Raw genomic sequence first — 144,179 nt, forward strand, 5'->3', positions numbered from 1 at the left:
CAGCTACAGATGCTTTCACCAGTTTCAGCATCTGAAGAAGAAAAGGTGTTTGAAGATAAGTGGGAATAGTTGAAAAAACCAGATGAGTAATAATACAGTCTATCAGACACAATCTAGTGCTGTGCAGGGAACAGCTGTAAAGTAGGACAGCTTTTCCCAAGAAGCATCTCAAAGACTGTGCTCCCTGCTTCTTCAGGTCTGCTTTTAATGGTCCTCTCCTGTTTCTACAGCCTCAGTGAGTGCCTAGAGCCTCCCGCCTCAAGCAGGCTACTTCAGAAGGAGAGTGAGGACATTTCCGACCTCTCACACCCATCCTGTGATTCTGCCTGCAGATACTTTGAATCGTCACAAGTATCAAAAGAAGGGTGAAACCTTGGCTGTACTGAAGCTAAAGGAAGTTCTTCATTCCTTCAGAATGACAAGAAATACATTAGGCAGTCAAGGATTATTTTTGCTAACTCTAGAATTTAATAAATAGTTCACCATCTGCTTTTAACCAAGAAAATAGGCCAGAGGCTGGGAAGTGAATATAGTCTGAATTATAATTGTCATGGATATCATGTATAATGTATCAATAGATGTAAATAGGCAGAAAGTGATGATCCTTATTTTTGAATCTTCCTTTGAATAATGTTACATATTTGGATAGAAGCGCTTGATTTGCTAAATCACCATCTATAATTTATAGTGTGCCCTAGATTAATAGGTTTTTGTGTATATTTGCACAATAGATCTACTTGCAAATTTGGAAACAAAGAAAATTGTCTGTGCGTATAGAGCGAATAGGAACAACTGGGAGACTGTGCCTTTGTACTCCCGCATCTGGCCAAAAACCAGCGCAGCATTTCATTGACAGAAATCACTCAAAGACAAAAAGCTGCTCCGGACAAGCTGAACGCAAGTTTTAACTGAAGTTTTAAGCAGAGCCTTTCAAGCTAGAACTTCTAATGCATTTAGAGAGAAGGCTGAGTTCAAGGAGGATCCACTAGACCAGAGCACCCCCAGACCCCGCCACGCTGTCCGAGCTCGGTGGCGGCCCCGCTCCCTCCCCTGTGCGCACCCATCTCCTGAGAGGCCTTCGGGGGCAGGACTGGGTGAACCTTGCAGGCGACCCCCGGGGTCAGGGCTGCTCTAGTGACTTCTCTCCCTGGGACGGGGGCTGCGGCAAGGACCTGCGCCTGCAGCTCTCCCCCATCCCCGCCGCTGCCTGCTCCCCCCGCCCCTGCACCCCTCAGGGCAGCGCGGGTGCCGCCTCCTCCCCCCCTCTCCGCTCCCTGCTCTCCACCACACACTTGGGCTGCGCCTGCCCACCGCCAGTCCCCAAACTGGGGCGCAGCGCCCCTTCCCATGTAAAACCAGCAGCCCTCCTCCCCCGCCCCGCTCCCCGAGCCCCGCCCCTCCCTGGCTCCGCCCCCACAGCGGGCTCTCCCCGCCCACCTTCCTTTTAACCACACCCCCGGGAACGCTGGTTCGCGCTGGGTCTCTTCGCTTAAAGTTAAACCCCGCCCCTTTCCCCTCCCACTCCCCCCCGGGGCGGCTTGACCACGCCTACGGCCTGTTAGCTCAGCCTCCCCCCCCAGGCGGTTGGGGGGCGGGGCCGTGGTGTGCGCGGGGACGCTGCGCGGTGACGCAGCAGGAGGAGTTGAGGCGGTGCTGCACGCGCTTCCTCCTCCTCCTCCTCCTCCTCCTCCTCCTCCTCCTCCTCCTCCTCCTCCGCGCCCCGCCGGACGGTGACAGAGCGGCGGAACCAGCCGCCAGCGCCGCCGCCGGGCCCGGGACAGCAGCCGGCGCTGCCGCTGGCCATGGTGGCCCGCCTGCCGCCGGGGGGGCAGGAGCAGGCGCGGCGGCGGCGGCCGCCATTGCGCGGGGGGGCCGCGGGACTATGAAGGATGGAAGCGGACGAGGTGACGATCCGCGAGCAGAACTTCCACAGCCAAGTGCGGGAGTACACGGTAGGCGACGCCGCCCTCGCAGCCCCGTGGCCCGGCGGCCCCCCCGGCTGCGCCGTCCCCCCTCCCGCCTTCCTCCCGGACCTGTCATCGCGGTGCCCCGGGACCCCCCAGCCCCCGTCGCAGGGCAGCCGTGGGGTTGTCCCACTCTTCCCTCTTCCCTTACCTGCCCTTCGCTGCTTTGCCCCTCACCCCGGCTCCCGTGTCCGGGCTGACTCGGGTGGCCTGTCCCGCGTGGGCACAGCTGTGGGTGCATCTCCCTCCGGGCCGGGTGTGAGGGGCGTGAGGGCCGGCTAGGCAGGCTCCCACCTCTTACCCCGCTCGGCCTTTTCCTCTCCCTGTGCCTTCAGCGAAAAGGGGAAGCGCTGTGTGTACGTGCAGGACATAGGCGTGCTTCCGAATGTACTTCTGCGCACTGTGCTTTGTGTTCAACACCTCAACCTTCGAGTGCTGCCTTGTTACTGTAAGATATGCATGGGGTTTTGGCGTGATACTGAGTTCCTCCCGTGTTTTCCTGCACTGTTGCAACGGATGTGCGTAACTGATGTGTTTTCCCTAACCCCTCATGCTGTTCTCAGCACTGCAGCGTGCCCCATGCTCCAAGCAGAGCAATACAGGGCACATAAAGAAGTTCCTGTGCTGTCCCATCTTCCTCAACCTTCTATAGTCAAGTGCAACACAACACCTTATGAGCAGATGAAGAACGGTGTTGCAGTTTCCTCTCTGACTGCCTTATAATTGTTTTTAGGACTATTCAAAGCTGGTAGAGGTGTTTTGATGGGGCTTGTCTCTCTTCTGCTTCGGTTTAAGGAAGGAAACGTATGCTGCACATAGGAGACATGCACTGTCGTCCTCTGTGCATGTGCTGTCCTGACTTAGCTGGGTAATTGCATTTTCTTTGCAACTACTGCTGCCTAAGAAGAAATGGATTTCTTGAATTAAAATATGATTTCATTATTTAGCTTCAAATATTTTTCAGCTGTACAGGAAGACAGTATTAAATACCACTGTTAACTGATTTATGTAGGCCTATGGCTAGGTTATTTGATAACAGAGACTTGCCTGGATCTGTAGTATGTTAATTTCTATTCTATATTTTATGAATCCATATGTTAAGACCTTCTTTCTTCTGGTGAAGAAAATTTCTGGGATATTTTTTCCTGAATATTGCAAAACAAGTCTGTAGGAAGAGAACTGTTACTTTAGGAGATTTTCTGGACCATCTCTTTTCCATGAGTGGATGCAGTATATGTCATGAGAGGCCTCACCAGTGGAGGGGCATAAAAAGAAAAGTACTCTTCTGTAAAGAGGTCTTTAAGCATTATCTTAATCTCCTTTGTGTTATAAAAACACAGGTGTATACACAAATCATCCATCTCTTCTGGATGCTGGCACCCATCTTTTCCCTAGTGTCCGTTTTTCCATTTGTATTTCTTTGTGTGCTGATTATCTCCTACTTACATCCACCAGAGCCTTGTTCTGATACATCGTATGCTACATACCCTGCTTTTGTACGTAGTAGGATGCACAAATTTTGAGTCTGAAGGAATGATTGTGTGCAGCCTCTCCAGGTATTGTTACAAGTAGTGGAGATCTATTAAATTATTAAATAACTAGCTCATCTATACTGCAGCTACTTCTCTAAAGCTTTTTCAGCCTCTCTAGAGCAATCGGTAGCTCTTCCTATTGGTGTAGTCATGTAAGAAGTCACATAAAACATCAATAACTCATATTTTAGAGGCACAGTGTTGTTTTATTTGGACAGTGGAGGCAGAATATTCTTGCTCTTGAAACTATACTTTGATCTTAGATAGCTTGTCATCAATATTATGTTATTATTTGATCAGTGGGGATAATAATAACAATTTTGCCTTTTAAATCATGCATTGGTACAGCTGTGATCTTGTCTTTAATTTATGACCACAGGGTTTTATGAGTGCATAAACTGCTGCCATCCACAGCTGAGTATACAACTTTCTTGTGGCTCTCTCAGAGCTGCAGAAGCATATTGCAAGTATGATTACACTTGTGGTTAGTTTAAGCATAACAAAGTACACAGAGTACATTGCTTACATGTACCATTATGTTAACATCCCCTCCTAATCACTCCTGCCCTTGCTGGTCATGAAGTTACATGGTGAATATAATTTCTTAAAATATGCAAACAGACAGTTGTGTGGGTAGTAGGTATAATCATCAGCCCCTCAGCTGGAGGAGGGAACGTATTCTACTTTCTGACACATGCACAAGACTCTAATTCCAGCTGTAGGTGGGCTGGGGGCAGTGGGGCAGTTAATAGAAGTATTTCGTGTTTGTTGTGTAATATTACAGTGGAGGAAACTTCTATATGCCTGTTAGAACTAAGTCAAATTTGTGGAATCTGGTAGTATTGTCTTTGGAGACATAGTTGTGTAGTACCTTCTTTACTGGAAGGTAAAATGATATGCTCATGAGAAAAGAGAAATCGAAGTAAGTTGATGTACCTGAAAAGAAAACCCTTTTCACCTTTATTTTACAAATTTTCTTTGTTTTCTTTGAATAGATATAGAATTTCTTGATTGTGCTTCCTGATGAAGTCCTAAGGGCATGCTAAGCTTAACCTCACTGTAATGCTTCATTTCTGTTTCATCTGTTCTCTGAACTGGCAAGCTACAAAGTTTTCCATAAAGTTGTGTTATGTAATAAAAATTAAAAGCTTGTTATCCCTCTGCTGGTGGTGCCTGTCTCTTTCTGTAGGTGCCAACTTCTACTAATTCCACCTTGAAAAGACAAATGTTTCTGACACATGTTTATAGGTTGAGCAACGGTAGTATAATATTTTTTTTTTTAAAATAAATCCTTCATCAGCTTTTGAAGTGACTGTCTCTCTGGTTTAATGCTTAATTTAGCTATTGGCCTTGTTTGGAGTGTATGTGTGGTACCTGTTTTTTTCAAGAGGATGCCTGTTTACAGGAAAATAATCTGCCTTGTATTTTGTTGCTTCATGAGGATGATCTTTTACTAACAGGAGGTTCACTCCCTAGTCTAGTTTCAGTATGGCTCTTCAAATGTGAATCTGCTATGTTGAGGATCTGCTGTTTGGAACAGTTTTGAAAACACCCAGACTCTTTGACTTGTGCAAACTTTAAAATTCAGATTCAGTAATCACAGAGGTTGAGAACTGATGACCCAGTATAAGAGACATGGCACAGCCACGAGCTTGCTTGAGGTCAAGGAGAGTCTTGATTTCAATAAAGCCAGTTGCACTCAGTTCTAACTAAAAGGGACATGTTTCTGAAAAGCAGCTTTAGCTGGTTACAAAATATAGAAAAGTGTCTATGGTTTGTACTTGATCAGAATTCATAAGAAAAAGTTGTAAAGGCCAGGAAATGTTCTGTGCTGGTTTGCTACTATCTGTTATTTTTGTACACAATTAGTTTGCCTTTCTTGATCCTTTAGATTAATTTATAGTTTGCTGTGATCTTGCACATCCATGGAAGATATTTAAGCTTTTAGGGAGCTGCTTTTCCCTTGTGTCCTGTTGTTATGTCTGTCTATACAACATAAGTATAGTGTTCCATTTTCCACAAGTCTTGTGAACAGTTTATTTCAAATGCAAATCAAACACAATGGTTTCAGTGTGGTTTTGTGTTCCACTGGGTTTACTTTGTAGAATACTCTTACGCTCCTTCTTTTCCCAGTTTGAGTCTTTTATTCTGCAACATTAGTTTGTATTTTTAAAATTTAGATCTACATTTTGATGTTATTTTTCCATTTACAAAATATAGGATTTTGAGTTTGTAAAAACATACACATACATTTGGTTATCAGGTTTTCTTGGCAAAATATATACACTGTGCTTGAATTTGTAGTGTGGGGAAAACTGTGGAACAGAACAATTCGGTGATCATAGAATTGTTAGTTAGAAAGCTTAAGAAGAAACATAGTATATTTGGAAATTGCTTAATTATATTGCATATGTAATGAAAAAAAAAGTCCTGGTAGAATAAGTTCAAATCCAAAAGTACTATTATAACTCTAATTGCAAGTCCAGGCAGACATTGAAACTGGTGTAATATGTAGCTTTATGATTAATATCAGATGCTTCCATTTGAAGGAGTAAATGTTTTCAGGGGTGTAGGCTTCAGGTGCTAGATATTAAGAGAAACATAGTTTCTCTGCTAGTTAATGGAATTCCCTCTAGAAGAAGGCTTTTAAATTTTTTTAACCATATCACTTTTAAATATTAAAGGTGTGTGTGTTTGGGTTTTTTTTTTTGTTTTGGGTAATATGATGGTTATTTAGTGTGTATAAATCTGAATCTAAAAATAACTTACAGCGGTTTAGAAAAGCCTTTTTAGGTAGTTGCAACTATGTAACATTGTGTTTGTTTTTTGTTTTTTGTTTTTTTTTTTTTTTTTTTTTATTTTTTCCTTACAACTTCACAGTAATACCACTGGCTTTGTTTTCCTCTCTGGTTTCTTTTTGTACCTTTTGTCCTCTTGTCCTATTTTGGGTTAGAGAGGTGTTCAGGATTCTTCTGTATGAGGTAGTGCAGTGTGGTTACTGCTGGCATTTGTCCTTTGAAGGGCTGTAAAGTGAGAAAGCTGATTTGAGCACTATACTCCTGTAGGTAGTGAGCTCTTGTTCCTGACTAGTTCTGCTTCCTTGAATTTGTGCCCCAGTCAAAAATCGGAATCTTCACAGACCCTTTTTTTATGTCAGAAGTGATGATATTCTGATAGTGGGCCAGGAAGAAAATGCTGATCAGAAGCATGGGTGGCTTTTAAAACAAACTTATTGCAAATACTGAAATGTTTTTGTTTGACTGTTTATGCAAGTTTATCTTTTATTCAGTAAAATTGATGCCTTTCAATTTTTTATACATATGCTGGAAACCTGAGTAATTTAGATCTTAAATGTCTTCTTGTATCTCAGAAATAACTTTGCCTAGGTTTCTCAGTATTGCCTCTTCTTTTTTTTTTTTTTCTTTTTAAATGTTGTGGAAAAGAATTGTAACTGAATAAAGGAGTATTTGTGGTAGTGGGATGAGATACAAGGCTGAAAGATTGATGCACATTTAACATAATTACATATATAAAATGTTGGCACCATTCGATCATCTTAAAAATATACCTTTACTTTGTAAACATGGGTACTGAACTTTAAGAATTGGTGAGTCATCTTCTGGCTGCTGGTCCTGAGGTTCAGCACTGGTGGATCCATCTGGAAACAATAGGCATCTCCAAATACTTGGTGTAGACAAGTGGATAGAGACATCCTTATTCCTAAAACAGGAACAACTTTGGGAGAGTTCTAATTTTTCTGTTTACATAAAATAAACATGAAAGCTTAAGTGTAAAAAGTTGCTGTTAGTTACTGATGTGTTTCTTTGTGCTAGCAGTTGACCCAAGAAGTCAACATGCTTCATGGAAGGTACAGTCAACTGTTCAAGAGAATTTAGATTACACTGTAAACTAGATCTGAGAAATCTGTTGAACAGTGAAAGAACTGACAGAAAACAAAACCAGCTATTTATTACAAGACCACAGACAAGCATATCCATTTTGGGTTTTGTTTGGATAGCTGGCCAGGTAATAGAGGGACTGAATAAGATGGCAGGATATAATGAGGAGATCGTGGGGTTATAATGAACGTCTCAATATTTGCTGTAGTGTAGGGATACTGAGTGTGATTGAATTTATAAGCACTAGACCCTCTGGAAGGAAGTGTTTTCAGAGATGTTGAGGAGTGGGGGAAGCAGAGAGCAGAGGAGATGGTGGTAATACCAGAGTGGAGAGAGGATCTGAAGCATGTTGCAAGTGAAGTTATGATAAGAAACTGAGAGTTCAGTTCTGGTGACATAAATGAAAATTTGGGTTAGGAAAGACTATCTAAAGAAAACGTTTAATTCAATGTAAGCTTGCTGCTTTTATTTGAAGTTTATGTAAGTGATTCTATTTTTTTTTTTTTTTTTAACTGCAGTGCTTTCTCCTTTCCTGTCTTTCACCCTCTCCTATTTAATTTGGTTTTTATCCTCATATAGGAGGGCAGTGATAACTCTTGTTGAGAAAGTCTTAACTTCTGCAATACTTTCTATTCCATGCCCTCCCCTTTATCTTGAAAACCACTGAAGCTTTCCTGTAAACATGTACTGTCAAATGAGTAGGGACACTGACTTGGTAACATTAATGTGCAAGAATTTGCATAATTTATAACACAGGAGAGACTTTGAAAGTCATGATTGAAGTTTATGTTTTTATGCATATAATAATTAACAGCCTTGGTTGTTGCATCACTGAGAGGTAAGTATACAACTAGGTGGAGGTGACCTGAAATGAGTTACTACTGTAACTACCTTATTAGTAGTTCATGTGACAAGTGAAATTGCTTCACACTTTCAGCAGTTTTGATCTGTTGCTCTGTAGGGCCCTATTTACTCTCATGAAGATGGTGACAAAACTGATGTTGGTGGTTCATCAGCTCGGTATTGAATATGTATTTTAGCGTTGCTAAGCTGCTTCCCACACAGAGGTTTCTAGTTTCTTGATTACCTGAATGTATTAAAAATTGTTTCTAACTATCATCAACGTGGTTTCAAGGAAGAGCCTGGTATATTGTACTATTTTAATATATGAGCACTTTGATAATAATTTGGCTTTGAAAATTTTAACTGGAAAATATTATTCTACAGAACTTTGTTTCAGTTGCTCTATTTCCAGAGATCATGTGTGCTCTCCACAACAAGTAGCATGTGTATAGATGGCATTGAGGTCTGTGCATGGCTGAGTTTAATATACAGAGGATAGAAGCAACATACGTGCATGATTATTTCCATTCCCTGCCCTGCCCCCCTTAACTTCTTGGCTTATAGTGGTGTGGTTTCCAGTGTTAGGATCCATGATTGTCATCGAAACGTGATGCTGCAGAGTTTTACTGTTGATTTTAAGTGCCTGTTTATGCCTTGAGTATCCAGTTTTTTCCATTACCTAACTGTACTTTCTATTTTTAACATATTTAGCTGATGGGAAGAATTGATGCTGATGTGTGTGTTGAATTTGACAATAGCAACAAGTCTAAAATATTTGCCGAGTTTAAGACTGTGATAACTTCTGTCCAGTAAAAAGTCTGCAGAGTTGATGAGAATTATGAAAACATACAAGTATTGTAGTTTAAATATATTCATGTTTTGGGAGAGGGGGTAAAAAAAAAAAATGTGCTACTTAAAAATTCTACAGTATATATATGTGAGAAGACAAGGAAGAGGATTTTCATGAGTTAGCTCTGTCTTCTAAGATAGTTATAGATTTTGCCCTGGAAATTAATATTAGAAGATGTCTTAACACAAATTGTTTACCAAGTTTGTATTAATGAGACTTTTGAGGTTATTTTTTCAGAAAGGAGTTTTTAATGGAATGACTCTGAAATTTTAATATAACCAGTTATTCTAGCCTGGCTGTAAAATGTTAAATACCTTCATTCAGTGGCAGAATGTTGGCGTGATCTAGGTTGGTGCTATTGGTGTTAATTCTAGAGGGTGTTTTTAAATCTTGCACTAATTCTGAAAAATACTCTTAAATCAAATTTTAATGGCATTGCTGTAGCCCATACAGGTCAAAGAAAAATGATTTGCAGTAACTTTTTTTGAGGAGTTTTGAGTGTATTACTGGGTATAGAATACAGTACCCTGAATAAAGATATCTTGGGCCTATTACTAAGGGTCGTGGAGGTGTCATAACATTTCTCCCCTCTCATCCCACCCTTTACCCAGCAATGTAAATACATTCCATTAAGTATATAAAAGGGGAGGTAAAAGCTAACAAATGAGTAAATTGATTTGAATTCCTTCATTAGTTTGAAGTGGGGCTCTGCTGGTGAAGTTGATGTGAAGGTAGTTTTAAGTGAATGACATAATGGAAGCTACCTCCTGAAGGGCTATAGAGGCTGTTTATCTTCAGCTAAGCCGTATTTCTAGTGCATGTCATATACTTTTGGATGCTTCATACTTTCTGTGAGATTCTGGAAGTTTTTCCTGGATGAGCATGTCTAGGCACCCAGCCTCTGAACCACTTATAATTTCTTCATGATTTAGGAACCAGTAAAAAAAAGTGGGTCAACCTCTTGCACATGTCTTAAGCCAGGGAGGAGTCCTGAGAGGAGACCATACATGTGGCGGGAAAACATGGGTGTGGAGGACTGTGTTAATGAGTAAAATTAATCTCTAGTCATAAGACATATTTGACGTTTTCTTGTAAGCTTGAATTTAGTGTGTCATGCTAAGTATCTAAGGCTGGCTGGATTAGAGTGAATTCAATCTAACCACAGAGCTTTTAAGAATTAAGTAGTTAATATCTCATTCTGAGTAAAATGAGATGTCCGAAGCAGATGATATAATGAATGCCAAGGTCAAACTGAGAGCATAGCTAAAAATTGTAGTTTTCTTTAGTGTGCATAGTTTGTTATAGGTAACTTAATCTTTGTTGATGCATCTGAAACAGGTGGAACACCTCGTTTACTTTTTAGATATCAGTGGGATAATGGAGTTATTAGAAATAGACTGAGCAGAACTGCTTGTTTCCACCTGGATTTTCTTGCTGTTTATTCCTGCCCTCCTCTTCACTAGTAAACAAAAGTAGTTGCCAAGTGGGACAGTAGGAGGAAGCTTTTTAGTTGCCGTGTGCCATTATAATGTGCATTAAAATACTTCAGCAGCATGAGAGCAATAGGAGATGGGTGTGCAAAACTATGTTTAGTTGTTTTGTATTATAGAATTTAAAACCCAGAAGTGCAATGCTCCTGGTTATCTGTAGGTAGTAATCACAGTCAAGCAAAACACTGACAGTTCCATTTTCAACTCTTAACCATGTTCATAGCAGTATTCTACAGGGTGGTATTACCCAGGGTGACCTCTGTCTTCACTTTTCTCTGTGCCGTTTTTTCTATTTAGGGAAAAGGATGTGTTCTGTAAAGTAATAGCAAGAAGTGGAGATATTCTTCATTGTCTGTAGCTGCTTTTTTTTGTGTGTATCCTTTGCGTAGAAATGCTGGTGGATATAATAGCAGTAACTTTTTAAAAACTGACACACTCGCTTTAAAATGAAGTTATTTCCTTCCCTTAGTTTTTTAGAGCTTCTTGATCTTTCACTTAATACATAGCATAGTAGAATGCTGTTCACTTCTTGTCTGTTGTGGTTTTCCTCCAGATTTACTCTCCCTATTCTAAATGCTAATATACAGTCAAGTGGGAGGAAATGATTACTTGTCAGCTTTGCTTTTCAAGTGGAAATACTGAACCTGTGTTTCATGCTTGGAAATGTGTTAAAGAACATTACTGAAGTCTGTGACTCCTTTTTGTAAAGGAGTTCTGTGGTGGTTCCTTACTGCTAAAAGTTGTTCTGTAACTTGTCCAGGTTTTTCATAGTGGGAGGATCTCCCTGACAGTCCTACAAGAGCCTGTTCTTACACTAATACTTCTAAACACATTCATAAATGACCTGGAGAAAGGTATAAATTATGAGGTGACAAAGCTTCTAAGGGTGCTAATTGTTTTCAGGATAGGAGAAAAGAAGGCTAACTGGATGCCAGTCTCCTGCTCAGAGGAGGGTCAGTCGTGACATCAGGGTATGTTACTATGGGCTTGAAAACCTCCAGGGATGGAGACAGTACAACCTTGCAGGGCAACTGAGTCCACTGCTTGTCTCCCCTCATGGAGGGGATTTCTCCTTGCTTCCCACTGTGCACCACTGCCAAGAGCCCAGCTCTGCCTTCTTAATGACCTCCTCATAGGAGCAAGCTGCTCTCTGGTCTTCCTGAAGCCTTGTTGTCCTCAGGCTCAACAAGCAGAGGTCCTTCAGCCTGTCTGCACCAGGCAAGTGTTCTAGCCTCCTGACCATCTTGGTCATCTTCCTTGCTGCAGTTACCATTGACTTTCCTATGTTGGAGGCTCAGAACTGGATGAAGCAACTATACGTGACCTGATGAATGCTGACTGGAGAGAGATAATTACTTCGCATGATTATTGTCTTTGCTTCTGGTAATATAGCCCAGGGTGCTCCTTGGAGTGTTTGCTACCAGGGCACACTGATTGTGAGGTATTGAACAATTATTGGACAATGCAGCTGTATGCTTTTTCCCTAGTATAAATTACAGCTGTGTTTCCTGCACAACAATTGGGAAGAATATTGTGCTATGTAGATAGAAGCTGTTGATCTTTCTGTACACAAAAATGCAGCTTTTAATGCACATACACATGAATCACAGTTGTGAAAGATGGCTTTATTTTGTGCATAAGGGAGGAGAAAAAGAGGATTTTGTGCATTTTGAGCGTATTCTTTCTACGCACGAAAGTGTAGCTCTAGCACTTGCAACAGAAGATGATGCTTTACCAAGCTGAGGCATGAATTTTAGTGCCAGAGTTTTAAAGATAATCCACACAGACAAATTAGTGTCAGCTGATCTTTAGTAACTGTCAGTGGGATAAGTACAACGTAATTTGAGTTATTTCAGACCTTTATTGCTCATGTTTAATGCTAGACTCTTCAGTGCCAGCCCCTTAGATGTGTAGTTACAAACTGAAATGCAAGCAGTTTATCTCCAGCTCCATTCTCACAGGAGCCGAGAGCTGTCTGGTACAGATCCAGAAGTATGACTTGGATCATATTTGGGTGACTTTAGATGACAGATCCAAAAGTATGACTCTGTGGAGGAGTTGGATACAAGATCCCTAAGAATCTTGCGCAGTGCATCTCCAGAAGTAGTGTCTCTTGGCATGTCCAGTCTGTAATCTAAGCAGGAGTGTGAAGCACTTCCTTTCCCAAGTGAAGATTAAGAACTCCAAGCAAAGACAGGTTTCTTTTGCTTGTCCTACCAGAGGTTGTATTTAGTCTGTGCAAAGAGATGTGAATGAAGTATATGCTGAAGGTTTGAAGACTCCTTAATGTGCCACCTGTTTAGAAGGGGTCCCTACATGTAGCATAGAATTCATGCATGTTGTTTTCAGTAACTGAATGGTGTGGAGAAGGAAGCACAAAAAAGGGACATTTAAAATTATTAAGAATTGCTTTGCTTGACTGCTTGGCTATAACCATTTAAAATTCTCAGGCTCTTATTAATTTCCTTTATATTTTGATGCACCAGGTCAAACATGAACTGATTGTATTTCCACTACAATGTGAGAACATACAATAGTTGGGTTTAAAGTAGCGTCCCAGGAGCAATCTTAACTATGGCAACATATACACAACTACTTTGCCCCTCCATAAGGTTGGAATTAATTTAAGGAAATAAATTTTAAGATTGGAAGATTTGTTGAGTGGTGTTTTTTGTTTTGTTTTTTTTTTTTTTTTTTTAAAGTTAACTCTATCAGAGAATGTCAAGTCCTTATTCATTACAGTTGTGTACATTCTCTGCAGTGCCTTCACTGTCTCCTCAAGTCAAACCTGGAAGAGCTTCATTTAAGCTCCAGTGAAAAAAATCCTTGCAGAGAACTTAGGGTACAAGGAATATAGCTTGTCGTAGATTTGCTGCATTTGCAGCATCCTTAACTTTTGTCAGCTCTTATTGTAGAGATGGATGATGGCATAAAACAGTGCTTTTTGGTTGAAAACATAGCCTGCAATATGATTTGGATTTAACATTGTATTCCAACATTGGCTCCAATACTGTCACATACAGTAGTTTTCTGAAGATAAGATGTAATTTAAAGAATATAGTCTCTTCTTTCACTGAAGATATCAGTGTAGCTTTATGTATGGTGTTCTTTTTTTGATTAGTGCCCTATTTCAGTTTGGCTACCTGTGCTTTTTAGTAAGTGATTAGAAATGAAAGTTGACAGGTGATTTAAGGTACTATGAACATGCACATGTGAATTTGCCCTCTTTTAAGGGTTTTTTAGGAAAGTAAAATTAGAAGTTGTTAAGAACTGTATTTTCTGAGGCCACGTGTTTATTGGTAGTGTTTCTTTTACCTATGCCAAGAGCTATATCCACAAAATGCATTGAAAGGTATTTCTTAAACTATGGTGAGTGTGCCTTAGTAGAGGAGCTGTGAAGTGAGTAAGAAACTGGCTGTAGTGTACATGACAATAGGTGTTGTGTTTGGGGGGGAAAAAAGCTACTATTCAGTTTCCTCAGGTATCAGTATTAAGAGCAATCTTGCTCAATTTAGATGAAAATGAAGTAAACCATTCTGTTAGCACAAAACCAGTTCTTTGGGAGATACAGTAAATACAAAGGAGGATTAGAACATGGTGCAGAAGGGACTCAATTACCACAAAATAATACGTCTAGTAGGAAGTTAAGGTGTGGTTTTTAAAAGGTAAAAAAAAAAAAGACATGGTGAATGAACTTGAACCCTAAAAAGTTTCTACTGTAACTTGAGAGCTGCTCTGCTGGAAGCAGTTGGAGAGGACAGTGTGGATGGATTCAGCGATTAGAGAGTAATGCTAAGTTACTGGCATGATTATCAGGTGAATGTGTTGAAGTATTTTCAGTACAGAAGGAAAGGCTTAGTGCTGTTTATCTATAGCTGTTAAGACCTTACCTGGAGTATTACATACAAGCCTTGTCATTTATAATTGAGAAACATGATTTGAGGCTAGAACAAGTACAAACAGGGGCTATTTTTTTTTTTTTTTTTGCAGTACAAAAATATCCTGAAACAAAGAGCAGTGTGAGGAGTAAGAACTCAGGATTGCAGCGTGACAGGACAGTGGAGTCTATTCTTCGGGTATCATGGGCAGCACATTCCTTTTCCCCAACTTGACTGAGCTCCACTCTAAAAATAGTTAGGATACTGGCTTTTGCTACTCCCTTTGGAAAGCTATTCAGAATGCATGGTTATAAACACTTCAGAATCATAGGTTTCACTAAGTATAATTGGAGACTGAAGTAATATTTCTGAATTTGCTTATTGACTTGTTTTCGTTAATATGAAAGACTTTTAATTTATGAATTCACTTTTGTTAAGATCCTAAAGCTTTTGCTGATCAGAATTGATTTATTTTCTTGCTGATAACTTTAAAATAATGTGTATTTTCAGTAATAAACAACTTTATAAAATATTTACAGTGTTATCAATTCTGACAGAAGTAGAGGGATAATTTCACCAAGATACATACTTAGACCTTATTGCTGAGTTGCAAAGTAGCTGTCATTTAAAATAGAAATGCAACATTTGCCGGTTCGTGTTACTGGACATCTTTTATCTGCTGTGCCCTCAAAATACTTCATTTATCTCAGTGGTACCTTATAAGTAAAGACCCACATTTTCATTGAAATCTTGCCATCACAGATAGGATAAAGGTCATCTATTTTATTTGAAGATACAAACAAGACTGCAGTATTTTTTATTCTTGTCTTAAATAAAATTAAACTGAAAATGAGCTTAGCTATATCTTTGTTTTACACTGGAGCAGTGTTTGGGTCTGACAGATTTTTAAAGAATTTTACTGACCCCGTATATGTGATACCTGATTTTCAAAAGTGGATGCCTAAAATTAGATGTCTCTTTCTGTAGCCTTGGTCTAGTTTTCAGAGGAACTGGAAACTTGGGAAGGACTCTTTCAGCACTGACATTGAATTTTCTGATACTGACAGAACAAGCTGTGTCAGAGTACTCTAAAAACCCAAGGCTATTCTCAGTTTCTTTTGTTCTCCGTGATTCAAAAATATACTAGAATATTTTTTTTATTAAATCTTAGTAAAGTTCTTTATTAATAGAATAAATTATTTGAAGAATGAAATTATTTATCAAAACCTTTTCCTCTTTGAAGTATCCTCTAGAAAGTTGGAGTGGTAAATTCTATTCAGATTAAATATTTAAATTCAGAGATCTAGTTATGAAATCTGATTTTCAGCATCCGTATTTCAGGTATCACTGCTGTGTGTTGCCTGCTCAGGGAATGAGCTCAGTTGCTGCTTTCAGGCCTATGGCACCATAATACTTCTGGGAGACATGCGTAGGGCAGTTGCAGGCATCCAAATGCCAGGCTCAAACACTTGGCTATACTTTTTTTTTTTTTTTTATTTAAAATGTCTGACTACACAAAAGAAATAAGTCCAAGTTTATTTTTATTAGTACTTAAACAGTCTGTCATTCCCGACTGAGTGATCTGTTATTTTCCCCTCCGATTCTGCTGATGTGGATGTAATATGCTGTTTTCTGATGTAAATTTTTAAGGTCTATCACTACCTTAACTCTTGTTTTTTCCTTTCACTTAAGGTAGCTTTTTTGCTCCTGATTTTAAGACAGTGAGTTCTTAAAGGCAACAAATCTTTAATGATTGATTAAAGAAATAGATCAGCTGTTGCCTAGTGAAGTAATTTTACAATTGCAGATCACAGAGGAGGTTAAAGCTCAGACTGAAGTAGAACACATTTAGGGTGCTAACATTATGAATTCCAGATCCAGGCAGGGCAAATAAATAAATAAAAAAACCCCCCAAAACCACCAACAACAAAAACGCCAAACAAACAAAAAAACCCCAAGCACCTTGTACAGGTAATAGGGCAAACTCACTTTACTATTAAAAACTGCTACAAGAATTTTGCCTGATTCAGTTGGTTGTTAAGACTTACTAGGTGGCTACTAGTATTGTGCACAAGCAAAAGAATTTTAACAGTTTGGGCTACTTCATGTAGCTTCTCTGCCTGTGCTGTGCAGGTCATCTATTTCCTGCAAGCTAACAGAAAGCAAATACAGCATTGGTACATAGCATGGGTGTTCTGGGTTTGAGTAAGTGGTGGGTTTTTTTGGTAGCAGGGGATGGGGCTACAGCAGTAGTCCCCTGTGAGAAGCTTCCTGAAGCTCCCCAGGCTCGAAGTTGGCCCCACATCTGCACCAAGGCTGAGCCAATTAGCTCTGCGATAACATATTTAAGAAGGGACCTGGGAGGAGGAGTGGGACTTGTGAGAAGGAGTTGTGACAGCTGTGTGAATACCAAGGTCAGTGGAGGAACAGAGGAAGAAAGGAGGGGGGAGGTGTGCCGGAGCAGAGATCCCCCTGTATCCTGTGGTAAGATGGTAAGGAGGCCTGCCCCTGCCACCCATGGAGGTCTACAGTGGAGCAGACACTGATTTATGGCCTGTGAGGGGCCTCACATGGTCAATTAAGGTAGCTGCGCCTGAAGGCAACAGGGAATCTGGGAAGAAGCAGCCCCTGCTGTTGTAGTTCAGTACTGGGAGGATTTCAGCGTGCTGGGTGTCCCACACTGGAGCAGCTTGGGAAGGGCTGCAGCCTGGGGGAGGGATTCAAATTGGAGAAAGTTGCTGTCCCACACTGGAGCAGTGTAGGGAAATGCTGAGGCCTGTGGGAGGAACTCATGTTGGAGAAAAGTTGTGGAGGACTGTCTCCTGTGAGAGGGGCACCATGCTGGAGCAGGGGGAAAAAGTTCTAGAAGTTCCCCTGCCCTGAGAAGGAAGAAGCGGCAGCACTGACTGTACCCTCATTCCCTGCCCCTGCGCCGCTGGGGGAAGGAGGTAGAGATATTGGGAGCAGAACTGAGCCCAGGAAGAAGGGAGGGGTGGGGGAAGGTGTTCTCAAGATGTGGCAATGCTTCTCACTGTCCTACTCTGTTAAGTATTGTTGTTAGTGTCTGTAATAAATTTATGTTCTTTTTTTTCTTCCCCTAATGAATCTGTTGTTTGCCTGTGACCATAATGGGTGATTTATCCCTGCCTGTCCTATCTCGAATCCCAAGCTGTTGCTTATTTTCTCCTTCTCAGCTCTGGGGGGCAAGGGGGCAGTGAGCGGCTGCATGGTGACTCGTTGCCCTCTGAGCTCAAACCACGATGGCTGGTCAGTGAGTGCTCAGGTACTGCTCAGGGCCACAGCATCACAGGATGGCATGCTTCATTCTTGTTGCATTTCTGACTGACTCATGTTTTTAATAGGTATCAACAAAGAAGTATTGATCCACCAATGCCTCACTCAGGAACAAGTACATTTTTTTTTTTTTCTTTTTGTTTCCCAGAAAGGCTTGGAGGGTTAAAACTATCTTGCTGTTCAATTCATTTACTCCAAGATTTCCAACATATTTGTAGGTGTTTTGGTCTTACCATTTTGAAATTCTAGTGCTAAATCTTAAACAACTTGATGCAAGTCATGCTGGGCTCAAGGTACATCTGACTTAAATATGCTACTTAATGAGGAGGGAAATTGTGCCCTTGGCTTCTGACTGTAAAGGAAACATCATGTTTGACTAGCTCACGCTTGGACATCCACTGTAGGCACATGAGTCTCTTGAGTGCATTGTTGCCTGAAATTTGTTTGATTCAAGACATGATGGAAATAGTAAACGTAACTGCTTTCTTCATTCCCCATATGTTGATAGGTTACTCCAAAATAGATCTTGACAAGCCCATTGTATAAGATATGATTACCCTTAGGTTGCATGTGAAGGGGATACAGAGCATGATAACTCTTACAACTCAAGTGGATTTAAACTTCAAAAAACAACCCAACCCACTCTACCCACCTCTTCCCCAAACAAAAAATCTCGCTATAAATAAGGCTTTTTCTCTTAATTTTGGAGTAAAACCTGCTGGTGATATAATTAATCCAATAGCTGCTGCTCTAATTAAACTATTCTTATTGGTTTAACTTTCTATCAATAGGATATAAAACATAACAGTGTTGATATTTACATAGAATATGCTTTTGTTGACCCGAATTAAATTTTAAATTGTTGATAGTGAATTTTCTGTTTATTCTTACCCTAATCCAGGAATTTCTTTACAACCCAGTAAATGCAATATTTTTTTCCAGATCTGTTTTCTCCTGTTTGCTGTTCTCTACATCGTTTCTTACTTCATAATCACAAGATACAAAAGGAAAGCAGGTAAGCATAGACTCTAATATATTAACATATCTAATATATTAAAAAATATTTTTGTTTTTCAAGTGAATGGGGGATTCTTTTTCTCCCTGCCTCCACAGGAAACCAGAAGAGCTAGATCTCTGAGCAAAAGTTTCTTGGGCTGCTGGTCCATGGCAGCCCAGACTGATCTGATTGTATATGCTGTTGTCTTTGCTCTCTGCTTCGTTTGCCCCTGAGCCATGAGTTTCCATTGCCTCCCTTGTGCCTGCTCTGTCATTTCTCAGACCCTTCAATGTGCCTTCTAATGCCACTGTCCAAGGAAGGGAGTGCCCTGAGCATCTCAGAAAAGGATCAGTGAGTGCTGTAGCTGGCACTCTGCGACTGGGTGAGAGTGGGTGGCTGTTACGGAGGTGGTGTGGATGGCCACAGTCAGTTCTTGTGCTGTGGCTCTGACAGTCTAATTTTTAACTGTTTTGAGGGGGAAGAAAGGGAGAATGTTAAGTAGGCACTTCTGCCTCCATTGCCTTTAGGTCCTGTTGTTCTTGTTTCACATCAGCTTTTCCAGAATAAGTATCTTCAGGCTGTGTTCTAGCATCAAAATCAAGTTCAGAGCTTTAGCTGGTAAAGTGAAAAGGTTGCCAGTAATACAGAAGGGAAGTAGTGGATTTCTTCCAAAAATCCTGCTTTGCTCAGGTACAGGTATTTCAGCGTTCTTAACTTGTTCTGTATGACCTCACCACTGAAGTCTTATTCCTTGGGATAATCCTGTTGTTTTTTTTCCTTTAAAAACATTGTCTGTCTGAAACTAGTCTGTAGGAACCCCTGTCACTTTGTTCTGTTTCTTCTAAAGACAAATAGCATAAAAGTCTGTATAAAATGCCAGATTTTTTTGACTCTTGACAGTTTATCTGGGACCTTGGTGCTAAGTAATAGTCATGCCGGAGAATCATTCTTACGCACGATGATCTTGCCACTTTGAACTTTAATGGAAACTGTTTATTGAGCAGTAGTGACCTGTGTTATGATAGAACTGCTTTCACAGATTCATGTTTAAATTTCTTGAAGAGTTTATTTTTAATACCTTCAAAAAAATAAAAGTGCACCGATTTAAACATATGAAATAGTTAAACAAGTAAGATGGATATCCTGATACATATTTTGGATTCTACAAAGCTGCTACCATTTGGAGATAGGGGAGAACAGGGAGGCGGAACTGCTTTGGCTAACATTATTGGATGTAAAGAAACTTTTATTATCTTTTTGGCAGTTGATCTCATCAGCTAGTGAGAGGAACTGCTCTGCCGCTGTCCTGACTTTATTAAAGCTTTGTGAGCATTTAGTTAGAAAAACTTTGTAGCCTGCTAGGATCTTCCTGATGAGACACGTTTGAAGAGTTAACTTGTCTGGAATTCTTTCAGGACAAGTTGTTTGCTGTTTCTACAACACGTTCTTTAGCCAAAATGATTCATAAGAGACCTTGACTTAGTCTCTCAAAACACCATGAGGTTCCTATCAAAAAAGCAGAAACAATAACCCGATGTACTTTCACAGAAGAATTTCAGAATAACATGATGTTAGTGACTACATGTTTATTTCAAGTGTGCACATGACTCTTAAGAACTTGAAACACCTGGCTTTATTTTTAGATTTTAAAATAAATTTGAGTTAACTCTCATGGAAAACCTGGGAGATTTAAAAGAAGAAAGCTGTCTCTGAAACTGTTTGAAATGTAGAAATGTATACATTTGTGTACAGATGTGTGTAGAAAAGGATATAAAGAATAAATGAAGGGTATATTAGTGATTGACCTCTGAGTTAAATGTTGCTAATATTTCAAAAAGTTGGAGCATTAATTGAGGAATGAGTAAACAGAAGTGGTATAAAATGTGAAATACGAGAAAGGAAGCCATGGTATCTTAAATCCAAAACAAACAAGAACAACAACTCCTCACTCCTCTCCTTCCCCTCCTCCCCCAAATCCCCAGGAGCTGGGATTAGTAAGGGGAATCAGCTGAGTAGTCATCATTATTGTTACGGGTATGCTTTCCTGTTTTAAGAATACGTTAACACTGAAAATGAAACATCTGTTTAGGGATTTATAGTAGTAGTTAGTATGGACTCTAAGACTTTCCTGTAGCTTGCCTGCTTTCTGTGGCTTCAGAGATGCCCAAAGGCACAGTTCCTAGCAGCAGCCATGGTAGTAGCAGTCCGAAAGCTTTTTTGCGATAGAGTCCTCTGGAAGATGTTTTCAGGAAGTTTTGGTCTGCATATTTAAATAAAATGAAATAACTTTGTGGTTACATTGATTGAAAACGGTTTAAGGCTAGCAAAAAAAAAAAAAGGTATTTATTTTTGGTAGGAATGTTCTTAAAATATTGATGCTAATAAATTGTTTTAGTAATCCTAAATTTTAATTGTAAATTAAAATTATTCTTATGTGTATTCATTTTCGCCTGAGGAAAGACAACTAAGTATTGAATATAACCTGGTGTACTTCAATTTTCAGATGAGCAGGAGGATGAAGATGCCATCGTTAACAGAATATCGTATGTATAGCCTTTTTCTGCAGAACTTTTTTCCTGACTATATTGTTATAATAGGAATCTTGTATACTTCTAAATATATAACAGTCCATTTTAAATCTGACAGCAAATAGATTGCTAGAGGGCAGAGGAAAAATAGTTGATCAAGTGGCACCTTGTATTTTGAAAGGCATGACAAGAGGCAAGGCAGTTTGGTCTGGGGTTCTTTTCACCTGTGGTTTTCCTGATAGGCATGAAATTGCCCAGAATATTGCTTGAGGACTTGATTCAAGAGATGGAATTCAGTGCAAGACCTTTTCCTAAGTTTAGATCTCTAAAATGTAGCTGTTTATATGTGAGGTAGGTGTTTAAGTTCCCACTGAAGTCGATGGAAGTCCTGTCAAGGGAGGCAGTGGATCCTGGAAAGAAAGTTAGCTGACCCTGAAGTGAGTGTCTGTATTTGGTCATCTTAAAGCTTGAAAAAGAATAACAAAGGGAAGACAAGCACTTGCCAGAACTGTTGGTGTGCCGGCAGCTCTCCTCTTCCTGTTACTTTGTAAAGCTAGGTATTAATCTCTCCTATTTAAATATGTCAGATTTACAAAACATCTGTGAGCTGTTGCTGCCCTCTGATTTGCTAAACTGTGTGGACTTGCTACTTGCTTACTACAATGTTCTTAGCTCTTCTGTGGTGGTACTGTCATCCTCTTGGAAGGAGAGATCATTGAGTATTTTATTGATTTGTCTTGTACCCTGGGAAAGTGCCGAGTACATTGCAATCTGTTCACTTTTAGCTCTGCATGTGTGGCAAACTTGAAAGGTGTATGAAGATGATATAAATCTTAGGTGTGCTTCTCCCAGTAGTGTCTGATACCAATATTCTTTCTGAATTTGAAGTAGACTTTGTGGCAAATAAGTATTTCAGATCTAGAGAAAAATACATAGTTTTAAATGCTATGAAGCTCTTCCCTCTCAAATAGAGGAGCATCTCTCCTGTGCTTTTACGACTGCAGTGAAGGCTCTTCTGGACTGAGTGATTTTCATAGCAGCTGTGGTCTTAGCCTGATTCTGAATTTCTGTATCAGAGAGTAGAATTTGTCTTGTTAACTGTTATCCCCCCTGGATCTATTTTCTAGTTTAACTTCAAAATATACCAAATACCAATTGTAAATAATGTGTTCTTCATGTGAAAACAACGTAAGACAAGATTAGCACTTCCATCAGAGTAATTGCCTTTCATCAAGTGTTGTAAATATAAAATGCTTCTTGTTCTTTCAGCCTAAGCTTTCTTGTTCCTTAAGTGTGCATGTTATTTTCCAAAAAGCAATAACTGTCAAACATTTGCAGATTGATATTTCTTTGCATAGCATAATAGTCAGGACTGAAGAGGTAGTGGGGGGGGTGGTGTGGAGAGAAAACAAAGCCAAACTGCTGTATCCCCTTGAAAGGCTGTAGTGTGTTAGGTTTCACAATTCTGGCTTAGAATACTTAAATGTCCGTAAATAAAAGAAAAAAATACCTCAGAAACTACCAACGAAAAGATATAAAAATATATATTTTTTTAAATAAAATTAGTCAGCCAGACTTTCTTCTGTAAGCTAAGTATTGCGTGAATAAAAAATGGATTCTTAGACTCTTAAGGAAAGGTAAGATCCCTGTAAGCATCTTATTGACATTCCTGTTGTATGAATGATCTATTAAAGTTTATCTTTTTTTGTCATGCAGTTTTGAGAATTATTTCTAATTTTATTCTAGCATTGGATTAGTCTGTAAGAATGTTTTTGTTGGTCTTTTTTTTTTTTTAAGAACACAGTTCTCTTTAATGCCACAAGATGGCATTTGATATGTATTGTATTTAAGATCTGAAAAGAATAAGCTTAAATATTTCAAAAAACACTGACAATTTCTCTGTATTGACTTCACAGCTATAAGAAAACCCCAAGCTATGAGATGATACTTGAATAACTTTGTGAAAGAAAAGCAATATTTTTTCACTTTGGTGTTAAAATATTTGTTTCTGTATAATTGTACTCACTTTTTAGACATTAATTAGCTATTGTGCTTTTAAAAATTATAGTAAGAATATAGAAATAGATGTTTTTTTTTTTTTCATTCTGAGTAGGAAAGTAAAATAGGAGACTTATGAAAAGATATTCCATGAACTCCAATAATTTAGCTTGTATGTGACATTGGAATTGAATGCATGCAAGTCCCAATAGAATAATTGTGGTACTTGGTTAAAACTAATTATTTTTACTGGATTATGTAAACTACTTGGTATTTGAAATTTGCTTTTTGGAAGTGAAATATTATGGAAATAAGTTTCTTCTGCCCCTTTACAATGTAAGAATGTGTTGTCTTCAGACTCTGATTGATAGGTAGGCTAACAACTTTTTTTTTTTCCCTTGTTCAGAGCATGTTGGTGGTAACAGTGGTACATTTCTTTAAATTCCAGGCTGTTCTTGAGCACCTTCACTCTAGCAGTTTCAGCTGGTGCAGTCCTGCTTCTACCTTTCTCAATAATCAGCAATGAGATCCTGCTTTCTTTTCCACAAAACTACTATATTCAGTGGTTAAATGGCTCACTAATTCATGGTTAGTACTCAGCATAATGTCATTAAAATGGATGTCTTCATTACACATGTACTGAAATGTTGTTCTTTTCAAACCAATAACTATTTTCATTCAAGATGCTAATTGAATTGTTAATATGTTATTGGCTAGTTGGTTTTGCTTCTATGTGATATATAACAAAAGTCTGTCTTAACTGTTCTGTTGTTTTTTTTTTTAAAGAATTATGCAGACTTGATGGAATTAAACCAAATTCACTGCTTTGAATAGTAATGTAGAATAAGAGCTACTAGAAGGTAACTTGAAAACACACTGTGCAAGCTTCTTCCTCATGTGTTAATTCAAGATGTGTAAGCCTATCTATGGTGATACCTATAAATTCATTCTCACAATAAAATTGTTTTAAGAAACTTGCTACCTATGAGCAGTTGGGATTAGAGAGTTAAATTGTTAAATTCAACTGTTTGTGATTTATTTGTAAACAAGGAAAATTATAGAATATAAGTGTATCAAGTGTGGTAAAGAGGAAGAATAAAATTAAACTATTTAAAGGAAAACAAGATGCAAGAAAACAGTATTACTTCTACTTGCAGCAGCGATGCTTTGGTATCTGCCAGAGTGAGTTTTGCATACTGTCCAATATTGGTTAATATGCTTATGTCTATGACATGTATAATGGGTACTAATATTTGAAAATAATTTGGACACTTCTATGTATCTGAGGGAAATAAGCGGTGGAGACAGGACATTCTTTTGTACATTTGACTGGAGGAAGGGGAGATAGTACCTTCACTATGTGAAACAATTTATTTAATAATTTACAAGTTAACTGTGCTGTCCTTTTCCTGTTCTTGTGAAGAGAGAGTAATTGAGCTTTGGGGGATTTTTCTCTGAAAAATATACACTTTTTGCTAAATTTCTTAGAATATTCATGCATAGGAAATTCATGAATGTCCAGATCTCTAACTTGCAAAGTTTGTTTGTGTTTTTTTTTTTTTTTTTTTTTTTTGTATGTAGATTAAAGAAGTTTATAGCAAATTAAATGTGGCCAGGTGAAGACAGGAAATAATGCATATTGTCTGTCATCTTTCTGAAACTAGTTGATTATTTTTTGTGTTAAGAGTAAAATATTATTTTTTTTTTAAACCCATGAATAAGGAGGAGCTGACTAGGTGTGGTGGTCAATGGTGACCCTGACTGTGGTGATAGGGTAGTTTAAGACCTGAGGAAAGTAAGTAAGGAAAATAGTAGTATTAAAGACATAAGATTTTGAGAGAGTAGACTTTGTTCTCTTCCAGAAATGTGTATGTGGGACCTTACTGGAGAGTGCTCTGAAGGCAGAGGAAGCTGGGAGAGACACTTTCTTTCAAGGATAACCTTCAAGAACCATAATGAGCACATGTAATGAGGGGTCGACTTGGCTTAATGGGGAATTCTTCGGCTCAAAACCAAAAAGGAAGTATACAGAAGGTAGAAGTAGGGATGAACTGCCTGGGAGGGGCATAGAAATATCACCTGGGTTAATATCCTGGTGTGATTATTAGGAAAGCCAGGGCACAGCTGGATTTGCAACTGGTGTGTGGTTTGTATAGAGCCAGCTTCTTTGGAGCATGCAGTGAGAGGCAAGAAGCAATGATTGCAGGACATAAAGCAACACTTCTTCACAGTGGGGGTGGTTGAACACTGTAAAAGGTTGTCAAGAGAGACTGGGAGATCTAAATCCTTGGAAGTTTTCTGAAACTCAGTTGGCTAAAGCCCTGAGCAACCTGATTGCACCTGCAGTTTGGCTGTTCTAAGCAGTGGATCAGACTACATGACTTCAGAGTTTCTTTCGAGTTGAGTTATTCTGTGATCTGTTTTGTCACACATCATGGGGAATTGCTAATTTGGTATGTCTCCTACATGGAAGGAAAAACCCCAGCTAATTCTCATTTTTCACATGGACTTAGCTGCTCAGACAGATTTATATTCTTTACTCCCAAACATTTAAAAAAAAAAAAAAAAGGGAAAATAAACCTTCCTTCTGTGTCTGAATTGACTTTGGAAAAATTAACATAAATATTTGAGAGAGTGAAAATCATATAATAATCACTTCAGAAATTGTTACTCTGTTAGAGTTGCTACAGTACTTGAGAAAACTTGGGCTAATTAGAAATCTGCTGGAAAAAGTAGCTGTCACATAGGAAGGCCTTTGAATTTTCCAGTGACTAGCTTCTGATTTTCATGTGATAATCTTTTGAAAGTACCACCTTATGCATACACGGTATAATTTATAGTTCCTAAGTCCAACAGTAATGACTAGCAAGGAAGTAAATTTAGCATCTTGGTCTTTCCAAGTCTGACTCTGCATTGCAGAACTTATACTAGAAGTAGACATAACTGAACTAAACCAAGCTTTACCACAGTTGGTGTGAAGACTTCAGAAACATCAGTAGATTTTTGGATCTGACCATGGGCTTCTATTACTGCAGTGTGACAAAAATCACTGTACTTTATTTCAAAATATTACCTTGGACAAGGGCTCCCTCTCGTGGTATTCGCTAGGTTTGCACAGTAACATTGCGCTGCTCTTTAAACACCTATACCATGTAGTGGCAGTACCTTTTTGGAGTTAGTTGTGAAATACCTGTGTAAGTTTTGAGAGCTGTTAGTGCTGTCATAAGCTATCACAAGCACTCAAGTTCAGAAAGTGTTCATATCTCCATAATAATCTGTCTAGCATATCCTTCATGTACGTTTTGCTTACTGCTTTGCACATGTTATCAAATGGGAAAACTCATTACTTTAAAACACCTTGGTTTTGCTGGATTTATCAATTACAGATATAGTCTGAGGTACTGGAATGTAACATTACGGATTTTTATGCTGTAGACTGTTGCATTAGTTGTGGCACATAGAAAATATGTGCCTCTGATTTTTGAAACTAGGAAGAAAGGCCATGCTTGGTTCCGGTATAAATACTCTTAGCTAATGCATGTTGAATTAAACCCAGAAATACTTCTGACAACTGGATGTTCACCTGTGCTGTTGTTGGATACAACCACCAGGTGGGGGTAAAATGTAATGAAACTGCCATGAATAAGAAGTGCAAAAAATTGATGAGGGTCTAAACTCTGTGCCAAAGACTGAGAGATTTTTAATTTTAATGTTTTATTAACTTGTTTTATGGGGGATATTCTCAGGTCGCTACAAATGCAAAAATAATTAAAATATTCCAGTAGACGATTTAAAGCTTATATACATGTTAATATCTACAGTTCTGTCTCATGTAATTTTATGATGCAGTCAATGTGTAGTAGGAAATAAATATTTTTCTGGGATTATTTTAATTTGATTTCAGAACTGTCAAATTAGGATAAGAAATGTGGTAGGGGAGAACAGGGCTCTGTATGTTCCTGACTTTGAGGAAGATGTATATATATGTCAGCAGCAGTACAGCACTGTCCTTACCTCTCATAACTTTACATACATATTGTGGCTCTGTAGTTTGATATTCTGTAAATGTGGTTCTTATCAGCTGCTAATATGTAAATTTCTGGATTTGAACTTTTTAAAAATCACCCTGATTGTGCACCACTCTCTTCTCCCTTAAAATGCTCTGTACATACTATCCAGCTCCTAAGTACTGTTTTACATTGTAGATATACAAGTAGTAGAGCTGCTGAACTGCTGAAGTTAGGACAACCAGGTATTGAGCTTTTCATTGGGTAACTGAACGCACTGTCTTCAGTTAGAGAAAACTGCTGAATTAAGACCCACACCCCCATCTAATAGTATTTCTACTCTAACACTGGTGTCCTAATTTTCTGGAAAAAAAAAAAAAAAGTGCGCAGACTGCTTGAGTAAGTGTACCCCTAGTAAGGGCTGTTAATGACATTCTTGCTGATGTTGCTATGCGTGAATGTTTCTTGAATGGTAACACGAGCTTCCTGGCTAAGCAAATTCAAAAGGAAAAATCCCCCTCTTTGTTAACTGGAGTTTAGCCACCTTTAGGCAGTCTGTTTTCATTAGCAATCGAGTATTATATTTCACTCATCTTTTGGAATTTTCTTGGTTTGTTTTCTGTAGCTTATTTGGCTAAGTTTGGTTCCCAGTGTCCTGGTACTATCAATTGCTGATGAAGTAGATTTGGCACCCCACCTCTCTCCTCTCCCTTTGTTTTACTTTCTCCTTGATATTTAATTAGTTTAACTTAAGGAAAAAAGAAGTATATATGGTGACATCCAGTAAGTGACTCTTTCCTTCCTTGTTCTTTCCAAAATGGACAATTTCAAAGAAGAAAACAAACAAGCCTGTAAGTGAGAAGAAAGAAATAAAACTGTTAGTTCAAATATTCTTATCATGGGGGATGTTCCATTTTTGCATTCCATGTGATACAATATAGTCCTGCAGAACTGTGGAAATGTGTGTGTTTTGGGGAAGGTAGAGGACTAAGCCTGTTTTTCTCAACTACAAAATAAAAGCGGTGTTTTCATGATGCAGAACATACGACGTTATTTAAACCTGCTAGCTACTAAATTGCAGGTAAGCTTCTGCTTTTATAAAGAAGGAAGACTGCATCCTCCACAACTTTTGATAGGATGATTGATGATGAGTTCATGTTTAGGCACCAGAAACTGGCTTTTCACAAAGTGTTCAGCTTAGAAAAATCTTAATAGAGCAGATACCGTTAATGGAGATCAGTTATCACTTTGGGTTGTTTTCTAAACCTTTTCTGTTCCTGCAGATGTCACATGTGTCTTGCAGATGTCCTGGTTTTAATCAGTTGTTGATTTTTCACCTAGATCACAGAATGGTTGGGGTTGGGAGGGACCTCTGGAAATAGTCTAGTCTGACCCCCCTGTCAAAGCAGGGCCAGTTAGAGAAGGCTGCTCAAGGCAGTGCCCGTTTGGGTTTTGAATATGTTGAAGGATGAGGATTACAAAACCTCTATGGGCAACCTCTTGCAGTGTTGCAGGTTTTCTATTTTTTTCAATTCATGCTCATTGCATCTTCTCCATTCACTGGAAACCACTGTGAAGAGTCTGACTGTTTTCCTTTCTCCCTTCTTCAACAGATGTTTATATACATTGATAAAATCTCCTGAGTCCTCTCTTCTCAGGGCTAAACAATTCTAATTTTTATAGCCTCTTCTTATGTGACAGATGCTCCAGTTATTTAATCATCTTTATGGTCCTTTGCTGGACTCGCTCTAGTATGGGCATATCTGTCTTGTATGGAGGAGCCCACAGCTGGATGCAGTGCTCCAGATGTGTGCCACCAGTGCTGAGCAGAGGGGAAGGATCATCTCCCTCGACCTGCTGGCAACACTTCTCCTAATGCAGCCCAGGATGCTGTTGGCTGCCTTTGCTGCAAGGGCACACTGCTGGCTTGTGTTCAGCGTGGTGTCCGACAGGCCTCTAAGGCCTTTTCTGCAAAGCTGCTCGTGGGATGTTTGGTCCCCACTGTGCTCTCTGCCCATTTGTCCAGCCTGTTGAGGTTCATCTGAGTGGCAGGCCACAGCACCTCCCCATCCTGTGTCTTCAGCAAACTTGCTGAGGATGTACTCTGCCATCATCTAGGTCATGAATGAAGATGTAATAGCCCAGGGAGGGTAGCTAACGGACTTAGTGGTGACTGGCTTCCAGCCTGACTTTGTCCTGCTGGTCAGAACCCTCTGAACCCAGAAGCACAGCCATTTTTCAGTCTACCTCAGAGTCCACTTACCTAGCCCATCCCTCGTTAGTTAGACTATGAGGAGATTGATGGGAGATGATGTTGAAAGCCTTACTAAACATCCACTGCTCTTCTCTTGCCTGCTGAACAAGTCATCTCATTGTGGAAGGCTGCTGTTACTGTTACCATGATGCCGCCTTCTAATTTGGAGGTGATGATGACATTTGTGTATTACTCATGCTAAAATACATGATTTGTCTAAGTTTCTCTTGAAAAATGATGGGAAGAAGTGACTACGCAGAACTGAATTTTGTGAAGTTCACTGATAGTAGTAAAATACTTTTGTTCTGAAAACTTTTTAAATGGTTATCTAAAGAGCCTTCAATTGGCGTATCATGGAAGTAGTCCACTGGAGTTGGGAATCTGTCTTCCAAGACTTCAGCCATTTGCTACTGTTTAAATTGGTATCCAGTTTTTGTTTGAAGATCACTATGCAGGGAAATGGATATTTTTCATCAATGGCCTGTAAATAACTATGTTTCCATAAGAACCTAATTTCTGTTAGCACTAATAAGTATACTACATTGTTATATGTAAGGGTGGAAAATGTAATATATTTAACTTTAGGCTGAGAAACTTACAATGTACGCTTTTTCTTCTTTGTTACAGGTTTGTGGAATCTAGCTTCTCTTTTTTCGAATTTATGTTTGTTTGTGTTGATGCCCTTTGCCTTTTTCTTTCTGGAATCAGAAGGATTTGCTGGCTTAAAAAAGGTAGGAAAATACCGCTAAATACAGAGTAATTACAATATACATTAAATTTTTAGCTCTCATTTCTGATGAAACTGAAATTACAAATTTGGGAGGATTTGGCATTGGGATGTGTATGTTTATGTGAATGTGTATATACAGATGTGTGTCCTTTCACAAGCAGGTGCAGTGAGTGTATAGTGCGTAGCTATGAGTAAGCTTAAGGGGAAAAAAAAGTCTTTGAAAAGCCATGTATATGGAGATCAAGAAAATTGTTTAACTCATCTTTTTTAAATGAAATGCTTTGTTCATTTTTTTTTTTTTATTATTTTCTTGGGATGCTTAAAGGAGAGAAGGTTCAATAAATACAAATAAATACACTAGAAGTAACAAGCGAAAGAAGTACAGGCTTCTTACTCATGGGAAGTGTGATTAAATAACAGATGACCCAGAGAAAACAGGCTTGATTTGTAGTTCTAAAGATTACAGACATTCCCAAAAATGTTCAAGTGTGGTCAGTTTTAAAAATAATATGTTAGGAAAACTGTTAAATAAGTAGAAAATAACTAAAAATATTCAACTTATTTGAATATATTTGAGAGGGCTGAGTATTTCAGCGAAGCATGGAATTTGGCAAAGCAATTCCTGAACAGTAAGATGATAACGATTATATTAATATGTGATCTAAAGAAATATAATGAAAAATTACTATAATGGGAGGCACAGCAAAATGAATTTCAAATCGTAAATATCAAATAAATTACACTGGAATGACTGTCTGGGGACCAATTGTAGCACGTTTTCATTAATCTTTTTCATCCAGATGATTACACTTTTGTTTTTAATGATACTGCACTCGAGGGAATTCTGTGCCCTTTAGATGGCAGTTATTAGAAAGCAAAGGATCTTCAAAAGTGGTCTGAAATCAGGAAAATGAAATGCGTTAAAGATGGATACAAAATGCTGTGAGTCATTGGTGGATTGCACATAACTTAAATCAACACGGGGATGATTGTGGTGGGAAGGAAAACATAATTCCTAGTTGTATTGACAGGGATTGCATGGTGGCAGTGAAGTTGCCATTTTTGTTCTCGGTGGGATTGGGGAAAACTCAGCTGAAACACTACATTCAATTTGGGATTTTAGGGTTCTTGAAGACAATTAAGAGAGAAAACAGAGGACAGCATAAAAAAATACTTAGAAAGTACAGCATAAAGGAAAATTTTAATTTGGGGAGAAAAATGTGAAGAAGCAGAGATTTTATTCTATAGCTGAAGCTACTGGGAAGTTACATCGACTGGGCAATATAGCTGTGTCAGGAGCTGCAGGACCCCTCTTGCAGGTGTGTATGTACTTTGGTGTAGCCTGTTCTGAGCTCCTTGATGCTACTGCAGAGTTACTGTATATTGGCCAAAATGTAGGTGTATCCAGGTTACTTCAGTTACAAGTTTGGATGACCAAGCTAATGGATTCAACTTCAAAAGAGTTTGGAGATGGGCCACTATGTTTAACTCCACTTAACCAACTTTTCTGGGAAACACCGTCCTTCCTTCACTTCTGTTGTCTATAGGGCTAAGAAAACTTTTAGCAACTCATCTTGTTCATTGAATTTTCAAGTGGAGGGCACTCCATTTTTCTTTTGGCTCTAAGTATCTAGCCACAGCTAATGTATATCTTTTCTTCTAAAAAAGAAATCAGTTAATTGATTTTAGTGGGGTTTGTCTCCTGCAGTCCAACCAAAACCAAGGATTTTCTCCGGTAGCGTACCATGTATGATATTACTGGTGTGTCCCTTTGACTTGTAGATATCTTGACTCCAACCGATGCATTATGTATCCCAGCTGCATTAAACTTGCACTTTACATAAAACTTTAATAGTTCCAGAGTAACTTTCAAATTTATGATGCTGGCTATCAATAAATCCCATTCAAGATAAATAGGATCACCCTCGCATGTTTACACTCTGGGAGCGTTTGTAGCTCCAGATGAGATAGAACCATAATCTGTCTGCAGATGTCAGGAAAAAGATGATTGGTGCTTTAGAGTAGTTTTGCTTCTTCATGGGGGTAGATGAAATCAGATTTTAGTATCAGAACCCACCTATTTCAAGGGGGGGGAACCCAATTTTGGGATTTTTTTGTTACTTTGACTTCTCCTGGGTGTTTTGGGTGCATCCCAGAAGCCAAGTGTGATTTCTAGTACAAGTACTCCAGACCTTTGTCCAATGTCTGTTCTATCTGGCTCCTCTATTTAAAAGTATCCAAAATGGATGCAGATGTACTGAATTGTTTTACCAGATTTGAGTGAGCCCTAACGCTGTTGGTAAAGATGTAGGAATTGTAGTCCATTTTAATATAAACATACCTTGTCTTTGATCACTTTTCTTAAAGTAAGTGGCAAATGTCACTTCTGTCCTAAGTTGATAGTTAAAATTGAGTGTGCTGTTCTGTTCAGATTTTGATGCAGATAAATGATTCTAGTTGCAGTAAGTACTATATGTATATTTTAAACAACTGGATCACATAATGGGGTGATTAAAATATGGAAAAATTTATGGGTAATTGAACTCAGGATTACATGTAAACTTTTCAGTTCTAGAATCTGTGAAGGCTACTTCTCATCTCTTCTTACTTTCCTTAGTTTCTGACACATTGCTCACCTCTTTTCAGAGAAAATTTTGAGATCATGCTTACTTTGTAGATTTCTGGTACTTTAACAAATTATTTCAGTTTGGATTCTACTTGTGCAAATTAAAAAAAATTTTCATATTTGTCATTCATCATGTCAGACTAATGGACTAGAGAGACTAAACGTCATTCAAATGCTATGACTGTTAACTGTCAAAATTGGGTTTTAGTGATATCAATTTAAAAGAACATTTCATACATTTGGCAAAACTTGCAGCATTCAAAGGATGATCTATCTACTGTAAATGTGAAGACATTCAATAAGGAAGTTTGGCACAGAATATATAATATCTAATCTTACAGTTGGGCATTGGATACAAGGAGTAGGGAAAGCAGTTGATTCTAGATACCCAGCTTAGCTCAAAATTTGGATAAAAATATCTGTCCCACTGGAAGCTTCTATGCAGGTCATCTTGAATTTGTCATAGGATTACTTTCATTATAATGAATAAATAGGTCACTTGAGATTTAGGTGTGCACAGTCAATATGTCTATTTGAGGTGTTCATGTAAGAATTACTTGTTGGATTTTAACAGAAGTTCTGAAAATGAATTATTAAAAGATGTTCAGTTGTTAAATTGAATGGATTTTTAATTTTTTTAGTGGATTTATTTGTTCTGCTTAAATTGCGACAGTAATGTTAGTCATTATCACATATGGGCCTAACCCCCCAAATTTTTAGCCATCTGTTTGACTGTTTATCGTAGATTATGCTATAAAAGTTGATTTTATGTATTCACTGTAACATGAACTTTTTGCAAACTATGATATTTCAGATGGCTCATAGGTTACTGTTACGAACTTTGTATAAATTTTCTTTCTGTGTTCTTGTAAGGAAGTATTGCTCCCTTAACTGTTTCATGAATCAGAATGGGTTTGATTAACCATCTTCCAATTTACTATGGCTTTTTTTTCTTGGTTGCTAGTATACTTTCTAAATGGCACATGGCCCCTCTTATAGAGTCTCTTCGATTCCCCAGGGCAACAGTTTGAAACAACCAAGGACTTGCATATTGTGCAGAGGAGAGAAATACGGAAATTAGGCACTCACCATGGACGGATGCAGTGTTGTACTGAAAATCAGACTGATTCTCTGCCTAGTTTTTAATTAAAACCACTATGTTAATTCAAAAAGGGCATTTTGGGCCTAAGGGGGTTGACCATGCCCTTTTAAAGAGTTTAAATGCTCTTTCTTGCTATAGTTTATTTCCATTTAATGGCAGTTGCAGACTTCTGTTATCAGGAAAATAATTATAAAAGTAATATTGGAGGTGTATAATATATGTATGGGTATATGTATATCTTTGTGAATATACATGTACATGCCATGTGTGTATTTACACACACATACGTATTTTCATGCACTCATGTGACTTAGGTTTTCAAGACTACTGAAGTAGTTGGAAGTCACTGTGATGTATTACACCTTAGTCGTTGCTCTTAGCTGAGGTATTCGAGTACCTGAAATAACTTTCATCTCCTGCATAGGTATTAAAATTTTTTTCATATCTTCCTATATTCTTGCATGAAGTTATATTTCTTGTTTAGATATTCTTTCAGTTCTTTGTCACTGGCCTTTTCAAATCCTGTACTACAGTTATGAAACAAAGGTGCCAACTATGTTTCTTAATGTCAGAATTAACCTCATTCTTTATCATTCCCCCCAAAAAAGGAAAATTGTGCTATTTGCACTTGAGCATCTGTAGTTCACAGTGCTGATATTTCTATGTGTGATAACAGACTGCACAGAAAATTACATGTGTGCTGCTGTGTGGAGGAGGCAAGCATTTTTGAGGAGATAATTGCTATACCTTTTCTTGACCTTTAAAATATGCTTTCTCTTGTTGTAACTTCAACTGAAATTTGTATTTGTTTGAAGCTGACAAAGATAAAGATGTTTAGGATTAATTTTCTTGTAAGAAAGTACAAATAGTACAATTTACCACCGTGAGAAACTGGAATAACTAGGTATTGCATAATCACAAGTGTAGAGTTTTAAAAAGGCTTTATGAAGTATTTTACCTTAATACTGATCTTTGAACTTGAAGTCATGGCATAAAGTTTAACATGAGCGACAGCAACATCCTGACCAATTATCCAAATTATCCAGACATCCCAAAATGTTCAGAACACAACACACAGAGTCTGTGGATTAAGACGTTAACTCCTGGAACATCAAAAGAAGTGCATGATAATAAAAACAAATAGTACAAAAATTTGAGGTAACTTCCTTGCTTAATTAATTAGGTAGACCAGGTGGAAGCGAAGAGGCCAGAGCTGGTGCTCAGAATGTCTATAAAGCTGAGCAACATGACAGCACAATGGAGGAGGAACAAAGATTTTTTTAATATACTTCTATCCTGTGTCACAGTTTGAAATTGTCCTGGTTTATGTCCCTTTTGGCAAACTTACATAAAAGTGACCCTGTACTGTATTTTATGACCAGATGACTTTTTTCCCAGTGGCTAATTTGTATCAGACCCCCATCTTAAAGAGACACAGAAATGAGTAGGAAGTCCAAGCCGGTTTGTCTCAATGAGCTTTCATTGCATGCTTTCATTATTTTTGCTCGTTTTTGCCACTGATCATCCATAAATTGTTGGAAATGAGTGATTAAGGAAGTGCTGCTTAGTGTTAGTGGCACATGCACATTCTTGGTATGTTTTTTGTGGGTGAGAGGAAATCGCGTACTGCACAAACAAAAAGGAAAACTCCTGCTGGGAACCTTTCAAGGAAATTTAACTTGCATAATGTTTTGATCTTGGTGTTTATTACAGAAAATAAGAGTAATATTTCACCAGCTATTGTTATGTGTCAGCTAGTCTCTCCATCTGCTTGCCTTTCCTTGATATCTCTTCCCAAATTCTCATTGCATTTATTTTAATAAAAACACCACTTAAAAATGTAGCAGTTTGTTCATACACTTAAGGCAGGTGAGATGGGCCAGTGTTCAGAACAGTTTATTGCGTAGTGCTTGCTACTGTAAAAAGATTTGGCCATCATGACTGCAAAGTCCTGCCTGTGTTAGCAGTTGCAGCTTAGCCTACTCAAGTAAAACACAGTATGTAGGTTCCCTTCCAAATAGTGAAATACAGTGGTCTAAGCTGTTAAAGGCAGATTTCTCCCCTTCACCTCTGTCAATAGAGCGTGGCTTTTAAAGATGTGGTTTGTAAATAAAATTACTTACTTGGGGAGGGAGTGAAATGTCGAAGCTTTGCAGAAGTAGTTACTAACATTTATTGAAACTGCTTTTTTTGCTGTAAAGGTAAGCTATTGTTAACTTGTTGAGCAGCCACAGTGTGTACGTCTTCCATCTCCTCAATATTTGAGTTGATTTGATAAACTCTGTATTTATCAATAGCAATGATTTTTTCTAGTCATGTTACTATATAATAAGACTGATCTAAGCTCAAGTTTCTCATGTGTTGTGTTGCAGTGCATTGTATTTGCAAACTAGGTAGCTAAATGTAACAATAATGTAATTGAAAAGTAAACCTGCTGCTTTTTCTTTTCTTGATGGGTATGGACATTTTAATTTCTGTATTTTTCCACATAGAAAAAGCTGTACTCGGCAGTTTTGCTATGTGTACCAGTAGAACTCTGGTACAACTATAGTTGTAGAGCAGTGTAAAATACATTTTCAGTATGTGTTGAAGTCAATGTAGTAAGTATGTTGAAAGTTACTTTGTAAGGATTTACTTGTAGAAACTTTTTTGCTAATCTCAAGCCGTATTCTGTGGAAAGCAGTTGTTCCTATAATACAAAATACTGGGAGAAGTGGCTTGGCAATCATTTCCAATATGAGGTTATCTCTCATTAAACCCAGTCAGTTTTCTAAATTTGTCCTGGTTTTTCTGGAGAAGTGATTTGGAGAGTACAAGTGTCTTGAACCTTGTTTGGAAACAGCATTTGACTTTGTGTTTTATGCTTGTGTGTATGTCCGATTGCAGTACCCACGGGCCACTGTGTGTGATGGCTCACCAAATAGTCCTGAGGTACCCTGTTAACAGTGTATGTTTATTTGGCATTTAAGCTCATATTTATTTGTCTATAAAATCATTCAGCATGAACTGAGACTTTAGTGCTCTGATCTCCATGAAATGTTTACTAGTATGTAACTGAATTATTGTACATTATATTACAACCCATTTACTCATTCCATTAGTAATACCAGAGACAAAAGTTGTTTAATCAGTCACATCAAAGGCAGCTGTTTGGTTTCGTATTTTTGACATAAGCTAACATCTAAAGTTCAGATATGAAGTCCAGTTCTTTAAACTGGAGTAATTTAAAATGACACTACTTAAAGTTTATTAGACTTTTTTTGTTGTTGTTGTTTAGAAGCAGATCCTGATTATTCTTGGATTCTGATTTGGCAAGTAGCTAAATCAAGGGTTTTCTTCCTCCCTCTTAAAATAAAAGCATACTTAACTGACAGTTATACAAACCCATAACATAATCTGCAAGATGTAAGGTAGATAGTTAAGGACTATATTTAACCGTAAATCTTGCATTTCTTGACTCTTCATGTGCATCCTGCTTCCGTTGAAGTCTCAGAAATGGCATGTACACAGCTAAATGTTTATAATTTGTAATGTAGAAGACAGGCACATCTAATATTAAATTTAGAAGATCTTGTAAAATGGCAGGAAATGGAAGATAAGGAGGTTTAGCATACTTGTTAGTATGTCACATTGACAAGTGTCTACACTAAACTCAGAAAACATATTAAAGTTATAGCTTTACACTAGCAGGTCCTTTATTTGCAGTTCTGCAGAGGAAAAGAAAAATTCTGGCCTTACAGGTATATTTCAGCAAATTAGTCTGAAAAGAGTTATGTGAGTGTATGGCCTGCATTTGAGGACCTGTGATTGGAATATGTAACTACTGTAGGTTAGTATGAGATGAAAATACCTTTGTCCATAAAAGTATTAAAGTATTGCAGTGATGTCTGTATTTTTTTTTGGTTGGCTGTTTGTTTTTTTTGTGTGTGTATGGGTGTTTTGTTTTTTTTTTTTTTCCTTTCACAATGACTGTAAGACATAGTGAAGTTAAAGACAGTAAGAACATGAAAATTACTGAAGGTAGGTCAAGAAGAGGTTGAGAATGTTGGTTGTATTAATCTTTGTATTACAAAACCTAGATTTCAGCATGCATAGTTTCTTTCTGGATGTCTGTATTTAGACTTTTAAGGCTGTGCAGGAAAGGTAGGTAACATACATGTATTCTTTAATTTAGGGCCATGTCACGTTTCAATGAGAGCAAGATAAAAAATTCAAGAGTAAGTGGCTAGGAGAGAGAAACTAGTGACTGTTAAAGAATAATGGCTTAATGTGAATTTGGTTTTGTAGATATATATAAAACGTTTTATAAGGTTTTAAGATGTCTTGCTTAAGTCAGCTGGGTACATCATATGCAAAATCTGTCCTTTTTATTTTACTATAAGGGGATCTATGGTTTGTTGAATATATATGCAAGTTCTGTATCTGGGGACGGCTGAGAGGGAAATAAGTGGATGTTGGTTGTTGCACACATTGGATCAAGATGTGATGAGATGTGATCTGTGCTCCGTTTCATTGAAGTAGTTAAATGTCAGTTGGTTGCTTCCATAAATTAGAATGTATTTCTTTTAAAGAGGCCTCAGTGTAAGTTACAATAAAATAGCTTAACAGGAGATAAGCTAACGGTATATTTTTTTTGGCATAGCTTTTTTGCACTGTCTGCCTCACTGTGCCTTCATTAGCTGAGCAATGATTCAGCCTTTCTGCAGTGGTTTATGGGGCTGAGATTATAATTACTTTTTTTGACCAAGACTTTAATGTAGATAGTAGAGCAAAATGTGTCAGGTTAGTCTTGTGTTCTTGCAACATTTCCGTGCATTTAAGCTGTGGAAATTATTAGAGCAACAAGGTGAAATGAGGAGTGTTAGTAATATTGGGGTAAAAATACTGTGAAAAGAAAATCCCAAACATGCTTAGTGTTATTTAAAAATGTGGTTTTGTGATCATTACATCTCTAGCATTCTGTGAGAAACTGCATTAGATGACTGATACATTATGAGTAGGTAGAGTCATCTGTAAAACTAATTAGTTTTAGAAGCTAGCACTGAAAGGTTAGTTGTTCCACCTTATCTGAGCCAGGAACAAAATGCATTGCTGAACTTTTGCGCTTTCCCCACTCCTACGTCGTTCTTAACTTGTGCATTTCTGCTGTATTTTTTGTGGAATGTGGAAAACATGCTTACGTTTTGTGGAATTTCCATAGTTCTTTGCTAAAACCTCTAGAATATAGCTGCAAGCCTGCAAATGGAATAAGATGTGAATATTTTCTCTGTTGCTCTCTTACTGAATAAATTGAGTGTTTTTTTTATGTCAGAGTTTTTATTTGTTTTTAGGGTAAGTTATGCAGTTCTGCGTGAGTAAAAATAGACATGCTAAATACTTCTACTACTTGTAAAGTGTACAGATGTTACAGCTACTAACACTGAGATTACATCAACGATAAATGAAGAGACTCAAACTGAAGCAACGGGTTCTAAAATACCCTTTTTTTTTTTTCCTAAGACACTTTTTTTAATGCAGAAATTAATAGTTTTCAAATTTTGTTTGGAGTGTTCTTAATGCCCTCTATAGACCCTTCTGTTTGTGGTAGATGATAGCTGTATATCTAAAAACCCCGAGATGTGTATTTTCTTTTTTTTTTTTTTTTTTTTTATTTCAAGTTGGTAATAAAATACATATATAAATTTCCTTTAAATTAGAAAATTTTGCATCCTTTTGGAAGGATGTAAGTATTTACATATGCGGGATCCCTGAAATAGCTGTGATTCAGGAGATCTAGAAGCCTCATCTCTTAGTCAATGAAAAAGGGCAGATGCATCTAAGAATTTGGCATGTTTGTGTTAGGGGCTTCAGAAAGGCGATGTGAACACCTTTCCATCTCAATATTGGGGTTTCTTTTATTAGATGGTGAGAAACATTAAACTGATCTGCTGCTGTTTTTATTTAAGCATGGTGATTTGTTTTATAAAAATGGTTATTTTATGCACGAGGAATTTTTTATTAAGATTTGAATGTGTTTGAATATTTTCACATTACTCTGTGTTTTCATTTGAGTTTTCATTGATACCATGATTACATTGATTGTCCTTTCAGGACAAGTAAAAACATTATCTATTTTAAATCTCTTTATGCACTTTTGTTACTTCATATAACAATTTAAAAAGACATTACAGTTTTAGTAGAAATGTCATTTTAATTCAGAGAGGGAAAAATTGCAATGTAAATTTATATGTATAGTGGCAAGTTCCAATATAAATATGCTGATCATAGAAAGTCATGAAACAGTTTTCTGATAGGCTTCCATTTATTGAGACTTTACTCGATAAATGTCACTTTGGCTTCCCTATCTAAAAACCAATGGTGTTTTTTTCATTAATACTGATAACCAGCAACGTGATACTTACACCTTTAGTCTATATTGCTTAGTATACTAGAAATATTCCACATTAAGGATTGCTCTATATTAAAAATCACTTACTTTGAATTGACAGTGCAAGGAAGGAGCTAATACACATGTAGTGAGGATTTGTAAGGCAGCCAGCAACTTTATTTACAAAGGAGGGGAGGAAGGAGGACCAATGAGCTTGTCTCTCATCCCTGGCCATTTTTATTTTATTTTATTTTTTTTTTAGTCTTTTAAAATGTAAAAACTTTTTTTGGTGTGTCTTTTTGAAGGATTTCCCAGCTTATCAAAAGGAACTTCTAGCATTCTGATGGTTTGGCCAATTCCTAGAAGTGTGCTTTCTTCCTGATCTTACTTACCCTTGCAAGGAGTGATAGACGTTGACACCAAAAAACTTTGGATTTCTCTTTATTTTAGAACTTTAATAGTGACCTGTGTGGTTCTACATTTCATTTGCTTTTGAGAACTGTCTTTGTGGTTTGTTTATTTCTTCCAGAAACATAATCACAAATTCCAAGTCTTTCTTTATACTTTTGTGTTACTTATCTTAATCCTCTGCCAAGCTACAGAGAAGTTGGAAAATATCTATTTATCTTCCTATCACTCTAGTCTAGCAGGAAAGATTCTTTCTGATCCAAAAGTAAATGATTAGAGGGAGACTCATAGTGTCAGAAATCCCACAGCTCCCATATTGTTGTTGCAGGTGGCTTTGGAAAGTCTGGGAAACTTGGTAGGTGGAGGGAGTGGAGCATCTAAGAACTAATTAGTGAGGGCAGGGCTAGCGAATGGAACAACAGAGGAAACTTGCAGGGGAAGGGGGTAGCATTGGGACAGTCATTGTTTTACCATGTATATCTTTTAATTTCTTCTGTCCTCTCCAAAAGTTTTGGGTTGTATGCTTTTACTGTTGTGAAGATATCTGCATCTGTCCTTTTTAAATAAGAGTTTAGACATAATCCAATGGTTTTTGCAATAGTTTCTTTCTGGAAAGGAGGGAAAGGCAGGCAGCAGCAGGGTAGCTGCATACATCTGACAGCTGTAGGCTGTGATTATTCTATTCCAGTTTGTAGGTGTTTGCATTTTCTCTGATATTCTGTCTAGCTTTTCCTTATTTTAAGAAATTGGTATGTCTTCTGTTACAAAATTTGGAGGGAATGTTTTTCTAATACACTATTTATATGTTAAATATGCAAGAGTGATACCTAGATGTGGAAGAGCCAGGCATATGCTCTTAAGTAATTTGAATCCATGTATTTGAAACAATGCCTTAACTGCTAGGCAATAAATTAATCTTACGTTATCATTCTTGCTGGAGTCCATCTTGTATTGCATAATTAAATAGATCCTAGGAAAAACAGTTAAAGAACTGTGGGTTTTTTTTATCCCAATTGTGAGGATGCAAGTCTGCAAGCAGTCCATCTTGGTTGTTAGACTTATTTCAGTGAGTTATTTGCATGCAATCTTTCAGCAGGAAAGATTGACGGATACGGTCCCCAAAATACACTGTAACACTGTGCTTTGGATACTCTTCTGGGACACTGGAGAAGAGGGCCTAAGTTTTCTTTGGCAGAGGAGTCACTCCAGTGGGTGTACTGCATCCTGGATAGATGTTCCCTTCACCAGTCTACTAAAGACTTTTTTTTTTTTTGACCTCTAGTTGAGTGATTTTGGTCATTCATTTCCAATTTGGCAGGCATAGCTCTAATGCTTATTTGTAGATGTCTTTAGCCAATACCCAAATAATTCATGTTTTTTTCTATCAGGTTGCTTTAACTTCCATTTTGTTTTTCTCTCTCCAGTTCTTAGTTTCTCTTTGAAATTTCTGGATTTTGTTACTTATACTGTGTAGCTATTACATTCTGAACAGTTAAATGATTTCAGCTGTCTTCTCTTGCTCCATTCACAGAAGGGTAACCACCATGAAATCATTTGGGAAAAGTTACTAATGCAAAAATCACCTGAAGGTTGCTGAGAATATTTGGTGACTATGGATTTTTAGGATTTTATTTTGTGGAAAATAAAATACACTCATTGTGTTGTGATGGGAAGTGTTTATTTTAATTTTAAAATCCTCACAGGCTGGAAAGATTCTGTGAGGGATGAGGCAGTGTGGGAGAGGACACAGTCAGCACTGGTTATGGTCTGAAGTCTTTGGTTCTTGTATGGGCAAGGAAATTTTTTTCTGATTGCTTGAATCTGATGCCTGAATATAGTATTTCCTCATTATTTTTTTTAGCTTGCTTTCTGATGGTTCTGAGTCATAAACTGCTTCTACATTTTTAAAATGAACTGAGTTTTTCTAAAACTATAGTTGATGCAGCAATTTGTGGTAGTCTAAGGTAACAACCCCCTGACTAAATATCAGTGTGTGAAAAGTAATATGTGTTTCCATGTTACCTGGAGGAAAATGGGTCTCCTTTACTTATTAAAAGAAATGTTTCTGCACTGTCTTGAATAGGTCAGAACAAAGATTGCTCAAAGTATGGTTTCTAACTATAGAAATGGTTAGAATGCTTGAAGCTGATCTCTTCACTAATGCTCACAAATTGAGAAAGAGAGGGTATCATGTGCCTAAATGTAACTGATATTAATATATAACATCCCCAACCTCATACCTGATGTAACTATCATTCTTTTATAGTGCCTGTATTTATTTTCTGCAGATGTTAGCGTGCATGTTTGTTGCAGTCAGCCGCTCCCCGAACAAATCTTAAAGTTACTAAGACTCTGTTTTGTCACATGAAAACAATGGGCTTGATGTGTACTTTAAATGTGCCATGATTGCAGAAATGTTTCCCAGGCTTTCCCCACAGGTCAGGGCATGGTGTAAAAAGTAATGTTTACCTACCTTGCAAGAGGTCAAGATGTCCAAGCAGAACTGTGTTCAAATATTCAGCACCATAGAAACTTTGTTAGGACTCTCTGGTTTTGTGTGTGATGTTGTAATTTTTACTGCATTGATAATAGTTTTCTTTTATTTTTTTATTTTTCCTGCATAATTTACAACCAAATTAAAACGTGGATTTATCAAAAGCCATACCATGTTGTACATTGGTGATGTAGTTCCAAAATTATACATCTTAGAGGAGCTAATAATGTATTTATCAAAATCACTATAGCCAGGAAATGTTCCAGCAAATAAATGTTTTTTCTTGAGCTAGAGGTGGGGCTGTATTTCTTTGATTTTTTTTGCCAGGATTTTTGCCTTTTAGGGAAAGAGAAAATAATATGTTGCAAGTTTAGTCCTTCATCAGTGTTAAAGTGTAAGAACTCTTGGTACGTATCATCTGTATATATGTGTTGAAATCCTTATAGCATTAGAAAGCATTAAAAATTATGTTTAAATTACTGGAAAATATTTATGTTCCTAATCAAAACTGGCAGAGTAAAAATTGGCAAAAAATAGCTTGATTGTTTTAACTTATGTAATCATTCTTTCCCCAAAAGTAACAACTTGTGAGTTTCTGGAACAGGGTTGTATCAGCGCTTGGACAATAATTGTATCTTCCACTGTCTGTTTCCTGGATACATGATGTGTGTTTTACCTTAGCTTTGCAAGAATGGCAGTCTTCAGAGATCTCATTTTCAGCCTTTCCAGATTTTGCATGTGACTCAATGGAGAGAGGAGCAGTCACCAGGTTTCAGGGAGGAAGGATCCCTGTGCTAACTGCTAGTTATGCAAGACACCTGAAATCTTGTGGGCAACCAGTGTGCAGAGCAGTGTCTTCACTTGTCCCCTATGCTAGCTTAATGGAAAAGCATTTTGTATTGTTACACTTATTCAAAATAATTATAGAATTTCAAATGGGGGGAAAACCCCCCAACACTTCTTACTGTCTCCATTATCAAGAAATCTCCTTTTTCCTTATTGAAAAGCTCTAAGAAACTGTCACTGAACATGTCTTATAAAGTAAAAGCCAGCCTCTAGGTGTTATGTGTGAACACACATAGTGGGAAAAGTCTTAATGTGTTGCAATTGGCATAAGGGTCATTCTGGGTAACACAAATGTACTGGGGAGGAAAAATGGTTTCCTTAGTAATTATACTTTTTGACTTTCTTGTATGACATCCATCATCCCTTCAGGACTGTTGTTGCCATTTGTACTTACTTGGGCTTTTCATCTGAGGAATTACCTTTTTTTGGTCATGTGCTGGTTTTTAATATGTTTTGTATTATTTATCATCCAGGATCACTTCTCTGTGTTAATCGTAATAGGAAAGAAACAGGGTAAGATTTTGATGATATCTTCCAGAGTAGCAACTAAAAATGAGTAAGAACTCTTCTAGAATAATTAAAACCTTTCTTGCTAAAATTAGGCTTTTCTGGAAACATGAACCCTTTGGTCCACTGCTCCAGGCAGCTTAAGTAGCTCAGGGTTAAACAATATAAAAACTTCTGAATGTCTCAGCAGTTGAATTTTAAAGAAGTAGAAGTCTGAGAGTCAGGTATATCTGAGGCTGTAGAAACCACACAATCCTTAGAATGTGCTTGTAGGACAGCTTTTATTTGTAGGCCTGCCTTGAGAGCTTCAAATGCTCTTTTTAGTCATCTCCACCCCTACCTTTCCATTTGTGTACAGAGATGACAACAGATACTACTAGGCTTCTGGCAAGTTCCAGGCTTCTGGGGTTGATGTGTTAAACATCTTTCCTTTAAAATAAATAATTCATTGGTTAAGCATTCATGTTAAAGAACTAGGTGGATTTTGAAAATGTGCTGTGAGTAAAAATGTAGGTGAGGTGTTAAGTCTAAACTGTGAAACTTTGAAGTTTAAAAAAAGAAAAAAAAAGAGTGGGTTAGTGTATTATCTGCCAGTCTTTTTTCCTCAGTTTTTCTTGATAAACACATTAATTGTGATTTCTATCAAATTATAGTAATTAGCTTCCAAAACATTTTTGTTGAACTTTTCTGTTTGTTTTTTCCATCCTCGACAAGAGAGTCATTTAATGTGTCAAGTTGGCCTCTATGAACCCAAGCTTCTGCTTCCCTGACAATAGGAAATTACTCAAGTAATTCACTTTCAGAAGTCCATTTTCCTCATGGATAATCTGAAACTCACTTGAGGAAACTGCAAGCTGTTGGATGTGTTTTTGTTTTCCTGTTTAACAGTTACCAAAGATCATCTTACATGCTTGTAGTGCTGGAAGCAAGGAAAGTTGATATTTCGTTCTAGATACCTTCATGGAAAAAGACTTTAAAATTGATCTACTGAAACTAAAATCACTGTCCTCAAATTGTGGTTCATGCTTATCTAAGGATGGCCCTAGCTGTGTCCCTTTGCCTTTGTTTAAAGCCAGGACTGGAGATAAAAGAACAAAGAAAAGCTGCAAAGAAAAGTGCAAAAAGTCTCATTGCATATGAAAACAGCTCTACTAATAGAGCCATAAATCTAATAAATGAATGTATGTACTACATAGATTTCATAGAATCACAGAACAGCTTGGTTTGGAAGGGGCCTTAAAGATCATGTAATCCCATGCCCCCTGCCATGGGCAGGGACACCTTCCACCAGACCAGGTTGCTCAAAGCCCCGTCCAGCCTGGCCTTGAACCCTTCCAGGGAGGGGGCAGCCACAGCTTCTCTGGGCAACCTGTGCCAGTGCCTCACCACCCTCACAGGGAAGAATTTCTTCCTTGTATCTACCCTCTTTCAGTTAAAAACCATTACCCCTTGACTTGTCACTACACCTCCTTATGAAGAGTCCCTCCCCACCTTTCCTGTAGCCCCTTTAAGCATTGGAAGGCCAAGTGTCCTTCTTATGTTGGGGGCCCCAGAGCTGGACACAGCACTCCAGGTGGGATCTCACAAGAGCAGAGCAGAGGGGGAGATTCCCCTCCCTTTTGTGGCTGGCCACACTGCTCTCGATGCAGCCCAGGGTACGGTTGGCTTTCTGGGCTGTGAGCACTCAGTGCCAGCTCATAGTTTTCCATCCACCAGTACTTCCCAGTCCTCCTCTGCATGGCTGCTCTTCATCCATTCATTGCCCAGCCTGTATTTATGCTGAGTAATATAATGAGGCTGTGGGAGAGAAGTGAAATGACTGAAGAAATGTTAAGCTACAACCAAAATATCAGTGAAGAGGACTTTGCTCAGAAAAAAAAAAAATCATTATTGAATTTAAAGATTTGCATAGTTTTACTTTCATTGAAATAAAATGTAACGTTGCTTGTATTTACCTTTTGTTTTCTCTCAGTTCTCAAAGTCAGGAGTATCAATTTTTCAATTTTGCTCAGCAGTTAAATTAGTGATGTTACTAATGATAATATTCAAGCTTTAAATGTTTCACCTGAACAAACAAAACTACTTTCAGCAAAAATAAAATGTAGTAAGGGTGTCTAAGGCTCAATTCTCACTGCTTTTTTTTTTTTTTTTTTTTCTCCCCTCTTTATTGTGAGAGTGCTTGAGCACTGTCACAGGCTGCCTAGGCAGGTTGTGGAATCTCAGAGATACTCAAAAGCCACCTGGATCCAGTCTTGGGCAACCAGCTCTAGGTAGCCCTGCTTGAGCCAGGGGGTTTGGAGCAGGTGGCCTCCAGATGTCCCTGCCAACCTCAGCTGTTCTGCAATTCTCCAGAAGTTTTCTCTGTGTGTGTATGTGGGGAAATTTTGTACCTTTCCTTCCTTACAAATAGCAGCTATTTGACAGGTACACTAATGTATGTAAGTATGAACTAATGTGCCTGGAACATGAATGTTTTAACAGGACACAGTCTTTTGGATGCCTAATTGAGGTTAAGTGTTTACCGATATGCTTTAAGCATCTCTCTTTATCTTGGACTGTTACCAGGTATTCACTAGTGCCTATGACAGAATGGGTCTATCTAGTCACCTCACTGAAATTTTTAAAGTACTGCTATTTTTAAATTATTATCAGTATGTGAAATCCTATTGTGTGTGTGTGCGCGCTGTGCAATATAAAAATTGTTCTGCCCTTGGAGTGAACTGTCAGTCCTGCTTTTTAATACGTGCATGAGACTGCAGTCTTGTTGATATATCACATAGTTGTGGAGATAGGTGTTAACTGGTGAGAACAGGGGGAGATTGATCCAACTTTCCGAGAATCAAAGATTGTTCAAACTTGCATGGAAACCAAAATATGGGGAAGGCTAACTGTCTTTTTCTAGAGTTTGTGCCAATGGTACTTTTGGCGAAAAGCAGTGTTACCTCCAGCTACTTGCTGTGGTCATATCTTTTTTTGAGGGAGAGTGTTATTTGTATTGTTTTAATCTTACCTGTCTTTAGAGAACACTTGCAGTAGATATGAAAAAATATATTTTATCTCCATCACAGTGTTTTTCTTGTTTATCTGTTTTGACAATTGTGCTACTCCATCCAGGGGAGGAAAATTTGTTGTTCAGGTCACCATGTAAAATTAAGTTTTTTCCAGAAGAATGTGTTGCTGTGAAGCTTGAAGTCAAAGAGGCTGGGATTTGTGCATGTGTCTCATAGTAGGGCAGTAAGGAATCCACTTTTTGTGGCCAAAGCTTTTAAAAACCCAGAAGGTAGCTTTATATTTTCCTCTGCCTGGGAAAGGAAAGGAGTCTTCAAGGTTTTTGGAAAGCTTGAAGTAGATCTCTCTGTATGCATCCTTGAATGTTTTGGGCTACTTCTAATCACGTGACTTTCTTCTGTTGTAAAGTGAAGGCTCTGTATCAATGCTCAGTACTTAGACTATAACCTGTTTATTTCTTGGTAACATTACTCAAGTTCAAAATTTTAATATTACACATATGACTATTTAATCATCAAATCTTCAATTTGGTTTAGATGCTCACCTTCAGAATAACTCATGGAAGACTGAAAACTATATTTTCTGAGCACCACAAAACCAACATTTTAATAACTTTTAACAACCTCAAAGCCACTTTTATTATACACAAAATACATTCTAGGAGTAAATCCATATCCTGTCTGTACTACCTTTAATTTGAAATTTGGTCTTTGAGATAATTTATGGAGTTGGGCTTAATCTGACCACTTAAGGGGAATTTTGCGAAGGTCTCTGCTTTTCCTTAGTGCTACCTTAGCTGTTCTGCAGAAGACTCATGGCAGAGAGGAATTGGTGTGCTAGAAGAGATCAGTGCTCATGGTTAGGATGCTCAAGGTCCTTGTTCATGGTTGGATGCAGTGATTATATAGGGAGAATAATTTTCAGGGTAACTGTCATGTTAAGGTTACCCTCTTGTGTTAAGCAGTGAGGGAAGAAGTGACAAAAGTAGGGGAAACAATAAAATTAAACAAACGTGGTCTTAACTATAAAGTAGACTTGGCAGTGGAATATGACCAAGTTGGGATCAACTTGTGTGAGAAATAAGAGACTGGGTTTGCTTTTGGAGATGTATATTGGCAAATGAAGAAAAATAAAAGAAAATTATGTGCACAGCAATCTGCTGGTCCCTTAATGGCAGGGCTGCCTGAAGAGTGTTCCAATAGCTCTGTTGTTGACATTATGTTGACATTAGTAAAATTAGTGTTAAAAACACCCGTAAAAAAAAATTAAATATTGTGTATTATTTGGTATATTTACACTTGCAAGTCTAACACTTAACTATTAGAGTGTTGTTACATTTTTAGACTCGAGCAAATTCTAGGAGATAAAACTTTTTAGAGCTGTAATTTGTGTGTGTTGTAAGCGAGAGGTGTTTCATTCGGCACGGAGCTTGCCAAGATGGGAGGTAATGGATGTGGCGGCAGCAGCAGCTTCTGGGCAGACTAAGAGTGAGCATTACTCCGACCGTACACTTGAGGGCTCTGAAGACTGTGAGGAATGATGCAGAAGCAATTGCAGTTGAAGAATGTATTTTAACTAAATTGGTACATTGTACCTGTGCAGGGTTTAATGCTTGCTAGGCCATTTGGCTATTTGCCATAATTGGCTTTCCATTCCCTTGATTGGAATCATAGATAAAAATTTGCTAATCCACTTTCTTTGCTGAAAGTATTAGAAAAGTAATCCATCTTTTAAAAATGCTCAAGCAAAATCATATAGTATAAAGAATACTCTATGGAATAATGAGATTAATGAAAACTCTAAGGCATATGAAATTTAAAACATTTTTCTACAGTTCTAAGGGGAAAAATGTGATCTGAGCACTATAAAGCTGTAAGTACTTCCTCTTTTTATGCTCTGCTTTTTAAATGTGTATTACATGTTGTGCTTTTGTCTACATGATAAAATGTGAGTATGTATTTAGGAAGAAGGAACTGCTATTTATTTGTATTTTTCTTACCTTTGAAAATATCTGATTCAAAGTTTCTGGCTGTGTTCTTTTTTCCCTTTCCCCTCTTCTGCCCACAGGGCATCAGAGCACGCATTTTGGAAACCCTTGTAATGCTTATTCTTCTTGCACTGCTTATCCTTGGAATTGTATGGGTGGCTTCAGCACTCATAGACAATGATGCTGCCAGTATGGAGTCTTTGTACGGTATGGAATTAAAAAAAACCCACCACAGTAGTTTCATTTTAATTATGGAAATTGATGTTTTCAATTAAATGTATTTCTAGTAAATGCTATGTGAGTATTGCACAGGTTGTGAAGAAGCTGTATTAATTTAGTCCATACCATTTTTAGCATGCTGAGAAGTTCCATGCTCTTGTGGACACGATGCATGTTAAAAACAAGTGACTTGAGAGGAATGGAAGTATAAAGCTGAAAATATTTTTCAAGGTAAAGTACTTGGGGATTTAGTTGCATGCAGAATTATTAACTGAATAATATTTAATTTATTCTTGAAAATACAGTTGTTCAATCCTGAACGTTTAAGAAAAGAAGTTAATTCAGCTGTGTTTGTGACATAAGTATCCTGTTTGTAATAAGCTAAGGCTGTGCTCAATACTTTCTTTACAGACCTCTGGGAATTCTACCTCCCATATTTATATTCCTGTATATCACTGATGGGATGCTTGTTACTTCTGTGTGAGTATTTCCCCCCAAATTAATGATTTTATATTTTTTTAAAGATTAAAGGAAACTGTTTTTTATTGTGAAAATTAAGATTGCAAAAGTTGAGTGTGAAAAATGGTGTGTGCTTTTTTTTTTTTTTCCATTCTTAAGTTTAAATTTAGATGCAAATTTGTTAGGTTTGAGTTCTGAAGTTTGTGAACAAATGCTACCTTATACTTTCAGTTTTTGAGAACTTCACACCTCACCTGAAATAATTTAAATTTTTAACTCTTTAAAGCAGGTATTTGAAAAATTTGGGCTCAATTCTGCAAAGAAAACCACAATTTTAATATTAAATGTCTGCAGGAGGTCAGTAGTATGGAGAGAAAGTTATTTTGGGACGCTTAGTTTGTCCTATATTCAGTAAATGATCCTTCTTCGTTTTTTAATTGAAAATCTTCCTGTAGAGACAGAACTTGTAAAACAGTGCAGTTACCAGTTTTGTGGTTATGAAAGCTATCTGGCCAGTCTGGAGGTCAGTTATACGATTGCATATAAAACAAATGCCATAAAAAACCCCAATATTATACTGACTGGTCCTAGTCAGAGTTCAGTCATCCATGTTTAGGGGAATAAGAAAAATGGTGGAAGGTTCCAAATCCCACTTGTAATTTTAGCTCCCACTCTTGCCATCCCCAAATAATTTCTAGAAAAATTGTTGAGAGGGACAGAGCATCATCTTTGCTAGATTATTGTGGTTTCACCAGTTCTACAGGCTTTATAGGATTACAGCTAACATTTACAGGCCTGCTACTATGAAGAAGGGGTGGGGAATGATAGTTTGAAACATCCTTAAAACTAAGCAGATCTGTCTGTGAAAGGTGTTGCTCACAGACTTCAGTGAATCTCCTTAAGATGCAGGTACGTGGAGATTCTTACATCCGCTTTCATGGAGGGAGGGAGCAAAGTAAAAAAAAAAGTGGTTCTGAAAGTCTCATGTATGCTGTTCAAGAGTGCGATTCACAACAGCTACTGAATATTTTTATGGAGAAGTTGGCTTACAAAATTCCTACATCTGTTTTGCAGTTTTTCAGCAGAGCTGAAAACATAGCATGTGTTCTGAGGCTATTGTAAACCAGTTCACCAAAATAATTGGGATTAAATGCCAATTTTTGGAAGGGTTATTTGCAACTTATACAAGCAGATCACTGAAGTTGTTTACGGCCCTCCAAAACTGTTTTATCTGTGTAGCTGAAACGGCAGCATACAGCAGAGGGAAAGTGGTAGATGCTGGGGTAGAGCCTCATTAGATCTTCAGTTGGCTTATTTGCTGAAGTAGTGCATGAGTAAGGCTTGTTGTGGTGGTGATTTGGAGCATTTCTTCCTTTCTCTTTCTCATTTTCCTGCAGGCTTCCTCAGTAGTAAAGGAAGACCAGCTTAAGTTAGCCTTTTTGAATATTCTTGTATTTTTCCTGTAATACATAGTAGTCATAGTGAAATGCTAGTTAATAAAAATAAATGTAATCCTCACTATAAAATCTTGTGTGCTTTTTTTTTTTTCAACATTTTTATTATAATGGAAACTATAAATGTATATCCTCATTCATGCTGTTACAGATACCCTCCATCTCCTACACATTTCAGTATTTGAAGGCTGTTCTCCCTAAAGTGGTGATTTTTACTAACAGTTTTCTGTTGTCATGGTTTGAGCCTTTCTTCCAACAAGCATATGTGCACCATACCTGGAAACCATCACAGGCTGCAGTCAAAAAGGGCCAATTATTACTTCATACAAAAGTAGCTAAAAATCTGGTAGCTGAGCCTACTGTCATCTGAAGTTGCAGTGTAATTTTCAGAGCAAAGCAGCTTCATGACCTCCTGACCTTACAGCTACACCTGTGCTAACAGTTTAAATGTGTCTGAGATGTTCCCCAGTGCTGTGGCCAAGTGGTGCCATTCCATCCATGATATTGCAGTTTGCAGAAGGTGGCTGTGCACATATTGCCTCATGATAATGGTTCCTGGACTGCATGAACTCCAGAACTGCACCAGAGAATTGCTTGGGAAAGTGCTAAGTGGCCCAGGGCAAATCATGCCAGGCGTAGTTTTAGCAATTTACTGGTGCAGGCAATCAAGTCTTAATGCCCAGGAATGTATCCTGGCACTGCTGATATTAGTGTAGACATAGCCTCTGGTGCCACATGCTTTGAATAAATAATTACTTGAGCAAGTTTAAGATATCTGATTATATGGTGTTCCTTGTTGACAAAAAATTCAGTTATGCTCTTGGAGGGGAGAGATGCTTGCCTTGTTCAAAATTCATATGATAGCAATGTGTTTTAAAGTTCATATTGGAGTTTGAAGCTCTTGCAGTTATCTTCAAAATCGTGCTTGATTATAAGTGGAATAGCATGTTGAACATCTGACTAAACATTGGTCTTTGACTTACAAATCATTGTTTTGCATAATCTGTCTTCCTCTGCAGTATGCACGCCAGTGGGACTTTCACGGATGTTTACAGTAATGGGTCAGTTGCTGGTGAAGCCGACAGTAAGTGTTACACCAACCTATGCTTGTGTGCTATCTGTTAGGTGGTAGAATGGCATTAGGGTACTTTCATTGAGAATGCTTGCACTTCTACATAATTCTCTCCAGTTCATTGGAGTTTCTATAGTCAATATTTGTGTACTTGTTTAAAATTTTTCATAGAGCACAAAAGCCCGTTTTCCACAGAAAAAGGCTTTTTACATGGTGTAGACTTCCTCTGATTTTTCCAATTTATATAACTGCTACTAGTATTAATAATTATTGCCAGTATTGCTTACTAAGTCTGTTTTGCAAATACCTGAAAAGTGTGGGCTTGTTCTGACTTCAGGAGCAAAGCATACAGGGCCAAACTAAGGCTGAATAACAAGAAGGGTACCTGGGGGTACACTTAGATGGGTAAAATGTAGGTAGTTGGCATCTGTAAGAACTTCTTATACATAGATACTCTATTGTTCTTGTACTGGATGCTGCTAGGGAAGGGAGAAGCTTGTACCATGTAGAAATGCTCTAGTGATTTTGCTGTCATGTCTCCTAGTTTGCACTTACTAAAATTTGAGTGTACTGGGGTCTCATGTTCCTTTTCACTAGTCAGTTCAACCCAGAAAATATGAAGAAAATATATACTGATTTGCTGTCTGTGAGCTTTAAACTCAAAGCACCTGATGGTAAGGTAGACAGACTTGATTTATTTGGTTTTAGCTTCCAATAGCAATTTATATTTGCTTGAAATACTGGCTTATGTGAAAAGTCACTTTTTAATATACTTTCTCAAAATCAGCAGTTATTTTTGTTTAAATCAGATTGAGTGTGAAGGTTGATATGATTTGAATATAGGTTAGATAGAATGTCTCTTTCCCCGTTCCCTAAGTCTCCTTAGATTGAAACTAAGCGTAAGAGCTTTAACCTGAAATGAAAACTTAACAGGAAGTTTGCTTACAGTAAAGAACTAGATCTGTAACAGAATGGAATAATCTTTTGTGAGTTTTTCTTTGTATCGGTATTATAAAGTTGTAGACTATATATTTAAAATATAGGTTACTAGAACAAAATGAGCCTGACTAGTGTGGTTAGAAAAACAAGTGACTGATAGTTCATGTTTCTGTTTCCAAATACAGATCCTTGAAGACCTAGATGAGCAGATGTATATCATCACTTTAGAGGAAGAAGCAATTCAGAGGAGGCTTAATGGTATGCTTGTTCTGATACTGCTTCAAATACAGTATTTAGAGCAGAGTGGTTTTGGCCAGGAGTATTGATCTCAATGTTACACAGCCTCTTTTCTCAAAATAGAAAATTTCAACACCTTAGCGTGTAACGAGCATTATAGGCTAACATTTCGTTGCTCACTGTGTTAAGATTGGCCCTTGTGTGTGTGTGGTTTGCTTTGTTTCTGTTTTTAACATGTTCATCAGCTCTAATATGTGACTATTCTGAGACAGCAAATTGAGTAGCTGGCCAGACCTACCACCCTTACTGCAAAATAGTTTGGATTGGTAAATGACTGTATATTAGCCTTGTCTGAAGAACAAAGAACTTATATTATCAAGAGGCTCAACTTCCTGCGTTATGAATTTTGGGTTTTATTTGAAGGATTTTTTTTCTGTTTCAGTTCATTATAATTTAGAATCTTAGGTAATAATTCATTATACATCAGAGCAGTCCTTTATATTCTGGGAGTTATTTGGTGAATTTAATAATATTTAATAATTCTATTAATGAATAATTATACAAGTGTTTTAGACTTCTTGCATTTAATATTACATTTTTGCACTTACTGATAATGTGTTTCTATTTTGAAGTATTTAAAAAACAGTATGAAGATTTGGCTTCTAAGAGAAAGAGTATTCAGCATGGCAGGCACCAATTATAGAAAATGTATCGATTCCACAATCCTGGAAATCATGTTTTACAAATTTTCTTCTGAATTGTTTTTAACTGCATGGATAAGCTATCTATCCACAGTTAATACAATTGCTTCAGGTTGGAAGACCAAAGAATATTCATGTCAGAACACATCCATTGTTGTGTTATGACTTATTTTAGCCTTAATTTTCTTAATTTACTGCCTTTTTCTCTTACTCTTCAGTCTTCTGTCATATATCTCAATCTTTTCTTCTTTCAAGTCTCAATAAGTCTTCTTTCGAAGTTGTTTGTTTGGTCAGGGGAAGTACCTTTGATAACAGTACATCATGGTGGTCGTCTTTATTCCAGAGTTTAAAATTTGTGGAGAAGTGACTTCTTTGTTAAAATCAGCCATGGTTTCAGTTTAAAAGCAATGTTCACCTTTGCTGTTTTGGAAGGTTATGTTTTTATATGGACACGCGTATATATACGCATTCACATAGAGACGCACAAAGGTGCATGCAGTGAATGTCTTTGAAGGTGTGATGGGGTAATTATAATTGTTCTGTGTGTTTGATGTTAGCTAGCAACTGTAAAATATTTGTTACTGAATATTTTATGTTGTCATGGTGATTGTGCTTATGTACGAGTAAAGCAATACAGAAAAATGACCAAATAGTTGTTGAGATATCTTAGAAGTAGTACAAGGTGGTTTCTGCTGTTCAGGTGGAGAATGTGATTATTTAGGTGATGATTTTCTGCTGTTTTTCTGCATAGAAGTCTATGCAAGTTATTTACATTGCAATCCAGTAATATCACTCGTGAGGTGGACCTAGTCTGTTTGTAGGCATCTGCTGACTGCGTCTGGAGTGTGCAGGGGGCTCCCCTAACCACTAGCTGCAAGACTGGCTTCTCTTTCAGCAAATCGGTTAGTGTTCAATGTAAAGTGGAACTGCAACCCACCCATGTCCCACAGAGCTCTCACCAACCTACTCTTGAGAGGTGAAAGATGTGGGGCTTAAATGTCCTTTGACAAGAGAAGGAACTGAATTCTTCTGTTTCACATGCTAAGGGAATGGTATTGGCACCACCATCTGATGGAATGCTTGAAAGCCCAGTTTGGTGTAATGAGAAAATGAATGGACTTAAGCTGAGAAGTAAATAAAAACCTAAACTTGGTTGTAGCATGTAGGTGAGGGGCAATATGTTGTATGAGCAAGAAGATATTCTGCAAAATTTTTGCGAGCAATTAAATAATTTTAAGTACAATCCATACACACATTTATGTGGCAGGCATGGAAAGCTTCATCTTCTCTGCCAGAAGTCTTTCTAATACCTATGAATTATGCCAGAAAAATAGGTACTGTTTTTTTCCAGAACTATGAAGAATCATGCTTATCACATTTACTGTATTTTTTAAAAATGTGTAAAAATGGAGGTACGGTGCTAATTACATCAGTAAATGTAGTGCTGTGATGTTAGAGGCCATAATCTATGATTTAACACACAGATTATGTAAGTATTTTTGTTGCTGTATCAGAGCGGATATATTAGGCTACACGCCTCCTATGCCATGGCAGTTGCAACTCTTCCACAGTTGTGGTAGTAGAAATACATGTGTTTAACCCTGCTGGACAGTTTTACAATAAAGTGTTCTGAAATATATACTCCATTTATATGTATAACTAAAGAGCTGAATTTATATTAAAGTTGAAGAGGACCAGAGCACAAGCTTAAGTGATACTTGATGACTGTCAATGCAGATCTTTTTTTTTTTTTCTTCCTTGGTAGAATAATTGCTATCAAACCTCTATAACTGCTTTGCCCTGTCTTAATGTTTCCTCAGATAATGCCTGGACATAGGGAGTAACATGAATCACTGTTCCCACTAAATAGGCTGGGCAAAGCCTCTGCTTTTAGAGGAGGAAAAAAGTTTAGCTGTGTGAGCTGCTGCTGGTCTTGATTCATATAGATGTAACTACTGTGGCAGTGATGCAATGGATAGTGTTCTGTAAAGCTCTTCATATTTGAAAATAAATCTGGGAAACTGCATATCTTCTTTGCAGAAACTAATTTTCTTCTCAGATGTCTACAGTGTAAAACTGAAAATTGGAGGAGGAGGGAAGGGAAAGTTTGATCGTGTTATCTACCCTAGTATTTTTATCGATTGAAGAGATACTGGGCTTTGGGAAAATGTTTGTTTCTACCGTATTATATTTCAGTACCCACATCACTCTTACAGTCGAAGAATAAAGCTGGGACTTTTTTATATTAAAAGAAAAAAGTTGCCTTCAGCTATTAGTTTTCCTGAATCCAAAGAGACGGGTGGGGTAGGATCAAAAATACTTACTTGATCAAAGTTATTGGCTCTGAAGGTATCCTTACCTATGTAAGAAAGATGAAAGGTGTTGTTTTTATTGCACGCTAGTAACAGTGTAATTTTGAACTAATTGGTGTTGAACTGCCAATCACCTAGGGGGAATGCAAATAGATACTCTTACAATTTCCTTTGAGGTACTGAAATCTTGTGTCGGGGCTGGAAGAAAAACAGAATAATACCGTTAAATTGACCTTAAATGAGCTGCTTTGTGGCTTTCTTGGAGAATCCCTTCTAACTTTTCATTGCTAGTCCAAACAAGTCTTGTCTACCAATTTGATTTATTGGCTAGACAGCGCTGACATTGAACTTTGTGCGTGTTTGAAATAAAGCTAATGTTATAGAGCTTTTAAGAATTTAGCTGCATCCTTTTCAAATACTCTTTTGACTGATCTGAAACTTTGCCTTCCCCTCTCATAAAATATCCTTTTGTATAGCAACCTGTTGTTTGCTACTATTTTTAAGGAGGAACTACAACAGCACTTAAATATGATTCAGAATTTCTAATCAAGTGTCTCTTAGGGACCTCATGTGATCATTCTGACATTGTTGGAAAGAGTCCCATGAATATCAGTGTTTTCGAGCTCTGGCTTCTTATATTGAGGGGGGAAACAACATATATCTTGAATAAAGCTTTTCCTTGGAGACCCCTAAATCAATTATGGAGGACAATAACATGTCAGATGCTAACTTGAGTTTTCTTACTTTTTCAACTGCTTCCATTAAAGTTCTTGAGACTTTTTCCACCGGGCTCTATCCTTTTTATTAACTCAGAGTAGTTAGTCATTCTGTAAAACAGACATTATACTTTTTTTTCAAAGGGAATGTGTCAACACAAAAACTTATTTTTATAATGATAAGGAGACTTGTTTTGCTAAAAGAAATCCAACTTTTTCTAAAAAACCCCCATATTACAATTACTAACACTGAGAAATTAAGCTGACATTCATATTGCAGGTATTTCAAGTGAATAGAAGTTGTTACAAAACAACATTTGTAGGTCTTACTCATTAGTCATGGGATTTGAGATAGAGAGATGTATGTATTTGAAGCCCTGTAAATATAGCCACATACACATTATGTCACTGGCATCAAAGATAAATGTTTTGGCATAACATAGAGGTTATGTGTTATATGCAAAAATGTGTGTGAAAGAAGCATGCCATTAAACATTTAAAAATTAATTTTTGAAACAGTTGGATGTGTCATTAATAACTTGACTGCATTGAATAAATCGGTATTAATACTCTGAAATGTAAAGAGTAAAAGTTTCAAAACAAAGTCCAGAAAATACTCTTGTATATCTTGGTTTTCAAGTATGACTTCACTGTGCTGGAATATAGAGATTGTGAGGGCTGGATGGGATGAGAAATTTACCTTCTTAACTTGTACTGAGATTGCTGTATGGGTGAGCACACAACAGAAAATAAGGAAATAATGAAACTGGACTATGAAGTGGTGTTAATGTGCCAGCAATCTAAGTGCTGTTTAGTTTTTGTAGGTAAATGATCAAGATACGAGATAAAAGCCTGGACAAGACTGTTAATCACACGGAAAATTATTAGAGAGTGTTTCAAAAAGGTATCAGGAGCATGGTGCTATTACAGGTTAGCCTGCAATCAAGGGGTGAGGCCAAGGGTTGGGAATGGCCAACAGGTGAAGGGTGTCAGTGTAAATCAACAAAAAAGGTAAAAGCACACTTAGGGTTTATTAAGACCTTGAACTGTCACTGCTACATGGTGTTTTTGCAGAGTGAAATTGGCCTGGAATAGAGAGGGAAGATATGAACCCTCTTAACTTATTTTCAGGTGAGATTATTCAGAAATAAAAGGGATGAAAGTAGGGCTGAGTGGAGTGTTCTAATTTATCCTGGGAAGAATATTTCTATCTTGTGATTGCAAAGAGTAAAAGCTAAAGTAGAAATAATGAGATCAGAACTGGAATAACAGATCTCTAGTCAGCATTTCAGAGCTGTATCATTGCTTGAACACTGTGCAGTGTTCGTGGAGGAACTGGGATCAAGGAGAGAAACTACAGTGTGCTTGCACTGGAAAAGATGGGTGGTTGGAGGAGAATGGAAGGTTGAAGAGAAAAAGGATGGAGAGGGACAGTGGGCTGGGTTCATTAGAGCCTGTGTAAGGATCAGAGGAAGAGTGGCCGAGCAACTTTTAGGCAGGAAATTATCAAGGAGAAGGGATTTGTACTGTGGTTTTCAGTTTTCGGCTGTTACACAGCAGTGACATGTATACACTGTAAACTGGAAAAAGGAAGGTGAAAGAATATGGTCTCATGAGTGATATTGAGGAAGATCTGACTGGTGGTCAGAGGGAGCTCTGCAGCACAGACAGGCTGACCAAGTCAGGCAAACTGATACAAGCAGGAGATATGTCAGCAAGCAGGACAGCAGTGTGGAAACTGAGTTTGAGTAATAAGGACTGGGGAAGGGGAGGGAGGGGCAGAAGCTGAAACTGGAGATTTCTAGTTTGGAGGGAAAGGTCCACTTTGTCTTTAAATTACTAAGTAATAATGCCCTTGAGGGGCATCCAGAGATTCTTTACATCTTGGTATACGAATTGTATAGAGATACAAGAAGGAGGCATTTGAGACATCCTGTGTCAGGCTGCCACACCATAAATGGTTTTTGGACATGTGTGAGAGTTCAGCAGTAGCTGTTCTCTTCTTGCAGCAGCTGGTCAGCAGAACAGGCAGGGATCACAGAAGGTCACACTGTGAAACCTCTGATGTGTTGAACTCTTCTGGTTAGGCAGAATTAGAGGGTTCTTCACTAAGCCTCTGTTTCTTTGAAAAGTAGTTGAGAAATCTCAAAGAAACACCTGCATTTTAAAGTCACAAGTGTTAATGTGATGCTGCCTAAATCTGAATTGTCACAGCGTGTCTTACAGTACTATATTTAGTCTCATCCAAAAGAAAATACTGTCTTCTGTTTTAAAAGGTATATCTTCCACAGTGGAGTACCAGACAGTAGAGTTGGAACGGGAGCTTGAAAAAGTGAAAAGCAAGAAAACGAATCTAGGTAATAAACTTTTTTCTACTGTTTCATGTGGATTGCAGTTTAATAAATTACCTTAAGAAGCTGTGTTTAGCTTGTAGCAGTCACTTTATTGATTTGAGTTTATTCTTAACCCACTTTGTGTGTTTGCAGTCCTCTCAGATTGTTTTGGTTTCTACAAATATGTTACATGGAATCAGTGAGCCCCTCTAACAAACAAATTTAAATACGGAGTCTGATTTTATTGGATCTTATTTTTAACGCAAATTTAGAGGAATTGTAATGCTCTTGAATTCCTTGCATGGAGCTTTTCATATACAATTATATGTTTATGATTATTTGGGATGATCTAAAACATTACTTTCCTCTCTGTTTTTGAATTATTTCTATAAAAGTCAAATTGTATTTAAAAACAGTAAAATAATTCTTAGCAGGTTCGTGTCTTTTAAAACTGAAAAGTGATACTTCTGGTAATGACAGCCATTCCACAGGAATCTCCTTACTTATTCAAAGGCTTGCAGGATTTTGCATTTATCAGTGTGTTATGTGCAAAACTAAGACTGTGGTAAGAAAAAGTTACTGGGTTTTCTTTTTAGACATACTAGTGATGTCCAGTGACTTAGTATTGTCTTTATTGCCTTATAAGAGGAAAATACTGTTTAAATATTTGAAATTCCCTTCTGTCATTTTAGATTGTACTAAAATGTACGTGCAAACAGCATATTTTTAAATTCAGTATATTTTAATTTTTCAGAACTGCTGTATGCTGGGGTGTAGGGGGTTAAAAAATGTTACGGTAAAACATGCCTGTAAACAAGAAAGAAAAATCTGCTTTGCTCTGTCTTCCCAGCCTTTCTCTAAAGAGGCTTCATATTTTTGGCATTGCTTTGTACAGCTCTTCAGGGTGGATATTTTTATGAACTGATTGGTGTCTCTACAAGATAAAGATTACTTTTTTACCTAGAGTTATAATAAGCTTATAAGTAGATGAATTATTTTTCTCCTTTTTTTTTTTATTTTAAGTTGATGTGTGGTATTAAGCTTCTGTTTTTCTCTTCTGAACAGAACGGCGGAAAAAAGCTTCTGCATGGGAAAGGAATTTAGTCTATCCAGCTGTTATGATATTGCTACTGATTGAAACAGTAAGATTTTTTTGCTCTTTTAAAATTTTATTTTTATTTTTCCCCAACAAAAATGATGAAGAACTTTTTGATCATGTGGGAGAATAGTTTTAAAGTTTGAGTGATGCGTGTTTAAGCAACAAACTTGATATTCTCTCCTTGACCAGTTGAAAAGAACTTAACATTATGAAATCTGGTGAGGTTAAATGTATGCATTTTAAAAATGTGGAATACTTTTATATTTAAAATAACAAGACTTTCTACTTCTTTATAGTCCATCTCAGTCCTCTTAGTTGCTCTCAACATTCTTTACCTGTTGGTTGATGAGACTGCAATGCCAAAGGGATCAAGGGTAAAGTAAATTTCTCTTATGATTTTTATAACTTCAGTAAAGCTTTGGAGCCCTTACAAAAGTGCAAGTGAGAACTTCTGCTTTAATAACATTGAAGCTAATGAGCTTCAATCTTGATTTTGCTTCTAGGTTTCGGTCCTCTGTGCACACATTTATTACATTTCATGTTATAGTAAGTTTTTAATAGAACTAGTCCAGAATCTTTATGAAGATACAGTGATTCAGTAAAGTAAATCAGTCACCTGGAGTCTGCATTTTACTCAGGTCTCCTACTTTTTATATGGACTAGAAATGTTCAATTTAAGAAACTGTTAAAAACCGATATGAAAATCCTGTCTTGGTTTGTGTTCCTCATAGAAAACATGACACTTTCCTCCTTTATTATAAAAATACTTCAAGAGAGTAAATAGCAGCACATTGTGTAGTAATCTTTAGTCACAAGGTTTTTTTTTATTAACTTAGTAATGCTTTCCTCTGCATATGAGCTTACAGAGCTATAGAAGGTATTTAGTGGTGATGGCCACTCTGCTTGTGGTATTGTGAACAACTAGAAATGTCGTCTTCTGAGACCTCTTATTTTAGTTTCCAAAGTAATGGAGTAAGTATAAAATACAGCATGGTGGGTAGATACAGCATGCATAGAGTGTGGATCATTATACCTTCTGTTTCAGTAACATATTTCAATCAAGTGTGAAAACTAGCAGCTGCAATGGCATAGAATGGGAGACTTGCAGGTTAGAACGTCAGAATGCCCTTTAACTATCAAATTGAGAAGAGGCTGTATTTCATGTTAGATGTCAGGTTTTTGGTCCTGGTAGAAATTAACTTTTAAGATAACGTGCAGCTGTTCATATTGAATTATACAACGTATTTTTCTCCTTGTAGGGACCCGGAATAGGAAATGCCTCCCTATCCACCTTTGGTTTTGTGGGAGCAGCACTTGAAATCATTTTGATTTTGTATCCTTTCTCTAAGAATTCTGTCTGTTAACAAGTATTATGTCTCGTTTTCTGGGACACTGGTAATTTACTAAGACACTTGCCTGGAAAGAAGAAAGAGATAGGACAGCCCTTCTCAAGCACTCGAAGTGTTTTTGTTTTTTTTTCTTTGGTCCTTAAGACTTTTAGGAGACTGCTGAGAACTTGAGTGAAACTTGCATTCCTCGGAGGTTCCTTTTTCCTTGATTCTCACAGCTATCTTATGGTATCCTCTGTCGTCGGCTTCTACAGTCTTCGTTTTTTTGAAAATTTCACTCCCAGGAAGGATGACACAACTATGACAAAGGTGAGGTAAAGTCTGTGATGGTATGGCCCCCTCCTCTTTCTTGCCACCCAAGACAAACTGACCCTTTTAGTTAGTAATTGCCCTGAATGGCTCATTTGCAGTGATCAGTATTTGTTTGTAAGCTGCGTAAACACAAACTGGAAGATTTTCAAAATGCTGAATGAGTGGGAAAAAGGATGTGCTCTGTTTAGTTTGGATGGCATCCATTCACTTGTAAAAAGCGGGGAATAGCGGAGCTTGTTAACTAGCTATAGAAAAGCTAGTGAAAGAACTTTTTTCAAAGGAAACGTATTGCTAATGAGTAACTTTGATTGTGCTAACTGTACTTCAGGGAGCTTGTTTGAAATCTGAAGAACTTGGTTGCTAGAAGTAATACAGACGAAGTGATTCAAATTTGAATAATTAAACTAAGACTGAGGAGGTCTATTCAGCAGCATTTTGCAATCTGAGTCTAATTTGAGTTTCTACAATTTAGCACAGGCTTCAGAATAACAAATGCTGTTACCTAACTCAGAGGAACATGCTTAGGTTTTTGGCAAAATATTCCCACAGCTGACAACGGGAGGTGATCAGTAACCAAGGAACAGATGTTGAATTTAATTATTTTTCAATGTGTTTCATTGTTTGTTTGTCTTACCATAAATTGTTGAAAGTGAGTAAGTAGATAAACACGCAGAATGGTTATAGTAGATAGGTAGTAGGGAGTTGGAATGTTCTTAATCTTTTCTATTGGTAGTTTACAGTACACCAGGAATAGCATAGAAATAAATAGTGAATGCACAAATGTCTACCTACTTTCAAGAAGTTTTCTGTTTTTTTCTTTTGGATTCTGATAGAATTAGAGCTGAAGAAATTGATCCGTTGTGAGAGAAAGTTTCAATTACTCTTCATAGAGGCTTCACAAAAACTAGAGTAAAATCTAACGCTGTGAATTTTTTCATACTATTTAAAGTAGTCAACAGGCATTCAATTGAAAGGAAGCTCTTTGTTGTAATTATTAAAATAATGCTAATCCTGCAAGCAGTTGCATACAAAGCTTAAGCTGATGTATCAGTCATCTATTCTAAACCCATGTAATGGTTCCTCTATAAAAAGTTTGCAGAAATTAAGTAAACAGTTGACGTTTTGCAGCATGGTAGTTTTGAATTATTTTGAATCTAAGCATACGTAACACTTTGATTAAAAGCAAATGATTATGTATTTGACTTTTTTTAAACTCCTCTCTTGGATCATCTCCATCTTGTGTAACATTTTATGGAGAAGTGTGACAGAAGTAAGCAAGACTAAGAGTATGTTATTGTAAATTGCTTTAGGTTCACTTTGAAGAATGTAACTTTCAGGAATTCTTTTTCATCTTTACTAGTGTTTTTCTTTTTTTTTTCCTCTTTTTCCCCCCTTCAGCCATCCCATTTATAATTTAAATGCTGTTTGTCATTTTCAAACAGATCATTGGAAACTGTGTCTCAATCTTGGTGCTGAGCTCTGCTTTGCCAGTGATGTCAAGGACACTGGGTAAGTGAAATGGAAGTATTAAACATTGTAGTAAAGGATGTTTAATTGAATTAAAAAAAAAAACAAAAACAAAACCAACAAAAAAAACCCTGCCTGTAGCTGTGCCTTTTATAGTATGTATTTAATTTGCCATTACTTACAGTAGAAAGAGCATGTATGTGCCACCTTTTCTACACCAACATGAGCTGTTGAACGTACATTCTACATGCATGAACTGCAGAACATACATTCTAAAGAAAGATGCTAAGCATTTCTAGAGAGTATATTATTTTAACAAGGTAGGTCAGATTTTAAACTTCTTAAAACCAGGCAATGGTGAGAAGAATAGATATGGAGACTGCTTGTTCAGGGCAGTATAAAATAGTTTCGTATTCACTGTGAAATTACAGTGCTCAGTTTTTGTGAAAAAATACATTTGGGGATTTCAGGTATAAAATTTGAGATAACATTGAGTGCAAATGTATTTTTAAAAACAGTTAATACTCTGAATTATGTTTTTTGTCAGCAATGACACCAGTTTACTTTCATTTTCCTTAAAATAATCTGCTTGCATTCTTTATTAGTTCAGTTTCCAAATACAAAAATTTGGAATCCAGCGTAGTAGAACTGAAGTTCTGATTTTATTGTTAACATCTGGCGGTAGCATTTTAAGTGGAAAAATTATTTTAACCAGTTGGAAAGACAAGATGTTTTGTATCTTTACTTTGTTTAATTAGGTAATCTTCAATTTGAATTCTTGAAGTTAGATTGAAAGGCTATTAACGGAACAAAAATCTTCACCTCAGGCTGTCTGAGTCTTAAGTACAAGTTTAGGAGTTTAAACTCGGGCCCACAGACCAGTAATGTGTACTCAGTATTTCTGTAGCTGATTTTTCGACCAGAATACTGTCAAATCAAGAGTAGTTAATATTTTTCCAGTAAACTATACTGTATATTTTCATGCTGAGTATATCTACAAATGATGAGTTTTATTAGATTTACTTGATAATTTTTATAACGAGCAAAAAAACTCCTGTAATGCATTTTGAAAGGTTGAATCCTTAACATGCACATTCTAGGGCTCATGTTTTAAAAATCTGTAGTAAAACTTCACAAAAAATGCAAAAGAATAATCCAAATATTTAAAGTAGTGCGGTTTTAAAATATGAACAGCATGATAAAGATCGAAGAAGTAAAACAGTTCTAGCACTTAGAGCAAGATGTTGTGATGTTGAAAAATTAAGGTTTTAGAATAGAATTTTAACATTACTATTGTGTCCACTAAGTTACTCATTCATCACTTAAAAAAAAAAAAAATCATTGATAATGATCTATGAGATTAACAGTTGATAATAAATGGATTCTGTGAATGTAAGTATACATGCTGGGTGCATTGTTGTCTCATAGGAAACAGATTAATGGTAAAATTCACTTTTAAAAAAAAAAGACTAACAAATGAAATTCCTGAATAGTTTGCCATAGAGATAAATAAAAGAAGAAAAAAGATGGAACAATTAACACACAGCTAACAAATGCACAGTCACAGCTGTCCAAACAGGATTAATAGAGTGTGTTAGAGTACAGTGAGTCATGTGGTGCTTTGCAGAAATATCAACATGTGTTGCACTACATGCTACCGCCCTGTGGCACTGAATAGATGAAAAGAAATAAATATGTTAAGCAGATTCATAGTCTTTTCACTTTATTAAAAAAGCAAGTTTCTGGACTATAGAGAAGAGATTAGTCTTTATCATTATGGGAAAGGTAAAAAAGCAAAAGTTACCGAATACATGTGCTGACCTTTTTCAAGTTTTAAAAATGGAAATAGGAGAATTTTTTACATGTTTCATAGTATTCTCATTAGATATGGAGGTGGTGTGTCTACTCTGTCATTCCTTTAGAACTCCTGGGAACCTGTTGCTAAATTTATTTTAGTAGAATAACTGTAGAATAACTTATTTAACTGATTTTTTCCCAGAACTTTTCAACCTTTTAGAAGTCCTTCTTCAAAAATGTTTCCCACCAGCACCATATTGCTAACCACTGAGAAACAAATTGGGATCAGGGCACTTAGTAGTCAAGAATACAGAAACAAAGAGTTACAAACAAAAATGAATTTTCTAATGTACAGAAGTCTTCCTAAAATATTAAAGAATATTCTCTACTCTTGCATATTAAAGAATTATTCAGGTTAAAAAAAAAAAAGTCTAATAAGTCTATTTAATTTTTTTTCAACCTGGTTAATTCTTTACTATTTTATTAGGCAAATTGTCACCAACTTTCTTGGTTATATACTTGTGTCCACTAGAGAATTAGTTTTCTGTTCAGTTACTGAGGAGTTTTTCAGATTGCAGTTTTGGGAATTTTTTTCTCTGTAGGTTTAGATGATACTTCTATAAGAAAGTAGTCAAAAGATTTTAACCCTTTTCTCCCCCAAATGTACAAAATGATACTGTGTCAGAAGTTTTCTGATGAGCAGTGACTTTTTTGTTTTTTATTTTTAAGAGGAAAAGAAATGTAATTTATAAACAATATTTTTCCCATCTGCTCTAACAGAAGTGTCAGGCTTCATTTTTGTTTGTCCTTATAACACCTGCACTACTGCTAGCTAGCTATACTTCTGAACCTCTTTGTGTCAAGGAGTATTATTTCTTTTCCAGAGAACTTTTTACCCAGTGCTCTACCTGTTTTGTTTCTTTTCCTTTAAAGGTCTGGAAGCCTCTATGCTTAAAGCTGACTTTCTCAATTTTCCTGTAGCTCTACTGTCTGACTAAACCACTCTGCTTTGAAAAATGTTAAGGACGCTGTTTGCCTTCAAGTGTGAAAGCAACTCTGTTTGTTGTGCTTCATCAGTTTACTAGTTAATTTAGTCAGCCAATTTCTTCTTTTTGTGCTAAGACCTTCTGTGCTTTTTTGATATTTCTCTCTGCCTCTCTTGCTATTTTGATCAGTTTCAGTTGTTTTTTTTTTTTTTTTGCTTTATCCTTTGAAACTTCTTCTTCTTTTAATTTTCTTCATTTTGGCGTGTTTTCCTTAGATACCAAATTTGAGTCCCATATTTTTTAAGTGATTGATGCTGAGTACAAGAAGCATGTGTATCTTTTAAGATTGTGATAGCTGGCTGTAAGTCTTGAATGTCAAGGTACAATGAGATTCGTAAGGGCCAGGTTTACCCTTGAAAGGAAGGCAACTGACCCTTAATTCTGTCTCTCTTCATTTATTATCACTACTGAAGTCACAGTTCCTAAAAGCTCCCAAACACTTTCAGAATAAGATGATAGAAAACTCACTTCCAGGGACTTTAGAGCCAGGGTTTTTTTCTCATTGCCTAGTTTTCTGCTGACATTTTTTGTTCTGGGGTGAGGTAAGCTTCCTTCCTTCGCACTGTTCGTCTCAACCGTGAAAGCACCCATCACTGTGACATCACCTGTGCCAAAAGTTTTTTGGGAATATTATCACAGACAACTGTTATTTGGGTATCATCTCAGTGTTCCATCGCTTACTCACTGAAGTCCTTGATGTAGACCTGTCAAAGGAGCAACCTGTGGCTCTGCCTCTTTTGCCTTTTGGGATAGAACCTACAGCTCAGACACGTCCGCGTTTTGGAAAAATTTTGTTCACTTAGCTTTAGTGATTGACTCACCTTTGATGTGCACAAAGCCCAAGTGTCAGTGTTACGAAGTCCGCTGTGAAAATGACAGCACTGTCTTTCAGCCAGACTCATTTCCTCCTGTGCAAATGCTCTGTGGCTGTAGTGGTGGGTAGATCTAGGAGAAAAACTGCAGTTGGAAAGGTGTCTTTAAACTTTGGTTTCAAAAGCAGCGAGTCTGAAAAAAACACTTGCAAAGGCTTAGTGTTTACTGTAGGATGTCGTGGCTCTCGTGGAAAGGCTTTTTGCTACCTGTATTTTTTAATAAGAAAGCCCATGGTGCATTTCATCCTTTTCTGGAATAGATAAGGATTTTGTAGAAACTGAGATTTCAAGCAGTTTTGGTACTAATACTGTTTTTTCTTCCTAGTTATATTTATTGAAATTATAAAAGCAGAATTCTTAGAATAGACAATTTACTTCAAGTTGCATTATTCAGGCATTTTACTAGGAAACTTAGACACACTTAGCAATATGTTTCTTTACAGTTCTGTAGTGGTCATTAAAATGGAAAATTACCTTGAGAACATTGTCTTTTGTGTTTAACCATGTGTCTTATAGTGTGTTGTCTGAAAATTTTTCTTCCATACGTAAAAAGTAATAGAGTGAAATTTTTGTGTTTCTTAAAAAATGTAATCAACGTTCTGATGTAAATCTTAAATGCAATTTTAACAGGAATCACCAGATTTGATCTGCTTGGAGACTTCGGAAGGTTTAACTGGCTGGGAAACTTCTATATTGTATTGTCTTACAACATGCTTTTTGCTATCATGACGACATTATGTCTGGTCAGAAAGTTCACTTCCGCTGTGCGAGAAGAGCTCCTGAAGGCACTAGGTAACAGAGTACTGAAAATTTAGTTTATACTTGAACATTTCCTTTCTCCAGCACTGATACCTTGATGTGCTGCTAGTAAAGTTGTGTTACAAATCACAGAATTTTTTTTTTCTTGTGAAGTTTCTGTAAGTTAAGATGAGAATGCATAGCTTTGTTTTATTTTTGGAGTTGAGAGCTGAGATAAAGTGTTGGTCTTAATGATATGTCTGTGTACTTTCTGACCTGCAGTTAGATTTCTCAGCCTTTAGAGAGGACAGAAACATTCTCATTGATACTGAGCAATTATTCCAAAATAAAACTTCAATTTGTGTATGGGTTGGCTTTTTTTCCCTTTTGTTTAAAGCAACTTATTCCTTAAAATTAGTTTAGTGAAAGTCTTATCTGCTTTGTTGTGATCCTTTTTTTTTGAGCACTGCCTGTTCAGGCAATCTTTGTACAGAATAACCAGAATCTTAGTAACTGGCTGAGTAAAATTTGTACTACTTATAATCAAAATTTTGATCAAATTGTGCATTCATGCTTCATGGCCATAGCAGAAGGGCTTGAAACATATTTGATACTGAGAGGATTAAAGGTACATATTTAGTAATTGTGTTGTTACTACATCTGACTTTACTAATTAATGAAGCTCCTACCTCTTTAGAACCATGGAGTAGTATTTGCTTAAATTGAGAGAACTAATGGTAAAATTTCCTTGATTGTATATAACTGTGGATTCAGTTTGCAGTGTCTAAAAGGTACTTATGTTAGTTTTCACCAATTACTGCTTTCCAGAGTTGTGACCCTGGTAAACAAAATCCAAGCACTTCCTAGAGTACACCTCTACTAGTGGCGATTAAGTTAAAATCAGACCTACTAAATAGGGAAATATGAAATGGCTAATAGTGTAGGTGTAAAACAAGCTGTTCTGTGATTTTTTTGATGTTGAGTTTTTAAGCTCCAGGGGAATGGATTACTGGGCCAGGGATGTATAAACCTGTCCATTGACTTTTATGCTGAAAATATTTTCAGAGAAGTTCTGTTGTTGATTGAGACAGATATGATGTGAATATGATGTATTTGTCATTATCCCCCAGCTTTTAGTTAAGGTCATTTTATGAGAAGACTTTGATTCATCTCTTTCAGCTGACTTGCATAATCCTATATTTTTGTGCAACTGATTTGACTGTAAAGGGATTACTTTGTATAATGTAATGGCTCATGTAGAGCTCTGAAGGAAATAAATTAGCATCAGTAAGCATAGCCTTATAGCAGCGGGTCTGGTAAAACTTTAACATTTCTGTCTTAAAGCAAATGATATAAAAGATGTATCTTGAGAATTCATGGCACTTATTAAACATTGTAATAGATGAAAACAGATTAACAAACTTCAACATGCAGGTGTAGTAGGATAATAGTCACTGGATGGCATCATTTAGTGGATTTTTAGGGGTATTTTTGGCCTCTTGCTATCACATATTGTGAGATTTTGTGTAAATATTGTGATCAAAATGGAAAAGCAAAGTAATTGGTAAAAGGTTTGCATGTGACACAGAGGGAGTTATAAATCCCAAAGAGCGCAGGTTCCTGATGCAAACTGGGTTTGATTTCAACGCTACACATAACAATGTCTTAAAAACTGTCACATGGAATTCAAAGAATGAGAACCAAAATTTGTCTGCTCATTTTTCCTCCATGTTGAAAACTGTGACGCTGAGGACTAGAGGTTGGTGGAGCATCATAGCTAATTAGTGCAAGATAAATTCCTGCTTGCAGACGAAAATAATTCATGTAGTATTGGGAATTACAAATAATATGATATCGAGTAGATTTTATTTTCTAGTAGTGCAGTGAATTTTGGAATTCCAGTGATGCAAGAAATTTTAACTTGATACATCATGGCACATCAGTAAAATGTTCAATATAGTCTACACTAAATGAGTAAGAAGCTCTTCCCATTTTTGATTTTTAATTTTATAGATTTGATAGGAAACTTCAGAGAGAGACTGTAGCAAGCAAGGAAGGTCTGACACCATGCCTCTAGTGAATAAATTATGTCTAAATTTACCATCTTTTCCTACCTCCCCCCCTCCCAAAAGGAAAAAAAAAGAGTAGTTTACTTGCCTGGGGCAGGATGTGAGACTTTAATTAGCACTCATAGTAGAGAATTATGCAATAAGAACAAATGGCTGGAAGTGGAGATAAACAAATTAGTAATAAAATATTTAGACATATATTATTAGACATATAAAGAGTTTAGAGAGGTGATGTGGTCATCACCAATGTTCTTAAGGTCAGCAATGGATGCTTTTCAGAAAGATGCTCTAGTTTAAAGGAAATATTTTAGTTAATTGTTTTGGTCTTTCTAGGTTGACAGAGTAAAGGATTGCAAGTCTCTTGGTTCTTAACATCTAAGTCTGTGATATAAGGCTTCTCTTGCTTCTGTGATTGTCCACTGTAATGGACTTTTCTCACTTAAAACACAACAGAGGGAGTTTCCTGCAAGTAATTCTTACCTGAGCTAGAATGTCAATTCTGGTCCTCAACAAACATGAAGCCCTTAATCACAAAGTAGGATTTGGTTTGTATGTATTCTTTTGAATACCTATGTGCAAGAAACATGGGAGAATCTCAGTTTTTCTGTATTGTGTAATGTTTTACAGGATTAGATAAACTTCATCTGTCAAACAATCCAAGAGAGTCAGAGACAAAGCCGTCTGCAAATGGGCATCAGAAAACACTGTGATTAACAATCGCCTGCAATCAACAGAGCTGAAAACATCAACCTCATGGCATTCCTGGCATCTCATCAGCATTTTTATATTGATTCTGTTTGTTGATAATTTGGGTCCAACCTTGTCTCATTTTTTGATGCTGTGTGCTTCTGAGGAAGTTAGGTATCAGCTTCTTCTCTTTCCAGTGAACTTTTGGTTTGCGTGTTTATTTCCCAGTAAGTTAATACAGGAGGTGCCTTGAAGATTGGAAGCTGAAGAGAATAACGCATTCCTTTTTATTTGTTGTCAGTCTCACATCTTTAGTTACAAACCTGCTACCATTTGAATGCACAGTACCTCCTGTGTTACACAGACACAGCTATAAAGAGTAACTTTGGGACTTGGTTAAAAAAAAAAAAAAAGAAGGAAAACAGATACACTTGAAGCCCAATATGACCCTTACTGGAAATGTAAACTACCTGGAGTAGGTATCCTTCACAGTAGATAAACAGTTCCACTAAGAACATGGTAAAAATGAGAGTAACTGGTGGCAATCCTAGTTCCTTTCGTGCTGGACGCAGCAAGCTGTTCATGGTCTGATGTCATGAAGCTTTTTTGGAAGGCCAGCGTTTTCAGCTTTCTGTTTTTAGCTATAAATGCCAGTTGCTTTACTGGTAGTCAGACAATGTCTTATTGAAGAGTGAAGTACAAGATGAAGATTAACTTCAGTGTTAAATCTGAGCCTAGTATGCTTTGTAAAAAGCTGTGTAGACCCCTGTCACAGCTCTTACAGTTCTGTGAGCTGTTGTGCCGTGGAGGTCACCCTACCAAGTACATCCCTGTAAAATTCTTTTTTGAACTACTGTGTATAAGCAGTACTTGTAATCAATGCAAGTAGCACAGGCCTAGGAGGCTGCAATTGCAGTTTTTTACAATCTTCTTTAATTTGAAGTAAATTATTTCCCTGAATTTATACCATAGTTACTAGGATTTCTGTTCAGTGGCATAATCCAGTATCTTTCACTAGCCTGTTTTTTAATGTATACCTGAACATGTGTATAGGCCTATATGTGTAGCTACCATAAATTAAATTCTAAGCTTATGGAGAGGACATAGGTGGCTTGGTAAGTAAAACTTGTGTGTTCACTCTTGGTAGTATGAATTTCTGTGGTGTTACAGTTTGACTGCTCAGAGGCCTTAGATTTGGGATGGCATCAGTGGGTGGTAACATCCTTTTTCTTAGCATTACTGCAGCCTTAGGAATCCTTCAAGCAGTTTATAGTAAAGAAAAAGCCCACCAACCAAAACCCAAGTAAGTATTCAAAATCTGGTTGCACTTCTGTCCTGCTCTACCACAAGCAATCTTCAAACAGATTGGAATGGGGACACTTTCAGTCTGTGCCCATTATCTAGCAAGTCAGATAACGTTCCTGTTTATTTCCCATTTCTGTAAAACAGGTATGTCTGTCTGGCGTTTGAGGTCTTCTACATGGTCAGGTGGTGACAACTAGCTCTCCCGTGTGGTTCTAAAATAAGATAAACTTTGTGTGAGAAACTCTTTGACTGTACTCCTGAGGTGACTGCTCTGGGCTTTAGACCTTGCTGCTGTGTGTGTGAATGTGAGCTTTTTTTTTTTTTCCCCTAGAGTGCTTCAGAAATCCAGCTCCAGTATACACGAGGGTTTTTCAGTTGGGGTTGGTGTGGGTTTTTTTTTTTTTTTTTTTTTCTTTTTGCAGCTGCCTTTTCTGACTGGAACTGGGGCATAATGTAAATACTGCTGTAGTAGATACGATACTAGAGAGTTACTTTTTTTTTGTGTGATTAGTGTAAATTCAAGGCTTATTAAACTGACTATTGATGTGTTGTACTCAGTCTTGGAAGACAAAGTAAAATTGCTTGATTTCACTAAGATTTACAAGCATCTTTGTTGTTTAAGTTTAATGCTGACATTTTAGTGAGAAATCTTTGTCTGAGTCAAAGTTCTGCAACCAAGAGCAGGGAGCTGTAATTAAAAGTTGTTTAAAAATGTGTTTACAATTAAAATATTGAGAGATTTATTATTAGGGGTGTCATTCAGGTATTCTCAGAGCTTGTAGCCTTGTCTATTAGCATTATAGTTACAAAGAACAGAAATGAATTCACTTGTCCATGCAAGTGACTGTGACCAAAATTGTTGTCATGTCTTAATGGGACTGGTGAGTTGTGGTGTGTGAGGCTAGTTAGCTTTATAAAAATATTTCCATTTCAACTTTTAAGACAGTTATTTAAATACACTCTGTGTAACTGAAGAAATTAATTTAAGGAATAAATCTAGGGAGTGTGAACCAGTGTAGGTCTTGCTTTTCATGCTTTTGGAGAGGTGTTTGTCCTGGCATCAGTGACCCAAGAACATAAAAATAGATGGGATTATCATGTGTATGTGGTTTCTGAAAGCAAGTTGGGCAATTACTTCAGTTGAGCAGAGACAGTTCCTGAAGATAAGCACACAAGCTTCAGGAAAGAATTTAAAACTCTTTCAAAACAAATGTTACAGCCTTGCCTCTTCCCACTCCTGCTGGATTCTGCAGTCAGAGGGATGTACGGGTTAAGGCTGCGTTAGTGAAGATTTGACAATGAAATATGGAGGATGGTTAAGATGCTGTGTGGTTTTCAAGGTGGGCAAGAAATTCAGGACTACCCTGTGCAACTACTGACAGTCTTTTGTTTTAAAATCAGCTGTTTATATTGTGACACCGTTCACATTAAAATATGCCTTTGGCCTTGAAAATGACATGCTTATGCAAAACTTTACAGATAAAATGCTACAAATATACTATGTGTAAGATACAGGTCACTATATACTTTTCACAGAAGCATATGGTCACTTAAATACAAGCAACTGGTAATTCATTAATGGATATTGACAATACATTCCTAGTATTTTGACTCATGTAGAGTCAGGTGGTCTATACCTTCAAGGTATATACAGCTGATCTTAGTAACATTAACATCTGCCTCACTTCTTATGAGGCAAAAAGCACATAAATGCTTCCATCTTCAACTAGATACCACACAAGACCAAAAAATAGATAGAAACTAGGTGTTTTAAGTTAGCCATTTCTTGGCTTTATTCTGTGTTGGTAGCACAATATTAAATTCAGTGGCAGAACTGTAGTATTGTGGGATTTCTAAGCATAAAGCACACATACTTTATCACTTTAAGCTAAAAAATAATAGCATTGGTTACTGTACAAGTAACAGTTTTTTGCATTCATAGGAAGCTTTGTATACTCTCTGTAATGTGATGTTTACCTCTGGCCCTGTTCTTCCTATACCTTTTACCCTGTTGACTGTTTTAGTGTCATATAAATTAAAGGATTTGACAAGTTGTTTTCCTTGTCTGGTTCCGAAGTACCACCTCGAGTACCATCGAGGCACAGGTCTGTGCAGACAGGCTCTCGTGCAGGCGTGTGCTGAACGGGACGCACATGCGAGTGGGTGCTACAGTGTGACACTCTCTCCAGTGTGTTGCCAGGAGTGATGCGTGTGAAGGGGGCTGCAGCCCTCGTCTGGCCCACCAGGTCTCTCCTGCTCGCCCGTATGACTCTGCAGCAGCTGATGCTCCTTCAGGTGCTCACATGTGCCCACTGCTGCGTAGTAAAGACAAGATGGCCCTTTTCGTAAAGAATTTACAATCTAAATTAGAAAAGAATAAGGTAGAAACAAAGAGCAATTGGCTGCTTCATGCCCATGATTTTCCTTGAATTTTTGCAAGAATGTTCTAGGTTATTTTCCTTTCTTTTCCTCCTCTTCTAGAAGCTGAGGTGGTGTACGTACAGCAGCTGAGCCCTTCGCTTAGTGGACTAGCATCTACGATCTTGATATACCAAATAGAGGAAGACAGCTAAACCATGTTGTTTTACATATACTCTGATTTTTTTAAAATAGCAATTTTTAAAATCCAAGTAAAGTAATACAAGCAGAGACAGTATGCTAAGGCCATGCTGTGTTAACCTCTTTAAAAGAAACATGCTTAGTTTTGTTTAAAAAAAGTGTTGATGTGAACTGTGAACCTTTAAATGTTTTAAGGAAATAAGATCTCCTACCCTCTAGTGTTAGTATTTTTGTTGTTATTTTAGTGCTGACTTGAGACAATATTGCATACGCTAACTTCCCTCCCCAACTCGCATATTTCATGAGCTGGAATCTTGAGCTCCCCAATATTGAATTTACTATTGGTAAACTGGCAAGTGATCTCAGTCGCATTAACAGTATTTGAACTTTACAAAAATGCTGGGCTTGAATCCATCCCACTCAGGGACAGCAATGTAAGCCAACAGCTATCACCCAGGTGGTGATAGACTCTGCCACCTTTTTTTTACCCTGCCCAGTGCCCTCACCTCAGGCAAACTGTCTCTGACGCTGTCACCAGAAGCTGCTGTGGTGCTTTTCTGCTCAAGGCATGAGGTCAGCCTGCGGTTTGTCTGTCTGTCACACAGTTTTAGTTGCTGCATTGAGTTGCTTTTGGTTGGGATGCAAACTCTCTGGGTTTCCAGGTGATAGCTGTGCATGTTCTTGAACTGCACTGTTCTGCTCTGTTCCATTGTGTTGGGACTAAGAACTCGTTCAGGATTTTCTGGCTGTAGGTTCCTGTGCAGGCCATTCTGTGAATGGCTTCTTGCTGTCTCAGGAATGTCGCATGGTTCTGCACAGAACCGTGTCCCCCCTGACCACATCCTGAGAGGATCTCCTGCACGTGTCATTTTAACAATTAAAGCCTGACAATATCAGTCAGAATCTTAGGAAGGAGAACCCATCTTGTGGGGACTTAATGCTAAGTGTGACTTCCAGAATCCCCACTGCGCCCAGTAACTGGGGAGGGGTTAGCTGGGGGAAATGACGTGGAACTCACCTGTGCAGTCTGTTTTCCATTCTTTACCTAGTCAATCATTAAGATTCCATGTTAGTAAAATTTATGTAAAATCAAGGTCATGAAATTCAGGGGCAAATTAAGCTTTTTTCTAAATCCGGCCTTAATTCTTGAAGACATCTAACATCTTGGCTTGCTTTCCGTTTTAATGTTTTCAAGTCATTCACTACCTTATTTGGTGACATTGATGTTAAGAAGATGCTGCTCTTGATATAGACAAAATATGAGCTAACAGAACAATATAGATATATTGATCTGATGTAAGATCTGTAAGAATATATACCAGAAGGAAACACAAATGGGAAGGTTCTTTTGAAATGTTTCATAACTGAAGCACCTAGAACTCTTCTTTCAAAGAGAAACACATGTATTGTTAGTGTATGAAAATTAATTGTATGTTCTCTAAATATTCCAGTAATTCACTGACACTGAAAAGACCTTCATAAATTCTTAAAATCTCTTTTGTGATTCACAGTGCAGCAGTATCCTTGACTTTAAATTTGTAGAAGCCTCTAAAGTTCTGAAGACAGCTCTGTCTTGGCAACAGAAAACCTGAGGATGCTTGCTAGTTCTGTATTAATTACCATATTTTTCTAAATAACTCTTTCAGTTTATTGCTTAGATTTTTTTTTTTATAGACATAGCATTAAAAGTTTTAACAAATATACAATGTCACTCCAAACGGTCAAAGAGAGAGTGTTAGAAGTACCCTGTAAATGTTGATAATTCTGTCGTGCTAACTCCAAGCTATTTAAAAGCTGTATCTGTATGAAGGCCTCACATAAACATAAAAATTAGGAAATCTCAATTCTTAAAGGCTTTAGGTATCTGACTATTAATTTGTACCCACATGAGCACTTTGGGATACTGCTTCTAAATGTTTGTTGTATATTAACCTCAAGTACTGCTGTTGCTTCTACACCCCTACCCCCCCTTTACATTAAGTTTTATAGTCGACATCACTGGATAAAGCTCCTTTAATGAACAGTGCTTTAATTTGCATTCCTCATATTCAGTGTTTTCATAGATACCAGCTACTGAAGTATCAGTGCACTTGCTTTGATTTTAATGGATTTCATTTCCCAGATAGTCTAACAGAGACATTCCTTAGTTAGAAATGTTTTTCCATTATGGAAATGTTAGTATTTATTCATTCATTTGTAGTTGATCTTTTTTTTTATCACTAGATTCCATTAAAGCAATCCTGTCATTAGAGTGGGTCCTCTAACGAATTACCAAGAGCTCATCGAAGTTTGAATTGGGAGTGAGATGCAAATATATGTGCTTTTAACTTTCAGTAGTGTGAGGCAACCGACCCACCTCTTAGTGAGAGTAACGTGCTTGTCCAGCGTATTTGAGCCCATGCCGATGGCAGCTACTCTGGAGTAGCTGATGTTCTGTGGAACCACTCCTCAGTTATCTTCCTTGCAATTTGTAGAGTAAGACTACAGCTCTCGATGTGCCTTGCTGCCTCACTTGATTGGCCATCGAGACGCGTTGTTCCGGTGTGTTGGCAGTGTGTAACACACTCCTGTTTTGACCAAAGTCAAACTTTGCATGGTGCCAAGGTAAGACTCTTCATGCGTTTTCTGTATGTGTTGTAGTTCAGGCCTATGAGCATGTTCTGGACCTTCTCTTGCCATGTAAAACGATCATTAGGAAAAAGAGGTATGATGGCTGTACCCGTATTGTGAATATGATGGATGTGTTTAAATGCTTAAGGAGAAAATCAACTGGTGCGTGACTTCTGTTTTCCCCCTAACCACGAGTTTTCCCAATCTGGGCCAAAATACTTAGATTCATAAAACCTGTGTGATTCACTTTCTCTTCCCTGTCTTTATACAGCAAAACAAAGTTGAGCACTTTTTTTTTTTTTTTTTTAAAGGTAGGTTTCAAAGTATTTTTGTCTTATTTGGCCCGACTTCTATTGCTTTAAAAACAAATAGATAGAAAATGAAGGTACATTTGGGCTTGGGTTTGAAATCTTAAAGTGTATGAAACATGCTTGTAGACAAAAAATATGGCTGGATTTCCTTTACTTTCTTGTGGGGTCAGGAACCCAACTCTACCTAAATAGAAGATACTCATTGCACCTATCTTCACAAAGCTTTGTCTCCAAAATTCCTGCTGAGGAGGCTGAGGATCGGAGTGCTGCTGGCCCTCTCATCACACGGGATTGGCTGTACATGGACTTGGGTGATGCAACCATAACAATACAGCGCTTCTATGGATTTTGCTACTGCTGGTGCCATAACAATGGCAGCAGATGGCTTCTGTCATGCACTTTCAGGTTTTATCACTGTAGTGTTACTGGTTAAATTTCAGTTTACAAAAAAGAAAATTTACGCACAACCTTAACTGTGTATGAGACTGAGATAGTGAATGGAATGGGCGGTCCCCTCTTGGCTTGATTTCTGCTTAAGACTTCTTAAACTCTGCAGTCTTGAGCAACCGATGTCTGTTTCACATGGATGTGTCCTGGACCAAGGTTAAATATAGCTGAAAACTTATGCTTTTACTGTTACTTTAATGAGAACAATTACAATTTTTCACGTACGTACCTTCTCCCTATCAAACCCCTCCTGGTTTATTTTAGGTCATTCAGAAATACGTTTTATAATATTCTCAGTTGTGGATACTTTGTTGTGTTACAAAACTAAATGAAAATACTTGCCGCCTTATCCAGGTTGAATTTTTTGTGAAAAGCAGTGGTGGTGGTGTTTTTTCCTTTGTTTGAAATGTTGCACTGAATGTTTTGTAGAAGATTTTTTTTTTTTAACTGTGTTTTCAATAAAGTGTGATTCATAGTGGAGTTTTGCCTTTTTTTTTTGGTTTTATTTTAAGCCATGAATAAGAAAAAAATCTGCAGCGTTCTAAATTACCTGGTCAGTAGTTGATATGAATAGTTGCATTCCTCTCTCTTCTTCCTTCCTCCACCCAGTTTAACATGCTTTGGAGATTCTTAAATGGTCATGTTTTTAAAATACGTGGTATATGGTATGTGATAGAGATTCCTGTACATTGAGAAGCATTACAGCTCTGTGTTTGGCAGGTGCACAATTAATCTGAACCCTTTACTTTAGGCAAGTGGGGTTTGTTTGTAGATGAGGATGCTCATTATGTAATGTGTAAGTAATTTCCAATAGCTTAATAGTTTGACTGAAGGGCAATTTTTATGTATTAAAAACCTGATAGGCATGTTTCCTAAACTATTTGAAACTTAAACAGCTTCAGACTTTCCTCCCCATTTCATGGGAGATTTTGGGCCGTTTTGGATATTCCAGAATCAGGTGGCTGGAGGGGGGCTGGAGATGTCTGCTCTGTTCAGCTGCACAGGATCAAATGTACCCACATTACTGCTGGTGTTTAACCAGCCTGGCAGGGACTATCTGCGATGCAATTCCTGGGCTGTCTCTAGGTGGTATGTTCCAGTGTTTAATTGTCCAAGGTTTCCTAAGTGTCTCTCGTTGGTTCTCACATGTCCATAGTAAGACAAGTCTTTCTGCTTGCACCAGCTTTTTCCACACCAGAAAGGTTACCTTTTCCTTTATCTTAGGAAGAAATGACCCCCAATTCCCTCAGGTGTTTTCTGTAGGCCTCTCATAATCCTTTTTGCTTCCTGTGGGGACCCTCAGGTGTTTCTAGAAATGCAGAGCTCAGAACTGGACACAAACTCCAAGCTGGAGCCCTTACACTCCATCATGTCTTCAGTACTTTGGTTGGTTGTTGTTTTTTTTTTTTGTTTTTTTTTTTTTTTTTTTTCAACATCATTTATTCATACTGAGCTTGTGTTCTCAAATATACTTCTGGATGTTTTTCTATATCTCTAGATGCTATGTGCATAAGATGTGAGTCATCTCATACACGAAGTTATTCCTACATGAGTGTATATTTTGCACTTTAATTTTTTATGATGTTTTCTGCTTCATCTGCAGGACCGTGTCTTGTTACAGAAACAAACTGAATTGGCTTGATATGATTCTCTTCTTGTACCAGTGTTTTTCTGGGAAATAAAGTGAAACTAATTTCTGCATTTCTCTAGGATTTCTTCCCTCCTCCCCCATTTCAAGACAGGTTTATCAGTGTGTCACACAATCTTCACAAGTTCTCACAGCCATCTCTGAAAGCCCTGCAGGCAGCTTTCTGGCTGCCCAAAAGCAGAGTCAATCAGCAACCGATCTGTAAAGCACTTTTTCTCTGACAATCTTCTTATACAGCCTTTCCCACTTCCAGCTTAAAACTGTAAACCCATACACCTAGTATTGTGGTGACCACCTCAACGCATGAGACAATTTGACCTTGCTGGTATTACTGGGAAGCAATCCGTCTGATCAGTTACTGCCTTTTTATGCAAAATGAATTTTCTTGTTACCTTGATATGTTGCTATTTCATTTTGGTTTACCTTCTGATTTCTGTCTTTATGTCCTTGTACTTTTCTTATAAACTACCTGTGGTGACCTGACTTTGTTTCAGCAATGCATAGCTGAGAAGTCATAATCATGCTTTTGTTTCTCTTGAAAGTGGTCAGTACATACTGTGGTTCCAGGTTCTCTGACGTTCTGAAATGATCATGCATCTTTGAGGGCCAGTTTTATCTACCTACAGCTCTGGAATTGGTCAGTCATTCAAGCAGAAGCAGCAGCCAGGCTTCTGGTTAGTAAACGTGGCTGAAGAAAAAGGAAAAAAAAAAAAGTTTTTCTTGCTACAACTACCAGCTGCAGTCAGTAGCAGCAGCCCTTGTGGGACATGGGAACCTGTGCTGCAGCAAATCAGGTGTAAAAAAAACAGGTGAGGGATAATACCAGGATATTGCTTGAATGAACACAAAGCCTGAAACAACTGTGGCTTATTTTGGGAAAGGGAAATGAAAATGGAGGAAGGTGGGAGTGACAGAGGGAGGAAGAATGAAAATGCTGGAAGACTAATGGTGAAACCGAGTATGAAAGGGAAGCAACATCATCCTTCTAACTTTTCTTTCTCTAAATACAAGGTGAGTACCATTGTCCATACAAAATCATTTGTTCTTGGAAGATCTGGCTCTGAAAAGGCTCTGGAGTTAGAAGTGCATGTGTCGTCAGCTATGATCTACGAGGTAGTTCATTATGAGCTATATGTACCAAATCTGAGGAATTTCTTTTGATAATATGAGTGACATAGAGGACTAATATGTCACTCTCCCAAGGAAAACTCTGCAAATGCTTGAAGACAGGTATGATGAAACAACTATGAACGAGAAAGCAGAACAGTCTGTTGTGAAAACTGATTGCTGTTACCAGGAGAGAGATGACCAGGATGAATTGTTGGACTGAGTGGCATGACACAGATAGGACAGTCAAATATCTCTTGCTGAACTGCCTGAGTAAAACCAGACCAACCTGTAGTGAAACAGTGGAAGGTAAACATATCGGCAGTATGCGAATTCAAATGTTCAAATTTTGACTGTAACATATTTTGAGAAACTATTAACATTTTGAGTCTCAGTTTTGTCTGCAGCTGCTTTGGGCTCGATACCTGAGTAGAACAGAGATGCTGCTGAGGTAAACCTCTGAACTGTAAAAGCTTTTAATATTTCTGGTTTGGAACAGATGGACCAAAATTTAAGAAAACAGAAAACACTCAATTGTGCTGAAAAGACTGCCATGCCTAGAAAGAGCATAAAAGAGCTTATAAATGCAAATGTACTTTAAAAGGAAAGAAAAGCCAACCAACCTGCATCTGGATCTTCTCCCAGTCAGTTTCACTTAATAATACTTCTTTTCCTGTCAATTGCTGAAACACATCTTGACTTGTGGCTACAGAAGAATCTATTTCAGAAAAAAATCCATCTAGGTTGATGTCATAAGAACTCAACAGTCAGTTGCTGATTTGTTGAACCTGAAGAGAAAAACGACTGCTGTTAGATCTGGAGTTACTTACAGGTAGTTCATATGTGAATGAACTGTGAGTGATTGGACAAGTGAGCCTGACCCACATGACGTGATCTATGGAATATTGTTCCAATTTGCAGCTGGTGTCCAGAGCTGATTTAGAGGTTAGAAGCATCAGGTCCCCAGACTCTACTGTTGGACCACTGTCCTTCAGAGAAAACACAGGATTTTCATCACTGAACTTTCCCAAGATGGTTGTGCTATTCTTAACCCATACAGGTGCAGCACAGAGGGTACAGCTGTGTTAGAGAAAGGAAGTCCAGAACTTAGCTGAGCATTGGTTATTTGATGGGAACCCATTGCATCTGCTGTGGGGTTAAAGGCACGATAACCAGTGTGAGAAGAGGCATCTCGGGTGTTGTCCTTGATACAGACTTTTATGTCCTACTGCCTTAAATATGTATTTGCATATTGCACATAGGCCTAAGCAATCTGGCGGTCATATCTGAAGATACTCCCATCTGTGTTCAGCAAAATAAATACCTAAAAGCAATGAATGCTTTCCTTAATCAGCTCCTTGAGTGCAATCCCAATTCACTGTGGCCACTTTCTCTCGTTGTTACCACAGTATCTGAAAGTTCTGTAGGGAGTCACACAAGTCTTCGACTTGTCTTTTGTGACTCTGCTCGTAAATGCTTTCAGCAGTTGTAAGGAACATTTCAACACCTGCACCATGAGCATGCACTGTGAGCCTTTCTCTCGGTGCACTCCTGTGAGTGAAAACTTGACAGGAAAACAGGGAGCTGTCTTCCCAGGAGGGATGGAATGGGAGGTGAGAGGTGAGGTGGCAGAAGGGCTGTTGTCAGGGTCAGACAGCCTGATGATACCTGAACACTTTCCTATTGTTTCATTTCATCTTTTTTTTGGGTAGCTTTTCTCTACCAGGACCTGTGCTCCTTTACAACTGCTAATGAACTGCTCATAGCGCATATCAGAATATTCAAAGTGAACTTTTTTAGACCCGAAGGAATCAGCCTGAATCCCACAAAAACCCCACAGAAACTATCTGAAAAGCTCACTTAACATTCTAAGGTCTCATTTAAACTTTGAATTTCCTAAATTTCCTTCTAAAACTATGGAAAAACCTCACCAGTTAATGTTTTTTAAATTACGTCCATATAATGTGCAAGTATGAAAGTGTCTTCCAGTGAAACCAATAATGTTTCTCAATAAAGACTTTAGAAACGATTAGAAACTTCCAGGTAGGGGAGATGGTGAAAACCATCGTGTAGGGCAAGTTGTTTGTTGCTTGATGTCAGATTTGATCCTGTGTATTCTTTTTATTTTATGGTCTGATTCACTGCTAACTGAAACCTATTATGACTTACTGTACTTCCACATGATCCCTAATACAACAGTATATTGAAAGGATGTATCCATTTGTCAATACAAATCGGATTTAGTTACCAAGTTGGTACATCAGTGTTAACTAACATAACTTAAAAAAGGAAAAAAAAAAGAAAAAAATCACCTGAGCCCCCTTGTATAGTGTATGTATTTAAATCATATGATGGGAAAAGCAGCAGCCCTTTCTGTACTGTGAGAGAATTCTATGTCTAGCAAAGAGCAGATGGTAATCTTGTGTTCCCCTCCCTTGTTCACTGACAAGAAAGAAAAAAATCTGATTCTATCCCACAGAAGCATGCACACTGACCTTCAGTGGTATGTGTAAAACAAAAAAACAAACAAACAAGAATCCTACCACAGGCCTCCTTCAATATTTACACTTTGTGGTCTCCAAACAATCCTCAGCGATGACACTGTGGGCTTCCTGAATGAGACATGAAATACTAATGCACTACACTTTAATCAGGTTATGTCTTTAATATTTTAATGGGATTATGTATTTAATTAAACAATAACAGTCCTAGTATGTTTTATCTGAACTGTTGTTACCTAGGTTCTAGAACTGAATCTATTCCACATCGCAATTTTAACTGCTCTTACGGATTTAATTTCAAAAGCTGACTTCAGGAAGAACAGACTAAGATTACACCTAAACCTTATATCATTCATGGATTCTGTTCAACATCAAATAAAGGTTGGTCCATTTGCACTTTTGGTCCTGATTTATGCTCGGTCTTCACTTACATCGGTATCAAACTTGCACACACCTGAATCGTTTTCATAAGAAGGCTAGGGGGATGCAATAGGAAGCTACAGCAAGCATGATGATGCTTTCTAATAGCCTCTCAGGACCCAACATTTGAGGAAAAGCAACTGTGTTTTAACTCCGCCCTTATCCAGTGTCTATTTCTGTGAATGTGAGAGCACTGCAAACACTACAGGGTTGGTTTCAGGACTGGGCCTCTCTTTATGAACTACACTCTGACTAGACAGGCTGCTGAGGAAAACTAACCAAGGAGAGCTGAAAGCAGGGGGTGCATTAAGCAAACAGCGACCCCTTGTCCGCGCCTGGGCTGCTTGTGCCCTCTCCCCTCGGCAGGGAGAAGCTCTCCATTTCTTCCCTGAGCTTGCACCCCATTGCACTAAGTGAGCCTGCCAGTCCTCTCGTGAGCCTCCTTGAGCAGAAACTGTAAAAATAGAGGAAAACTCTTCTGCCCGAGACATTGATCTGTTAAGTTCCCCTGCTGCTAAGATACTATCTGCTTTGAGCTACTCCTGTATTTTTTGCAGTATGACCTGACCCAACCCATATCTGTCAATCAGTAAATAAAGTCTAAGGTTGGAAAGAAAAAAAAGTGTAACAGAAATGTAACCCAAAATTTTTGCTAACAGGCAAACCAATGAGAACTATCAATGTGAACAGAAAGGAAATAAGTATTTTGTATAATTTGTTAGTGTTAACATGTTCCAGGATTTAACGACTAAAGCCTGCTGTGTTTTAATGCATAATCCTGAATAGCTTTTTTTTTTTTTTTTTCCTGGAACATCTGAAACTGAGTAATTTATTTCTGAAAACATTATGCCTCTCTATTTTATGTCTGTGACTTTTAAAACTTGAATAGAATGGTATAAACTGAATGTTTGAAATACTCTATCGGTATGCAAAACTACATCAGTCATCTGTACAAGACTATGATAAAATAAAACGATGAAACAAAGCACCGGGGTGAACTTTGTCCACAGGGAAGCCTTTTTAAGTGATCCAATGTCAGCAAATTGCTTACTAATGTGTTGACTTATGGCAACCCTCAAAAGTAAAATGAAAAGGCTGGAATTTACAGCATATCAATGAATCAGTTGATAAGCTTTTACTGGTTTAATATCCTCCTAGTTTTGCTGCTTGGAGCCACTTCAAGTTAGCAACAGAATGTTTACCATCTCCATGTGATAAAGGAAGTCAAACGACTAAACAAATTCCAGGACCATTATCCTGTTTGGTGAGATTTAAATTAAAATCGTTGGGAGAAATCATGCAGAGGGGGGAGGAAGAAACTAAAGTCAACCACATCATTTCACAATGACTTACCTCCTTCCTAAACAATGGCAAGATTTTTAGCGAAGCTGGAGATAATGTAATGCATTTGAAAAGACTTAATTGCACCAATAAAAGACTATACCACAATTAAATGACATACAGAAGTGACATTTATAGGTAGGATCAAAGAAATTCACTACCTAACATGCTGAAGCAACACCCTGCTCTCTGTGTATAGTAGTGCTAAAAAGTAGCCTGCTTTGGTTTCAGTGACCTTTCTTATCTCCTTTGATCTATATTATTAAAAATTTTAATGAAAGGTGTAATAAGGGGCTACTGTAACACCCTAAAACAAGTAATATATGTCCTTCCTAGTACTAATATTTCAGACCTTGTTTTTTATTTTGTGGTATTTATTTAAGTTTATGAAACTTGACATTTAACCTTTGTGATCTTTCCAGAGAATCTAGGGTTATTAAAAGCTAGATTTTTTTTTCCAACTGTGATGTCATTTGATTATGCTAATGTTTAGGGAGTGACATTTTAAAGGCACAGCACAATTTTGAGTAGCTAAAATTTATTTTAGAAAAGCTTTTTAGCATCTGAAAGTGGATAGATCCTTGTGAAAAATTTCTTTAGTGTTTTCATTGCCAACACTTAAAAGTATAAGAGCAAACAGCAGGAAAACTCATCTACCATTCCCACTTGAAAGCCACTAAGAAAAATAATTATATATCCTTTAATCACAATTGGTACTGAATTCATTTAAACCTGGCTGTTCCATATGAGAAGACTTTATAAATGAATCCTTAATATAAGGTGAAAAAGCAGTGCCCGTTTTTTTCCCTGCAAAATCCTTAGGTGTTAGATGTGAGGATGATTTCCTCATGCTGTGGACTATGTATGGAAATGATGTTAAATGAAGACTTTCCCATGGTGTATAACCATGGGATGAACTGTGGGCAGTCTATCAGGCTGTTTCTCCCTAGAACAGGTATCTAAGGTAGGGGCCCTGGAAGCCAGCCCATTGTAGGTAGCTTGACAGAGTGCCACTGTCGCCATCTGAAGTTCAGTCACAGAAATTTTAACAAATGACATTCAGCTGCAACTTTCAGCATATTCAGAAGCCTTCTTCAACTTCCCTTTACTGAGACCCTGTTTATAGCTAAGCACAGTATCATGAGCCCCCAGAAAACTGACAATCTTATTGTGAAAGAAGCATACAACTGTTTCCCCAGCCATCCATGCAGAAAAATCTAAGTGTTTCTGTTGTCTGTTCTCATCATGCTACTTGAGGACAGTCACAATCCACCGCATGTTTCACTTCTTCCAAACTTAAGTGTTTGAGCACTTTCAAGTGTAACTTTAGCTTTCTTCAGTTACCTCCATGTTAATTTTCTCTGTTACAGGGACGGACTTTGCATTGATTACAGAGGTAGCATAGCAACCAGCAAGCTGTCTCAGGATTAAGGCTGAGAACAGTATTTCCTCTTTCTCCCCTTCTGCTGTTACCACACAGGCAGCACAGTGGTACCAGCTTTGTTGCATCAGACTGCCAGATCACCTTTCGGGTACCAATCTTACCGTCATACATAAATATGTAATATAGCAAGAGAGGGTCTTTGCCTCCAGAGTTCTCCTCGGACAGGATACAACCAAGCAGGCGTGAGAAATAATGACAGACAGTAACAAGTCTTTTTCTGCAAACGCTCTTCTGTTTAGCTAAAGCAGTGATTTAAAAAAAAAAAAACAACTAAGCAATCAATTTAAGTATGGGTTTAAACCTACCACTGATTTAGCTTGCAACTCGGGTAAGAGTCTTTTCGTAGTTGCACAGACTAGCTACATTTAAATGGCTTCTTGTGTGGCTTTATTAATCTCTGTTAACCAGGCTGCTCGGTAATCTGGACTGGAAGATGGCTTCTCTCGCTCCCTGAGGGACAGACGCTTTGGTAATTGCTGAGGATGGGTTAGAGCAGTTTTCATTCCTGAAAAGTTGAGCTGGGCTGGCTGTTACTAAACTGGGGGAAGACTGTAAGATGGCAAAGGAGGACTTGAGGATTGCACAGGGACTGCAGCAGCTGTGTGCTAAAAGGCAAGCAGGGTCATTGCAAAATGCTCGCACCTGATTTGGCCTCATTTGTGTGGGGTCAGGACCCTAATTTATTACAGTCTGCTTCTGAGCAGAAGTTAGGGAAGGACAAAGCTATGGAATGGAATCTATCCAGTTCAGTGTCCAGTGAAAAAAGAATGACAGTGAAAAGAAGTTAGGATTGTTTATGGTTTTATTTATTTCTCCCCTTACTATACCCCCTTCATATAATTCTATAAGAAAACAGATTACTGCGATTTATCAAAAACAGAAGGGAAATACAGGGCCTCATAAAAAGCCCACTATTGCTGGCCTAGGCAAAAGGCAGGCCTTAAAATTAAATATTTAAATTATTTTCCTTACTTCTACACTGTAAAGAGGATGGAATGAACAGACTAACAAACAACCGAGTGCCTCCAGTGCTGCCTGTTTGACATGAATAAGAAGGAATAAATGAAAAGGTAGAGAGGTGATATTCAGGAGTTTTGATTTAAGAGGGCTGAATCAAACCAAAGAAGCAAATGCAACACAACCTTTTTCTCAAAGAATTGTTTTCTTAATTTGCTATCTTTAGGAGGCACTGATTTTCTGGAGTTTTTATACCATTTTCTAACAATATATGCCCTCCAGTAAGCTTGAATTCTGTAAGACACAATTTTGCTCAAGAATAGGAAACTCAAATTTATAAACTTGTACTATTTATACGAAACAATCATTTTATGCATTTTTAAAAAACTTTAACTTTTGTAGTGCATTCATTCTGTCTGGTTCCTTATTATATTAAAGTTTTAACCCATTTGGAACATTATTTAGAAATATTGTCCAGTGACAACACCTGTAGCAGAAGTAAGGCTTGCCTAATAGCACACTGTATTTTAAACAAACGTGCCCCATCATGTATTACTCTGGTCTGATACTGCTCTTTTCTACACATAGGACAAGACTTTTTACCTGTAAATTTTTCAAAAGCTTTCAGGCATGCCTGAAAAAAGAATTGCAATTATGTACGATATATTTCATATCACTGGAACAGATGAAACAGGATAGATTACAGAATATAAAAATGGTTTATTCATCAATCCGTGAACACTCTATAAGAGGTATATTTTTATAAATAAAATGTTAAAAGAAATTTGTAAATCTCCATATATTTGCATGAAACTTCATGAATTAAACTATTCCTGCTTAGTGTACAATTGTATAGCTCAGTTACAAACTATGTTTTCCCGTATGGTTCTAGAAAAGGTAATAAAACAGAATAAAGTGCTTCATCATAAAATAGCCTTAAATTATATTTCTTACCATAAAAATATGGAATCAAAATTACTTTTCAAGATGATTGCTTTTAATTCATTAAGATATTCACTTAAGTAGTTTAAAATACTAATGTATTATATGCTTGAATAGTTATATAAAAATGTACTCACTTTACGGAATACATGAGAACATGAAAGCAGCACCTGTTTTTCAAAGGAAAAAAAAAAAAACAACAAAACCTGACTTTAAAACATTCTAAAAGCTGTAAAAAAGTAAAAAATGCCGACAAGAAAAATTCTGACTGCGTGAAAGGTCATCAGTTTCTTTCTGTTACTACTGAAGTCTTTCCAGTGAAAATAAAATTAGTCTTCCATAAAAATTACTTAATATATTAAATCTTAAACCAATGTGTGAATTTTGTGTTAGCAACACATGGAGTGGCAGAAAGCAAGAAATGCCAACTACTACTGAATGGACAAAAAGATTTTAAAACAAGTACTTAAAATGAAAGCTGATTAATCTTTTTCCCTTTTCCCCACATAGACGCTATATTTCAAGAAGTGATATACATCAAATGCAGCATTTCACACATACAAAAAAAAAAAAAAAGAGAAAGCATGTTCACAGGCTACAAGAAAACTTCACCTTTATCTGACCTAAATTCCCACCAAATGCTGATCATCTCCATCCTGACAAAAGATATAGAGTTGGACAAAAAAGGCAGTTGGCTCTTAGAGGAAGGAAAAACTGGGAAAGGAGTGAAAACCAGAACGAGTAGTGTGCACTATTGAGCTGGCAAACACAAAAGGATTAATGGCTAGCAGCCAGCTGAAGGGAAAGCTTTCAGATACAGTGGCTTTTTTCCCTTGAGGGAGGAAAGCTAACGAAACACTGAGGACAAAAAGAATTCCACAGGCATTTCCCTTTTTGTGCCAAATCTGAAGTAACCTTTTTAATGAGTGCTGTCTTTTGCTCTCTCTTGTCAAGCTTTAGATTTTCAGGGTAGCCAGAAACTGGCAGAATGGTCTTTTGCCAGATCCATCCCACCTGTCTGTGGACAATTTTACATCTTCAGTTAATGTTGATGTAAAAACAAGCAAAAGCCCTGTATCTAAGGTTATTAAAAGACCTTGATTCACATCACAGACTTGGCTGGAAAAGTCTTCAAGAAAAATTAAAAGGGAAAACAGGCAGAAAAAAACACCCCAAGATGCACTGTGGAAAGAAACTTGCAAGCAGTTGGGATAATCCTTCTAATTACCATCAGCACCCCTCTGAAGCAGCACCCCTCTTCAATCAGTCACTTGTCCCTTTTGCTTAGTATTTTCAAGATAGATGAGATAATCTAATAATGCATGATGTATTTATGCTTATGCTACACACATGCACTGAATAAACCCAGGAAGGTAAAATGCAAGCATTTTGTCAGATAACCTAAGGTAGTATCTGACTGGTATTAAGACTACACCTACTTCCATTTTCCAAATAGAAATAACTGCTGAACTAAATTGCAATTAACAAAACTTGTGGGAAAACAAAATATATCTTAAATTGTACAATTAGTGAATATTCACCATTCTGATGAAGGCTAGGATCTTATCTAAGAAGAGTTTAAATGAAGCAGAATATAGCCTACATCTGCTTTGTAAGAACAGATAAAAGGCTGATTAACTTCTCCTCTACTGTCATAACTTCAGAAGTGAACAAGCACTACCAACCTTTCTCTACCATGTCATGTCCAAAATACTTTGAATTGGTCACTGATTGCTGGGTCCAGCTATTAAATGCTAAATGATTTCTTACAGTAGAATGTTTTCTTCCTTTCTTCCTCCAGCTAATGATTTTTAGCAATAATTCTGCAAAAAAAATATTATATATAATTGTGTAGTCCACACAACTACACAGGTATACAGGTACATGAGGTTAAAGTGCAAATTCTTCCCTGTGTATTGCACAAGGCTGGATGGTGTCTCCATGCTGTATGGATCTTTGCTTTATTTTTATCCATTCTTCAGCAGGTAGTGGCAGGGAAGGAGGCTCAACGAGGCCTAATTTCTGAGTTGTAGACAATAACAACAAAAAATCACTGAATAAAACCCGTTGACAGATACAGACAATTGATTCTCTTCATGTGAAATTCATTGATGATGCACTTATTTAAAAATTTTATACAGATACTTCATAAAAATCTATCATCAGACAAACCACTGGCAGGCAACATACTTCTTATGATTAATTAGCTATTCAGTAATTGGCAGAACCTCTCTTACATACAGGATTTATACAGGAAATTTTTAAAAATGTAAACTTTTATTTGCCAAGCAACGTGAATTTATTTTGATACCTTCTCACAGCCATTAAGATGGGAATTATTACCTGGAAAATGTAACAATGCACAACAATGTAACTTCAAACCATCAATATAAACAAAATCTCTGTTAGCTTTAAATCGTCAAAGGTTTTTCTTCAGCATTGCATTTTTGTGTTCTTACAGCAGTATAATAAAAAACTGTTGCTGGTGCAAAATACTGAAGTACAGCGAAACTGTGACAGACACAAGAGAAATGAAGAGCGTAAAGGAACAAAGAGATGGTCATGAGACACCAGTGATAGTGTCACTGTGACAGCTGAGCTTGTTGATCTCAGATGATAACTGTGCGGTGCCTTGCTGCATGTCCTTATGAAATCTCTGCCTTCTCAAAGAAGGAATCAGTGAAAATACTTACAATATTCCCCTCTGCCCCCACAAGTGACAGATAAAATCATGTGTCAGTATCTCAGTAGTAAAAAGAGATGCTAGTAGGTGCAGCAAAGAATAGACGTTTGTCATCTTTGAAAACCAGAGGAAGCAGCTTGTGTGGACTGACCAAAGTCAGTGGAGGAATGTCCAAGGTATGTGTAATAAGCCAATAAAAATAGTCCAGGGTGAGGCCTCAGTGACATTTGCTAAAACAAGAAAGGAAGAGGGACATGCAATAGAACGCAAGCTGATGATACTTAGATGAGAGTTTTAGTTCTAAATGGGAAGGAAAGGCTTAACTCCTTCATTCGTACCAAAATCTTTGCATAAATCAGACATTAGTAGGCAGCACTTACTTGTTCTGTATAAACTTTCAAACCCCATCAGACAACTTGTGTATCCAAAGCCATTATACTAGTTAGTCATGAAGAGAAAAAGAATCCTAACAAACCAAAGAACCAGGTTTTGGTGATCCACGTGCTCAATTATCTCATTATTCTAGGATAAAATTTGTTAGTTTCTGAGACAAAAATTCTGCTCCTGAGCTCATCCATCTACAGATGTACATCATTAATCATTTAAAATTTGCACAGAACTATCTTTGATCTTTTTACAGAACTTTTGTGAGGTACTAAAGGAATTGTAAGGAGTACTTTCTTCCCTTTATTTGAACTATCTGCCTAACCTATTTCCTTGTGAGCTCATGACATCCTTCAAACGTAAATCAATTTGATTCCATATCTCAGAACAACAGGATGGCTTTGAGATTTGAAGCTGGGTCAATTTATGCTTTTGGAACAATGTGGGAAGTGGTTTCTCTACGTATGGTTTGGTTCACATAGACCTCACCTTGTTATTTTTGTTATCCTTGTAAATGTATCAAGTCAAATGTAAGCAAAGCATGTAAACCTAAGTATCAAAAGAAAATTTGAATCAATGAATACCGTAGATGACATCGGTAGTCATATATGAACTGTCTCAGAGGCACACTGTTTCAGTTTCTGGACAACTCAACACCCAGACACAAATCCAGTACCTCCACACGTGCAGGAGCTCACAGCTCTGCCTGCAGGCTATGGGCTACGATTCAAACCACTCCGTGTCAAGCAGCAAAGTGCATACGTGTGTATTTACAGCATCGTAATTTAAGAATGTAAAATATACACTGTATTAACATAAAATAGTGTTGTCTATCAATTCTGGTGCAGTAAAATACTTTTATCTAGTGCTCTTGATGGTGAAAAATAATATGAGCTTTAAGAAAAATATGAAGGATCCTGCAAAATTTTTAGAGTCTAAAAACTAGTTCAGAACATGTATTTTGCTTAAAGCTTATGCATGAATTGCTGAAATTGGTAGCTGAGTGACAAAGAAGTTTTCCTAACCAGGAGTGCTCTCCCTCTTGACCATTCAACTCTTGAAGGACATATATCACACAGACCAGTGTTTCTGCCACAAAAGAAGAATCAAATTATAAAATACATGATAAAAGTTTCAATAAAAACATATACAAAGTTTCATCTGACAGTAATACCTGAGCTATCAATGAATGAGTAAGGAAACAAGATCCCATTTTGACTGTCCAGTATACACAGGTGATGGTCTTTACGATGACAAAATCTGGATACACAGGGAGTGAACAAGACAGCAAACCAGTCACAGCATGAAAGACAGTATCACAACGTAAAAAATGCCTGCCCTTGATTTTCTTCCAAACACTGTGGTCAGAGGCCGTTTTAAGGAAGACAATGAGATGGCTTTGTGGAAAGCCTTTTGTATACCCCCAGGGTAAGAAAAAATGCTTATTTAAAACTTTCACAAATGGATGATTAAAGCTGTGAAATAGGAAGAGATTGGTGGCAAAAAGTAACTTCTAAATAATATAAACCACATGGTTTATTTGTGAGGGACAGGCTATAGAGGTGTTCAGAAGGAAAGCTTTTATACAACATAGTTGATGAAGGAAAACTGGCAGCAGGACACACAAGAAGGGTATGTGGTTGAAGCAAAAGGCTCTATGAAGATATCTCAAAGCAGCACTTTGAATAAATGCAAGCAATGAGAGCCTACATTTATCACAGCCCAAGACATTCAAGAGTTTTCATCCTTATGCATCAAGTTTACAAGCCCAACACATTTACTGACACGCCCGTTTACAACTGAGTTATTTGTCCTAAAATGATTACATACATTAACCTTTAAACTGTTATTATTTGATTTTAGGACTCGAGTCCCTAAATGAGAAAAATTTAATGATAGAGGCCTGTGCTATTTTCTTTGATTGTCCACAAACTCAAGAAGAAAAAGTTACATTTTCCAAGTTGATTCACAGCTGTAAGGTTTAAACCACACAGTTCTTATTAAGAAGAGAAAGCTTGACACAAGAATTTTAAAATAATGTGAGACTATAGGTGAAAATACTAATAAGCAAAACCCAGAAACAATTGCAATTTTTAAAAATCTCTCAGCACATTCTTTTGAATCACTTGCACGAGCATTCATATGGGACATTTCAGTCAATGCTGTGATTTAAAGAGAAAATACTTCGTCTTTCTTATAATTGCAGAGAACATGCTCACACTTGGGCTGCATTTTTTCACCACAACCTTTAGCTTCCACAGTCACTCATTATTTACATTTGCTTTAACACCAGTACCTCTCTGCTATTTCCGCCCCCTCCACTATCCTCTACTCTTTCAAATTACTGTTCAAAACTAACCAAAGTAGAAATTCTCCCATCTTTAGAACTATAACCATGTAAACATAGTAATAATCACCTTGTCTTACTACGTTTGTCCTATCACTTGTTATACTCACTTGTTGTGTATTATCTTAAGTTACCCTCTTAACCTTCAACTGATTCCAAAGGCAGATGCCTGTGCTTGTATGGAGCCTCATTGATTTACATGGTTCTCTTTAGAGCTGGAACTAGTGTGACAGTTACTATAGCAAAGGCAACATGATCTTCAGAAGCACCTAAGGGCATTTTTATGAAAAAGAATAAATAAAACAAATATTATTGATGATGAAAGTTTGTTATGCTTAAAACTGCGAATTGTGAAGCCACAAGGTCCTTTAAGAAATGCCAAATCAAGACAACCAAAAGGATGGAGACACGAAGATGATCATGGCAAGAATACTGTTGAAACCTTTAGAAAAGGGAAATACAAGATTGAAACCAATAGGAGGGAAGCACATTTAGTCTCCTGGTCTGTTAAGATGCTCCTTGGTTTTGTTTTTTTAAGCAATATTGTCTGTCGCTGCTGTACAACTGTATTATTATAATACTATTTAAAAGTGAGTTTTCTCACCAGGCATCATTCCAAGCCCTCACATCTGTGACTTTTATCTTGTTGCATGTTTGCTTCTAAATTTGAAAAAGGTATTTATCTACAGGTGTTAATTCTTCCTGGGTTTAGCCCCAGGACCATTGTAAAAACAAACCTTTTTAACTTTGAGTAAAGGTGGGTATACATTAACAAAGAATACATTTAATGCATAGTATATGTCATTTTACTGAAGAAGGAATAAACCAAACCATTTCAAATAGACTTTAAAAAAATCTTAATACTAAAACATTCCCCCAAATAAATGCTCTATCAAAATCACTGATGGTTGCTTAAGACTATAAGGTAAAGAAAGTTATGACAATCACTATACAAAACATTAAAAAAAGTATAAAAGATTTCCCATCCCTTAATGAAGAATTCTTCTTCATCCAGATGCACTGGCTTATTCATTTTTACCTTCATTGTCACAGTAATATGTTTTTTATTACATTTCAAATATGAGAAGATACATTCAAGCCACTGATGGTAATTCCATTGTTTACCTGATGGCCTAAACTGCTGAATTTTGACAAACTTTAAATAATGTTTTTATGCTGTTTAGCATTAAATTATCTTATTGAAAAGAAAGCTTTTATTTCTCATTTTAGTTTATTTTAAATAAAAAGAAAAATTCACAAATCAGAATATAATGGTTTACATAATGTTAGCTGTGGAGGACTGGGATCAAGAACATACTCCTTTCTGTATCTTCCTTGTTTTTGTGGTGAGCACTTTTTTCTTACTCCAGTATCTACTACTGCTCTGACCACTTTTTCATTCACGGTTTTGTAAATGGTATTCCTTGTCCTTGACTTAAAAGAATCTGCTAATGAAAGATACTGGAGCTGATGACTGTGTATTATATGATCCTGTAAAGTAACTGTAGACACTGCTGTTGTCTCTTGCACGGAGAAGTGGCCCTAAAAAGAAAAAAAACCTCCTGCAACTTGAATAATTATTGTTAAACAATTTAAAAACCATATATATGATACAAAATTAAAAGAAATTATGGTCTCAGCCAATATTTTCGACTTGTCAAAGGTTTTTATACACATGCAACTCCCACACTTAAAGCCTAATATACAATTACCATAATATAAAATTTAAGATTGATGTTTCTAACACATCCTAGTTTTAACTTATAAAAAATCAAATTAAATCTTTGATTTATCATTTATATTAAATAAAATAGCAGCAATTTTTAAGTTTTAATTACTGAGCCCATAATTATTATATGCAATAAACTCATTATGGACTATAAAAGTTTGGCATGCCCAAACACATTTTTATTTCAATATAATTAAAAACAATCCCAAAGGCTAACCTTGCCTTCCAGAACACTGAATATAAACAAGAATATATTACTTTTATATAGGGAATGGGCTTATCTAGCTATTCCTCCATTTCTCCCCACCCTTCTGCCTGATTTTAAAAGATGTGAAATTGTACTTTGTAAAAATCATGATACTCTATTGATAAATTTTAGCTGATTTTACAAGATTCATGTGGCTCTACAGACGTGTACAAGAACTTGAATAATATTTCTCAGCAGAAACAGCCTCACCAACAACAGAAACCTACAATTTTACTTGTTTTCTCCTAGGCCTTCCATGGGAGACAGCTTAACATGTACTCCAGGCACAGAAGTTAACTCCGGATCCATAAACCACTGACCGTGCCTCTCTCTTTTCACTCTCATCTCATCCCCAATGGGCTGCCCATAACGTACACGAGATAGCTTCAAGATGAATAATGGTAATCACGAATTTCATGCTGAAGCAAAGAAAAACAGCCGTAGCGATAAACCTCATTGAACTGTTCTGACAGAGTAGTTTAATGTGGGCAAGGCAGCCCACACAGAGCACGGATGACGCCATCAACCCCTTTGGGGCTGCTCTGCTGCCATCTCAACATCCTCATCGGTGCAGCAGGAAAACCTGCAACAAGGCTCAACAACAGGGAGGAGGCTGGCAGAGGGTGAGGGGACACCCTGCAGTGCTGGACGGGGTCAACAGGAGCCACCGCTCACACCGCTGCCGCAGCCAGCTGGGTGCCCCTCGAGTTACGGCTCGAGCCTACCTCCCTCCTCTGGGTGACCAGAGTGGCCGCGCTGCCACCGCCGCCACCCCTCACATGAAGCACCGCAATGGCGCGGCGCCTTATTGCCCAACCCACATGGCCAGGCCACCTCAAGGCACCACCAACTTGCCCCTGGCCTCGCCTCAACCCCCAGCCCGGGATCTTGTCGCTCTTTTTTAACTCTTGTCTCCTTTTTTACCTCACAGACCTCATCCCTGCACCTGCCCATGGCCCTGCAGCCTCTGTGCCTCTCGGCAGCTGCCCCGGCGTGGCGATGGCGGCCGAGGTGGGTGCGCAGGCGCGGTGGGCGCACGGGAAGGCGCTGTGTGGGAGGGCCCCGAGCGGGAGTCAGCCTTCCCCTCTCCTCAGGGGGATGGCGGCTGTCCTGGCCCGGTCCAGTGGCTGGTTGTTGCCCCTGCAAATGGCTCATTGCGGATTTTCACCCCGACAATGAAGCTGCACACTTTCGTGTACCTCATCCTTGCTCACTAGTTTTCTCCCCTGTAGATCCTGTGTCTGTGTTGTGGGGGCTGGTAGCGCGCATTAATGGAAGCACTTCATGTGCATTTTGACCTGAAGACTACTTTTCACTTTGAATTTTGCAATTTATAATGCGTATTTTTAATTTCAGAGCTATTTTTAAGCTGGCAGGTGGTAAGATGAGAGGGAAGCCATGTGATTATCACACATGGAAGGGCTTCCTTCAGCAGTGGCCTTTTAGCAGAGCTTTCCAGCTTTTCAAGACTTCTAGTGATGGTGGCAGGAATGCAGAGTCTTCAGCCTTTTGCTCCAGTAGCCGCCTTGGTTAGTGATGAGCACTGAGTCCCTATTTGTGCTGTGTTAGTGCCAGTTGGCTGTTGATCTATGAGGCACTGGGGATCAGCTCAGTCATGGGTGGTTCTGGTGGGAAAAAAACCTTTAAGGTGATTATTTTGGTAGCTATGACTGCACCTCTTTCTAAGCGTGGCTGGGTAGGGTGGGGGGGTTTACATCTTCCTTTCCATTTAGCAAAGCCAGGGTGGCCCATTTGAAGTTATGCTGTGGTGGCTTTAAATGTGGTTATATTACTGCCATTCTGGGTGACCTGGGTTTTTGGCAACTCTATAGAGTTACCATTTATATATAAAAAAAATTAGTCCACGGGAAAAAACCAGTTGGCTTGGGGAGAGTAAGACCAGGGTTAGTGTACAGTGGCAGCTCCTTCAGGGACTGCCCAGGCTTCAGAACATGACTTCCTGAGCCAGAAGCACTGCCCTTGTATTTAATGAACCACTGATGTGTTTCCTTCAGATCCAGAACTGTGCAAATGTATTTTTAGGCCCTACTGGGAGCATAGGCTTCCTCTGGACATTTTCCTGGTTATTCACACTTAGCAGACCTTTATTTCCCAAAAGGAGGAGGACAGGTACAGATGCTGACTCAAGACCGGGTGTGCCATTTCTTTAATCTTTTGGGTTTAAATAGTTGTCAGAGTCCTCCTCAGCTGCTACTAACTTGAGAGATTTGTTTTCTTGTGGAACTGGCATTTTCCAAGCAAAAGCAGTGAAGCTGTCCTGAGAGTAATCCTTCAAGCAGCATGTAAATGGAGTGATTAATCCACTGGATGCACTTCTTCTCTGTAATTATAAGTAATTACTTTAAAGTCAGATCTGCAGATGAGAATACCTCTGTGTACTGTAGGGAAAGATGTAAAAAGCAACTGAAGTGGCTATCTTTAAGGTTACATTAAATCACTGATTGTTTCTGAAGACAGGAATAAAAATATAAAACAATGGTTTCTAAAGTGAACTTGCAAGTTAGCCTGACACCAAACCTGACTCAGTAATACCATAAAGGGATATTTTACAATATAAACTTTTAAAGATTTTTAGTAATAAATTTAAATTAACAAATAAAGTAGAAAACTTGATTTTCTGCTGTCTAAAATTTAAATGAAAGTGTAAAGGCTGTAACATTTGCAAAAATAAACCCACTGATGTGTAGAAAAATCATTAATACGCATCAATTTGAATGTAAAGATACTTAAAAATACCTCTAATACCTCTTTTGGTTTCACTGTTTTATGCTTGAACTTGGTCCAGCATTCTTGTATCTTTTCAGTATTGCATTACTTTTTGTTTGTTTGTTTGTCTATTTTTTAGGAATCCTTAACTGAGTTTCAAGTTGCTAATAAGCTGCTTTTAAAATAATGTTTGCTGTCTCTTCTACTTCTGTCATACCTCATTAAGGTGATCCTATACACATGTATGGTTAATTAAGGCTTTTCATTAAAATAAGCCTTTAATCCAGAGGTGCTGGGCCTTAATTGAAACTCAGAGAAGATTAGTGTTGTCTCTTATTTTGGGTTTTACTTTTACTGTACTTCCTACTGCTTCTAAACTAAAATGACTGTATTAGCCTTTGCTAATACATGGCCAGGAAGAAATTAAAATTCATACTGCAGTCTTCTGGAGAGTACCATGCCTCAGTAATTGTCATTTCTTATTAAGTGCCACCTCTTACCAAGAGCCTCCACTTCAAATGCAAAAGGTTGCTTAAAACACTCCAAGGACATTAACATAATGAACACGCTGCCTGTTTTGAAGGTGACTAATAAGTGACTAATGATACCTGGTTTTATCCATATATATAATTTAAAAATGTTAATTGTGTGTTTAAATAGTGCTGAGTCTATGGATCTGTCTAGAATGGTTGATCTTTACATAATTATTTTTAAGATTAAGGAAAAATGAGAATTGTAGCCACAGGTTAGCAGCACTCATCTGAGGTGCCATACAGTGTAGTAAGTTTTAAAGTCTTTTTGAAAGAGTAAGACAGAGATTCAACAGCTTCTGGTCTTCTAGAACAAAATGTACAAGCCTAAGAGCCAATCCATTTTCTTCTTGTAGAGCTGCAACTGAGCTTGGTACTGCTAATTAGCAGAGGCAGGTGGCCTGCTGTCATCAATGGCAGGAGAGTAACTTTCAGGAAGAGCTCATAAATTGTGTGGGTTGAATAAATTTTATACAGAAACAGCAGTGCTAGGGCAAACGTTTGAAGCAAACTTTCTAGTATAGCAACTGTAATGAGCTTCACTGAAAGTGGGTCTTTATACCACGATATTGTCTGTAATATGTTTTTACACTTTGTGATGTTAGAGGAGTGTAATAAAAATATTAATGTATTTGAAAGGAATGCAGTACTTTTGTAGAGGTTACTTCAAATTGATCAACAGCTGAATGGTGGTTTTAAAAGAACATGTTATAAAAATGTATATTGATACAATAAGTAAAGTCTGTGCTGTAAACAGCACGAGTGGTGAGTGCTGTACATTTCGTAAGCTTAGCCCTTGAAGGGTGTTTACGTAGTATTGTTACAGTGATGTTGGGTTGTGTTACTGTCTCCAAACCAAGCTCCAGAGTGTGGACAGAGAATAGGATGTTCAATGGCCTTTGCATATGTAAAAATATAGATTTTTTTCCCACTGGAAATAAGGACATTTATGCTGCTGAAAGTGTACAAGCCAATAACTCTTCTAAGAATCAAGTGCACTGCTGTCATAAATGATGAGAGCTGAGCCTGACTGTGTTAACGAGGAATTCCAGCTTGAAATATTTCTGCTGACTGAGGAAGGCAGGTTTTGGCAAATCTGCACATGTGAGCCATGTCTTTGACTCAGCAAGGAACACCGTGTTGCAGAGCTTTGTAGTTGCCCAGTTAAAAGTTTTTTTTAAGAGAACTGGGTCAGACATCCTTAATTATAAAAACACAGTGTCTGCTCTTTCTTCTCAGGAGTTTAAAAATATTCTATCTCATTTGCTATTTGTTCATATAGATATTAAATATATACATATTTGTTTATACATATGTGTACACACACATACTATATTTTTTCATTGTTGTGTTATTTGTTTACTGTTTGCATTTTCTTTCAGTTTCTGCTAATTTTCAGGCATGTACTTCTAACTCGGTAGGAAAGCTGCACAGTTTTATTTTCTAAGGGTAGTAGAGATGTTATGAGGTCCCATTTAAAGCCCTTTCAAGTCACTGAAAAAGCTGTCACTGGTTTATAGTTGAATTAAAAATCTTTTAAGTAAATATTATTTCCTTCTTGGGAAGGAAAAACTTCATTTAAAAGGAAATTTGTATATGTACATTTTTAGAACAAATTAGATTCCAAGCCAAATGTGTTTTCATGCACGGCCATTGATCTTTATTGAGCATATGTCATAGTGAATTTTTTTTTTTACTTTATTAGTGCACAAATTAGTAAGGATTTATAGATCTGAAATGCTTTATATTTGTCAAAACTTTCAAATAATTTATAAGAATGCATTGGAAATTACTTAGGTAGTGTTACTGTAAAAAGAACAAACCCAAACCATCTGGTTTGCAATATTTCTGATGCCTGTGTATGGTACTAGGTTGTATAATGCTGTAGATGTATGAATATTTAGATTTGGATGTATCTGTGAAGTGCTGTGTATGTTCTAATCTGTAATTTCCGGTTAGATTAATATTTGCTTAATGGAGACATTTTCCACTTTGTGGGAAATCTGTTTAATTATGTAAAGGGTGAATTTTCTACAGATGTACTGTAGAGTACAAGCCTCAAATTCATACCATTGTCAGCATTTAATGCACTGATATTGTTTCGTCCTCTCTGTTTGTCTTTGGAGAGGTCCTCATTCCTTGAAGATGAAGTAAAGCTCTGGTTCCATCACTGCAGTCTTCAGAATTAGTACTGAAAACACAGGATTCTTTTCCTGTGTTGATGAAAGTAATTTCTTGTTTGCTGTGTCAAACAAAGCATGCTATTTGTCACATTGTGGTTTGTGTATCTTTTAAGAAGCTTTCAACTTTGATCTGAGGCAAGGTACACTCAGTAGCACAGATGACAGAAGTAACAAACCAGTGATGTGCATTGTCATTCATACAAACTCTTTAAGTCAACAAATACTGAGACTTAGATGTAGAAAACCATATTGCTTTAGAGGGGGCTTGTGCATTCTTGTGAGAAAATGCAGACCTTTGCTTTTCTTGTTTCAGACAAAGGTGTGGAACAATTTATTAGGTAAGGATTCAGTTCAGTGTCTGCAATCAAAAGGTCCCTCTTCTAGTCCAGATTCTGGCCCTTGCTTATATTTTCTAGGTAAACAGTTGCATTTAAAAGACATTGTAGAGGTGGGCTCAGTGGCACATAAAAGCTGCTTTCTTCAAACTGTCATCACAGAGGTTTTCAGAGCGTGCTTTTAATACTTCCAGCACTGGCGTTTGTGTCTCTCTCCATCTCTCTCTTTCTCTTTTTATGTTAAATGCTATTTGAAACAAGGGTGGGTTTTTTAGAAATTCAACTTTCACCTGTATGTAGGGAAATTAACCTTCTGTGTAACAAGACAGATCATTAGAAAAATGTGTCACAAAATTACCATTTTAAGAGAATGCAAAAAAGACAATTATAATAAACAAGCAGTTATTCTGAATGGTTATGTTATTCTGAAAGTTATGTCTTGCCACATGTCAAAACTTTCAGGTTTGAGGCACAATTTGATTATCTAGTCTGTCCTTCTAAGATTGTGAAAGGAATTTTATGTAGTTAGCAAAGTTTAGAACCTAAACTATTTGTTTAAATCATATCTTTAAGAAAGCTATTCAGTTTTCATCTAAAAATTTTATAACTTCAAGGAGGTTGTTTGTTCAAGTGGTTAATTATCATGACTGTTACTCTTTATTATAACTCATTTGAATTTGTCTGGCATCAGCTTCTAGCCATTTGCTCTTTTTATGCCTTTCTCAGCTAGGCTGAAGAGCTCTTTATTAACTGGTATTTTCTTCTTGAAAAGATACATTAACAATGTCATCAAGTCAGCCCTCAATTTTGGTTGCTAATTTGAATAGATTTGGTTTGTCAGACCACTCTTGAGACATTTGCCCAGGCCTGGAATATTTTCCTGTCTTTTTTCCACTCTGTGCATTATACATTTTCAACTTAAAAAAATTAAGATACCTGAACAATACAGTATTCTGTTCTTTGTTTCATCAACAACTCATACAGAGCAAAAATATTTCTTATTCTTGCTTAGTATTACATGTTCCCTGATAGAACAAAAGTGTATGCAGCAAAAAGCATTCTTCACAAGAAGGAGTATTTTTGCATAATTTTGCTTTTCTCCTCTTGGTATTTTCAGATGAAAATGTCCCATTTCTTACACGCTGTTCAGACCTCTCACATTTGCAAAATACACCCATGAATAGGAGATATGGTAGGCAACTACGGCAGTGGTTCAGGAAAGGTGAAAAGGCACCTCTGGAGAGAAATATTTCAATAAAGTAATAGAACTTGCAAATACTAATATAAGAAGCTTAAAGGAAACTCTGGGTATAGCTTAATATCTGGCATCAAGATAATATAGATATAAGTTATCACTTGTGAAATATGGTGGTCATGAAAAAAAATCAATGAAGTACAATAACTCATTTCTGTATACTGTGTAGGAAAGACAGATTGGGATGTGGAAGTGGGAGGCTGTTCTATAAATTCTATAGTTTTTTTTCAGGCAAGAAAAGTGATGAGTGTATGAGACCATGAGAGAATATCTGGGCTAAATACTACCTTGAATAAGTATGATAGTAAATAGCACAAAGCAAAGACTGTTTTCTTCTCCAGTGGGATTTTAAAGAGTGTAAGTAGAGGTAGATGACATCATTCAATGTCATGTCAAATTATGATATACAACACGATAAAAACTAAACCGAAGGTTTGTAGCACATCTAAAACTTGGAATGCAACTTTTGGTGTGTATTTTAAATAAAAGGTTTTTATTATTATTTCAAAGCCACATTCCTGTAATACAAGTGTATTTAATCTCAAATAAGTTAGAGGAAATCTGAAGAATGTTTAGAGTTATAGTGATAATGTGCTGGAAATGCATGAGAAGACACCAGGGCACAAAGGGAACAAACTGAAAAGACAAAGAGCTTATGCAGAAACAAAGTATTTTGGTTGCTTAGAACTTCAGCAGAGCAGATCATAAGAAACTACCTGCCCTAACATTTGCTATTTACAAAGAGCAAGTGTTGCCAAAACCAGTGATGTATATACAGGGTTTGCAACAGCCCATGGAATTAAATGACAGTGAAAGTAGAACATGTGGCATTCATCCAAGGAATCTGAAGGAGCTAAAGAATTGCTAACTGAATTCCTATTAAAACTTAGGTAATTAATCAGCAAAATGTGATACAATAGAGAAAAACTGAAGGTAGCAAGCTTCATACAAAATTGTTTTGGGGGAATGGTTCTGAGAATGGTTCCAGGAATTAAAATGGTGAAGCTCTCTTTGGTGTCAGAAAACTTACTTGATAAAATCATTAAAGATAAAAAAACTATAAAGAGCCTGGATGGAGTATAATTCTAAGGAAAAATAACTGTGACTGTTGCAACAGTATATCTTGCTGCTCCAGCTTTATAGTATATTTTAAAGGTTAACAATTTAATGGAGGTTGGAAATACAAATGCATATATGGTTTTATCAAAAAGACATGAGTTCCACAAAAAATACTAGACGAGATTTTCAGACAGTAGCTAGTAACACAGCTAATTATAGAAAAAGAACTTGATAATTAAGGTGACACAAATAAAGGCAACATGGGGAAACACTAGGTTGGCGATAGAAAGCACAAGATTTCATCAGAAAAAGAAATCGGTAGAATGTCCAGGGATCGCTGTGGATGTGTTTAAATTGCCATCGAGACCAAGCACGTGCCGCCTCCAGTTCTGAGGCAGCACAGCAAGCAGGTCGCGTCACCTGAGGCACCGCGCAAGCTGGGCTGTGTGCTTCCCTTCCTGCCAAACCACGGAGGTGCAGCAGCCGGGGACAGCACTGTTGCAAAGCTTTTTGTGCAGCACCCTATTGTGAATCTGTGTTTGGAGGACAGGCTAAAGTGGTGACTAACGACATCCCAATTTGCTGATGAAACAAAATAAAGCATTTTATCACTACATTTCTAAGATAAAAGCCCAACCTCAAACACAGGAAAGGTCAAGGGGGAAAATAGAAATGATTAGAGGCATGTGGGGAGCTTCTTTACAAGTAAATTAACAAGAATGGTCCAGATTTGCAGCTGATGAAAATTGGCACGTTTCCACTAGAATCAATGGCACTGCGCCAATTTACACCAGCAGAGAATCTACCCCAATGTCTTTTTGATATGAAAAGCCAGGGCAATTATAGCAGAGACCTACAGTAAAAGACCAACATAATTACAAAAGCAAGGCTGTAAAGTTTAGGAAGTGCCAGAATTAGCATTACATGTGTCTTTAGAGATTCATTCTTTTTTGAGTTTTGGTTAGGATCAGTTTTTACGGTCAATGCAAAGTTTGCTGTAGAATGCAGATTTCTCCTGTCTTATCCCAGCCTGCTCCAGTGTAGCCCTTTCTCCTACCTTGTTCCAGTTCCTATTCTATACTCCACCGGTATCAGGGAGGATTTTTTAACTATTCTGCCTTTTCACCACAGAGTATAAAGGGGAGCAGTGAGAGCATGGGAGGCAGCTCGAATGCCTATACTTCTGTCAAGATGTGCCTGCTCATTTGCTGTCATGCCCAAATTAAGGTGGGGAAATCACCTCCTGTCTCTAAGTCTCTGCAACATACAGGTTAGTGGGAGCTGTAAAATCTTTCTGGAAAACTGAGTTAACACTTAGGTGGTTGGTCCACACTGAGTTTAAGGCAGTCTTGGCAGTGTTGTTAAACTGACTGGGTTGTATCACCCAGATGTTTATCCACAGATCCTATGCTGCAGCGTAAGATTGAAAGCTGTAGCTTTTGTGACCTCGGTGCCTGTGCTTACTCTGGTATTCCCTGGTTGCAGAAAAAGTCCTGGGTATAATTTTAGGACAAGAATAAGGAACAGTCAACTGCTGGGATTAAAATATGGTCAATGTGGTTTTCTTTTCAGAGCTCTGGGAGGATGGAAGATGTTAGCATTAGATTGAGGCTTTATATCAGCCAACTCTGACAACTCTCTTGAGATATATAGGACATGCCCAAATTTTATCTCTTTATTGCAGTTGTCACACCAACAAGATCAGTGAAAGGCACAAGTTTTTGAATGTAGATGAAACAGTTTTACCACTTACATAAAAGGTTTTTACAGAAACTTTCCAGAAAATATTCTTCCTGAGACAGAAAACTTGCATGGAAAACAATTGAAGTTTGGCAAGGTTGTAAGCAACTGAAAAGACGTAATAAAGTGGTGTTAAACCACTTAATTATAATCACAGTTACCAGCTAAATAATTTGCATAGTGAAGATGTGCTTGATGCAGCTAATTGCACTTCCTGATACTACCTGAAATAAAAGGTGAATTAATGAGAGGGAAACTCAAAGTTAGTGTGAGTTAATAAGATACCAGAAAACATGCATGTAGATCCATTCACACTGGGGACAGAGAGAGGGAATCCATATTGCTTTGATGGAGCAAGCTACTACATAGAGTAGTAATTCTTTCTATAATTATTTTTTTCCCTGTAAAGATTTCAATTTTTTTTTACCAATCACCATTGCTTTATAAACTTTCATCACAAACTTTATTGATCAACTTCTCATTTGCCCTTGCCTCCTCACATTATTATTATTATTATTTTTGCTTTGGCTTGAGTGGAAAGTCGTTCAAGGAGTCAGTGTGCTCATCTAAGAAAGGAGAGGAGGAGAGGGATACCTTAGACCCTGGCTATACATTTGCTTGGCCTTGCTTATGGCTGTCATTACCTTGTGGGCTTATCCAGCTTGACAGGGTATAAGTCATTTTGGGGGAATAGGTGTTTCTGAAGAACAATTTCAGATGAGATCATTAGTATCCACAGTAATTTGTTTCTAGTAATAGTAGCTATGGCTACTATACATGTTCAGATAAATTCAGGGTTTTTCTCTTAGGACTGTATTGAACATCAAAGGATTATTTTTTCTTCTAAAACAGAATTCACTTAGCATTTTAGAGACTGGTCACCGGGTGGTTGGTGCACTCTGATATCCTAGTATTTCTAATTTTAAATTAATTTTCTCCCTATTAATTTTTTTATAGAAATTTTGAATTTCTATTTTAAATGCCTATTTAATTTCTATTTTAATTTCTTATTAAAATAGAGTTAAAAAATAGTAAAACTGCATCTTCATCCTCCCTTAAAAATTTCCTAATGACCCTGATATTTCTGATTAGAGTTTATTTCAAAGGTGGAAGAACCAGTGAAAGATTTCTTGTATAGGAGACAAAAATGCTGTTACTAATAACATGGTAGTGTTGTAGCTATTGTGCCTGTGTGAGGCTTATGCACCTGAGAGGAAAAAAAATATTTATTCCAAGCATATCTGTTAATCTAATAAATGTTATTAAGTCTCTTGACATATATAATCTCTCCTAAGTAGAGTTTTGTTTTTTTTTTTTTTCCCTAAAGATTATACTTTGTATTTGGAAGAGTGACTAAAATCAGAAATTCTGTCAAAAAAATATGCTAACATTTATGGTAGTCCATACAATTAAAAAAGTAAGTCACAATTTAGGTTTAGTCTTTACGCTGTTAATACTGGTGGAAAGGTAGCTGAGTAGTTCTTGTTGAATGAGATTTTGTCTAATGTTTAAGCCACCAATAAAACCCCCAGTTAAGCCCTTCATAGGAAACTTAAGAATTGACTGATGGGAGTCACATGGTTAAATCAGTGCTTGTTATTCATAATTTATTCAATGGTTGATGGAAAAAAATTGTCCAATTATTTGACAAATACTGCTTGGCAAGATGATTTACAGAGAATAATGCAAGTATTTGTTGAAGAATTTAAAGTGACAAAAAATGCCAAAATTACGGCCTTTATTCTCAATGCAGTGATTAGAGCTGATTGAATGATATTCAGACAGTTTGACTAATTTTGAATAGTCCTTACACAGGCAATATTCCCATTGACTTCAGCTGGAATTTTGCCAGAATAAGGACTACAGGATTGGGCCTTTGAGTGTAAATGTCTTGAAAGGGTCCCTTTATAAAGCAGCAGCTTAAATTCTGAACTGCAATGAAAACCCATTTTCACTTTTCTCTGTTGCTTTGCCTGCTCTGTGGAATTGCTCTGTATGAATGTTAATCCCATTCCCTCTTTATCAGTAGAGGGTGCTATGGGAGTTTTGTGCTCTCCAGTAGCCTTTTGTTTATGCACAGTTCAATCTAATTTAAGTTGAACTGACCATTTCAATGGGAGTCAAGTGTGTATTTAAATGGTGTGTGGGAGAGCCATAGTTTAATGGCAAGCCATTTCCTTAATTGATTCAAGTTAAAGAAGGGGGACATTTTAAAGTGGATAGTTTCAGATTCCTGGCCTCTACCCCCATATGCTCCTAAATGGGTCACTGAACGTGGTTTTATACCCTTACATGATAAATGATAGCATTTTCACGTATTTTTGAAAGGTGGGTTCAGTTACTAGAAATGTATAATGAACTAATATTTTTGAATATAAAGTTCAGTGACTTTGTAAAGTTCCCAATTTTTAATACAAAAAGGTGTTTACAAATCCCTGACATGGAAATACTCAAAAGTGGAAAAATTGCTTTTGGTAAGCCAGTATGTCATATGCTTTGTTGCAAGAGTGTTAAGGTTGTAAAGTCAAGTGTAGAGAAAACAGAAAATACATAGGCAAACTTAATTCTGGTAATTTTTCCAATTGTTCATCCACATCCTGACAGGGATATTAAATTACATGATTGCATAGCTACTTTTTTTCTATGAGACGTCTGTGCCTTTAACATATACAATAGACATCACTGAATAGGAGCTTTATGAAATGTTTCTTTTAATCTGAATTGCTTAGTGTATGCCACTGAGTTATTTGCTGCACACTATTCTGTCCAGCATTGAATGCGTGATTATCGAATCCTCAAGTACCTTTCTATAGCGTTGCCATAAGAGGGTAGTTTATTAATCCTTTGATTAATCACTGTTTAATGTATTTTTGCTATTTAACACACAGGGACAGAAAAAAATGGTGAAATGCAAGGTAAAAGCAATCACTAATTTTATCAATCCAGTTTGAGATTTTGGAATACTTTGCATTTCTTGTAGCAAAAACAGATGTGTAGCTGACTCCTGCAGTTGTGAATTCTTAGCCCTTTCATAAATCAGATTCTGTGATCTCAGAAAATCTGGATTTTCAGAAAGTAAGGGCCAGGCAGTCAGAGTTCAGCAGTGAAAAGTTCAGGGTGATCTTTTCAGCATCATATAGGCTGTGGTCAAAGCTGAGCAGACACCAATACTTGAGGATGACATTTTTTAACCTTAAACCCATGTTTTTTCTTTTCCTCATGCACTGCCTGTCTTTCAACTCCTGGTATAAATGAGAGAGGCTCTTAAAGATGGCAGTCTCATTTCCTGCATAGCTGTGATGGTTTTCCAGACTATTGGCCTCTTGGCACACTGAATGAGTTGGCTTTGTGTGGATGAACATCTAAAAGTTAAAAACTACCAAGGTGCTTAAGTAAAGTTGCAGAGGGATTTCAGAGTGCTGGGTTGTTTTCTTTTTTTTTCAGCCTTAATATTTATAATGGCATCCTGTAGAGGGGAAATAAAACTTCAGAATTGTTGGAAAGGTGGCTGTAAAGCTGCACCTAGAAACATACTGATTGCCTGAGACACTGGCAAGGCCAAAATCCTTGGACGCGCTGGACAGTCTGCTGCCATTTGTTTTTCTTCATTATGTGACCCAGCTTCAGCTTTGTACTTTGTGATCGAGCTGCTTTATCCAATCATCCCCAAGCTTTTCTTCCTGATCCTCATTTCACTGTGATAATTTGCAATATTCCTTTGTAACTATGACTGAGGAGAGGAAGGATAACAGATGGAGTCAATAAAAAGCACAGGAGGGAGAAAATTTACTGCTTTCATTCCTAGGCACTGGGCCTGGTGGCTGCACACAGGCGGAAAGGCTTGCAAAGCTCTGCCAGGGGATCGACCTGCAGTTTGGGAGGACATGGGGTACACACCCCAGCTGGCCCAACAGGTTTAAGTGGGTTGAGCTTACTTCTGTGCTACAGTCAAGATTTCCACTCAGTCTGTGTGGGCAGATTTGTAGAACTTGTAACTTGGCTGAATTTGTGGACATTTTCACAAGAACAACAGAATATTGACACTATGGCAACTGCTATGCCGTGTTTCCAAATCCTGATCTGAGTCATGGAGAGAGCTGTAGCATTTCCACCAAACAGCTGTAAAAAATATTTTTTATTAAAAAAAAAAAAAAAAAGAGTGGGGGAGTGGTGAAATCGGGTGAGCAATTTATTCATCCTCTCATCCCTGAGAAAAAGCAGGATTGTTTTAGGTCAACATTTCTCAGAGCTATTTTCAAAACATTCAGCCCAAACTGTTACAGTTTGAGGAAGCTGTGAACTCCTAGAAACATGGTCTTTGAATGGGAAGACTGAGACAGCCTTGTTTAAGAACACTGGCCTCTGCAGACAATGCATTCTCTACTGTAAACTGTAATCTTCTGGCAGTGAGAATTTTTTTTTTATTACTTTTGTAGTGCCTCCTAACACTCTCAGAAATACATATTTTGATTTACTCCAGTCCTTTTTAGTTCTGTTCCACAAGTAAATTTGTTTTCCTCTGACATCATCAAAAGCCTTTTTATGTTTTTGTTTTTTGTTTTTTGTTTTTTTTTTAAAATAGCAGTTTGAAATCCAAAGGTGACTTCTATATTGTTTAAGGCTACTGCTAGAACAAGTATAAGGTGATGAGTTTCCCCAAAATTCCTGTACTAATATAAAAAAGTGTTCGCTTTCTAAACTGAAGACTATCCATCTTTTTTTGTTTGTGTCAGTGTGCTTCACTTTTAAATGTATTTAACTTGAAATTTTGTTTATTGCTCATTTTCACTTTGTACACGTTGTATTCTTAGTGCTTCCAATAATAGCATTTCTTGTAGGTCAAGTTAATGTCATTCTTGCTTACTGGTCTCTCAAAGGTGGTCTTTCTTTCCAGCTACTAAGGAATAACGCTGTTATTGTTAAGGATATTATTACTGTGATGTGGGTTTTAAATTACGAATTTCTATATTTAGGTAAATATTTAGGAAAAGTGATATAATACTCTTCTTAAACCTATTGCTAGAGGAAAAAATTTGGCTTGTTTATTTGCTTATGTTCAGTGAATTGGAAGAGGATTTAAATTGGCGATCTGTACTAGAACAAAACAGATGCAGAGAAAGTAAGTGAAAGAATTGAACCTTAGAAGATTCCCTAGGAAATCTCATACTTTTACCCCATTAGATTGTTCATCCTGAAGGGACTAGTAAAAAGCAGCCAGTGACCAAGACCATCATCATCTGGGTAGAAAGCAAAGCAGTTCAAGTCATGTCTGTATCCATACTTCAATTGTGGAATACGAAATGGTCAGATTTTGTTATGCTAAAACTCTTCTTAGGGCCATGCTTTTAGTTTGCTTAAACCTGACATTTTGTATGTAATGAGTGCGTTGTCACTCAGGACTTTATCTGAAAAAATGCTTGAGGGTGTGCTTAACTTCCAGTTTGTGAGCCAGCCAGTTCGTTTAATATATACTTAAACATCTGAATGTAGGTAAGATTCACTTCCAGGTTTGACACTGTGGCATCATGACAGGTTACCTGCAATGAGAGTGAGTTAGGGAGATCAATGTCTGAAGTATATTGCTTGTATAGTGTTTGCTAAGAGCTTTCAATGGTGGGCTGTGACAGTTTATTCAGTGGTATATCTTTAGAGGTGACGCAACTGAAGCTTGTAGGCATCCCAAATAATTTTATTATTCAAATATTGTGTATGCTTTTGTTTCCAAAATCTCTGAACAAAACCTCAGTTTCTCAAACCATTTTCAAATTAATAATTCTAAGAGGCAGTGTTATCTATAGTGATATTATTTTCAGATATGTGAAAACTTTTTGTTGATAAGGCCCATAAAATTTTTTACAAATAAAGGACTGATCCCTGCACCAGTGAAGGCAATCTTATCTTGTAATTTGCTTTGTATACCAAGGCAATTTTGTAGGTAATTTTTCTTATACCCATTGAGAAGCTCAACTGAAGATGGAGATTTTTCATTGCACGTAAATATTGGGATTTGCATGTATTTTTGTTACTGATATAATTCTCTTTAATTGTTGCTGAGGACTGAAACAGAAGCAGTCAGGAGAGAATAAACTGATAAAACTGTGCTTGCTCATCAGGTGTAGCGTTCTTGTTAAATTCTGTAGCATATAAAATTTTTTGTTTTATTGATTTTTACTGTTGTAAAAGTCTCTTTAACCTGCACTTCTGCAGGTTACAATAAGGAAGCCAACGGTTTTCCCATATGCTTTCCTAGTTTGTTCAGATCACTTGCAAAATTATTGACACCAAACCTAGTACTTGTCCATCCTTTATTTTAATTATTGCTAAAATCTTCTGCCGTGCTTTGTGTTCTTATTTTATGTTATGTCTGATGTAAGCAGAAACAGTCCTCATACCGATCCTTGTGGTGACCTGCTAATCACTTCCCTTTGCCTTACACTTTTCCATTCACAAGGGCCTTCTTTCTTTGTCCAATGAACACATCCTCCCCTGTGCTGGGGGTGTTTAACCTGTAGATTAGGGTATCAAAAAGCCTTCTTAAATCTCAGACAAATTATATCCAAATCTGTTTGATATCAATGTTTATTAGATCTACACTGGCTATAGTTCATATATATGGGCTATATATATTTTTGCCATTCTGTGTATCAATTATTTATGATTGCATCCCACTGATTTTTGTTCTTTTTCATCCCACCATTAAGTAATATCGCCTATTTTCAAGGATTTTGATATTTTTTATGGCATATTCTTGTGTTGAAAGCATTTGAGCATTTTTTTCAAGAAGAATGGGAAAAAGAGGCACTACAGAAGGAAAAACTTACATGGATGAAGGAATTGGAAGAATGGAAGAAAAAAGAAAGCAGAGAGATCTGGTTATTGATCTCCCACACAGATACAGTTTATAATTAGAAGTCAGAGCTCCATGTGGAAGGAATCTATTTGTTCCTTCATTACATGTAAATGCAATGTAATATGCTTTTGCCAAGGCAGTGTACAATACCTAAAGTATACCCATAAAGTATTTATTAGGTATCAAGGCATTTGGATTTTGGCTTGAACACCAAAGTGACCTAGAATATTTTGCTCATGATGACCCAAAACCTGCAGGGGGGCAGGTCTTTTCATCCTCAGTCACTCAGATAACACAACAAAATTAAAAGGCCTGGATGTTCAGAGGGTGGAACACTTAGAGCGTCAATTGAGTAAAGTGCAAAAGTGGATGCTTCCGATAAATCTTCATGAATAAACACTGCAAAGAAAACAAAACAATTTGAAAAACTGAATTGGAAAAAAATGTACAAGGTTTTTCTTCATACAGTTTAGCGTGTTCACTAGTTACCTTGCCAGCTTCTGTCAGGAAGAACAAGTCAATAGAGGACTCCTTGCATATATATGCTTTATTTTGCAATAAAACCTTAGAAGGATCTGAGACTTAAAATTCCAAACTCCACCAATCTGCTCTTTCCTTGATGCTAAAGGCAGACTGCTTGGAAACAACCAAAATATGTCCCCATTCAATAAACAGTGTAGGAAATTGCAGTTTTTCCTGCTTATGGAAGCTTAGACTTAGTCTAAAGGCCACCTGAGGTCATTATGTATTGCATTATCTCCCAGTGCCTTTATCCTGGGAATTCCAGGAAGTCATTTATCTCATGATACAATAGCCTTTGGTCAACAGCTTGTAGCCTTTGTACAAAAAGCAGATAGTAGCCAGTACTAACAATATTGTCCTGGGAGTATGTGTTGTAAATCCCTCCCAGGAAGTCTGGCAAATACCTGGTGGGTACATAGCATGAGTATTTGATCTAACTTCATGAAGGATAGCTTGTGCATGGCTTTCTGCATGGCAGTGACAGGGGTGCAGATAATGTGCTAGTGCACGTTCAGTTTGACTAGTGGTTTGCCAGCATAAATTCCACTCATCTCATTACTGACCACGTTTCACTAATGTGGAAGAGTGCAGTGGAGAAGATTGTCCGCAGTACACTAATAATTCCATTACTATTCTTGAATGTTAATCAAGGACAGCTGACACTTTGTCATTGTGAATAGTATTTCATAATGCTGATGTTGTCAGGTTGCTGCTTAATTCCTCATCTGTCACCTTTGACCTTATCCTAGTGCTGGCTGAATAAATACAAACCCTTCCTTTGTAAGCATTTTTAGAAGAGTCAAAGAATTTTCTTATATTTCACTTTTTTTCTGTTGCACTTACCTACTATAATTCTTTAAAGAGCTTGTTTATGTCACATTTGTATCATCCACATAAGTGAAAGAACACAGCTGAGATTTGAAGTTCAGAAGCATGGAGTGTTTTGATGTTCACTTTTCCTTGTTCTACTGTATTAAAAAAAAACAAAACAAACCAAACTATTTAACTTCTGTTACCTTTTTATTTAGTGCTTGGAGAACTCTTAAGAATTACTTTCCTGGAGATTGAGGTATTTTGTTTAGTCTTAGCTGAATAAGTAGTATTGGCACAAGTAGGGGGAGAAAACACTATGTGTTACACTGTACTATCCCTTCCTTCTTCCCCCAAGATTGTGTTAAAACCAGCAGCCCTGGAGAGACATGGTATGGATCTAGACACGGAGATCCATGATTGACACAGCCTAACCTCCACTTAGTTGATGCTTTCTTTTGCTCAGGAATCCTTGAAAGCTTAAAGGCAACAAACAGCAAGAGTTAGGATTTTGATGGAGTTTGGGCTATGAGAATCTGGACCATGAGATATTAGGAGCTGAAGTATGACCACCAGTGTGTTTCCTGGAGATACTGATGTGAATATTCAGAATGGGAAGACGGTGATTTTTTGTTAATGACTTTAGAGATGTAAAACACTCCAATAATAAGATAGTGACAGTGCCTTGCAGCATCTTATGACCTACTGTAGATTGGAATAGCCAACTTAGAAGTGACATGGTCTGTATTCCTTAAGACTTGGGCATCTCAGAAGTATGACTTACTAACACACTCTGTTCTTTCTCAGATCTTTGCCACTATGTTCCTGTTTATCTGCCCTAATGAAACTCTTAAATTAATTAAATTAATTGGAAGCCACCTCTGAAAACCAGCAAATTTTCTTGAGTATCAAACTCTAAGACTCCAAGAGTGGGAAAATGCTTCAATGTGTTTTCACTGGGAAGTGGGAAAATTTGTGCAGTACAAGTGAGCTAAGGAATGGTGTTTCTAGGTAGTAACATTCTTAAATAAAATACAGAAATTTTCTTTGATGTCTTTGCAATCTGTCCAGTACCTTCAGATGGATTTGACTTGGGTAATGAACAGTATCCTGCATCCAACCTTTAAGCAATGACATGATGTTACATAATGTTATATTTTGTTGGCAGCCCTAAAACTTTTCTCTGCTGGGAAGAAATTTCCCAGACTATATTCCCACAAGAAATATGTTTTAATATGGATCCCTTTTATTTCTTCTGTTCAAAGAAGATGTCACTTCTCTTTACAATTAGCCAGGAAGCATTTGTAAGATGTTAAGTGATACTACAAATATTCCTTAATTGAGTTTAGATGCATTCCATGCATTTTTACACCAGCATCAAAGAAAACATCTTTCCAAAGATAAGCGGCTTCTTCTCATATTTCAAAAAATCATCACTTATTTTCATCAAGCTTTCAGGAATGAAAGCTACTGGACTGCAGTGTTGTCATAATAAAAAAGAAAAGTGCACACAGAGGTACTGCGATCCCAAGGTGACAAGTGCTGAACAAATAGCGCGTGAAGACATCTTCCTAGCTGACAGCATCCGTCTCCATCAGTTATTGCTCTTGTACTGGTTCAGATATGTTTGATCAACTTTCAGATGATTATCCTGGCAGGAGCAGGTGAAAGCAGTCATGATACTTTGATTCAGAGTAAAGTACAAGGCAGTCTGAAGGAACCTTTCATTAGCAGTTGATACTCAGTTGACAGTGAGATTCATATAAGGAAGTTGGGATGAAAACAGTTTTCCATTTCCCTCCTTTTTAAGGGAGGTTCTGTCAGGGTAGCACGAGTGTAACAAATTTCTACTTACTGACTTGTGTATTAACACATCTGGTATTCAGATTTACCACTGCAAGATAGTATAGAAGGGAGGCCTTCTGTTCTCTTTGTACCATTTCTTTGGTTGCATCTAATATTTTCAGTTAAGTGACATGATTATTCTTTCACTTGGGTTTAGTTTTTAAAAGCAACTTTGAAACACACCTATTCCTGTGACAAAACCAATGTAATTGTCTGCAATTTTAAAGCACTCAAGTTTCAAACAGCTCAAACTAAAACCCAAACTAAACCTTTTCAACAAGAATTTGATTATATTGGTACCAATAACATTATCCAGTTAAATCAATCTTTTTTTCACTTTGTATATCATTTGGCAGATTGCTTTCAATTTCTGTGAATGTATTTCTTTATCGTAGGTATTTACCAAATCATTCATGGCAATTTGATTTCATTTTGTGGTTTCTTCTGGGCTGTTTTCCTGCTATATCTTTGTTTTTCACTGTATAGTTTGGGGTTGGTTACCTAGTACACATGATAATGGTTTTGCGTTTAGAATAGATTACATAGAGCTGCTGATGCACATCCCTGGGTCTTCACATCAAGTACAAGTCTTTGAAACATTCTCCATTTGTGCAAATAAAAATGAGTTCAGGTGAATATGTATGAATAATGAATGAAGAGATTAGATACCTAGTTAATCCAAATAGGTTCTGGAATATGAATACTTCCTTTTTTTTTTCTGTATTTGACCAGCTCTAGTGTTAAATAATGTAATTTTATGGAAGAAAAATATTTAAATTCTTGTCAGCACTGAATCAGATGGGATCATGCCAATAACTGGTGAGGTTATGGTTTTGCTGTATGTTTCATTTAAAAACTCTTGGAAGCTGTTTTTTTTTTTTTTATTTATATTTTTTTTGTCCCCCAATCAAAGCCACTTTAAACAAACAGAAAGGAGTAAAGGCTCCATAACACAAATGAGAATCAAGCCAGTGATGTATTTTCATATCCCTAATATCTGTGCCTCTTTTCATCGTTTATCTGATCTCTTTTTCTGATGTTATAATTTCATGCACCTTCCATTTCTTGTACCTGACATCCTACTGTTTGTGTATATTAAGCTGTGTCCATCTCTTCATCACCTCTGATGCTTTACAATATTATTTGACCCTAATCTTTGAGCGACATAACCTAGCTTAATCAGATGGTTGGGTTTAGCTGGCTACTTATGTTAGCTGCTGACAGTTGTTATTCTCTACACATTCAAGAAAAAAATGCCTTTTGTGTTATACCACTTTACATTTTACTTTTGAATTTTATCAAATATTAATCTTTTGTCACCACTGTAATGTATTAAAAATTCTTTCCTCTGCTAAAAGGAAATGTGATTTTTAAAAGTAAATGAGTGCTTATGCAGGCTTTAATGGTTGCAATTTTTGCACTTCCTCCTCCCAGTTTTCTCAATGAGACAAACTCTTCAGTTGCTCTTTTTCTTCCCTGAACTATGAATTGTCAAGAACGGGGTAAGATTGAATCATGTTGGTGTGTTGTGACGGGTGAAGGCTGGTTGGAGAAGTTGAGCTGTGAAATAGAGTAGAGAGGGTATAAATGGCAACCAAAATCATTTTGCATAGCTACATTCTACAGGACCTCTTCTGCTTTTTTATATTGAAACCAGGAACTCATATGAATAATTTACATTTTCTGCAGTACCTTCTCAGTTTTTCCTGCAATTGAACAAGACGTACCATAAATCCATGTTTAATTAGTTATGAAATTTTAAAAGGGTCCCATACCTTATTCTGGATGCTTTGGCATTATATTCTTCATAGAATCATAGAACAGAATCATGGAATGGTTTGGGTTGGAAGGGACCTTAAAGATCATCCAGTCCCAATTCCCCTGCCATGGGCAGGGACACCTTCCACTAGACTCAAAGCCCTGTCCAACCTGGCCTTGAACGCTTCCAGGGAGGGGGCAGCCACAGCTTCTCTGGGCACCCTGTGCCAGTGCCTCACCACCCTCACAGGGAACAATTCCTTCCTTCTATATAATCTAAATCTATCCTCTCTCACTTCAAAACCGTTACCCCTCTTCATCCTATCCCTATACTCCCTGATAAAGAGTCCTTCTCTGTCTTTCCTGTAGTCCCCTTTAATTACTGGAAGGTTGCTCTAAGGTCTCCCTGGAGCCTTCTTTCCTCCAGGTTGAATGTCCCCAGCTCTCTCATCCTATCCTCACATGGGAGGTGCTTCAGCCTCATCTTCATGGCCTCCTCTGGACCCACTCAAGCAAGTCCATGTCCTTCTTACGTTGGTGGCCCCAGAGTTGGTGGGGTCTCATGAGATCAGAGTAGAGGGGGAGAATCCCCTCCCTCGACCTGATGGCCACACTGCTCATGATGCAGCCTGGGGTATGGTTGGCTTTCTGGTCTGCAAGCACACGTTGTTGGCTTATAGTCAGTTTTCTATCCATCAATACCCCCAAGTCCTTCTAAGCACGTCTGCTCTCAGTCTACTCCTTGCCCAGACTGTGTTTGTGCATGGGATTGCCCTGACCTATGTGTAGGACCTTGTACTTGGTCTTGTTGAACTTCATGAGGTTTGCGCAGGCCCACCTCTCCAGCCTGTCCAGGTCCCTCTGGATGGCATCCTTTCTCTCCAGCGTGTCAACCACATCACACAGCTCGGTGTTGGCAAACTTGCTGAGGCAGCACTCAATGCCACTGTCCATGTCACTGACAGAGATGTGAAACAACACTGGTCCCAACACTGACCCCTGAGGAATGCCACTTGTCGCTGCTCTGCACTTGGATATCAAGCTGTTGACCGTAACTCTGTTGACCGTAACTCTTTGGGTGTGACCATCCAGACAATTCCTTATCCACTGAGCAGTCCATCTGTCAAATCCATGTCTCTCCAATTTAGAGACAAGGTTGTCATGTGGGACAGTGTCAAATGCTTTGCACAAACATATAACAAGCTTCAATAAGCATGTGAAAGTAGAGTTTTATTTTGATATCAATAAATAGTTACAGCATGCATGATTAACTAAAATGTGTTCTTACAGGCAACAGCCTCAACAAAGTGTTCCTTTAGAGACAAAATCATCAGTAGCTGAAAGGCCTCAGCACCTCTGTGGCTGTTGTTCTGGTCTTGTACACTCAGGTTTGCAGTGAATGTCTGATTGAGAGCCTTGATATCTTCAAAGTTTATCTTTGTTGTCCATTTTTATGGTCTTTGTTCACTGCACTTGCAAACACCCCTCCTATGTCCTGACAAACTCCTTTAGCAAAAAGAAGCATACAAGGAATAGCCTTGAGTCATCTGGTTTTTATTTGCTGTAATAACAAGCTGTGTTGTTAACTTTCCATTGTTTTTCAGTGAGGAAACTGTTCTAATATATCTTACATTTCTTGTTTGTAGTGTGATGATCAGGTCCGCTGTTATAAATAAAATATACAATGTTTGCCTTGTAGGGGATACCTTATTCTTGATGCAATGGGTATGAATAAATGCATAATCTTTCCCCAATTCTTATCGGTGTTCTCTTGATTCTGATCCAGTTTCTGACTGCACTGGCAATGTTCTTGAAAGCAATGGAAAGCTTCTTAAAAATAAGAATAATCTGTGAGACACATTCTGTGAGGATATTTTGAATATGAAACTAATTTTAACACAGGAAGGTGCCCACTGGAAATGGAAACTTTGAAATTCTGACCCATCCTATCCCACCAAATGCCTAATTCTCTATTACATGTCACAACGCTTGAGAGTCTTCATTTTGTTTTGACAGTGGCACATTGGAGAGCAACTTAGAGTCTTTGATCCATAAAATGTCCATATTCTCTCTCAACATTAAATGAATAAAGAATATAAAGCCCAGAGGCAACCAATAATACATCAATAAAACTTTCAGGCACTGCAGCAATTGAAGATGTGGAGGTCTTTTCAGAAAAGCAGCTTTTTTCATTCCCACAACAGATTTTCTGATCATCTTATGGGTGTACCGTTTCAGATGAAACTGAAGCAACACGCAGCAAAATGTATCACAGATTTGGGGCATTCTGGCTGTAAGAGGGATTTTCCTTATGGTGACATCCCCTGCAGTGCAGAGACCTGACCAGTTCCAACTGTCTTTAAGTAATGGCAAGGCATTATGGTGATAGCATAGACATAGAAGATTCTTGCGCTAGAAAATTTGTAGTAAAAAGCTGCTTTTCTCTCAACTGTGTTTACTTCTATGGCATATCCTTTTGCCCGCACAGCTGAACTGATCATTATTAATTAAAAAATAATAGAACATATACCTCCTCTTCAGATTGTCCCATTTCTCAGCATGACATCCATCAATTCACTGCCACCAGGAGAGGTCACATTTGGAAAATGCCCTGTTGCTCTCATGCCTTTGGGATGGTTATGTACTGTAGAATTCTTGCAGTTTAACCCGAACTTTTTCTTTATTTACCATTTCTATCTTCTGTCACTGAGGATGACTCCAAGGACTTTTTTTTTACCTCCCTCTGATAAAGAGGACACCCAAGGTTTTTCTTACAGTTCATATACATGAAAATGTGAAGAGAGATCAGGCAGAAAATTTAAATGCCACCATTTGCATAGCCTAAAATTGTAAATCCCTACAAAGAAACGCTAATTAAAGGCCCTGTCTTCTCTAACCAACTATTCATACATTGTCTTACTCCAAAAATAGCAGGTGTGGGGGGGTTTAGTGAGTGCCTTCTTTATCGGGTACCTGGCATCAAATAACCAAGCAAGATGTCCAAACTTCTGTGATTCATTGGAGCTGTTTATATTTTTCCAGCTGGAGTAGGCATTCCTCACCTCTGGGAAATCCAGGAGAGAAGTACACCACACCTCCAAATCCCATTTACTTTCTCCTTCCCCACAGGAGAGAATTACTTTGTTGAGAGACAAGGTGGTTAGAAGTTAATTGCAATTTAATTACCCACTGTGTATACCTTTGCAACTGAAGGAAAAGACAGCCTCTCAGTTACTATCTTCATGTTTTCAGAAACAGCCCAGTGAGGCTTTTCAGAGATCTGTAAAATTGGGGTGCATTTTTTACCCATACAGTCAAGTGGGTCCCCCAGTCTTGCTCTTGCAAATGCCATGGGGCAGTATGTTTTTTTTTTTGGGGGGGGGAAGAGTGTTGTGTCTTAAACTGTAAGATTTCTGAGACCAAACTAGATATTTTCATCAATCTATTAACACAATGCTAATTAAAATATTACTAGTTGTATTAATTATTCCTACAGTGTTGACACATAGGATGAGGTCTTCTTTCCTCCAGGTGCCATACAAACATAAAATAAATAGACAGTCTCCCTCCAAAAGAACTTAAAATGTTAAATATTTTCTTAAGGGGCAAATTTTCAGGTAAACCTCTGAAAATCTAACCTATTCTGTGGCCATGGTCTATTTTAAAAATAGTATAGTTAATAGGCTGATAAAAACTGCCTTTTAGAAGGTCTTTATTGTGCCATTATCTTGAAAGTTTATTATTGTAATATGATTTTTATTATTACAAGTAAAGATTGGCTTGATTGTACAGAACTGGATGTATTTGGGTTTTATAGAATCCTCTATAGTGAAGTTAAAATATTTATTTGAATTCAAAAGAGCATGTGTCTGTATAAGATTTTAGTTTACTCAGTATACCTGGTACAGAGGTGGGGTGAAAATAGGTGTAACAAAGTAAATGTTAGAACCAGCATTTTCTGGGGAAGATTGATGTGTAGTAGATATGGCAGAAGACTGAGATTCAGGAATCAAGTGCTTCTTTTTCTGTTGTTGTTTTCATTGTAAAATGTTTTAAATTCTTGTATGTAAAGGCTTAGTATTGGCTTGTTCCCATTTCTTCCACTAGCTCCTTGTTTAACAAGGGACTAATAATCACTTAGCTTTTGTGTGGCTGAGTTTACTCATGAATGTATTTACTATGCGTATTTTGTCAGAGGTGTCTTTAAGTTCCATTTATTTTTGAATCTGAAGATAAAACGCTTTATTTTAATAACTAATTCCTGAAGCAACACTGACATATTAAGTAAAAGAGTACACAATTTTTACAGTGTTTTCTATTAAAAATACGAAGCCCTGAATATATTTTACAGACATGTATTTTCTCCTTTATATTTAAAGTAAGGGAAAAACATACACTACTAGGATTTTTGAAATACAGGAAGAGCTGATGGTAACCCAGTACATCCATGAACAGTGCTCTGCAAGGCTCTGAAGCCTGTGGACTACCCATTTTAAACTGAAACCACAAAATTTAACCTTGGACACCCTATGGGGTAGTTTGGTGCTATCTGAACAAAGTCCTTGGGGAAAATGACAAGAACAATACTTTGTGCTTACAGTGCCTTTTCACTGGAATAGCTCTTAGTGCATTTTGCACATGGGGAAATTGAAATACACAGGAAAGGTGAGGCTCCAATGCAATAAGACACTAAAACACATCTTTATTATGAATGATTCTTCTTTAACTTAAAATTAAGCATATGCTGACATGTTATGCTGGTCTGGGACTGAATTGCTTGTTTAAAATGATACAGCAGACACTTTCAGCATTAAGACTATGGAATCTGTTGATTCTCACTACTCTGCTTTTTTCCTAGATCGTGGATAGCATCAACAGGAGAGATGAGAAAACTCAAACATTAGAAAAGAATAAACCTGACCAGTAGGTGGTTAACAGTTTTGCAGAATATGACATTTTCCATCTTTTCTAGCATTAAACAATGCGGAGACACTGATGGTCATGGAAGAGAATACACTATGAGAAAAAAATGCAGTTAAGGGCACTCCATGTGCAATTCAAGGGTATATGTGGTTTGAAGAAAGACCACTGAACTCTCCTGAGAAGAGTAAAGTTTTGAATAATAGTGTGACATTGAGAGATGATGTGGTTATTATGCTTTTGACACTAATCCTCAGTAATGCTAACTAAAGTTTTGTGTATGCAGTTATATGAAATAAATATGTGCATTTGCCATAGAATTCCTGCAGATCGACAGCTTTTGTTACAAAAAAGTGTATAGTGTTCAAAAGACACTTTAGCAATAATCTATTTTTTGTGCTTTTATAAAGAAGATATAAATTGTTCAGTGCAGTGGGTTTGTACAGCTAAGATATTTTATTGATATCAGGTTGCCCCAAAGTCCAGCTTTGGGCTTTGGAAGGGACCAAAGGTTTTTTTTTTGTTGTTGTTGTTCTTTTTTGACAGGATTAAAGAATGTAAAAAACTATTTGTATTAAGCAGATTAAGCTGTTCGTAAACATGTCCCCTTTAAATTAAGTGGTGGTGAAGACAAAGAAAGTACTTTGTTGTTGTCAGATGGATTTGTCTTAAGTCAAATGGGCACACAAGTTAAACATCAGTCCTCTTTAAATCCCTAATGGCTGTGCAGATTAAATCTCAAAAGGTCTGTAAAATGAGTAAAAAAATTAAATTGGTTTACTTCTTCCTGTCGTTTAATTTAGCTGAAGCATTTTTCTTCTTCCTCTTTCTCTTTCTTCTCATCCAGCCTTAGAGAACTTTGTTTTCAAACTGCATTAGCATACAGACAAATATTAAACAAGAATTTCACTTCTCTGCAGTCTTGTCACTTGTGATGAATACACCCTTGCTCAGTAAATGCTAGTGACACATCATTGTGGCAGCTTCTGCCTCTCAACAGAAGGATAATTAATCTTACTATCAACACTCCTAAACAGGGGTAGCTAGTTCAAAGTTTTATTCTGTAGAGCTGCTTTGTGTGGGGTGGGATTCCTTCATTTGAAATGGCTGCCTGTGAATCATGTCCTTCCTGTGCTTAGCTTTTCTCTAATGCTGGGAGTGATGATCTGTGTGGGAAAAACAAAATGAGCAGACTGTGCTGTTCTGACCTGGCACTTCTATGCCTTAATAAAGTGAGTAGGTGCAGCAACCAATCCAGAAAAGATACCAAGATCTAAGATGGCCTAATATGAGTGTGGAAGTGAATTCAAGGTGTTGTTCTACAGATTCTTCTTCCATCCAATTGACTACAGTGGGAATTTGGGTGGTTTGGTTTCTGGCAGGAAGAAATCTGGGGTGAACACGTTGCTTATGCATCCCAGCTATGAGTGTGAAAACATTCTCTATGTGCATCCAACAGCTGTCAGGATCAGGAAATATTAAAAGGGGGACAGACTGCTAGCTAGCTAAGCATTTAAGACTGAGTATTCACAAATTTTTCCCCCATGAATTTCATCATTCCAGTAGCTCTGTGATGATGAAAATCAACCAACAGAGTATTTGCTCCAATTGGATTTTCATTCAGTTTATTAATGATAAAGAAACCCAACTTCATGCATATTAAAGCAGTGTTGATTGAAGGTCACAGAGGTGTTAGCTGTGGTGTCCTGGCTAAATTCCAGTTGGCTAATTACAATCTGCCTTCCTAAAACTCCCTTGTAGTTTCATTATTTAGTTCATTAGTTCTTTATATTTTGTTCCAAACTCTTAGTAGCATGGCTCTATTTTGTTAAAGAGCTCTCAGTCTTGACAGTGTTGGTTCATCAGAAGGCAAATGGTAAAGCCAACTTTCTGCCTCTTTGGATGCATATTCAGTGATATAGATATGGGATTTAAGTAGGAATATATCTAGCTCCAGTTAAAAGCAACTGAGGCATATTTTACAATGCCATGTCACACTCTGTGATTGTCATTTGCTGTTTGCTGTACTAGAATCAGATGGCACACATATGGAAAGGTGTATCTTTTTGCTATTTTCTTCCAGTTACCTAAACACATCGCTAGACATGACTTTTCTCCCCACACAATAAAAGAATTACATGCTACTTACTCCTGCTTGCCAGATACTTTCTACCCCTTTTGGCAGGTGTCCTTTTTTTGCAAAAGTTTGTTGAACCACTCAGTTCAGATGAACAATCTCTTTTTGCTGCTTGTCTCATACCAGTTGCTTTTTCCAAAGGCATATGAGCTATCTATGGCCCTTCTAAAGGGATCATGCTGAGAAATACATAGGAATATATTTTCTATTTGGTGGTGCACAATACAATTGCCCTCCACTCCAGACAAACCTCTGTTTGGCCCGGCCTCCCAAAGCTCTGTGTAGGAGAAAGATGGGCTCTGTAGTCAGCTCTGAAATCGAGCAATCGTTTCAGCTTGCAGAGCTGATCCACAAAGTTAGGTGGCATTTAGTATCTTCAGTATTCTTTTCAAACTTAATAGGCATCACACATCAATGGTGTTGTCTAGTAGTAACAGACTGAGACTACATTTGGGTGTGATCTGTACTGACTTTACTCAACTCTCCACTCATGGTTTTTGGTTGCTGAAGGTCCACTGTGGACACTGATGGAGGAGAAGCAGTGAAGCAGCTATTTAGAAATGGGTTCAAATGCAGTTGAAATAATTGGCTCTAGAGATTATGTTCATGCTCTTAATTGCAAAAGGGAAGGAAAATGATTTATCAATTATTCAGGATGTTTTATTTCTACAAAATACTGAGGTTTTTTGTAAGTATAAGTGTCTCAACATAGTGTTTTTATTAAACTATTAAATGTAATTAGAAACCAAAGGTAGATGGTGTCTTAGTGAGCCAAGAAGAAGCTGAGTGGTGTCTGTAGCTTTCTGAGCACTGCCAGTTCCGCACGAAGCCTATCTAAGGGTGATTAGCTATTTACTCACGCTTACTTCAGCTTGTTTCTAGCTAATGATGATTTACCATTTTGCTAAATGCTAAGCAGCATTTGTTTGACAGAGTGCAAAGTGCAGGCTTAGAGAAAAGCAAGTAAAGATTCACTACAAAGGACCTGTCAAAATACTTCTAAAATATACTGTCATAGTGTTAAACAATTTATTAATAAGCCTATTAATACCCATGGATTTTTTCTGTGTGTGTCTTGAGGTTCTGTTAAAAACATCGGTGTTTAAGATGCTATCCACACAGGCTTAATGCCATGGAAAGCAATCCCATTAAATTGGACCTCATAAATATTTCATGAGGTCCAATTTAAAATTAATCTTGGCATGAAGCCAAACCAGGCAGTATATTTGCTACTGTATTAAAAAGAAGCAGCAGATGAGGTATTTTTTCACAATAGTAATCTGACTGGATTTTTGCACTATCCTATTGATATTTTTAATAATACAGCTGTTAGTTTTGGCAGGAAGAAATGCATTTCTTTCATCACCTGTTCATGCAAGAATCATATTGCAACTACCATATTTTAGATGTCATCATTCTAGAAGATGATTTTTTTTTTCTGATGATGAAATCTCAGTTTTCTGAAAAAAAAAAATCACCTTGTTACTTGAAAGGAAATAAATAGATCTTTAACTTAACAGTGAGAGTATAGATTTCTTTGGGAAAAGGCTTTGAAGTAGTCAATTTTCAAAAGAGATTTAGGCAGGTAGGAGGTTATCAATGTGATTTAAGTCTGAAGTACATAAGTCAACTAGGAGATAAAGTTTAGGTTTTCAAGTAATTCAGATAGGATTATGAAATTTACTTCAGGTCACAGTGTCTAGCAGGCAAATTGGAAAAATTACAATTTAACAGCAGTTGAGACACAGTAGAAATATATTCCTAGGTCTGATCAAACTGTTTTAGGAAAGCCTTTTTATATTTTTCAGAGACAATGTGTCCTGATTTAATGACTCTTTGAGTCAATTGGGGTTTTAATCGGTGGATACAGAATCAGAAAGTGTAAGACATAGGAAGAGAAAGGGCAACTCATTTACTTTGCTCATTTAGGAGATCAGATGGTTCTGGGGGACTGCCTGATGGGAAAAGAATTCAGGCTGCAAAAAAATCATTGCAAAAAGAAAGTCTCCTACTCTTGGCAATAAGCATCAGATGAGGTCTCTAAATAATTGCTCATTTTTGACAAGAATATTAGGAGACTCTTTGTTTTCTGTCTTTGATATATTGTTTGTTCTCCTAATCTGTGACCAAATTCCAGTCTCAAGAATTTCCCATATACATTTGGAAAACACTTAAAACTGTGTGTGAGCAAAGGGAATACATAATAAATACAATGACAATATAAGAGCTTGAGTAACAGTTTGTGTTGTATGGCTTTAAAACTGGTTTGAGGATGAAGAAGAAAGCCTTTTATGCTGGAATAATTTCTGGGAGACACTGGTAAGGAACAAGATTACAGGGTGTTTAGAGATGTGCGTTTCAATAAGGAGCAATCACCATTCATATGCATACGTTTCATTTAAATGCATTATATACACTAGCAGATTGGGAGGCAATCCTGAGACATTGAACATAATTTATTTGGATTTGAAGAAAGCCTTTGCTTTTGTGCCTTACAATGGATTTGATTTACTAAGTCAGGAGACATAGTGGAAGCAAATTCAAATGGACTTGCATTTGACTGAGGAAAGGGGAAGAGCAATAATATCAATGTGGAAATGGACAAAGGTAATGTGTAGAAAATGACATGGGGTTCAGCTCACCTGACTTGCTGCCTGAAATTCTTGTTAAGGAGTAAGAGAGTAGTTCAGTGTTTCGGACAGCAACTTGTGCCTCCTGTCTTAGAGATGTATTGCATTCACTTGTGAAGGTGCTGCTTTACCCCATTTACTATGGATCCTAGAGATCTAGCTTAGACTAGATGCTTCAACTGAAATTAGAAGAGGTGAATCCCAAATTTGTTATTTCCTGTGTATGTTGTCTCTCTTCTTTATCACAACCAGTGAGAGACATAAGCCTAAGGGTCCATTTGGTTCATCTGGTCTCTTCTCTAGTGGGTTTTGGACTGGGCCCTCTAGTCTTATTAGTGGAAGGGAAGGAAATGAAATGCTTCCTGTCAAGGAAAGGTGACCTTGATCAAACACTACATGCACTGGCAATATTGGATGGGTTATACAGGGAAGGAGCAAACAGCTCTGGCAGTCCGCAGGGATTCACTGAGGATGGGTCACCTCCAAGCTGATAGTGAGAGCTAATCACAGCTCAGCGGTGAGGTATGTCAAATCGTTCAGTTACACATAAAAGTCTTCAAGATCTGCATTTATAAGAGTCTGTGAGATATGAATAAAAGGGCACATAAGAAACCAGAGGGGCTTGATTCTTCCAAAGAGGGGGTTATCCATATGGGGGAAGTGAAAGATGTGGACTCTTGAGAAGTAGGGATTTCATTAGTTCAAGAAATTCTAGTCATAAGATTTTTATTGTTTAGCAAAATCTGGTCAGACGTTGAGTCTTGTATAGCTTTCAGTTAATTTCCAGAGTTACAGAATCACAGAATGATTGAGGTTGGAAGGCATGTCTGGAAGTTGTCTAGTCCAACATCTCCTGCTCAGAGCAGCCAGAACAAGTTACTCAGGGCCACGTTCAGTCGAGTTTTGACTATTCCAAGGATGGAGACTCCACAACCTCTCCGGGCAACACGTTCCAGTGTTGAGTCACCCTTACTGTATAAAAGTTTTTTCTATGTTTAAATGGAATTCCTTGTATTTCAGTATGTGCCTGTTGTCTCTTGTCCTTTCCCTCAATACCATTGAGAAGACTCTGGCTCTGTCTTGTGTATTTATTATCAGGTATCTCATCAGGTATTTATACACATTGATAAGATCCCCCTGATCCCTCTCTTCTCCAGGCTTAACAATTCCAGTTATCTTTGTATGACAGATATCCCAATATCTTAATCATCTTTGTAGCTCTTTGCTGCACTTGCTCTAGTGTGTCCATGTCTCATAGTGGGGAGACCAGCACCACAGCTAGCACTCCACATCTGCCCTCAGAAGTGCTGAGCAGAAAGGAAGAATCACTTCCCTCAACCAGCTAGCAGTGCTCTTCGTAGAGCAGCTCAGGATGATGTTAGCCTTTGCTGAAAGGGTGCATTGCTAGATCATGTCAAACTTGGTGTCCACCAAGACTCCCCAGGTCCTTTTCTGCTGCTTTCCAGCAGGTCAGCCAGGCTTATAATGAGGTTATTCCTCTGAAGAGACAGGACTTTGTGTTTCTCTCTGTTGAACTCCATGAAAGTCCTCTTTGCCCATTTTGCCAGCATGGGGAGGTGTCTCTGAATGACAGCACAACCATCTGGTCAATCAAACACTCCTCAAAGTTTTGTATTATCTGTAAAACTGCTGAGTGTGTGTGCACTGTGTCACATCTTCCAGTTAATTAATGAAGATGATAAAGAGTATTGGCCCCCGTATCCATCCTTGGGGTACACCACTGGTGACTGGCCTCCAGCTGGACTTCATGCCAGTGATCACAACCATTTGAGCCCAGCAGTTCAGCAAGTTTTCAGTTCATTTCACAGTTTACTTATCTAACCTGTACTTCATCAGTTTTTCTCTGAGGATGTTGTGGGAGACACCACTGAAAACCATACTAGAGTCAGGATGAACATCATCCACTGCTATCCTTTCACTCATGAAGCCAGTCATCTCATGGTAGAAGGCTATCATGTTGGTCAGGCATTTCTTCTTCATAAATGCATGCTGACTAATCCAAATCACGTTCTTGAGCTTCAGATGTGTGGAAATGGTTTCCAGGATTGCTTACTCCATCACATTCCCTGGAATTGAGGTGTGGCTTCAAATGATGCAAAATAAAAGAAGACAATAATTATTTTGAATAATTTTGACTTAAAAATTGACCTCTAGATCCAGATAAAAGATGAAACAAAATAACTGGGAGAGAAGATTACCGGGCAAGGAGGGTATATAAAAACTCGAAGTCAGTAAGAGAGGTCAAGAATTCAGGTTCTGAGATTTTTCTGCTGAGATCTTTGGTTTCCTTGGACTTGAGGTTGTCCAGGAACCAAGCAGCAGGCAACTACTAATGCCACCTGCTGGAAAAGGGAGCTTGTGGTACTGGATCTGCTTCCCCACAATATTTTTAATCTACTAATCTTGATGAAGATGGCTGTTTTGGAAATAGTCTCATTCATTATACACCATTTCATTATACATCATTTCCTTGGAAATAATAACAGAAATTGAATTTTCTTACAATGGAAGGCCGGTTTATCATATGTACATCTTTACATACTGGAGTACATGCAAGGCCACGATAGTGCTGTTGTTACGTGTGTCATCATTGTTTTCAGCATTGTTCACTGTCCAGTCTAGATGTTGTTCACAATACCTTTCTCTAGATACCAGATTTAAATACCCAAATATAAGAAGCTAGGTTGCCTGTCTGCAAATAATCAGCTGTCTTCTTCTGCTTTTTCCTTCTCCTTTCTTGTTCATATCAAAGGAAGAGAAAGAAATTAAATAAAACATTATAGTATAAATTAGGGTTAATAAAAAGACAAATCTGCTGTAATCTGAAAGCTCACCCACTCAAAATGACAACGGGGTAGAAAGGCTGGAGTCTGCTAGTTAACAACAGGATGACTGTGATTCACCAAAGTGACTGCAGAAAAGGCAAACAGAGAATCTCAGACACTGTGTTTCCAGTAGCAATAAAGAGCACTAACGTCATCCCAAAAAGCATTGTTTAAGCCTAATATTGTTTAGCCTAGCAAACACTGTGCTGTAAGTGTATATGGCTGCTCTCTGTAAACCTACCAAGGCAGGAAAAACAGTAGTGCTATTGAAGCTAGAAGATAATGTTGGCATTAAAATAAATGGGTTTAATCATCTATGAATAAGGCTGGCAATACAAACAACTTTTGTAAGTATCAGAAAGAGCAGTTAGAAGTTCTGGAGCCACCTCCCATTACAAACTGTGGGGAAATAAAAAAATTAAATAGCTTAATGATAGAGTGTTACCCTATTTATCCCTTAAATTACAATCTATAAAAGAGTATAATGCAGTAGCCTATGACAGCTCACACTACGCACCAAGAGCTTTCTTCTAGTAAACATATTGCCAAAATCACAAGAGGCAGGATTCAGTTGCCTAGCCATAGGTATCTAGTGCTTTTTGAGATACTTTAGATTGTCATGGCTGGCCTTCAGCTGCCACTCCTAAAGGGTGTAGGTCTCTCAAATCCTGTGTCACATCTGATGGCTGTCAGGTGGATGCTTCAGAATCTCTGTGGTATCTCAAATGGTATTAGATGCTTTTGTCTGGGCAGCTGAATCAAGCCCTGAAAGTCAATAGAGATGTTAGGAAAGTTAAACTCAGTCTTGCTTATCTCTGGTCTGTAGTGGTAGTGAAATATCAGCACATTATGCTGATATAGTGTGCTCTTGAATCAGCTCATTAGTTTTGATATGTGTTTAAGTTTGTTTTTTTATGAACTCATTAGAAATGAAGGAATTAAAACTATATGAAGCATAGTTTGTGAGTTATGTAAAGAAATATATATTGCTGCTGCATACTAAACTCTGCTGTAGAGGACAATATACGAGCAGCCAACAGAAAATTTTATGCAACATGAACATTTTTTTTATCGCAATCAGGAGTCTATACTTTCCCCTTGACATCTGCAACTCTTTCTTCAGTAACCAGTGCTCTCTCACGTTTTAAATTGATGGGTAATTAGTGACGTCTCCAATCTTACTTAAATGTGTCAGCTTCTTGACATGCCATGATACATCTTTTGTAATAGCTTTACAGTATAAGCCCATTTTAGATCTTTGGTACCAGTGACTGTTTGTCTCAATTTAAGAAAATATAGGATGATTCCAAAGCCTACTGAAATTAATAAAATTAGTTGAATATTATATTGATTTAGTGAGATTTAGAACAAGCTATATCTATGGATATAGGATTAACTAATTTTTATTGACTGCAACATAAATGGAGAAAATTCTCCAAGAAGAGGTAGAGGTGCACTTAGAAGTGGGACTGGATGATATTTAGTGAAACTCTGGAGTTGGTATTAGATAAATTTGGCACTCTATGAAAGCAGATCAGCATTCCATTCAAGTTGCCATGCTCCCCTTTCAAAAGTAGACTTTTATCTTTTGCCTTCAGAAGGAAAGTATGTTATTTTTGCAACCAGGTGTTTCTGACCATATGCCAACATTATTAATATCAACACATTAATAATATTATTGGAAGATTATCCACCATGCGTAAGGATTTACATAGCATTTGCAGTTTCACATGTTAATGAGATTTGGGGATAAGATGGAAGTTGAAAGATTTGTATCTCTACAGTAGCATGCAGTGTCCTGACAGCATGCTACCATTTCTCCATTATATGGGGTAAGATTTATACCAGACTACAGCACTCAGAGTTGATAGCATTATCTTTGGCTATATATTTTATAGGGGAATTTTTTGAAAAGAAGGAACTTGCTTGATACTAGATAAGATTTGCTGTGGAAGTTATGGAACTGCAACTCAGGTATCCCAGTTCTAAGCTACATCTGGAAAAAAGGAAAGCATCTGTGTGGTGTGGCAATATCTACTTATGATAGTTGAAGAATTTGTATGAAATATAGGTGATGTACCCTATAATATCAGAGCTTCCATTTTTGGAAGTGGTTCATTTTCAGTTCTGGCAATGCTTTACTGTTACTTCTACGCATTCTGTCTTTGGAGTTTCACGGAGAGGCCACTGCAGAATTATGGGGTTTATGGCTCTGCTAATTCAATTCTACACTAGTGATTTAGATATTTAATGCACTTGTGGACCAAAGATATTTTAGATTTTCCATGGCACATCTAGATTCAGCCAACATTTTAATTTTGACTCACTTTATGGTGTGGGATTTTCTCTGTCTTTGAAATCTATTTCATTTCCCTCCTCTTCCCGCTTTAAAATAAACCGACAAACCACATTGCCTTTAGACTGATTTCCTTTGCAGATATATTTTTAGATTGACCGGTGTTACCCTATTGTTCCTTAAATTACAGTCTCCTTTGTTTCCTTTTATAGTTAGATGTCCCTAATATGATTTAATGTATTTACATTTTCATATGCAGTCTTTTTCCTTTTTTATAATAAATTCTGAAATACGTCTTAAGAGAAAAAGAACATAATTCAAATACTTACCTTCTAGAACACGTTCTTGATTTAAATAAATTAACAAATAAAATTTCTTTTGTGCAAAATCCACAGTTCAGTTTAGGCTGAGTAAGTATGAAATGTTAAAGCATTATGGCAGGAAAAGCCAATTCAGATTCATAGTTTGCAGATAGATGGAATCTACAATGTGATTACATTTAAGTTTAATACAAAACAAACCACCACCCGCATAGACAGGTTTAAGTTACAGTAGAGGATCTGTTTCTTACCCTAATTTTATGGTTTTTATGTAGTAGAGATAAACGAGTATTCCCAAGTGGAGTGAAATGTCTTTTGAACTCTCTCTGGAATTTCAAAATTGAAATTACATTGTTCTTCTGGTGTAAATGGGTATAGACAGGTAGTACAAGGCCAGGTGAATTGTATCAAGGAGGCATTTTTATTAATTTGGCATGCTTGCAAAATGCTTTTAGTCTGGATGGCAATCAAAGATCTGAGATTTGAAATAATGTCAAACCCTTAGGACAACCACTTGGTATTACCACATAGCATGATGCTTGCAGAAAACTAAAGAAATCTAGCAAGTATCATGTGTTGAATGAGTTTGGCATACCTAAAGCATTCTTTTAGTTCCCCAAGAGTAAATTGCAAGGGAGAATTAGATGTTCATTTTTACAAATATGAGTGGGTAAAATTCTCATTTCTGATAAAGGATTATATATGGAAGTAAATTTTAAATGTATGTGGTTTTAGATGCTGCAGGGAATATGAGGGACTTCATACATGTGCTTAGAGGTAGGGTTGATTATTTCTTATGTATGGTTTTATTCCAAAGATCAAGATTTCGTGAATCAGGACTTTGTGATTTACCCTATTTAAGACCACATCACCCATCATTTCCCAAACATGGGTAGCATGATATGGGTAAGAAAAGAACTACCCATGATTTTATGCACTCATGCTAACCCAAGTGGCTTGTATTTCTAATAATGGTGAAGTTTTTATTCCATAGATGAAGGAAAAGGAGAGAATTTGATACATAATTGAGTTTGTTCCAAACAAATTGGGTGGCACAAAGTAAGGAATATACATGAAAGGTGGTGAAGAGGGTGGATTTGCCAGAGTGAAGGAGTGTAGGAGGAGATGAAAGTAGAGGTGTAGCTTTGAAAGAAAGCTTTGAAAGAAAGAAGAAGAAACATGGATGTGGGAGATTTGAGGAGACACATTGAAAGAGAGGAGATGTAGGGAGCTGAATTCCAAGTGCAACTGAACTGGAAGGGTTGAGAGAGAGAATGTACTATGAAAAATGGGAAATTGAGTCTTAGCAATAAGCATGAAAATGCAGGATGCAGTTGGAAATGTAGAGAGTGGAGAAGCCTCCAGGTCTGAAAATGGGGGCTCCACAAGGGGAAACAATGAGTATTTCACCATGAAGAAGGCTGGTGTCATCAAACAAGTAATAAAAAAAATAAATGCAATATTATTCATATTTGATCATATTCTCTTTGAGTTAAATGGCCTTTACCAAAGAGATTTAACATACTGAGGTGCACTACTAAGTGATCTTGAGGATTAATGATATAATAAAAATATAGACATCTAAGGTACAACAGGATCTGTAGAATGTGCAGAGACAAACCTTTAGGGTATGGCAGAGGAGGTCACCTAAGAGACTGAGAGAGGTAATTAGCCTGGAGGGATCTATCTGAGAGAAAATCAGATGAAGAGCTTCAGAATGCAAACTGAGAAATGTCACTGATTTTTGTAATTTTTGCCTCCCATAAAGATTTGTCAGAGACATTTATTGCACCAAGCAGTTGATGCTATGCTAGTGGACTACAGATACAGGAGCAGAAAGGTCAATGTTTAGAAGAGATGAAATTGCCTCTTGAGAAAAATGAGTGACAGTCTGCACTTTGAATTTTGTTTTTAAAAATTTATTAATTTACATATTTCTAAAGCAGAAGCAAGTTGAATCCTAATCTCATTTTATCAATGCTCTAGGATTTTAGAAAAAAAATGTTGGTTTCGCCTCAACTCTATTTTGATGAGTCATCATGCAGTTTGAGAAATCTCATATCTAGACAGTCAGGGCTGCAATTTCTGTTTTGTTTTACAAAGTTTGTTTGTTTATGGTAGGTGTGTTCAAATAGACTTTATATTTAATCTAAACCACTCTGCGTTTTATAAATAGGAAATCACTGGCTGTGATTTCTTGTGAAAAGAATGTATTGATTTCTTAAAAGTAGCTAGACAGTAAAGCTACTTAAAAGAAGTGTAGGTGTTCAGTATCTTTGGGGTTCTCAGTAAATTTTTTTAGCTTCTTGCACAGGTTTCATTTACACTGTTCTTACTTGGCATTAAAAAAAGGACTGGGAGAAAGCTGGTGACTTTTTGAGGACTTCACCATATCACCTTGTTTCTATAATTACATTGACTTAAATCAACTGATTTACTCCACTCTGAATCTAAGTAAGCCTTACCCAGCCTTATCACAAGTATTTATCAGCACAGTTCTGTTTTAAAATGTTATTTGCTGTAGCAATTACAGTCTTCATAATTTATGATATTATAATATAGGCTCTATTTTGCCTGGAGCTCTAGAATTTATTTATGTGTGTTTTTATTTACATAACATGTTTATTACTTATGAAAGACAGTTCAGTGGTAATGCTGAAGAGCAACAACATGGAATGCACGCACAGAATAGTGGTTTTAAGGTATGTGCCGTCTTCTTTGAGATCATCTTGTGAAGCTGGTTGTTCCAAGCAGCATCAAGAAATGATTCATTCATTTCTTCTAACTCAGTCTAGTCCCATTTCAGCAATTACTACATAAGTGGCATATTTTGAGCATGCTCTCTGTGTGTATTTAGCATTTGGACTTCTACTGATACCAGTAGGACTATATGGCTCAATTTCTGTCCATCCATTCAGAAATACATATCCAAGAAAATGGAAGCCATGTAAGAATATTAGTTTGGTACTGATGAACAGACTCACTTTCTAAAATTTCTGTTTGCTGCATTATAGACATTCCAGGGCTGAGTAATATGGAGCTGTAAATTTTGAAAATAGTACCAATGAGTGTTGACTCATTGCTTAATGCCTCCAGACTCCTGATTTGTTTGTGCATTTGTGAGGAACAGTGCACTTCCTTGCTTAATCTTTTTGAGTTATGAGACCCTCAGTTTAGTGTCTAGATTTCATCAGCTATTGGATCTCCATGAAATTTATCTTCTGCTAGCCAGCTAGACCTACATTAAGTACTAAAGGAGCAAACTAAATGTGTTAGTCTTGGTTTGAAGAAGTTAACTGCTGTAAATGTGAAAGTCAGTAACTGAATTGAGTAAAATCTCTCATAGAAACCTAACTGGTTTCTGTAGACTTGCAGTATAAGACTATGTGTAATGTGAAATTTGTGTGAGTCTGGTCCAGTTTTTAGGACCCGTTCCTTGCATGTATGAGTACTTCCAACGTGTATGTGCAGTCCCAAGGAAATCAGAAACACTAAAATGGTTAATAGTTCTCAGGTTAAACCTCTGCTTATAATAAGAGTAGCGGGAGGATCTCAGTGCAAACAAAAGCTTGTCAATACACAAGATTGTAGCTTCTGTGGACACATCATCATAATGAAAATCTTACACTTACTCTGTATCTTAAATTCCAATGGAATATCAAGAGTTCTTAAAATGTGATCAATAAGCTAGCCTTAAAATATGACATATTGAAATACAACATAGTGTCTTGCTTTTAAAAATGAATAAGATCGATACATTTTGTTTAGATGTCCACAATCATGGAATTGATTAATCTTTAATTCTGAAAGGTAAGTGAAAGTGCCTGAAACATTTAATATAATAATACATTAAGATGATCACTATAAACGCAGTGAACCCTATGCCTGAGAGATGCCAGGAAGGAACATGTTTTTCATAGATAATGCTTGTTGCTCTGGATGCAGTGTTTCTTCTGCAAGTCATACATCCAGCATGACATATTAACGTCACTGAATTTCTTTCTAGTATTGCTGATTGAATGGTATTCAAGCACGATTTTTGCTTTGGTTGAGCAAGATGGTGTGTCATGGGCTTCCATATTCATGCATGACTTGCAGATAAAGAACTGAACAGTAATTTAAGCTCAGAGTGAAAGTGTTGGCATCGTGTCTTGGCACTATAACTTTAGGTGTCTCCTTGCTTAAACTGTGGTGGCTGGGTAGGAGGGTTCTGTTAAGAAGTTGATTTTGAAAAAAATATCATGCTTGACTTAAGCAGATGGCTTCAGAGGCAGTTTAACCAACTCTGTGCCAATCAATAGAAGAGTTGTATAGTATTTAGCAGGAAACTTTTTTTGTTTTATTTGATTTTGTTTCCCAGTCAGGGTGATCACAGCTGTTAGGACACTCTAGGCCAACTCTGTCAGCATCTACAGGTAAGTTATCACTATTGAACATGGATTTCTGTGTCAGGAATAGTGATGCACTATAGAATATTTTACTCATGCTACTCCTATTGGGGGAGACGGTCCCTCCTTGCAAACAAACTTGCTTCAGCTGTAAATGTTTATGGAACATTTTCTTCCTGAAGTGAGTATTATATGTTCAATTATAGATGGTACAAGATGATTTCTACCACTCTGAAGCAAATCTGGTTAAAAACAACCAGCTAATGTTAGAAATGAAAGTGATATCCCAGCAAAGTATGCCTCTAATATAATCTCAATAATCCTTCCATTGTCTTCTAAATAGTATATTTGTTTTGAAAAAATGTTATTTTGGGTGAGTTAGAGCAGTTTGTGAATTTAGGTTAGAGTGAATATGTTTTCCTGAAGAAACTATCATGAAAAAGAATCATGCTTTATAGCAATTACACAGCCATGCCTTACACACTTTACAGTACCCATGCCAAGATTTGAGAGCTTATTTACTAATTGCAGGTGAATATGCCACTTAATTAATTAGGTGCTACACACCCTCGATTGTATGTATCTATCATACTGATTTAATTTATAGTGATACATTTGTCTGGATAATTCATTGTCCATAGAGAGAGGTAAATCGCGCTGTTTATTTAAGGCATCTAATTTAGGTGTGATTTAGGACACCAGAAGTTAGGAACTTCCTTTTCCCGTGTCAGAAAAAAATATCAGGTACCTCAAGAGGGCAATACAAAGCACGTACATGTGGACACATGAATACACTCCTCCTTGTGAGAAGTAGTGATGAAATGAAAGAGTTTATCTTATGAAACAAGATGAGTACTAATTACTAAGCATTCTCATGAGTTACCAGAGCCTTGGATTGAAGTCTTTCTCATCCTTGTCTTTTTATGTGTCCATGGACCTAAACTCATCCTCTCTCTCTTTCTGCATCCATCTCCTATTAGTGATATGACTGTCCTCAGTCCTACAAGGTGACAGTCATCTGTATCTATCCTGAAAATCTGATTCTTGCTTGCTGAAATTTGATTGCCATTTTGTACACTCTTTGGGACAATGTATAATTTACTTATTTTCTCTCCTGTGTCATTGTCTTAATGAGACAGAAAAACATGAATCATCTGTGCTTTAGAAATAAGCATAACTGGAGTATAGAGATGACTTGGTATATATATGTGTGTGTATGCAGCTAGGTATAAGTTTAAATATATGGTACAGGACATTGCAAAGTGATGTACATAGTATTACTGTTTTTAATACAAGCCTTTTAAGAGTTAGGAGTTTCCCAAGGAAGCAAACAGGATTTTGACCTTTTTTTTTTTGTATGAAATGTTTATGATCATAAAGATTTTTAAATTAACATTTTTTTCTGAGTTTTGGTGGGGAATCTCACTTACAAAGGATCCCCCCAAATAAAACTAACACCAGACAAACAAGAGATACATATAAAGGAAAAATATTGGTATACATTTTGTTTCTGTAAGTCATTAAATTTACTAAGGATGCTTATGGTATGGTTGTCAGAATATATTTGCTGCCCAATGACAAATAAATAAATAACAAATCATGTCAATACATTTGAGAGATCTTAATATTGTTAAAGAATTGATTTACTAAATATATAATCTGATGGTTTTAATTAATAATATGCTGTAGCATGGAGTTCTGTCACAGTGACCCTAAGGTCAAGACCTGTAGTTTATGGACTATTAATTAGCCATTAAGTCATTCGCTCATCTGACCTGCAAATCTATCAGATTGATGGATAGCAGAGACCTTTATGTTCCTAATAGGTATTCTATTTAACTTTCAAAATTTTCAAGCAAAGTTTGATCACTGAGTGAAATGAAGTGAGAAGAGATCTTAACAATTTTTAAAGGCTACTTCATCACCTTTCACTTGAAAGCAGATATTAACTTGAAGAATACCATTGCTGTCTTCACTGTTCTCCCAGGACTACTGACTGAGCAATGCAACTAGTACTTTAATTCCTTTTCTTTATAAAGAGGAAATCAAAATGATTTTTACAGATCTTTTGAATGTGTAATATCAAGCATAAATTTTAATTGCACTTCATTTACTAAGTGGTGCATTACCTCATCCTTTGGTTTTAACAATGGATTTTCTATAAATCTTCATATGTTTAAACATGATAAACTGCTCAACATATCATGGAACATGGCAGTGCTTATTAGCACTTGAGAAGTTATTGATTGCTTATCTTGATTAATCTTTTATGGGTCTCTGTAGTATTAATTCCACAGAAAAGACTTTGGAAGTTCTGTAGCATTAGTCTCCTCATTCATACATTCGCCTTCAATTACATGGATTTCTCTGACTGCTCTTGGTAGATTAATTATAACCTCTTTGTCACCAGATCTTGCTTTCAGTTTATCAAGAATTAAAATTTTAATGAAAAATACATATTTAAAAGATTGTAAGAAAGAGTGGCATTAATGAGATGAGATGTTTCCTGCAATTTGGTAGAAGGAAGGAATTCTTAGATCTCTGACATAAGGAGAAGTGAGTATCAGTTTTAGAGGCACAATTTATGATGTATGGGTCTTGCCAGACATTCAGCTGCTTCATTTCTGGTACAGCCTGGGAAGTTTCTTCTCATGTTTTAACTTAGTGACAAAGCTTTTTTGTAGCAAGCAGTACCAGTTTTATCATAAAGAAGAGAAAGACTGCAACTTACTCACCAGGTTTATCTCTGGGAAGGTAGGTAAGGACACAAGACCTGCCAGATAAATGCCGAGTGTGTCCTTGAGGGTAGGTTGATTATGTCCCGGAGAAGTAACTGCTCTACTCAGCTATAGTCTATTTTAGAATCTCTTTCCTCTCATTTTTTAAATGGAAATTTTGGTATGTTTGCATCTTCTTCCTGGTGAAGAGAGAAATTATATTCCATGATTCAAAATTTCATAATGTCTTTGGGTTTGGACAACCCTAAAGTCAAAGAACATAATATACACAGAAGTCACTTGTAGGCATAAGGAGTCAGTAAACAGAGATCACTAACAAAAATATCCTGACTGCAGGTTTGAGAAAATACTTCAAGCCATGACATCCAAAAAACTAATACCCCTGTTTTAATTTGATGGAATGTCGTTGTTTCATGGTCAGTTACTGATGAATACCTGGGTGCTGTGTGGTTTGCTATCACCAGCCCTGTGTGTTCTTGGTCTCGATCTCTGCTCTCTCTCTGCTCTCATTTTGTAGTCGTTCTAAATATGCATTTAAATATGCACTGGGATTTGGGGAGGAAGGGAAGAAGAGGCTTTGTAGCCACTCAGTGTCCAGCCTGGACTGTTGAGTGGCAGCATTATGGACTTTTTATTTGCTACCTTTTGTATGAAAACATTAAAGAAATCTACATCTAGCATGTGTGTATATTGAAGTTTCAGTGAATTGTACAGTGTCCTGGTTGGGGCTGGACTAGAGCTCCCGTTGGTCTGGCAGCGGGAGGAGCTGCAGCCCCCTGAGACCCCAGGGGCTCCCCAGGTCCCAGTGCCCTCACCTGTGCGCGGGGGCGGGGGGAGCACAGCTGGAAGGCTGGGCCCCGATTGGCCGATAGTCCATGTCATGTGATGTTATGCTCACCATATAAAGGCAGGAGTGGGCCAGGAGGGGCTGCCACTTCTGGGAGTGTGGCTGTGGGGCCTGTGTGTTGGGGATTGCTGGCTGGGAGCAGGTGGGTGTCGGTCGGTCGGTCGGTGGGTGGTGAGCAATGTACATTACCCATTGATACTGCTGTCACCGTATTATTCAGTTACTATTATTAAACTGTTTTTATCTCAACCCGCGAGTCTCCCTTTGCCCCTCTGAATCCCTCCCTGTTCCCAAGTGGGGGGAAGGTGGGTGAGTGACTGTGTGGCATTTAGCTGCTGAGTAGGCTCAAATGACAACATACAGTTATGGAGGAGTCCTAATCTGATGCTGTGAAGCAACAACAGGAGGATGTAGAAGTTTCCAGTGATTTACAGTGGGGTTGATCTGTTCTAGTTGAGAAGAATGGAAAAACTATCACTGTCTGGAATGGACAGGGGTCAAACTGGTGTCACTACAGCAGCACTTGTGATGATCTCACTTTCTTACACATCTAAACCACTGGCGAGAGAAACAGAGCTCTGAAATAAACAAACAAAAACCCCATAGCAATAAAAGTCTAGCTTTATTCTGATGTTAACATCATATTGAAGGAGTAATGAGTCATCTACCTTATTAATAATGGGCAGATTTTCAGTACCAGCTTATTTTATTGTCATCAATCCATGTTGCATGTGTAGGAGCTGGAGTACAGCCAGAAGGAGAGGAGGAGTAGAAAGGACCCTCAGTTTCATAGGTTGAAAGAAAATAAAAGAAAAAAAAAAAGGTAGAAAACAAATGAGCTCAATTCCTGTTTCTATTTAAGTTGAAACAAAAACATCTTTTGACCTTGAAAAGGTCAATATTTCACCCTGCATCAGGACTTTTTTCTTTTCTGTAACGTGCTTTTATAGTCAGTGCTAGCCATTGAGAACTCTGCCATCTTCATAGATGTGCTGTGAGAGGCTTAACTAATTCTGGTAAAGGGCTTCACATGGAAGGTGCCATGAGAGTGCAAATCATGGACAATATTGATGACTGAGGCTTGAGATGCACAGGCATCTGTAAAGGAATCTCTCATGTCTGCTTTGTCTTCCTAGGAATATTTTATATTACACATTAGTTCTGAAAGCTGTTGAATGTTACCTATTGAATATTTAAAAAATTATTACATAGGCAGACTGAGTCACTCCTTCCAGATACATTGAACAGAAATAGACCTATGGTGACTTCCTGGCCCTAGGAGTTTTATCAATCACATCATGAGGACAAAGATTTCACCACACAAATCCCTCAGATTTCACATAATGTCAGAAAGGGCTTAAATGCAGATATTTTATTGTATGGGAATGTGCAGGCTGTACAGATAGACAGCAACCTGCTATGAAATTCTCAGTAAGTTGGCATAAAATAGGATTTATACTTGGGCTGTAAACTAAATGGATACATTAACCAAAAGATCCCTATAGGGGAAAAGAAGTGGGCCATGACTCTAGTGTAGCCTGAGGGTCATGGCAGCAGCTGCAGAGCAATTGTTTTTTGTGTCATGCACAATGTTCATCTTCCCTTGTTTCCACATGGGTGTCTACAGAGGGAGAAAGATTTTATTTTCTAATAGTATTGGGGAAGCTATTCCAGTAATTTTGAAATGGTAAAGACATGATTTTTCTTATTAAACTATACAGTCAATTTAAAAAAATAAATCAGTCTGAAAGAATCCTCAAGTTTGTTTAATTTTATTTTGAAAAAGTAGATCAGAGACATGTCTGTCAAATGCAAGGTGGTCATGTTATGTCTCTAAATTAGTCTCAGTGTGAAGATTATATGAGAAGAATTGCATTTTTCAGGTTGGCTTTCTAAACTTCCTAAGCAAATTTGATAAATAGCTAACTAAAACAAAGAGCTGCAAATACTAGGCATGTCTGTATGAGCAAATGTGGAATTTATGCAGGGAAAAGTTTATTTTAAAATTCAGTGAGTTCATTTAAATTTTTACCCTTTATCTCTACAGTGTTTGCAGGTAAGAGCCTTCAGCTTCTATTTTGACTTACACAAAAATGTGCATGTGTAACACCAGTGTGTTTCTTGAAGGTGCTACCCCTGTGCTGGACAATGCGTGTGCTCTCTCACAGCCCTTTAACATCTGCCTGCTCAGAACATCTGCAGCATATATCAGCCATCCTCTACCTTACAGTGCAGGGTCCCTTTCAAATCAGGAAAGTCATGTGAAGTACAGCAATTTTTGCTGTTTGAAGACATTTGCAGTTAGATGGTTTTACAATGCTGCACTGTTTTTTTCTTTAATGAAAGATACATTTACTTGAAAAAATAACCTTTGTAGGGAAGCTTTTTTGTTCAAAATCATGCTATGCAACATCAGAAATGAACATGTTAAAAATTAATTTTCACTTACAATCTCTTCACTTAAAGGGTAGCCTGTAATTCTCATAATACTCAGTTGAACTTAATGTTTTCCTGTCTTCTAATGGACAGTAATTGAGAGGGATCCATCATCTAAATTATACTCTAGTGCAGAGAATCACTTAGAAAAATGGTGCTGTGAACTGGAATCTCTATGGTAAAAATCAATCCCTGGAAGCTGGTTAGTTTTAAGGAAAGGTATTACCTATCTGCTAGAATTATATGGAGCTTTATTGTGTTTATATTAATTTGCATATGTAATTTAAGTCCATAATTTTTCTAATAAGTAAAATGATCGCCCTCATGCTATAATTTTTTTTGTTGTTTCCACATACTTCAATGAAAGACTGTTTTTTTCACTGACATAACTGGGTACAGTTTGTAAGATTTTAACAACATTAATTAACAAACACATATTTTTCCGCTGAGGGTTTCAAGAAGAATCCAAGAGGTCTTTTCTTATTCACATTGGATCCATAACTTATTCTAGGTGACTGCCTTTTACTAAGTTGTGGG

At 37.4% G+C, this 144,179-nt stretch overlaps 2 protein-coding genes across 4 annotated transcripts; one reads left to right on the plus strand and one right to left on the minus strand.

Annotated features, from left to right (window-relative positions):
• Positions 1-1,694: 1,694 nt before the first annotated feature.
• On the plus strand, positions 1,695-79,200 carry LMBR1 (limb development membrane protein 1). Of its 3 annotated transcripts, none has more exons than XM_033009680.2 (17): positions 1,695-1,952; positions 18,693-18,765; positions 21,251-21,290; positions 23,722-23,861; positions 30,162-30,265; positions 49,691-49,817; positions 50,241-50,309; positions 52,762-52,826; positions 53,939-54,011; positions 59,996-60,076; positions 61,118-61,194; positions 61,448-61,525; positions 62,411-62,484; positions 62,719-62,809; positions 64,255-64,321; positions 68,625-68,786; positions 71,429-79,200. In XM_033009680.2, the coding sequence occupies exons 1-17, from the start codon at positions 1,890-1,892 to the stop codon at positions 71,509-71,511; spliced, it is 1,467 nt and encodes a 488-aa protein (XP_032865571.2). In that variant the 5' UTR covers positions 1,695-1,889; the 3' UTR covers positions 71,512-79,200. The 3 variants fall into 3 exon arrangements, with proteins under 3 accessions (XP_032865571.2, XP_032865573.2, XP_032865574.2); XM_033009682.2 differs by having other exon boundaries at positions 60,011-60,076; XM_033009683.2 differs by lacking the exons at positions 18,693-18,765; positions 21,251-21,290; positions 23,722-23,861 and having other exon boundaries at positions 1,696-1,952.
• Positions 79,201-81,136: 1,936 nt separating this feature from the next.
• On the minus strand, positions 81,137-97,625 carry RNF32 (ring finger protein 32). The gene is given in 8 exon segments (XM_033009676.2): positions 81,137-81,744; positions 82,099-82,263; positions 88,324-88,432; positions 88,648-88,772; positions 89,218-89,250; positions 90,965-91,109; positions 95,777-96,036; positions 97,395-97,625. Coding segments are annotated over 8 exon segments (1,254 nt in total). The 3' UTR covers positions 81,137-81,558.
• Between the last annotated feature and the right edge of the window lie 46,554 nt (positions 97,626-144,179).

The sequence above is a fragment of the Tyto alba genome, unplaced genomic scaffold (genome assembly GCF_018691265.1).
Source record: "Tyto alba isolate M040663 unplaced genomic scaffold, T.alba_DEE_v4.0 Super-Scaffold_38, whole genome shotgun sequence".
In the NCBI taxonomy this organism is placed as follows: Eukaryota; Metazoa; Chordata; class Aves; order Strigiformes; family Tytonidae; genus Tyto; species Tyto alba.

Excerpts from the sequence above, each read along its gene's own strand:
- LMBR1 (XM_033009680.2), top strand. The coding sequence starts at position 1,890 with ATGGAAGCGGACGAGGTGACGATCCGCGAGCAGAACTTCCACAGCCAA. Across the intron at positions 54,012-59,995 it reads AATTCAGAGGAGGCTTAATG|GTATATCTTCCACAGTGGAG; the intron begins GTATGCTTGTTC and ends CTGTTTTAAAAG. Across the intron at positions 68,787-71,428 it reads AGAGCTCCTGAAGGCACTAG|GATTAGATAAACTTCATCTG; the intron begins GTAACAGAGTAC and ends AATGTTTTACAG.